The sequence below is a fragment of the Cryptomeria japonica genome, chromosome 7 (genome assembly GCF_030272615.1).
Source record: "Cryptomeria japonica chromosome 7, Sugi_1.0, whole genome shotgun sequence".
Lineage (NCBI taxonomy): Eukaryota > Viridiplantae > Streptophyta > Pinopsida > Cupressales > Cupressaceae > Cryptomeria > Cryptomeria japonica.
Window position 1 is genome coordinate 75,063,606 of NC_081411.1, and position 144,179 is coordinate 75,207,784.

A 144,179-nucleotide genomic window follows, 5' to 3' on the forward strand; every position below is an offset into this window, starting at 1 on the left:
TTGTAGTAGCACAAAGAGCTTGTCCATTTCCTTTATCTGTCCCAAAAGAGTGAACCTTTCATTTATCCTTGGAAGAAGAAGCCGATGTAGACATTCTAGAAGGTAGGTTGATTCTATTCTTCTCAAGAAGATTCTTCAACTCATCAATATCCTTCTTATAACAATGATGTTCATCATGTCCTAACTTCTTGCAATGTCCACAAAAAAGATTGTCCTTATATGATTTCCTCTTAGGTGAGAATGGTGAATCATCTTGTTGTGGAGAGCAAGATTGTGCTCCATCTTGTTGTGGTTTAGACTTAGGTTGGTTTTGATTCTTTCCTTTTCCTTGACTACTTTGATTCCTTTTGTTAGCTACCAAAGCTTGTGACTTTGAAGATTTGAGAATCTCCATCATGGTCAACTTAGATTGCTCAAGTACCAACATCTTCGTGAATGAATCAAATGAGGGAGAAGTGTATGAGGAACCTTGAGCTAACCTATGGGTGTGAAAGCTAGATACAAAGGCTGCATACTCTGAAGGAAGCTTGTCCAACAAGTTATAAACCAATTGAGCATCTTTTTTGTCAATTCCACAATCCTTTAGCTTTGCTAGTAGCTCAGTTGCTTTTGTGACATAATCTTGGATTGTATCAAAATCCTTGGGATCCAAAGTTGTGAGTTCACTATCAAGCTTGTAGCCCTTAATCTCATCAACTTGACCATACAATTTCTAAAAAATATCCCAAGCCTCTTTAATTTTTGTACACTTATCAATATGAAAAATGAGGTCATCCGATACATACTTTTCAAGAGTTCCAAGTGCCATATCATTCTTAGTAAGCCATTCAATTTGAGAATTAGGACGATCCTTAGGATCAGGTGGTGTTGTAATAGTTTCATTTACATAATGAATGTGTCCTTTTTCCATTAGTTTACTCCATGCCTTAATTTTACAAGATGCATAATTATGAGGAGTTAAAAGTAGAAATTTAGGAGAACGTATAGCACCAAAATGAAAAAACACAAGATAGAGAGAGGCACAATCACACAAGACACCCCCCCAAAATACTCAATCAAGAAATCCCCCCAAAATGGTGATTTTGGCACTTTATACTTAGTGCGTATACAATGGGCCACTTGCAAAACAAGGAAAAGTGGACTTCTAATTTCAATTTACAACTTCTCAAAATGAGATCTAAGAGACTTCAACAAATATTGCTAGTGATCTAAACTAAGATCCAAGAAAAATGCAAGTACCAAATATGCCAAGAATGGCCAAATATTTAAAGTACAATTTCTACTTAAAATCACTACAAACAGATGGCAGATTATGAAAGTAGATGAAAAAATATGCACTTTAAAAAAAATGGCACTTGAAAAGGATTCCATATGAGCCCAAACGAAGCCTCCCAAGTTGTAAAAATCGGTATTTCATGATATCCGATAAACCTTTATCTAAAAATCAGAAAAATCCTACACCACTGTGTCGATCATAAAATTCTACCCCAAAACAAAAAAAATTTATCAAAAAAATGAGTTCAGATGAGTGAGATATCGCTATTTGAAAAATGCCTACAAAATTATAATTTCTAGAAAATTTCCACCACAGCGTCCAATTTCAAATGCCTTTAGATTTGGCCTTCAAATTTTGATTTTGATGAAACAAAAGATAAAACTGACTTTCTTGGACCTCCTCAATCCAATGGTAACCTCAGATTTGAACCATCAAGCTTTAATAATAACGTGCATTAGAAAAATCCAAAATACACAACCCCAAATAGCATCAAATTTCTCTCAATTAGCAAACCAATGACACTCTAATGGCCCTAATACCATGTGATACATGGACTAGCTCTGATACCATGTGAGATTTTGCCAAGATCTAGAGGCAATGGAAAGCACAAATAAGAGAGAACAAAATATTGATAGGAATAAACTGTATTCTATCAAGAGAAAATACTGATCAACTGGATCACCAATCGATACATACAATGAATATGAACCTACTTATATAGGCAAGGCTATATGGATATGTGAGCACACAAACATGACATGTGGCTCAATAAGAAACAAGGGTAGGTAGGAAATAGGTGTGGGTAGGTAGGAGAAACAATATAATAGTCCACATGAGGTGGATCACCCATTGAATGTCCAGTGTAACAACAAGATAAGTCCATAAAAGGTGGAAATTCTACTACACACTATCCCAATGTGGCACAAACACCCAAGTGTCTCATACCCAAACTACTATGAAATGCATTTCCTAAGTAAACTTAAGTAAGGTGTAATAAATCCAAGATGAATAATTATTTACACCAACAACTTCTTTAAAGTTTTGGGGGTCTTTCTAAAATCCAACTTGCTTACACTCCCGCTTTGGTCTCAACATCTTTGGTTTTCTTTAGCTTGGTTTATTGAGGTGATCCTTTCTTCTATTGAGGTGGAGATAGTGTGTTCCAGAGATGACCCTTCTTCTATTGAGGTGGTGATAGTGTGTTCTAGAGATGACCCTTCTTCTATTGAGATGGAGTTGGATGTTGTGAGTGATGTTAGGCGTTACGGGTGGACAATAAATGGTCAAATTTTGCTTGGCTATAAGGAAATTGAGACCGGTTTGTTATATGCTCTATCTCCTTCTTCTCCTACTGAGGTAGAGTTCTTGAAGGAACTAGTTATATTTGTGCTACTCATTCTCAATATTAAGGTTATGGGGGTCTTTGGTGGAGTTTCCTCTCTTGGTGTTTTGAAAAGTTTTTGTTGTATCGCTTCTTTAAGGTTTTGGGGGCCTTTTTAAAACCCAACTCTCTTTCACTCATTTTTCGGTCTCAACATCTTTGGTTCTCTTTATCTTGTTTTATTAAGGTGGCTCTTTCTTCTATTGAGGTGGAGATAGTGTGTTCCAGAGATGACCCATCTTTTATTGAGGTGGAGTTGGATGTTGTGAGTGATGCCAGGAGTTACTGGTGGATAGTTAATGGTCAAATTTTTCTTGGATGTAAGGAAATTGAGACTAGTTTGTTCTCTTCTCTATCTCCTTCTTCTCCTACTGTGGTGGAGTTCTTGAAGGAATTGGTGATATTTGTGCTACTCATTCTCAATATTAAGGCTATTGGGGCATTGTTAAAACCCATTATCAAGGTTGAGGGATCCTGGAAAATTCCTTTGATGTTGGTTTCGAGAGCCAAATCAAAACCCAAGATGAAAGTTAAGGGAGGCTTTCAAAACCCCTTGGTTCTAGATTGTGCATGCATGTTTATCATCAAAAACCTGGTGGTTGTGATTTTGGGATCTTTGATCAATCTAGATGTTTGGGTTATGGGTGCCTAGAAAAACCCTTGGTTTTTTATCAAGGTTAAGAGAGCCTTGTAAAAACCCCTGTTTTGGTGAATGGCTTCAACCTTCTTATTTTTCATCTAGTTTTTCATTGATTTTTCTTTGTTACATGGTTGAGTTTGGCCGATTATTTTTCTTTGATCTAGTGTTTGGTAGCTATCTATTTTAGGCTTTAGATCTTTGTAAAATCTAAGGGGTTTAGGTCCGTTCAAAACTTGTTGTGAGGGGCTTTTGGGTCCCCTCAAAACCAATTTTATCCTTAATAAAAAAATTATAGTAGTTTAAATTACAATCTTTGTTAGCTAAGAAATAAGACCCCATGAATATGGATGGTCAGTATGACAAGCTTGTAATCCTCTTACAAACTAGGTCTTGTGAATTTTAAGATGTTTATCACACTTATACAACCAAGCATATCATGTATAAGTAGGTGAGTTAATAGCTTCTAGGCAAGCTAATATGAGGATGAGTTGAATAAGGTACATTTTTAATAACAAATAACTATAATGATCATGGGTATTCATCCTTGATTAGACAACTTGTATACTTCAGCATTATATTCTAGAAATTGAAGTTTTTATAACTAAAATATATATAATTTGTGTAGTTAAAATTTCACATATATTTTAAAAATATATATTTATTAAATATCAAGATATCACATAATAGCATTCACACTACTCATTAAACTATAAATATCAATTTCTAAGCTTTCTTAGAGTTAAAGTGATGATTTGATAAAACCTAGAGAGGATGAAACCATTACATAATAGCCGACGAGGTGGATGAACAAGAGGAACTCATACATAGTGATACCAGCAAAGGAGAAACTCCTTTTTGCAAATGGAGCTTCTAACAATAGAAACAAACTATAAAGAATAAGGGTGTCAATTCCCTAGGTTTACATTCTTAGAAATAAGGAGCTTAGGATAGAACCCGAATCACAAATCAAAAAATAAACCTTAAATTTGAAATAATTAAGCCAAGGAAATAGAACACTAACAATGGGTTTTGAAAGCCTTCCCACAACATTTTTCCTAAAGGAATGTCTTAAAAAGAGACAACCTCCACCAAGAGAGGAGAATCGACTACCTCAAACAATGAGGGATACTAAAAATGTCTGGAAACACCCAAAACATTTATGGAAAGAGAAATACCCAGCCATCCCATAGAAATACTAAACAAAGGAAGCAAGGAATGGACTCACACAAATATTTTTAAAGGGTTTGGAAATGGATCCCTTAAACATAGACTAGAAGAACAACCTACACAAATGACATCATAGACCTCCTCAATAGGTCCATTATTAACAATTAAAATAGAGGTATAGGAAACAAAAATATCCTAGAGCAGGCACTTAGAATCTCGAACCACCTCAATATATTCAAAAGACACAAAGCACTCCTGATGGTCTACCTCAATAGGAAAAGGACAACAGAAACTACACAATCCACCACTACAAAGAGATCAACTTCAATAGGATTTATGAGGAAGTCAAAATTTTAACTTCATCTCTTGTCATTCTTATTCTTTGGGGTTTAAAAACAAAAAGTCTCACTTATCCTACTTCAAGCCTTAAACCCTAAACCCTAAAATATTGTCTAAAATTATTTATTACACCTCATTATAATATCATGTTGTCTCCCTCTAGGCGATTTCTAGCCGATCAAGTTAAACTTAAGCCTTTGACAATGTCCAAACAATTGGCCTCTCCCATTATCTTTTCTAGTCAACCTTAACATTTTTTGTTGTGTTAATGTTCATGTAGGTGTGCTTGTATCAATGGTTGTGATTCATGCATTATTGCATAGTTAGGCATACTTTCTCAGCATAGTTAAAGGTGCAATTTTATGGTTAAAGTCTTCAGTCATTCTAGCTTGTGCTCCTTTACTTTTAATAAATGGCCCAAAGGTTCATGTGACTATAGTTATAGAAAGTTGCATTTCCTACTTAACTCTTCAACTCCACCCTGCAAATGTGGTATGATGGACCATATTATGGACAGGTACTCATAGCTAAACAAATCAAGATTTGACACATAGCCATGAATATTATTGATAGGCCACTTGGTTCCATAAAGGTCAAGTTGGTGAACTGGGTAAGTGGCAACTTAATCAAACACATATCAACAAACACAATTGCTTGCACAGTTCCACAATTAATGAGATTTTCTCACAAATGCTAACTCTGCAAGCCCGCAATCAATCTAATAATAAATTTTAATCTACCAACACATTAGAGAGTGATCAATGATGAAGATATATGCAGACATGCATGATTAAAATAGGATGGTTAAATTTGTGTAAGCTTGTAACTACATAATGGGAATCCATGGGTGACATGTTTTATTTCTCTTGGTCCCTCACTTAAACTGGTAAAAAGTTGTTGCAATAACAATATTCAAATATGAATTACAATGGCTAGTTCGCACTAAGCAAATAGTTGTGTACCTTAAACAAATGATGCAATTCTACTATTATAAGACAAATTCATGATTCAATCAATTCCATCTTGATGTTAGAAAGCAAACTCTAATAATTTGACAACCTTTTGTTGTCTGTACAAAGTAAGCTCTAATAAGCTAGGGTTTTCTGAAATTTTTCCTATGAAATAGTTACAACTGTTGGCAAATGCACTCCAATGAGAAATTGTAGGTGATTGAAAGTTTTGTCATTGATGGAAACCTTGCAATCATATGATATCGGCAAGACAAAATACTAACACGAGAAATGACAAACTCTACATCAGCACACAAAACACCGACAGTGAAAGGAAAGATACTGGCATCCTGGTAGACAAGAATTTTGTTTAAAACATACTTTGTAATTAATTGTAAAATCATTGTAAGACGACATGGGGAGTTGTAATATGACTCATATATGTATGAGATCATTGCAGATCATTTTGTAATAAGGAGATAGGCGAAATTATGCAGACCTAATGTGTGAATTATAGGTTAAGGGTTTATGTATGTAGTAGAGCTTAAACCGGTACTAGATCTGGCATAGCAGATGCTAATCTAAAGCAGTACAAGACATTGGATTAATATAATCCATTTTTATAAGTCAGTGTTACTTCTTTTGTAATTGAGAAGTGAGCTCTAAGCACTTGGGCTTCCTGCATGTGCAGGCCCCTATTGTAAGAATAATATTCCCTTATTGGCCAGTAAGTGAATATTATGGGTCACAAATCCCCCAAGGTTTTTCCCATATCGGGTTTCCTCGTTAAAATATTGTGTTATGGTGTGCTTCTCATGTGGTTGTTGTTATTCTTGTTTACTGCATTATTTCTAGTTTACCGGTACATAATTTTAATATGCTATTCATGTTTTAAATCAAGTAAATTTCCATACCGGTTAGATACTGATTCACCCCCCCTCTTAGTATCTTTGGCAATCCTAACAATTGGTATCAGAGTCTAGTCCTCTATTGTCAGAAGTCTTACAGCTTGAGGAAGATCTTGTCACCGGTAGAGATGGAAAACTTGAGAAAGCAATTGGAGACAGCTCTTTCAGACTATGATGCAGAAAAGTTGAAGAATATCAAACTTGAAGATGATCTAAAGGCCTCTCAGGATATTATTCAAGTACTTCAAGAAAATATTACCATTGCAAGAAACAAGAGAAAAGAACTTTGTGAAAAGATGTAGAATGAGAATGATGAAAAGGAAACTCTTAATGATCTGGTAAACAAGCTAAGACAAGAAATTAGTACAACAAAGAATGAGATGTAGGATATGAATATGAGATTTTGTAAAGAAATTGAACATAGAAAGAAGAATGAAGAAGAATTGGTTAGAAGACTAAATGATGCTGGAAATGAAAACACAAGACTTAGTCATCAAAATGATATGTTGAAGAAAGATCTAATACATACACAAAATGACAGAACTGAACCCATGAGACAAAAAGGAATCTTGGAGAACAAACTAACTACTGCAAATCATCACAAGGAGAAATTAAAGAAAAGTTCAGAAGAACTTGGTGACATGCTGAAGAATCAGAAACCTAATGGTGATACAAATGGCCTTGTCTTTGAAACTAGTGAAAGCTCTGATACTGGAAACAATCATGATCATAATAAACCGGTAAGACAACCTACTGCTTACAAATTTAATGGCAAATGCTTTAACTGTAACAAGTATGGTCATAAATAAAATCAGTGTAGATCTAGAAATTATCAAAACACTAATACACCCACTGGTCAATGTTCCAAATGCAACAAAGTTGGTCATAATTCAGAAAATTGCAAAATGAATGTGAGATGTTATGTTTGTGGATGATTTGGGCACTTATCTAAGCAATGCAAAACACATACCAACATAGGATATGGTAAATCTATTTAGAAGAACAATGTGACTTGTTATGCCTGTAACAACATTGGACATATTGCTAAATTTTGTAAAAGCAAGTCTGCACTGGCAAATAACAAAGGTCCTAGTTTAAAAGGTAAAGAAAAGTTGAAGAGGTAAAGCAACAATTCTCAAAATAATGGATCAGAAAGTTAGATCAGAATGTAGATGGGAATACTCCACTAGTAGAACAAAGTAACACTCCATCGACAGGAGACTTTTCATCTAACTGAAGAAAATTCTTTTGGGGGTTGAGCAACAAAATGAAAAACATGCTATTATTCCCTCAGTTGATGGTAAGAAGTTGAAATTACTTCTTTATCGACAAATGAGTTAAGTTGTGACTTAACCTGCAAGCATTAAATGTGGTAGTTGACAAAAATAACATTATAAAGGAAGTGTTTTGGCTCCTTTTTCATTCACTGAACATTCAAATCATTGAGAGTGCAAAAATTCCCGAGCAAAGGTATTCCAAGTGAAGAAGTGAAGCAATCCATCAAACCATTCATCCTTAAGGTAGATTGAGGTATTTATAGCTATGGAATCTTCATCCACTCCTGAATTTATTGAAAACCCTACTGTTGTTGAGGTTGTTAAGCGACCTAGACCCGTATTTCAGCTAGTTCCCAAAATTCCAAATCAAGATGATAGCATAGGTGCATTCTCTCAAATTCCTAAAGGAGTAGTATATGTTGAAGACCCTAGGATGTATATACATTGTCATATTGATGAACTAGGTGATAATGAAATTAAATATATGTATAAGACTGTAATCTGTGATGAATCCGGAAATGTCAAACCTGAACATAAGATAGTAGAAACCCTAGCTTTCACTAAAATTCTTAGTATCTCGGATTTTCCCAAGGATATCATAAGGATTGTGTTAAGTAGAGTACATGATGAATTTTTCTGGTTAGACTCTATTCATAAAATCACAAAAGAAGTAGTAAAAGCTGTAACAGGGTTACCCTCCACCGATAACAAACTAGACAAAACAAAGGTCTCAAATTATCGAGATCTCTAAGGGTAAATGATGTGAAGGATATAAATGTTAGATTTATCAGTATGATCTTAGGTTATAAGGATACACATGCAAATAGGTTAAACTTAGTTTCTAGCCTATGTATCAAGAGTTCCTATGATATGGTCAATGATAATGCAAGGATAGACATATGTGAATGGCTTAAAGATGAATTGATACAATTTGGGTAAGATCAAAAAAGACAAGAAAGGAATATTCAGATTTGGAAACTTACTTCTTTGTTTGATGCTATACATAACTAAACATGTACCTGATATTGGTGTTGGAGATTTTGGATTTGATATACAGGTAGGAAAACAACTATCAGATCTATTGAACAATATGGGAGAGAATAGGGAGAAAAACATAAATGAGTATTTTCAAGCAATAAAGGCTTGAATGAAAACTAGAGTAAGATTATCACAAGGTATTGTGGACAAGTATCAAAAGGAAATTTGTTTTGTGATCAAGAAAGATGAAATTTGGATGGAGGCAGTTATCCCTAGAACCATCTAGGTAACTAAAATGGGATATGAAACAGATGACAACATCATAGAAACTTATGCAAAAGCCCTCCTTAAAGCTCCTAAGGAACTGGAAGAGAAAGTATTTGCTAGTGCAGAAACAATTGAAAGCACAATACAATTTAGAAAAAGGGTCAAGAGAGTAGAAGCAACCATTAGGAAAGGAACCCAACAGGAAAAGGCAATCAAGGAAGATGTGCTAAAACAAACTAGTATAACTTAAAGTGAGTTGGAAGCACTTCAACCGGAAACTCATCTTTCACCGGTTGGAACTTCTTCTGAAAGTGACATACTCATTGTATTCAAGATAGTTGAGAGGAAAATAAAACCTTCACCGGCACCTTCTCCTACACCAAAAAGGACAAGACAGAAGCAATAGGCAGTAAGGCCTCCAGAAAAGAAGATGACTCCTAAGAAGAAGGTGAAACAAACTACTGCTCCTATAGACAAACTTCTTAGCGAAATAACAGAAGATGGTAAGTGGAAGAATATCAATAAAATACACAATACACTATCAATTGATGATAAGATAAGTATAGAGAACAGTGTAATTTTACACTTAAATATATACAAGAAATTCTTAATGGAAGTTGTTGATGAAATTCCAAATGACTTGTATAAGAGATTAGAAGCTAGAAGATTATCTATTGTTGAATTGGATAAAAAGATTAAGATTGAAAAATTACTGCCAGTGCATCCAAATAACTCACCTGATGAAATAGACAAATCAATCTGTGAGGCTAACAGGACAGTATTTTCTACTGCTCACCGGCATGTAGCATTAATGGCAAGAAGAGTAAAGGAAGATTCTGAGGAAACTATTGATGCATGGGATATTTTCTTTATGGAGAAAGGAAAAGAGGAAGAATTACTCAGACCTAAAACTATCAAAGTATATCAAAAGGATAGAGATAAGGGGAAAGGTAAGGTAGGTGGACCACCAAGCCTAATAATAATTGACAATATGCTCCCACCTCCTTCAAATTCTCCACTTGTAGATATCATTGAAAATCAACCAGCCACTGAGAGTATGGAGACTTTGGTAGAAGACACAAACCCTGAATCAAAAGTTTTGTATATAGTAAATGTAGATACTTGGGAAGTTAATTTTGTGGTTGATAGAGAGACCATTGAGGATAAGGAGAAAGATGTGACTACTGAGTCATCGGCTCCAAAGGTTGACTTAAACACAGAGAAACCTACACAGGCAAAGCAACTGATAGAGGATACCACTAGGAAACCAGTAGATACAATAGATAAACCATATTAGGAACTGGCTAAGCAAATTTTAGAGGCAAAAACTAAGAAATCGACAATTGTAAACCTAGAGAAATCTTCTGAGATACGGTTAGAGAAACCAAAACTAGTATAGGTTGAAGCACAGGTACAGACAGAGAAAGTGCCACCAGCACAAACTAAAAAGCCTAAACCTTTGTTTTTGGAAACACAAACACAGACTGACCTACCAGAGGTCGAACAAAGCAAGGAAATAACTATAACTGGTAGCATGGCTATTCTAAAAATTGTTGGACAAACATCTGTAACAGCTATGACAGAATTTAGACCTACTAATGTAACTCAGGTCTTATTAGATTCAATAAAGAAGATCACGCATTACAATGCACAAGTCTATAAGGCTATTGATGATACCATACCAATTATCAAGTTGATAGCACTAAAGTGAAATGTTGAGAATAAAGATTGTTTAGGTCAACTAGACACATTGTCTAATTTTATCACCAACAACCTAGTAAGTATTGATCAAATGAATGAGGATACATTTCAGGAGAGAATGATAAAAGAAAAAGAGAAATTCTTTGAGGATATTGTAAAGAAAAACAAGGAAGAAATGGACACCCTTTTACCGAAACTTGGAGAAATAATCTATGACTTCAAGAAACTATACAGGGATACCTGCAAAACAAATGTCTTAATAGAGGATCTTGACAAGGAGATCAGCAAAGCTCAAGAGAAGATAAATAATATTGCTGATAATTTGATTGGTGCATCAGATTCATTTTTTGAATTAGAAATGAAAATTGTAGAATAGGAAGAGAAAATCAAGAAATTGGAGAATGACAAACAGGGAATAAAGGATGAAGCAAAGGAATTAAAATGCAGACTTGGTCCAAGACTAGAGTATCTTATTTCCTTGAGAAAAGAAATATCTGAAGCTCTGGTTCCCGAATTGAAGACACCGGAAGAGAAAATGCACATACTCACCGGTACAGTGCAGAGAACACAAGAGCCGATAAAAGATAGCAAAACTTTTAGCAATGGCATAAATTTAGTTTTGACAGATATCTTTCAGATTGTAACTCACTGGTTACAAAAATCCAGGCAGGACTCTGGTGACAGTGAATGACAACCTTTATCACTGATGTCAAAGGGGGAGTAGTGGGATGAGAAAAATGATAAGGAAAAGGACATCATCTGCTCAGGGGGAGCATAGAGTTTTGAGCATAGAGTTTTGGAAAGACAATTTTGGTAGACAATTTTTGGATATCATTTTGGACACTTTTTTCTCATGAGTGATGCCATCAATGCCAAAGGGGGAGATTGTTGACAAATGCACACTCCATTGAGAGATTATAGGTGATTGAAGGTTTTTTCATTGATGGCAACCTTGCAGTCATATGATACCAACAAGATAAAATACCAGGATGACAACGAACAACTCTGCACCGGCACATAGAATACCCATAATGAAAGGAAAGATACCGACATCTTGATCGACAAGAATTTTGTTTAAAATGTATTTTCTAATAATTGCGAAATCATTGTAAGCCGACATGGCGAGTTGTAATATGACTCATATATGTATGAGATCATTGTAGATCATTTTGTAATAAGGAGATAGGCAAAATTATGTAGACCTAATGTGCGAATTATAGGTTAAGGGTTTATGTATGTAGCAGAGCTTAAACTGGTACTAGATCTGGCATAATAGATGCTAATCTAAAGTAGTACAAGACATTGGATTAATATAATCCATTTTTGTAAGTCAGTGTGACTTCTTTTGTAATTGAGCAGTGAGCTCTAAGCACTTGGCCTTCCTGCATGTGCAGGCCCCTATTGTAAGAGTAATATTCCCTTATTGGCCAGTAAGCGAATATTGTGGGTCAGAAATCCCACCGAGGTTTTTCCCACACCAAGTTTCCTCATTAAAATACTATGTTATTGTGTGCTTCTCATGTGGTTATTGTTATTCTTGTTTACTGCGTTATTTCTGGTTTACCGGTACACAGTTTTAATATGCTATTCATGTTTTAAATCAAGTAAATTTCCACACCGGTAAGATACTGATTCACCCCCACTCTCAGTATCTTTGGGAATCCTAACAACAAATACACATTTATTTTGTTCCTATCTATAATGTCATGCCATTAATTATACCCTTTTGTAGCACAATGAAGTGTAGACAAGCATTTCATAGTCTAATTTGAAGCCCTCACTAGATATTTCTCATTCTTCTAAACCCTATCCTCATGTTTTCTAATGGAAAAGTCCTCTGGTACTCAAGCAAAAAGAAAATTCACTAAGGAAATCATTCTCTAATTCTCTAGATAAATCGATACTTAGAAACATATGAAAGATGGTAGTAGACTAGAAGATTTTTTAACTGATTTAAATGTGGGGTGTAGAAACTAAAGCATCGAGCCCTAGAGATTTGAACTATGGAGAAGGTGTTACTACAAGAGGAAAGAAGACATTCAAGTCTATAATATTTGGAATCTCAACTTGGGGAGATTAGGTTTTCCCATTGCGTTCATCAATATTAACCTAATGAAAGCTATTGTAGTGGGATACATAGAAGGTACAAGGGAAATATTAGCCCATTGAGGAGGTAGTATAGACATTATTAAAAAAAAGACTATTGAAAAGGTTCTCATGTTGGATAGGAATATCAATTGGCCTCTTGATATACATGAATTGGCTAGGGATTTAAAATCCCATGAGAGGATTTACAAAAGAAGAATTATGACCTCTAAACCTAGACACTTGAAAAGAGATGAAAGGGCCTTGAGTCCAGGAGACCAACCTCCATATAGGATTGACTTAATCACTGGATACTTTAAACATACATATTAAACTCTAGGTCAAGTGTTTGGTATGGATGTTGAAATTTTTATTCCAAATTGGATGCTTAGTTTGTGTGTAGATATTCAAAGTAGGGATCATAGTAGACCCTTTAATTATGATAGTGTTTTGGCTAAAATATTGCATATTGAACTTTGTCATTTCAAAGATGGTCCTTCAATACATTTTAGATACTATTCAATTCTTATGCATATTATGTTATCCAATGGTCTAAAAGTTTTGGATGAGAACCTTGGAGTTTCACACAGTGTTAAAGGAAAGTGTGTCCTAATTTAGGAATGGACATATTTGTGGGATATGCATTATAGGGAATATGTTAGGATTCCCACAGATACTGAGAGGGGGGGTGAATCCGTATCTAACTGTAATGAGCAATTTTTCAACTTAAAACATGCAGAACATATTAATACTGTGTACTGATAAATAGAAAGTAATGCAATAAATAGAGATAACAACAACCACATGAAAAGCACACCATAACAAAACATTTTAGCAAGGAAACCCAGTGCAGGAAAAACCTCGATGGGATTTGTGACCCACAATATTCACTTATTGGCCAATAAGAGAATATTACTGCTACAAGAGGGGCCTGCACATGCAGGAAGGCCAAGTGCCTAGAGCTCACTACTCAAATACAAAATACGAAGTCTCACTGACTTACAAAATGGATTATATAAATCCAGTGTCTTGTACTACTTCAAGATAGCATCTATAATACTAGATCTAGTACCATTTTCTGCTCTGCTTCTTACATAAACCCTTAACCTATAATTCGTATAATAGGTCTACCTTATTTTTCCTAATTACATTCTTCCATAATAATCCTACATCATTACAATGTTCTACAATGAACTCTCTTATATAAGAGTCATTTTACATCTTGCCAAGTTGGCTTACAATGTTTTTACAATAATAAACAAAATATATTACAATAAAATTTCCCTCAGCTTCCTGTGCCAGTATGCTTCCTTTCACTGCCAGTGTAGAGTCTGATCTTGCTAGTGTTGGTGGAATACCTTGCTGGTGTCATAGGATTGTAAGGTTGCCATCAATGACATAACCTCCAATCACCTACAATGTCTCATTGGAGTGTGCATTTTCCAACAATCTCCCCCTTTGGCATTGATGGCAACACTCATGAGAAAATTCAAAAAGTGGAGTCCAAAAATATGTTACCAAAAAGTTGTGAACCAAAAATGTGTAAACTCCCCCTGAGCAGATGAGTCTTTTGCTGATTATTTTCTCATACCACTACTCCCCCTTTGGCATCAATGAAAAAGGTTGTCAAAGTGTCAATAGAGTATAGTTTCTTTTCTCAACCTTGCAACCGGGTGGTTACAATTTGAATTAGACCCACCAAAACCAAATTTATGCTTTCAAGAAACTTTTTACTATCTTTTATTGCTGCCTTTGTTCTTTGAGCTATACCGGTGAGGTGCTACATTTGCTCTACCAGTGTTTTTTTTCCTTGTACTAATGCCTCAAATATTTCTTTCCTTAAAGATGCTAGGTAGTCTAGTTTTGGACTTAGTCTCCATATAAGATCCTGTGCCTTACTTTTTATTCTTTCCTTTTCTCTTTCTAGCTTTAGTAACTCTTCCTCAAAACCTGTTATCTTTTGCTCAAAAATTGATAATGAATCAGATGAATTAATAAATTTGTTAGCTAGCTTATTAATTTCCTCCTGTATCTTGCTCATTTTCTTGTCAATGTCAATTGTCAAAAAGTTTGTCTTGCAAGTATCTATGTAGAAAGTTTTGAATTCCTTAAGTGTGTTGCACAATTCGGGTAGAAGTGTGTCAAATTGCCTTGTACACTTCTTTATTTGATCCTTAAAGAATTTATGTTTTTCTTTTTCTAACCTCTCTTTGAATGCATCTTCCTTTATTTATTCAATTGTCACTATGTTGTCAGTAATATACTTAGATAAAGTATCAAGTTGACTCAATGAATCCTTATTATCTATATTGCATTTTGGAGCTATCATTTTCAAAATTAGAATTGTGTCATCTATAGTTTTATAAGCCTGTGAACTACAATTTGTTATTTTCTTTATAGAATCTAAAAGAACTTTAGTTACATTAGTTGATTTAAATCCTATAGAGGAGGAACCAACATTCTAAATTCCGCCGATGGGGGAAATAACCTTGCTTGTAGTGACCTCTGGTAGGTCAGTCTGTGTTTCCATTTCCTTAAGCAAAGGTTTTTGTTGTTCTCTAGTTGTCGATGGAACTGTTTCCACATGAACCTATTACTATTCTGGAGCCTATTGCTTTGCTTGTTTCTCTATTTGATGATTTGTTTGTGTTTCTTCTTGTTGCCCTTTGTTATCATCTGCTGATTTTTCTTGTGTGTTATTAGTGTTATTAGTTACCGATGGCTCACTAGCCATATTTGTCTTATCGGTTGTGTCCTTGTCTACCACAATGTTGACCTTTTGAATATCAACATATACTGTATATAATACCTCTTAATTAGGATTAGTATCCTCTTGTGATACATCCATACTCTCATTAGTCGGTTGATCTTCAGTTGTTGCTACCGGTGGATTAACCAGAGGTGGTGGGGATAAATTATCTCTTACTTTGATGCTTGGAGGTCCACCAACCTTCCTTTTTCCTTTATCTTTATCCTTTTGATAAACTTTGATTGGCTTGGGGTTTCTATACTCTTCCTATTTTTCCTTCTCAAAAAGGAATATATCCCATTCATTTCCAGTTTCCTCTGTAACCTCATTTATTCTTCCAACCATTAGTGCAATACGTCGGTGTGTAGTAGAGAATACTGATAGGTTAGCTTCTGCAATTAGATTATCTATCTCCTTTGGTGATTTAACTGGGTAGACAACAAGTAATTTATCAATTTTTATTTTCTTGTCAAGCTCTACCACAGCTTGTCTTCTTGCTTCCAGTCTCTTCAATAGTTCATCTGGTAGCTCATCTACAACTTGCATTAAGAACTTGTTGTAGATATCCAAGTGTTAAATAACACTGTTTTCAACCTTTTCGTTATCATCAACTAATAGTGAGTCATATAGTTTGTTGATGTTTTTGAGTTTTCCTTCTTCTATGATTTCATCTAACAATCTGTCAATCCGAGCAATATTTTGTTGTCTTTTTCTTTGGTGTCAACATCTTCTTCTTAGGAGTTGTCTTCTTGATCGGAGACCTCACTGCCTATTGTTTTTTCTTGGTTCTTCTAGGTGAAGGTGCGGATACCGATGAAGGTTCTCTTTTCCTTACAAATCTTTTAAATGTTGCAGGCATATCACTCTCTGAAGAAGTGGCTACCGGTGAAAGGTGAGTTTCAGGTTGTAGTGCCTCCAACTCATCTTCAGTGATACTAGTTTGTTTTAGTACATCTTCTTTGATAGCCTTAGCCTATATTTAACCTCTCCTCATAGTTTCTTCTACTTTCTTTACTCTCATCTTGGATATATTTTGACTTTCAATGGTTTCAGCACTACCAAAAGCCTCTTCCTTAGGTTCCTTGGGTGCTTCTAGAAGGGCTGTCGCATATGTTTCAATGATGTGGTCATCGGTCTCATAGCCCATTTCAGTAGCCCAAATTGTTCTTGGGATAACTGCTTCCATCCAGATCTCATCCTTCTTAATTACAAAACATATGTCATCCTTGTATTTCTTCATAACTTCCTATGATAGTCTAACTCTAGTGTTTATTCTGGTCTTTAGTGCTAGAAAATACTCATTAATATTCTTCTCTTTGTTTTTGTCCATGTTGTTCAATAAGTCAGATAACTATTTCCCTACCGGTATGTCAAATCCAAGGTTTTTGTTACCTATACTGGGAACCTATTTTGTTATATGTAGCATCAAGCATACAAGTAAATTGCCAAATCTAAATGTCCCTTTCTTATCCTTCTTGATCTTTCCTAGATTATCAATCAATTCAACCTTTAACCACTCGCATACATCAATTTTCATATTTTTATTAACCATATCATGTGCACTTTTTATGCATAAGCTGGAAACTAAGTTCAGTCGGTTTGCATGTGTGGTTTTGTATCCTAAAATCATGCTAATAAATCTCACATTTATGTCAGTTACATCATTAACCCTCAAAGATCTTTTGTCGGATGTTGCACCTGTTAGATTCATTATTAGGTCATTTGAGACCTTCTTTGTCTTGTCTGGTCTATTACTGGTGGAGGGTAACCCTGTCACAGCTTTCACAACTTCCTTGGTAATTTTATGAACTGAATCTAGCCAAAAGAATTCACCATGTACCCTACTCAATACTATCTTAATAACTTCCTTGGGGAAATCCAAAATGCCAAGGATTTCAGTGAATCCTAGGGTTTCAATAATTTGATGTCTAGGTTTTACATTACTAGAATCATCACAGATAAAAATTTTGTACATGTTCTTAATTTCTTCATCTCCTAATTCTTATATATGACAATGGATATAAATTCTAGGGTCTTCTACATAAACTACTCCTTTGGGAATTTGGGGAAAACCACCAACATTATCATCTCTCTTTGTTATCTCAGGAACTAACTGAAATACGGGCCTAGGGCACTTGATCACTTCCACTATAGTAGGGTTTTCTATGAATTCAGGTACAAAAGAGGATGCCATGATTATAAATACCTTTTTCTGCCTTTGGAAAGATTGATTGCTGAAATGCCTTGCTTCTTTGCCCGAAATGCCTTAGCTCTAAAAATTTTGCGCTCTTCGAATGTTTGAATCTTTGGTGAAGTAAAATGGAGCCAAAATTACTAATTTATAATATTAATTTGCCAACTACCACATTTAATGCATGTCGGTTAAGTAGTCACTTAACTTTATCTATCGGTATAGAAGTAATTTCTACTTTTCACCATCAACCGAGGGAATAATAGCATATTTCACATTGATTGGTAAACCCTCAAAGAAGTTTCTTCAATTGGATGAAGAGACTCCTACCAGTGGAGTGTTACTCTGTTCTATCGATGGAGTGTTGCTTGGTTGTACCAGTGGAGGAGTATTCCCAATACCATTTAGGTCTGACTTTCTAATCCATTGTTTTGAGAATTCTTGCTTAATTTCTTCAACTTTTTCTTTTCCTTTTAAGCTAGGACCTTTGTTGTTTGCCAGTGAGGACTTGCTTCTACAAAATTTAGCAATATGCCCAATTTTGTTACATGCATAACAAGTCACATTATTTTTCTAAATAGCCTTTCCATAACCTATGTCGGTTTGTGTTCTACATTGATTAGATAAGTGTCCAAATCTTCCACAAATATAACATCTCACATTCATTCTGTAATTTTCAGAGTTATGACCAACTTTGTTGCATTCTGAACATTGACTATTGGGTGTGTTGATATTCTAATAATTTCTAGATCTACATTGATTTTTTCTATGACCATACTTGTTATAGTTAAAGCATTTTCCATTGAATTTTTAAGCAATAGGTTGTCTTACCGATTTGCTATAATCCTATGTGTTTGCAGTACCGAAGCTTTCACCAACTTCAAAGCCAATTCCACAAGTGTCACCTTTAGGTTTCTGATTTTTCAACAAGTCGCCAAGTTCTTCTGAGCTTTTCTTGAATTTTTCTTTGTGCTGATTTGCAGTATCTAGTTCTCATTCTAAGATTTCTTTTTGTCTCATAAGTTCATTTGAGTCATTCTGTGTATGCATCATATCTGTCTTCAACAAATTATTTTCATAGCTAAGTCTTGTGTTCTTATTTGCTACATCACTTAGTCTTCTAGTCAAATCTTCTTCATTCTTCTTTCTATCTTCAATTTCCTTACAAAATCTCATAGTCATATCCTACATCTTTGTTGTTATGTTCTTGAGCTTCAGCTTGTTTATCATATCATTAAGAGTTTCCTTTTCATCATTCTCAAATTGCATTTTTTCACAAAGTTCTCTTCTCTTTTTTCTTGCAATGGTAAGATTTTCTTGAAGTTCTTGAATAATATCCTGAGCTACTTTTGGATCATCTTCAAGTTTGATATTTTTCAATTTTTCTATATCATAGTCTGAGAGAGCTGCTTCAAGTTGCTTCATTAGATTTTCCATCTCTACCAGTGTCAAGATCTTCCTCAAGTTGTTAGGCTTCTCAAAATAAAGGACCAAGCTCTGATACAAATTGTTAGGATTTCCATAAATACTGAGAGGGGAGGGTGAATCAGTATCTAACTGGTATGAGAAATCTTTCGACTTAAAACATGCAAAACACATTAATACTGTGTACCAGTAAACAAAAAGTAATGCAATAAACATAGATAACAACAACCACATGAAAAGCACACCATAACACAATATTTTAGCGAGGAAAACTAGTGTGTGAAAAAACTCGGTGGGATTTGTGACCCACAATATTCACTTACTGGCAAATAAGAGAATATTACTAATACAAGAGGGGCTTGCACATGCAAGAAGGCCAAGTGCCTAGAGCTCACTGCTCAAATACAAAATAGGAAGTCTCACTAACTTACAAAATAGATTATATAAATCCAATGTCTTGTACTGCTTCAAGATAGCATCTATAATGCCAGATCTAGTACTGGTGTTTTCTCTGCTTCTTACATAAACCCTTAACCTATAATTCGCATAATAGGTCTACCTTATTTTGCCTAATTACATTCTTCCATAATAATCCTACATCATTACAATGTTCTACAATGAACTCTCTTATATAAGAGTCATTTTACATCTTGCCAAGTCAGCTTACAATATTTTTATAATAATAAACAAAATATATTACAATAAAATTCTTGTCGGCTTCCTATGTCAGTATGCTTGCTTTCACTGCCGGTGTAGAGTCTAATCTTGCTAGTGCCAGTGGAATGCCTTGTCGGTGTCATAGGATTGCAAGGCTGCCATCAATGACAAAACCTTCAATCACGTATAAAGCCTAGTGAAAATTAATCCCTTGACCATGAATTGAATGAAGAAGAGGATTTTATTATGAATTTTGTAGACTATGAATAATTTCTCAAATAGGAGACATGATATGAGAAATTTAAGAAGAGAGCTGATAGGTCCTATGCCCCTTCTTAAGAGAAAATATTAATACTTAAAATAAAGATGAGGGAAAATTTTAGTGTATTCAAAGATGTTGATTAGATGTCATTTTCTCATGAGAGGCCAAGAGCAATAGAGCCTAATGCACCCCAAATTGAAGCTGAGCTAGATTCACCTCAATCTATTTTTTCCCCTATTGTTCTATCTTCCCCACCTCATAGACTTGTCTCATTATCACCTCCACCTTGATATGAGGATTCTTCCTATATTCCCCCTCCTTTTGTACCTTTAGAATCTCATTCTATGGTATCTCTCCATTGTCTAGATGTTTCATTTATTCATCTTCAAAGAGGCCATTGGTTGCTTCCTCATCTTCAAGTGGACAAACTATTCTTGTCCCTAAAAGCCCTAGAGTAGTGACACCATTGCACATCCTATCTCTTGGAAGAAACATTCCATTTGATTCATATAAATGTTTCAATATTCAAGTTAACCAACATATGCCTCCTTGTAGATTCAACATAAGGATATGAGTACAAATTATTGACCCTAATCTTGAGAGATCCCTTGATTCTATTAGACTAGGAGGAGACCTTGCTAATGATGCTAAATTGGTATCCTATTAGGAGTTGTTGGGAGAAGAGGACTTCAATAAGACTAGGGAGTTTATGGAATTATTTCTTAAAACTACAACTGATAATATTTAAAAGAAGATGGCTATTCAAATGGAAAGCCTTGATGAAGGGGAGAAACTGAGATTAAAGGATTCAATTTTGAAGGAGGCCAATACAATGTTGTAGACTTTGACCCATGAGCAACACAAAAATATTGTTAGGGGAAGTGGAGCCTTAACCTTGGAGGGCTAGGATATTTCCTTACCGATCACATTTGATAGCCTTAGAAGAAGGCAATACATTGATCTTGAAGGCTTGGATCCTGAACAAGAAAGAAGCCTAAGCTTTGGCTCAATGTTTGATGATATGATGGAAACATTAGATATTTGGGAATTATACCTTGCTATATAAAAGTCATCCATGATATAACCTTAATATTAATTATATGGGAAACCTCTTATTAAGAGGGTTTTAGATACATCAGCTACAATGGCCACATATTTAGTAGTCAATATTACTAATTTTTCTCACAAGATGTCGAAGAGGACTTATGAAGAAAATAAGATTTAGAAAGAAAGATTAAAATTGTTGGAGGTGGAACTACACTCTAGACCTTCCCAATATCTACCAATCCTTGCTCACCAATCTTTAGAAGAGGCATTAGGTTTGAGAAATGACCTATCCTAGGATAGGATTGAGAATTCAAGGATGAAGGATTAGATTGAACAATTGTACAAAGATATGCAAGGAATATAAGTGAAGGGTACAATAGAGATAATAGAATCTCTCATTCAATTTAGAAATACATTTGTTGACCATGTGGAGTAGCATGGGATAAATACAAAGACATGATGGACTTTTATCAACCCCATTTGAAGTGCCAAGGATATATTGCATGCTCTATCTCCTATTTGCAGAGATTGGTGAAGGGTTTAGATATTCTCATAGATATACCATTACTAGAATATTTACAAGGGCTACTAAATTAGATGAGGACAAAGTTGAACACATTGATTTAGATATTTTATTTCCATAAGTTGTGTATAAGGTTAATTATAGAGCTCAAAAGTTTCTAGAGTCTGGTTGTTTTCCACATGCCCCTTTATTTAGTAGCAAAGAGAAGAAGGAAAAGGAGGAAGTAAAGTAGCTTAGACCAAATGATGAGTGGAAATAAAATATCAAGAATGCTATGGATCCAATACTAGCAGATGTACTTATAGATGAGGCTTAAGCAGTAAATAATGTTGGATGCATACTTGAATACATTGTCCAAATTTGAGACAAGGCTCATCAAAATAAAGCTAACAAAAGGAGAAATCAATAATGAGGACTACCAAAGACATATTCACAACTTTATAAAGTTTAAAGAAGAGGGGGTTTTAACTTTCTAACCTTTCCTATTTCACTATTTTAGAATTTTGAAATTTTAAACCCAAAAAATTTTTTTAGGAAGATTTTTATTGAAAAGATTTGAGTATTAAATGCATCTCTTAAAAGGTGGAGTACGTTCTTCTTTTTTATGGTGATTTTAGTTATTCTATAGCATTGTCATAATTTTCAATTTAATAAGAATGCTAATACAAATCAAAGAGACTTCAAATCATATACAACAACTACGAGTTGTGGAGAAGGAAAATGAATGTTTATATCTTATCAACAACATAAATTTTATTTGTCTTCTTATGTGTCAAATGATCACCTGCTTCTATAAAGTTTTTAAAAAGGCCTGAAGATTGTTTGCATCCTTGTTTTATAGAAAGATATTTGAGGCCTTATTTTCTCTCTCTCGAGTCTTGTTTATTCTTTATAACACTTTATATAATTTTAGTTGTTCAATTTAGTGATAGAGTTTTTCTGCAAGTATAATACAAAGATATGCTTAGCCTCTATTTTTCTACTCATTCTATATATTCACAATTTTCCTATGAAGTACATGTAACTTCAAAAACACCTTGAAATAAAACTAAATGGTTTTAAAATAGTATCCAATATGTTTTACAAAAAAATTATGAAATCAAGAGTTAAGGAATTTTGTATTTTGTCTTTGCACAGTGTTGCTTATGTATGTTTGATTTTTATCTCTTCTAAAGTACAAGACTAAAATATTTGAATCAAACATAAGGATTTTATAATATTCTCATTGGATAATAAGTATGAATTGTGATTCATTGTCATGCCTTTGTTAATATCAAGTATTAGTAAGGGAGGTATGGATAGTTTTGGTTTGGAGGTTGTAGTTGTTTCATGTGTTGTATCTATTCATAATTCATTCAACCCAATGGATAGGAACTCATCATGTTTCTTGTATTATCAGCTTCAACATATCATTAAAAACCAAAAAGAATATCATTTCAATGTTGTTTATATTTTTATATTTATTTTAACATTCAATTTAGTAGTTAATGTTACTTGTCCTCAAGATTTTTAGAGTTTATAGATCAATGACATAAGCCACACCCATCCAAATTATACCCTTTGATATCCAATATTTGAGAGCATATCTTTTGCGGTATGTAAATGAAAATGAAATAAAAATAAGAGGTATTTCTATAAGGTCCACCCACCTAAGTTTAACATAACCTGAAGTGTAAAGGACTGTCACTAGCTTCTTATTCCTTGTTGCTATCTTATCAATTGGTATTTGATCCAAGCCCTTGTAGATTGAAGCTGGTTACTCATAGATGATACTTGGGTACATAAATTAGAAAAAACAACAAGTTCTTCAACACAAGAGAGAACAAAAAACCAATCCTTTCGTCCAAACCCAAAGGCGGTACATAGATACAATGAGTAGTGAACAAGGAAACACTAAAATGGGACACAAGAGGAAATATAGGAACACAAGGGGTAGTGGGGTAATAAATATACACCTAATAAGAAACTGACAAACCCCAAAGGAAGTCAGAAGCCACCACAAGTACAGGTCAAAAGGCAATAGAGCCCTCTCTAGTTTATCACCTATAGGGTAACTAATCCTCAACAAGAAACAACATAAAACCCATAGCTAACAACAACAAACTATCTCCAAAATAAAATTTATCATCTCAACTAATTCTTAGAGCCTAAATCCCCAAAGTTCTCAACCAATCCCCAAACAAGGAAACTCTACCTCAACAAGAGCCTCCATAAGGAAGACTAGTGGATGCACGAGGGATACCACCATAGGTAGAGAGGACCCCAAAGAAATTAAGGGACATCCTTAGAGGTAGAGAGGGGATTTGTCTCAAGAAAATCCCCAGAATGGGGCACCCAAGCAATCAAAGATTCACTAAAATCATTGTAGAAAAAAAGGGCATTGCAAAAATGGGGCTTCTAAACATAAGTATCATAACCCACCATGACAAAAGTAATCACCAACATAATGTCCTCCTCCTAGATAGATATTTATAAAATCTCAAGAAATGCATTAAAATTGAAACAAGAAGAGCCCCAAGAAGGACTTATGGTGATAGTGAACAAATCCCTAATACCCTATATAGGAAGGACATGCTAAAATGACATGAACATGAATGAACATGAAGGAAGTAAGAGAAACACCATCCTTCAAAAACCTTCTACTCTTTGACCAAGATGAGAACAAACAAACCTTCAGTGGCCCAATAAACACCACTTAGAATTATCCCAATTACAAAATCCCCACAATAAAATAGGGCCAAACCAAGAAAACTAGAAACATCACTATCCTCATCCTCATCTCCATCATCATCTATGTCATCCACCTCCTATGCACTTTCTCTTCCTCCCAAAACCATAGATGCTCTCCCCTCTCCCACTCATCTCATGTTGAATATTCCTTATGTTCCTACTATTATTCTTAAAGTTAAAGTTAGACTAATCAATTTTAGAGTAATTCTAGTTGTAAAAACTAAAAGTTAAATTGTTAAATGTACTTTTTCCTTGTAAAATTATGATATATATATACTTTTTGCTTAAGGTTCTAAAATTTATTTAAATCGAGAGAGGACACAAACTTAATATATAATAGGGTAGAACTCACAAGTAGTGAGCCCACCAACACCTATAGGGATGAAACCCCTTTGTAGAAAGAGGGTCTCTTGATTGAAGAACTCAACCAGCAAGAACAAGGATCTCAAGTCCTCAAAGGATTACACTTTCAAAATGGAGGGATTTAAGATATCATCCTAAACCATATTCCAACCAAAAACCCTTGCGATTGTATTAAGTCAACCAAGGAAATAAAAAATGAACAACAAGGTTTGAAATGATTCCTTAAACCTTCTACTTTTAAGGTAGGGAGGAAACCATAAGAGTCTCAAAAGAAGCTAGTTTTGGAAGGCACCTAGAAATCGTTTGAAATTAAAAAAAACTTATCTAATAAAAATGAAAATAAAATAGAATAATCAGAGAGGGGATAAGAGTTGATGAACAAAGAGGTTTTTGAAAGGAATTTGTTATCACTATTTAAAAAATGGATATTCTTGTTCCATAATTGGCTAGAGGTCTAGAAAAAATGTGTCTAATGTGGCCTTGTTGCCTCTGATTTTCTTGGATCAGAAGAAGGTTTAAGGTTTTTTGGTTCTAACCCTTCCTATGTTTGAAAAACCCTTATGTTCTATTCATGCGTTACTTTTACCACTTAGAGAAGGGTCGGTTTATCATGATAAGTGTCCCCCCCATTAGTTATTTCCCTAGGTGGTCCCTTAAAGTTTTAAATTTGTGCGCTTTTACCTTTACCTTATTCTAATGTTTGTCGAGCCCCTTAATTATGGTGCAACTTATTGCTAATCTTACGGCTATCGTTGTTTCGTTAAGCAAAGATGCTAGAAAGTTAATGTTTCCAAAGTAGTGAAAAGCCTAGGCAGGCCTAACTAGATGGATTGACCGTTAGATAAAAGGACTCCATCTTGCTTTAAATCCAACGGCTCGTGTTGATTCACTAGCCCGAGATGCATGTGCTATAAGTTCTACAAATTAGCAAAAGACTTGGCGGGTCCCAGAGACAAGCGGATTTCCTTGGTTAAAGGATGGCCAGTTTGAAAAAGATCAATAGCTCGCATTGATTCGTGGCTAGAAGATGCATGTGTTCTACCTTTTGTGAAGTAGTGAAAAGGTGGTGGGCCCGACAATTTTGATGAAAGTTCTTATTCGATGAGACCTACGGGCTGCTCGTCGAAGGAGAAATTCTACCGAAAGGCTAATACCCGACAGACAAGTGGCAATCACATGAAGCCATGATATGGCAGGATAGATGGTGTGTTCCGTGAAGTGTAAGGGTGACCTGTCAAGTGCATGTGGCTCTGAAGGGTATTTGAGGGCCTGCTTTGTTTCAATCGGTAGTTATGTGGAGAATAGTGAAGTAAAGCATGTTGCAGTTTCAGAATGGAACCCGATGGAGCTTCATGAGCAAATGGGCTGACTGCCACATGGCATTTGTTAACTAGTGATGAGGTGAAGCAAGTGATCTCTGAGATAAAGGGCCCACTTGTAAGGTTTAAAGCCTATTAAAAGATGTTCATCTCATGGTCGATCCAATAGTTGTCATTGTTTCATGGCCCGAAGATGCTTGCAAATTAGTCTTTGTGAAATGGCGAAAACTGTTAGCCGTCAAGGTGAGGCGTGGTTAGTTAATGAGACTGAAAGTCATTGTAGGAAATAAAGATTGGGTAGGTAGATCTTGATCTAATGGTCGACATTGCTTCGTGAAGGAAAATTGCATAAGCTTTAAGACCCACGAAATAGCGAAAAGAAGGTAGGGCTCGTTACTAACATAGAGAGACCGGATGGAGATAAAGGTAGTGTAATTTCTCATGATCCAACGACCAGCATGGCTTTGCAAAAAATAGATGCGAAGGTTTTATGTTCTGTGAAATAGAAAAAATAACAAAATAGAGGAAATACTCAGAGAATTTACAACCCGTTGGAGCCCGTTTTTGAATTCGATTTGTGAATTCAATTCTGAGGTGATGGCCGAAGCATGCAGGGTTAATTTCTAAAATTCAATGCCAACTTTCCGTATTAGAGTCCACATCAACTTGAATGTTAGCATCATTTCATCGAAGTCTATTGTAGAGCATTTGGTGAGAAGCAGTTTTCTTCAGGCGAATAATAGGTTTTTGTGCTCTTTTCTTCATAATTCTAGTTTGCATTCAATCATTGATGTGAGAATTGTTTCATTAGAGGTCTATGCAAGTTTAAATTGATATAGTTGAATTATCAAGATGGCACCAAGAAGGGAGTTGACAGGAAAATTCAATTACCAGGACAGGAATATTTGTGATGATTTTCAGGTACAGTTAACCATGTCTACCAATGTCAAGGCCAAAGCTAAAGAGTTGGTACCAAAGAACTCTCGTCTAAGAATTGGGGATGGCCTGTATGATAAAGGTAATTGGTTAAGGGATCCAGAAATAGGGATGTCAGGTTTAGGATTGCTCAAAATAGGTTTTCGTCAGTGACATTCCCTCGCCCCTTTGAATAGTATATGGGAACTGGATGTGGGGAAGCTTGTGGTCCCTAGTGTATTCATGGATGTAGATTTGTTTACCTTGATTGCATAGAATTATGACTCTATAGCTAGATTTATGAGGAGTGTGAAGGGATCAACCCTGATTGAAATGACAGATGATGAATTCAGAAATGTTTTTAAACTCAGTAAGGTTTCAAATTTGTTAGAGCCTATTGACTTTGAGTCATTAGCCCAGATCTACAATGCACAAAGGGATCATCTTAGGAGTGGCCCATTGAAAGAGATCTTTGTTAAGATAGGAGGTTAACAATTGTAGGCCCTAGTACAATGGAACCATTCTCCCTCAATTTGTTTACTCTGAGAGCTAAGGGTATGTATTGGGCACTATGTCAGATCTTTGGAGAAGATGCTAAGAAAAATATGCCAACCCATTACATGCTGATGATTGCAAAAATTCTAAACCCCTCCTTGGCAATAAAATTTGATTATGCTCCATACCTTACTAATGCAATTCATGTAGGGCTAGTATGCATAAAGAATGGTAAGGTGGACAAGTTGTTTGGATGATACTCTCTTTTAATGCACATGTTTTTGTTCAAAGGTGATGACTATTTTGCTAAAGAAATGGACTTGGTTAAAGTGAAAGACCAGGAAGAGATGCCTGTTCAACTTTGGAGCACTGTTTTATCCTGGGATTGAGAGGATGATAGTTGTCTAATGTTTGATAGATATTTTGTATCTAAGATTAGAATTATTTTATGCACAGAAAACCCTAGGATTCCTAAGGCTCTCTTTGAATTCCTCAGACCTAAAGAGTTTGTAGAGGGTATTAAGATTGTTCACAGTTGGGGAGATATGTATTTGTACCCTATTTCTACCATTTTCAGAGTGTATGGCTTCAGAGGTACCCCCTATCTATTGCCCTATCAGGTCCCATGGAAGATAGGGATTGCTAAAGTTTTGAAGCAAATTGGAGGTGTACAAGAGGCAGAACTGACAAATAGAGGTAAAGGGACCAGTTTCCCAACCATTACCATGGCCCATCATTTTGTAATCACCAAAGATGGCTGGAAATATTTTGAACAATTATTTAAGCCATATAGGTTGTCAATTGCAGTTTCAAGATGTGCAGACCCTGAGGATTTTTTCAATGGCATGTTTAGAAAGAGGGTAGTGTGTAAAGATAGGCCTCACCAATTTCAGTTCCCTAAATATTTAATTAGAAATTAATTCAGTTTAGATGAGCAGGAACTGAGGAAGGAGAAGTGGGTTGCATATAAAAGGGCACTTGAATTTATTCATCAATTTGATAGTAGCTATGACCCTCTTTCTAGCTTCAACCCTTTTGATGAGAAAGTCAAATTATTGATTCTCTATTTTGAAGACCTCACGCAAACCTTGAAAGAAAAAAGGGAGGCTATAATGCCAAATGATCCTGAAAGGGTTAAACTGGTCCTAGCTAAGCCTGTTTTTGCTAAGGCTATCCCACCTAGTGACTATGTGATGCATAAGAAATCAAAGTACAGTGTGATGATACCAGTGACAGGTGACCCTTCCACTTCAAGAGGGAAAAGAGCAATTGAAGATGTCATTGAGATCGAAAATTCCCCTAAAAGGAAAAGAGTGGGGAAGGAAGTTGAAATTGATGAACCTCGGTATTCTCCATCTCAGTCCCCAATCCACATAGGAGATGAGCAAGCAGTGGTTGAATAGTTGTTACAGTTAGGGAGTCTCGGTGAGATTTCCTATGTTTATGAGGAGAGCTAAGAGGGGATGCTGGAAGAGCCACCTAGTGTTGAAATGAGCTTAACTGATGGTGAGCTGAATGGCCAAGAGTTAGACCTTATTGTTAAGAAGGCCAGTGAGGAGCTCCTGACTGACAGTAATTGTGTTACAATAGGGGCTTTCATGAAATTTGTGTGGAAGAAAAATATACAATAGTTCAAAGTTAGATGTGAGCAGAGGAAGAGTGAACAACCTCACAAAGATGTAACTCAGGTAGAAGAAGAAATAAAGAAAGAAATGACTAAAGAGTTTAAGACTATTACTCTTGAAAAGGGAAGATAGATGGTGTCTAAGGGTGGTGATTTAATCCTCCCTGAATGGGATATAGTTGATGCTTTAGTTCTTGAAGCAGTAAGAAAGGAAACAAAACCCATGGAAGGAGTGACCTTCAGCAAGGATAATGTTGCTCTAGTCATGTGGTCACTAAAGAAGGATGAGAGTAAAAAGAGGAAAAGTGTATCAGATTCTAGTCTCCTAGGAGGCATGATTGTAAAGAGAGTCCAAGATACAGGGGTAGTGGAAGCTACAAGCATAGTCTTGGAGACTGCAAAGTTCAATGTGGCAGTAGTAGAAAAAGAGGCAAAAGAAAAGGAAAATCTCCAATTGAAATTGGAGACCATCTTAAAGGCTTGCAATGAGGCCAAAGAAGGAATAGCCAACAGAGACAACATTATTACTAGACTTCAGAGTCAGTCAGCAGGTCAACACCATCTAGGTCAATCCTCCACTCTCATGATAGCTTCCACTCCAGCAAGACCTCCACCTACCAGTCCCATTATAGAATATCCCCCTTCTCCTATGCCTTCTAGTTAACAGTCAATTGAAACAGTCCAACATGAGTTGGAAAAGTTGAAACAAGCACAAGTCTTGTTTCCAAGCAAGTATGAAGAGAAGGTAAAATCCACAATCTTGAAGTTTGAAGATTTATTCAAGGCTTCTATTATATACATCTCTATGAAAAGGATCCTAAATATTCTTATTAAATTAAGAGATGATGAAGCCACCTTGGAACCAATCCTTAATAAATGGATGCCTAGAGGTAAGGAAGTAGAGCTCATGTGTTCATCCCATGCAGAAGGAGAGGAAAGTGACAATCTTAGGTCCAGGACCGAGTTTATAAAATAAATGAATATACTCTCAGAGGAAAGGGCAGGTGTAAAAACAAAAGCCCAACTATATAGAAAAGAGTATTTAGATCACAAATTTGAATTGTTTCCAGGGGGTTTTGTTTGTCCAATTCAGTTAAAAGAAGAGAAGACTTGGCTAGAAGAGCTGGACCACAAATTGTCCCAAAGGGTTAATCAAATTATTAACACTGATGACACATCCTTATTTGTCCAAACAATTGAAGAAATTGAAAAGGCGAAATCACATTATGGTTTCATAGAAATAGAAATTGGGTAGTTAAGAGTCACTTGGAAAAGGCTAGAAGGGACGAAATAGAAGATTGTCAGCTTTGTTTGGCATAATGATGATGTGTTGCAGGAGTGGAAGAGTAAATATGTTAGACAAAAGGAAGATACTCCAGAGCAGTTAGAAGAGGTTGTAGCAGAACAAAAAATAGAAGAGGTTGTTGATGTTGAAAAAGACTTGCAACTATTTCTTGGAGAGTATTGCGATTTGTAACAAACTTTCTTAGGAATGTCTGAAGCTTGTATGCATCCATAATGTTATAAATGGATAAAAGGACTAGTAAAAAGGGATCACAAGAATTTTGTAAAGGAACTCTGCATAAATTTATCTGGGTTTTTTCTAGTTATTACAGAAATACTTTGAATCATGCAAGATTTTTTTCAAAATGAATATCAATATACAGATCAGAAACTTCCAAGCCTAAACCTGTGTTATCTTCTGGTGTGCTTTCAATAATTTACTGGTTTCATTTGAGTAGTCTAGGGTTATTCAACTAAACACATATTGTAATGCAATCTTTATGGATATGTTCTTAGCTTTTCTCTTCAGGAGAGGAATTAAATGTGCTTGAAACATCTCTATCAGTAGATTATTTTGTTTGAAGCTTCGAATTTGATAAACAATGTTGAGTTTAACAAAAAGGAACTCTTATATATGCCAAGCATGTATAGGGTTAATAAAAGCCAAAATAATGAGATGTATAGGGATGTTTAACTTTGGAATCCTTGCTTGATTCAGATGACTCTATAGCCTGGATAAGGCACTAGTATCAGTTTTAGTTTTCTTTCTATATCTCCTGGGGATCGATACTAAAGAAAATGAGCATAAGTTTTCCTTTATTATTTCAGTTTATGTTGAGGTGATAAAATCCACTTGTTTTTGACACTAGTTTACTGTGGATCTCATTTAAAAGTGTGAAAATATTTCATAGAAGGTATACCCACCTGAAATTTGGATAAGTTCAAAGTGTAGAAGGTTCTCAAAACCTTGTTATATGTTTCTCTAAGGTTGTTTTTCCTTGATCTATTCATTAGCAGACAAAGTTATTCATTTTTCTTACAGCGGATAAGAGGGAAATCAGAATTTGAGAACAACAAAAGTGGCAACTTTGCTAGGGAGAGTCATAGTGTGTATCCATATTGCATATTGGTACATGCGATAGTTCAGAAGTTTTTTGGATATCTGTGTGGTTAAAAAGTGCCTAATCTTTGATTTGTGTTGTCTCTTTCTTAGAAAATCTTTGTGATTTTTGTTTTTTTTAAAAGATCGGCAAGTATTTTGTTTAAATCTTGTTTTCTTATTTCCCACAATATTTTTGGGTGGTGACTCTGATAATAATATCTAGTCCTTTTAAATAAGTAAATTTTTTAAGAAAACAAGCATAATGCAGAGAGGAAGGAACACCAGGTCTTTCATGAAGAAGCATCCTCATGAGACATTGCAAGAGGGACTACCTGAACAGTCATGGAGAGGTCAGAAAAGATCAGTTGTACATGAGCCATCTAATGCTGCTTGGGTACAAAAAAGCATCAATACAGGTAAGTCATCTGAGAGACCTGTCTATGCAAATTCAAATTCTTCTTCCCACGAATTTGAGTATGATATTTTAGGTTTCCATTATGGATTGTTTGGGAATATAGAAGATTTACAAGTTTCAAATTAGGGGATATCCCATGCTAGTTTTTCTAGGAAAGACAGAAGTAGTTCAAATATAGTAAGAGATTTTGTACCTAGGACAATTGAACGAAACATCAGTTTAATTGATATTGACCAAGCCAATATATCAGACTCTTAAGAAATCTTCCCTAATGAAGATAAGGTGTCCCAAGAAATTGAGGTCCTGAATAGAAGAGTCCATCATTTGATTTCCTTAAGAACACAAAAGGAAGCAGATAAAGAGAGAGAAGTAAAGGAAAAATTGATGGAGAGAGATAGGCTTCTAAGACAAATTGCTGACCTTGAGTTACTTGCCTAAGAAAAGGCTAAGAGTGAGGATGAAGGTCCAGTGATTAGAGAAATCTTAGTTCCCAAGAACAAATCAGCATACAAGTCAGTAGTGCAACCTGTATATGGTGAAAATGGATAACAATAATAACAAAATTGAAAGGCTAAATGAATTCAACCACCAAACCCTAGCCTAACAACAACAAAGATCCACCATAACATATGAAAATTACCTAAGACAATGCAAATCAAATGAAATCACAAAGATTATACCATCACATGTCCAATAGGGTTTTGATCTCCATTTTTCCTATCTCCATTGATCTTGCTTGATATATTTGCTCTCAGATTTTATGTGCATAAGAGCTCAACAAAGAACGGAATGTGGTTGTAAGTAGGATCGTAGTATAGTCAAATGATAAAAAATAGCTCATTAGGTCATTAGGATGATTGATTAGGGTTTGATAATAAAGGAAGCATCTCCTTAAATAGAAGACACTATATGAAATGGAGGGATAAGATTGAGAGGTGTAAAAAGGAGGTTAGCTATGATTAGAGGGTAGGTAGAAGAAATAATAAAATAATGAAAGAGGTAGGCAGTGTAGGAATTAAGAGATGAATGACATGTGTCATGGGTAGAAAAAGGCTAATGAATTAATTAAATAAATAAAGATTTATTTAATTAATAGAAGAAATGAGATCAATTAAATAAATCAATATTTATTTAATTTAGGAAAATGATAATTTAAATAAATAAATGTATTTATTTAAATGAGAAATAAGGTTAGAAGAGGATAAATGAATTAATTAAATAAATAAAGATTTATTTAATTAATAGAAGAATTAGGCTTAAATAATTAAATAAATAAAATGACAATTTTAATTAGACATGACAATTTTGGGTGTCTACATTTTGCCCCTCTTTGAGACAATGCGGCTTGTCGCATTGTTTCAAAGAAGATAATATGAACTGATATAGAGTTGCCCCAGTATGGGAATGATATGCCCCCTCGAGAGATTAGACGAAAATGTCTGAAAAGATTGCAGACAATCTCTCGATAAGAAAGAGAGGCTAGAATGGACTGATTGGATCAAGTGTCAGAGTCATGGGATAAAGAAGACTGATGTGAGAAATGAGGGCGAGGGCGAGGGTAGGCTATAAGATAGACCATGGGAAAATACATCCTCATTATCATCCACACATCCACTAGAGCAGAGTGCAGAGCGAGAAAAGAGCAGTAGCAGTCAGTAGCGATGGTTTTCGTTCATAGATTCGACCGCGTTCGTCGATTCCAAAGGCCAGCAAAGGCAAGAGAGCCAGTAAGTACCACCAAACTGTCTCGTACTTCAATGCATCTTTTTTTCCATTAATGCATTCTAGGTAGAGCAATAAATGTGCTTATAATAGGGTCTCAAAAATGTCAAAAATGTTTAGGCGCGTCTACGTAGGTGTCAGGCGCATCTATGTCTGCCAGGAATGTTTGTGTAGGTGCTAGGCACGTTTGCTTTTAGAAATGCGTCTACATTGAATGTGGCCACGTCTGCGTCATGTAGGGGTGTCTGTGCCAAGAAGGCACGTTTGTGTCTCTCAGGTGCATCTATGCAGAGCATAGGCACGTCTATGTCTTTCAGGCATGTCTATATTTTTTAAGCGCGTCTGTGCAGTCATGAAGCACGTTTGTGTCAGGAAAGCATGTTTATGTCAGAAAAAATGCAAATTTTCATCTTCTAGGTCAAATCGACAGTTCTGTGATGAACATACGCTGCCAATTAGATAAGCTGTTGAGAGGATACACTCAAGCAGGTCCTCTAGGGAAGACTAGGATAGATCAAGGCACTTTGTGATGAACAGTGAGTACCAAGATAGAGTACTTTGTGATGAACAAGGAATACTTAAAGTATGAGCAACACTTTGTGATGAACAGTGAGTGCAAATGTGAGGAGCACTTTGTGATGAACAGGGAGTGGAAAACACATAGTACTTTGTGATGAATAGGGAGTACCATTAGGATAGAAGCAACACTTTGTGATGAATAGTGAGTGTCATGAGGATAGATAGGCATATGTATTTAGATAAAAAAAAGTAGCATTTTATGATAAACAGTGAATGCCACTATGATTGACATGATTGATTTGCTTGACTGCAGGAGTATTTTCCTATGCTGGAGTCATAGGAGAGATTCCCATCGACTCAGAGGTTGCGACCTGAGTTGACACTTGGGGACCGAGTAGCTATTGAGGCCATGGGATTGAGACATGTGCTATATGTGCCTAAGTTTAGGGCAAACATGGGATTGCTGACTGCACTGGTGGAGAGATGGCACTCCGAGATATGCGCATTTCATTTGCCAATGGGTGAGATGACAGTCACCCTAGAGAATGTATACAGGATACTCAGGATACCAATCGATGGGGATTGGATTCCATACGATCGAGACAGAGATAGGGAGGCACTGAGACGAGTGTTCCAGGACCCTAGACTGGAGATGAGGGCTGGGCATGTGGCTTGGGATACGATGACTGCCACAGGCTTGGCACTGCTAGTAGTGATAGGAGGAGCGATCAGTGGGTTCCTCTGTCTGGATAGGGTGACATGAGGGTTGGCTATGGGCTGGGGAGGAGCATTGGAGACACTGGTGACACAGCACACCAGATATGCTTGGGGACCGTGTGTGCTGGCCCACCTATATTATGAGCTACATTAGTTCATATACCACAGATCGATGGGATTGGGCTGCGGGGTGACACTACTGCAGGTATGGGCTTATGAGCATCTGCCAGTGACGAGGCCGATACACTTTAGAGGTAGGGGACATGGACACAATTTTATGCACCTATATGATATGATTACGTCACAGTCGTGGATTGGTAGGTTGGAGCACTGGCGACGAGTGATAGATGAGATTGATGTGGTCATTTGGAGGCCATATCTGGGATGCAAGGAGTGGGAGGACGATGCAGTAGAGCTTCATTACACCTTCCGAAGCAGGTATCTGATTGGGTAGACACCCTATGTTTTGGAGAGACAGCTTGTGGATAGGGTTTGTAGGTAGTATGGTAGGATCCAGAGGATGCCACGGGGCTCAGGCATGTATGTGTGCACTGTCAGAGATCAGGCACAGTTTCGACCCCTATTGTCATATGATCAGGCAGTGACACAGCTAGCAGAGATGGTGCCCCTACCTTCGGACATGTGGCCAGAGATTGAGGATGTTGGCATGGATGCCGAGTATACAGCATATTGGGCGGAGCATTCGTTCCCATGCTTGACAGATCTAGGAGATACATTGGATGGAGATGGGGGTGGGGATGATGAGGATGATGGAGGAGGTGATGGTGATAGAGGCCAATGGAGATGGAGGGGAGTAGTTGGAGAGAGGAGGGTTGCACCTCGAAGGGAGGGAGCAAAGCAGAGATAGGCTCGGGTGGTGAGAGGTCGCGGTGGATTGCTGCTATAGGTACCAGCAGCACAGAGTCCCAGATAGGTACAGAGATAGGGACAGGGACAGGGACAAAGACAAGGACAGGTGACAGTACAGGGATAGGCATAGGGATTGGAACAGGTACAGGGATAGGTGCCTGTATAGGGACAGGTACAGGGACAGGCACAGGGGGAGCCACAGGCAGAGCCATAGGCAAAGGCTGAGGGGGCTAACACAGAGGAGGATGAGCTGATTGAGCTCAAGGAGATCTACCAGGGTCAAGCAGCTGAGATCCAGGAGCTAGAGAGGGAGAGGGATCAGCTTAGGAGACAGCTCAGAGATACTAAGCAGGAGAGAGACCAGGCTATTCATCGCTATACAGAGGCTGAGACAACACTGAGGGCTGGGAGACATGCAACAGAGGACACAGGGGCAGGATATGCTTATGTCCTGTGAGCAAGGGAGGAGATTGCCTATTGGTGAGATGTCTACTATGGTGCAGTGCCAGCAGATCAGTGGGCAAGGAGCTTCCATAGACCGTCATTGACAGCGATAGCTACGGGAGGGAGTCGGAGGAGGCAGGCATCTAGTGGTGGGGTCATGGGTCCTCCACCACCACTAGATAGAGGAGACATGAGGGATGATCTTGGGGCGGGTCCTTTAGGGGCTTAGATTCTGTCGAGGCCAGCGGCTCCGAGGGAGGGAGTTCATCATAGCCTTAGAGGGCTCCCTATGTATTAGTATTGTACCATTTTTGTATGATGATGTAGACACCTACGGGTGATTGTAGCCATATGATTTTGACATCATTGTATCATGACACTTTTTATATATATATATGAGATGATTCATCTTTGCGACAGCTATAAGCATGTGTACCTATGTGATGAGATTTTTCATGATGTATGTTTTATGTGATGCTTATAATATGGATGCAAATATGTATACGATGCAATGTGATATTTTTTTGTTCTTTTATGTTTTATATGTGTACGCATGATGCAAATGTAATGCAGATGAATATGATAATGCAAATATAAATTGTGCTAATAGGTGTTGTGTGCAGGATGTGATGCAGTTGTGATATCTATATGTATGTATGAAATGCTTATATGTGGTAATGCAGGTGCAACTACATGAAATGCAAATGTTTTTGGTGCGTCATTATACTCAGTCAAGTGATAGCAGGCTACACAAACTCGAGAAGGATGATAGAAGTCAATCAAGAAAGGGGGATGAAAGATAGAAGATATGAACGTGAAAGAGCTTCTTGTGCATTATCATCATTGATCTTTATTATGGCAAGTAGGTTATGACAATCGAGGCATATGTTCGACCCAGAAAGTCATTGTACCTGTTTGCATGGAGATAAGATAGTCACAAATAAGGAATGCCCCAGTTCACACTAGACTCATAGTGTCCTCATATCCTTGGACAAATCATAGCATTACTAAGAGACAATCCACAGACAGCAAATACAAATAGGTGACGATACCCCATCCTCGCCTTTCTAGTCAAAAACATCCTGGAGATAGAATCTCTAGTCAAAGACATCCCGGAAAAGCTAAAAGACATGTCACCAAAAGATAAAATCAAAAGAAAACCAAGACTCGACACCAACATCCACTGTAGTCCTCAAGTTTAGTGTCTCTTGTCACTTGTATAAGTCTTATTTGATTGTGGTCACAATGTTTACTTTCACAAAAAGGATAGATAGCACTGAACCATATGTTGTCTGAGTCTATTGAATGATTTGATTTTGTTGAAGCTCATTGTTGCTATTGTCTCATCTGAAACTAACTGAATCCATGAAACTGATATTTTATTACGAAGAAGACGAGACCTTATTGTGGACTGGCGATGCAAATGTTGCTTTATTGCGGATTGTGTGTGAATAGATTGAAGGAAGCTGGAAGAAACTGTACTCCTCGAAACATGTGATGTTCTCAATTCCACACCCATCACTAGACGTAGGATTTGCCTTAGCCACAGATAGGATCTGATATATTATGGATGGAAAGAGAGGTTAAAAGGGAGGTTTATTATGAATGGCTAACCAATCTTGGGTAGATCAATAACAAGCCATGATGGGAATGGGTAAGTTTATCATGAATGAATAGGTTGTGAGTGTGTGCAAAGTGAAAGGATGAAAGTGAATCCTGAAGGAGGGAGGAGCAATGTCTCTACACATGGCGCTGGTGACCTAGTTTTCACCATGGTACTTGCCTAGGGTGCCACTGAAGTGGTTTTCACCATTGGACGAAATTATTTCTCTTTATTTTTTTCAATTTTTTTTTTTTTTTTTGTGTCACAAGGTGCCTGTTTGCCAGGTTTTCACCAAGTAACAATATTTTTTGTTTTATAATTTTTTTTTTGTATTTTTGAAATTTTTGAATTTTTTTGTATTTCTTTTGAATTTTTTGATTTTTTTGTATTTTTGAATTAGGATATTCCAAAGAGCTATGTGTAGAACTTGCAAAGGTGCATACTGTTGATAGGATCCTCCAAAGGTTCACCTTCTGTAGTTGAGAGCTGATATGCCCCATATCCATATGCTGCTATAATGATGTAAGGACCAAGCCAATTTGGTTCAAACTTGGCCTTCTTCTCTCTATCTTGTTGATTCTTAGGGTTTTCTCGGAGAACCAAGTCACTTACCTCAAATGTGTGAGGCTTGACTTTGTGATTGTAGCTGCGACTCATTCATTGTTGGTAAGCCTTGAGATGATTAAAAGTAGTTTGTCTCCATTCATCCAGTAGTTCCAGTTCTTGTAAGCGAGAGACCCGGTAATCTTCATCATTGATGATGTTTTGCAAAGAGACCCATAAAGAGGGTAACTCGACCTCAATAGGCAAGAGGGCTTCAGTTCCATAGATAAGTGAATAGGGTGTAGCTCCTATAGGTGTGTGAACACTCGTACGATAGGCCCAAAGTGTGGGATTAAGTTGGATATGCCAATTACAGCCAACGTCGTCGACTGTCTTCTTGAGGATTTTAAGGATTGTTTTATTAGAGACCTCAGCTTGACCATTACCTTAGGGATAATATGGTGTAGAGAAACGATGGGAAATATGGAAGCGGTCATAGAGTTCATGAACATCCTGATTTTTTAAGGGACGCCCATTATCAGTGATAATGGAAACAGGAATACCGTATTGGCAAATAATATAGATAAGGATGAACGTAGCAATCTATTTTCCAGTGACTTATGTGAGAGGCATGGCCTCAATCCATTTTGTAAAATACTCTGTGGCAGTGATAATGAATTTATGACCATTAGAAGAAGGAGGGTGAATCTTGCCTATGAGATCGAGTCCCCACTGACAAAAGGGCCAAGGAGATGCAAGTGGTTGTAGTTCTTGTGCTGGCGCATGTATGAGGTCTCCATGAATTTGACATTGCTTACATTTCTTGACAAAATGATATGAGTCTTTTTCCACATTGGGCCAGTAATATCCAGTCCTAATGAGTTTCTTAGCTAAGGTAGGACCACTAGCATGTGGACCACATATCCCTTCATGTACTTCTCGTAACACAATCTAAGCTTCATCACTTTCTAAAGATCTAAGAAGAGTGCCATCTAGGCCTCACCGGTATAGGATATCAGCTAAAATGACATAGCAAGAGGATTGGCGAATGAAGGTGTGACGTTGGTTATTTGATAGATCAGGAGGTAGGATATTGTCATGAAGGTATGTGAAGATGGAACCATATAACTGGGACTCGGGACCGACAACACATATCATCTCAGTAGGAGTGATCTCATATGAAGGAACCAAAAGGTTATCCACCAAGAACTCATAGCAGGTCTCATTTGGAGGTAGATCGATCAGTGAAGCAATTGTAGCCATGGCATCTGCAATGCGATTTTGTTCTCTTGGTATCTGCTCAAAATCTATCTTTGTGAAGTGTTGTTTCAGTTCATCCACCATTTATTTGTAAGGCATTAATTTTTCATCTTTTTTTTGGTAATCATTAGTTGCTTGACAGATGACAAGTTGAGAATCCCCAAAAACATAAAGTTCCTGGATCTTCCACTGAACTGCAATCCATAATCCAGTTGTTAATGCCTCATATTCTGCTATATTGTTAGTGCAAGGAAATGATAAGCGGTATGATTTTGGTATAGAGTCTCCTTGAGGAGTTATAAAAAGGACGCCAGCTCCTACCCCATGCTATGTGTATGAGCTGTCAAAGTATAGTTGCCATGGTTTTGCATGTGATATTGTTAAAATGGATTCATCTAGAAATTTTGAACTTAGAGGAACATCATCAATCATGGGAGCATCTGCTAATTGATCTGTGATGGCTTGTCCTTTTATTACTTTTCTGTCCACATACTCGATGTCGAATTCACTCAAGATCATTACCCATTTGGCTAGTCGCCCAGTAAGTGTTGCTTTATTAAGAAGGTATTTCAATGGATCGATTCTTGCAATCAACTTAGTCTTATGAGTGAGCATGTAGTGTCATAATTTCTGTGAAGCAAAGACCATGGTGAGACATGCACGCTCGATTGGTGTATAGTTTAGCTCATATCCCACCAATGTGCGACAAATATAGTATACTGCCTTTTCCTTACCCTTAGCAATTTGTTGTGCTAAGAGTGCCCCCAGTGCTGTTGGAGTAGCTGATATGTATAGTAATTGAGGCTGATCTAGAATTGGTGGCATCAAAACTGGCGGATTCAAAAGATAATCTTTGAGCATCTGGAAAGCCTGTTGATAGTTATCATCCCATTTGAATTTAATGTTTTTATGTAGCAGGTGTTGAAAAGGATTACACTTATCTGCAAGTTTTGCTATGAATCTCCTTATAGATTGAAGTCTGCCCTGTAAGGATAGAAGTTGACTAATATTTCTAGGCAGTTGCATCTCCAAGATGGCCTTGACTTTTGCTAGATCGGCTTCGATTCCTCTTTTGGACATAATGAATCCTAGGAGCTTCCCAGAGGTTACTCCAAAGACACATTTCTTGGGGTTTAATCTTACTTTGTATTTTTCCAACCGATCAAAGATGACTGAAAGTATGTCCAAATGTGTATCTCTATCTATTGATTTTCCCAAGAGATCATCAACATAATCTTCCACGGTTACGTGCATGAGATCATGAAAGATAGTAGTCATTGCTCTTTGATATGTAGCACCTGCATTTTTTAGCCCAAAGGGCATGACATTCTAGCAGAAAGTTCCCCAAGGGCAAGTGAATGATGTTTTGTGTTGATCCTCAGGTGCGATCCTTATTTGATTATAACCAAAAAATCCATCCATCAATGATAACATTTCATGACCTGCTGTGAGATCAACAATCAAGTCAATATTTGGTAATGGAAAGTCATCCTTTGGACAAGCTTTGTTGATGTCTCTGAAATCTGTACATATTCTGATGCTGCGATCTAGTTTACTGACAAGCACTATATTGGAGATCCATTCAAGATAATCAATTGGGCGTATGAATCCGACATCCAATAATTTTTCAAGTTCTGCTTTGACTAGTAATGCCACTTGTGGATGCATTTTTCTTAATTTCTGTTTCACTGGCTTTGCCCCCGGTTTGACTGTCAAATGATGCATTACCAAATCCGGATCTAGTCTAGGCATATCAACGTATGACCATGCAAAGTTGATTTGTCGTTCTTTGAAGAAACTTATGAATTTTGACCTTTCGGACTCTGTCAATGATTGAGCCAGGAATATGTTGTGTGGAACCTCTTTTGTACCAATGTTTGTTTTGATAGTCTCCTCTACCAACATGGATGACTTTTCCTCATATGATGCTGCGAGAATGTCGAGTCTTCCATCTTAGGGTGCCTCAGAGAGGTTTTCGCCCTCAGATACGTCCTTTCTTTTTACTTTTTTGGGGTCAGACAATGCCATAGTGTGGTATTCACCATAAGACCCTTGGTTTGTTCTTATTTTCATATTTTTGCGACTGGAAGGTCTGACACCCTCACCAAAATATGCCATGTTGTTGAGTTCTATAGTGTATCCTGCTTTATGGTCCCCAGGGGGAAGATCGTCTCGTATGCCAAGATAGTCAATAATAGCTTCATCATTTTGGAATGTGTCAAATTACGCTGGTCCTTCATAATCCCAATCAATGAGTTGATGGTGAACAAGGGGAAGGCCTTTAATGTCTTTGGAGTTAGCGGGTCTAAGAGTGAAAATACAGTTATACTCAAGTATGTCAAGGTAATTATCGAGGTCATCAATGGCACTCTCCTCATCAGTTTCGATCGTGAGCGAATCCAAATTGTCATCACTAGTAGCGTATTCTGGGATAGGTGTTCTCATCCTATGTGATTTCAACCTAGAACCTTGAGACAAAGACTGTGTGGAATCCTCATGGGTTATTTCTTGACCAACTCTGAACTTTTTATAAAATTTCTCTTCTTCTGTGGGTTCATCTGGCTCTCTAAATGTCTTGGTGAGCTCGTAGTCACTAGAGGATTTGTCTGAACCCCATTCCCATTCGTTGGAGTCTGTAGAATAGCGACCCTCTTATTGAATTTTGGCATCTTTGATTCATAATGCTTCTTCTATCCTTTTAGTGTGGACCTTGGAAGTCAGGAAACCAAGTCCTTTTGAGCGTTCCCTTTTGAAAGTCAATTCAAGTTGTAAAGGTTCAATGATTCCTTCCTTTCATAACCCAAGAGGGCTTTTTCCATCATACTCGAATTTTTGTAGAATCTTAAAGCCTTTGCCATATTTCTCATAGGGTATATTGATGTGATCTTGTGTATCATCTTCAATGTCTTTGTAGAGCATTTTGTATAAGTCTTCCTCTTCCAGTTTGCCCCATCTTTGAAAGGTAGTAGGGTCCCATTCAAGTACCACGATGGATAATTGCTTGTTAGGATGTGGTCTTCCATACTCTTTTGGGGAATTCATGACTTGTCGTAAATAAATGGTCTGATTTAAAGAGTATTCTCCCATGCCTTTGTCCTGAAATTTGCCTTTAAGCTCACCTTGCTTTGATGTCGAAGGTTTTAATGACTCAAGATCAATGTATGTAGAAGAAGGAACAACTTCACGGTTACTGGGAATGATGGTCTTAGTTTGTGATTTTAGGTTATTGCAATATATGAACGGATTAGGATCACCGTTAACCATTACCTCTACTCCATTGTGAGGAAACTTAATGCATTGGTGATATGTCGATGGGACTGCCCTCATTTCATGAATCCAAGGATGTCCTAGCAATATATTATAAGTGAGATCTAGATCCAAGACTTGACAAACTGCATCCTTTGCGACTGGCTCAATTTTGAGAGGTAAGGTGACTGTGCCCTTGGATGAGCACTCTTCATCATCATATGCTTTGATGGTGATTTGATTTGTAGAATTCACAACTTTATCAGAATATCCCAATTGTTTAATTGTGCTCAATGTACAAATGTTTAGACCAGCTCCTCCATCTATCAGGACTCACTTTATTCTATGTTTGTGTATGAAGGCTTCTACATGTAGTGGTGCATTATGTGGCTGACTTACGGAGGCGTCATTGGCTTCTATGAATGTAAGGGAATGTGGAATGGATAGGTATCCCACCATGGCTTGAAACTGGTCCATGTTCATATTAGTAGGAATGGCGGTGTCTCTCAAGATTTCGTCAAGAATAGCTTTATGAGCGGGGGATATGTGTAAGAGCTCAAGTATGGAGATGAGCGCAGGTGTCTTCCCTAACTGTTCTACAAGGTCATACTCAGGTTTGGTTGATGACGATGTGGTGTTTTTAGTTTAAGCACGTGGCAAAGTAATTTTACCTCGATGGGTTGTAACATGACATTCAAAGGTAAGTTCGGAAGAAGATCCAACACCTTTTAGGACAATCTTAGGTCTCTGAGTAGAATTCTTAGGAACTTAGATGCTTGATGATAATAGTAGAGACATAATTGTCCATCGAGATGTGATTGATGGTTGAATCATAGTTGTAAGATTCTCTAGTATAGTTGGTTTGATCATCTGTGGCTTTATCTTTTCCCTTGTCATGTTTTGGGAATGGTTCCTTAAACATCTCATGCTCTTGATTGGATGAGTGTCCCTCTATCTCAATGTCACCTCTATCAATGAGATCTTGTACGATGTTCTTCAGTCGATGACAATTTCCTATCTTGTGGCCCTTGCTCTTATGAAACTCACAATACTCATCATCATTCCACCAATTTGGTTTAACCTTTGGCTCATATGGAGGAAAATCTGGAACTTTGATTACCTTATTTTCCACTAGCTTTTGAAGACTGACTCAAGTGGTTCTCCCAATGGAGTGTACTTCCTTCGTGATCTAGAAGTTGTTTGAGTATTCACTTGATTGTTTGTAGAACTTGATCCCAAAAAGATGAATTTGGGTCGCACTGTATTGGCATCAACAACACCATCATTGATTGTGTTCTTGTTTTTATTCCAAAATCTTGGCTTGTCTTTTCCTTTAAAGTCATCTTTGTTCTCCTTGAATATCTTAATGACTCCTTGCTCAATTAGGACCTTTTCTATTGCTAAGCCTTTTTCAATAACATCCTTGAAGGTGGACAAACAAGATTTTCTTAGATCATAACTAATGTCTTTGTTAACATTTTGTGTGAACATCTCTACCATTTGTTTTTGTGGAATTTCACAAGAGCATCTACTGGCTAGATTTCTCCATCTTTGTAAAAATGATGCAAAAGACTCTCCCTCTTTTTGCTTGGTGTTGCATAAAGTAGTGACTGATATGTCTGTCTCTATATTGTAGGAGAAATGTTGAATAAATGCCTCTTCTAAGTCACCCCATGACTTAATACCAGGTGGGAGTTGGGAGAGCCATTCCATAGCTTGATCACCTAAGCTTTGTGGGAATAATCTCATCAAATATGTCTCTTCTGCTACCACTTCAATGCAAGCTATGAAAAACTATCTTATGTGTGCCTTAGAATCCCCTTTTCCTCTATACTTATCAAATTTAGGCGTCACAAAGTGTGTAGGAAATGAAGGCATTGGAATGCTCTTGTCGAATGGATAAGGACATATGTCTCTCATTGTGTATGTTGGCTTTGGTGTATTTATGTCCTCCATTTTCTTTTGTAAATCCCTGATTTGTTGCTCCAAATTGCTCTTAGGTGGAGATCGACTTCTTGAAGCATACCCCATGTTTGAGGCACCCATTGGAGGAGGAGCATGTTGCATATATGGATGATATTGATCATACACATGTTCATATGGAGGAGGTCTATAGTTATGTTGCGTATATGGGCCACTTGGTATAGATTCATGTTGAGGAACACCATATCTATTTTGTGCATGTATACCATACTCTACAGGCATGTCATGTTCTATTGTGTTGCCCCCAAATTTGACACGGGGTTTCCTTGTGTCCAAATTTGAGCATGCCTTTGAATATCCAATTTCTTTGGTTGATCCATAGCTTGAGTATGTGATTGAGCATATCTATCTGCATAAGACTTCCATAATGGTCTGCGAAGGTGAGTATCATATGCTTGACCATGTGTGTGTGGGACCTCTGGTTTTTGAAGCAAAGACGATGGTGATTCAGGCCCCATATGTGGTCCTCTATGTCCTCCACTATTAGGCCTTCTTTTATCCATGTTGGAGTGAGTTTGTTGCAAAGGTTGATTTTCCATTATTTGAGACATGTCAAAATCATGAGGTATCTTGGCTCCACTTTGTGCCATCATTTGTAAGAAGTATTGTCTATCTCTCCTCATTATTTCCTCAACTAACTGATTGAAATGGGGATTCATAATGGATTCTTCCACATCTGCTGAATGTATTGAAAAGTTGTCCATATTGTCATTGTGTGTATCAGTGTTGTTTGTAGTGCCCATGTTCTCAACATTTGGAATGTTTCTATAGACATCCATGTCAGGTAATGTAATGTGATCAAGATTGAAAAAGACATCATTTTCATATTCATAGACACTCATGTTTGTAGACTCTTGAGCCTCTTTAGTTTCTCTCCTAGATTTTTCAAGATGAGTTTCAACCATGAACTAGATATTGGCCAAGATGTGTGAGACTAGATGAAAATGGAAAAAGTATGGAAGACCAAGAGTTGGATGGAATGTAAATGAATCTGAGGTGTACTTGCAATGTCCAAAGTGTAAGACCAAGTATGTATGTAGTAGAGTAGGTGTGGCTTCCAAAGAGAGGATAGTTTCTCTTGATGAGGTAAGTTGACCTTGACTCTAAGTAAGACCAAATGAGACCCAAAGGTAAGAGACCTTGATGAGGGACCACTTAGCAAAATGTTGTTGTATGTAGTGTGTTGACAAAGTATGATGAGGACAAGCAAGTGACCTTTTGACTCAAGTTTAGACAAGTGTGAATGTAAAGCAAGATGTGAAGCAATGATGGACTATGTGAGACCCAAAGACAAGTTGAATGCTAAATGAAACCTAGAGAAACAACCTAGGAAGCTCAAGCATTCTAAAACTGATTTCTTTTGTTTGCTGGGCTGTAAAATTTTTGCAATTCTGAACAAAGATGCACCTGTATACTTCACAGACACGGTTCCCCGACACAGACGTGTCTCTATTCAACACAGACGTAGTTATACACACAAACATGGTTCTGCCCTTCACAGACGTGCTTAGACAACACAGACATGATTAAAACAGACACAGACGTGTTTTGTAAAATTTGTGCAATTTTTTCCAATCTGTGAAGTCATTTTGTTGTGACCAAATCTGAATGTTGGACTATTTTTTCGTGACAAGAGGACACAGTGTTGATGAAGACCTAATGTTTGTAAGTGTCTAGACTCCAAAAATGACTCCAAGAAAAAGTGTGTTGTTTGATGTAAAATTGTTTTGCATACACTTGAAGACACAAAAGACACAATGTTTTGCTGTTTGGTCTTGAATGTTTTGAATGTTTAAAATAAGTCAAGCACAATTCTTATGGCTAGCCAAGACAATAGTTGTTGATCCCACATAGGGTTTTACCCCCGAGGCTATGCTATTCAGAGCCGATACTTAGATGCTTGACCTCACTAGCTCCACCCTCGGCACTCACTTCTCGGGTCAGCCAAGCATCAGTCCCCACGAAAACTCCCCGTGGAAAACTTTGTATCTCTACTAAGAACTGTATGTGTGTGGGCCGCTACTAGAGGTCCGACCTCTTGCCCCAACAACTAGAAGGATTTGGGCTTCTAAAACAAAAAGGTGCTAGTAAGGGCATCTACTCATGTGGCCATACATGCGGCACTTTCAGCTCTGTAAATACAGAAGGCTCCCAGCTGATATGGGTTACGCCCTACAACTGATCAAATAAATTTGATCAAATGGGTTTATGGGGAGACATAGTGTTGGTATGAACTAATCAACACACGTTATTCATAGTTTTCACCATGAATACATTTGTTTATAGTGGTTCAGAAGAGGTGGGTTTTCCTCGCTACCACTTGGGTCATTCTCTTCTCACTAGTAGTCCTAATGACCACACGAGAAGACAGGCCCTCTAAAGATTAAACAAAAAGAGCCTATTGCTCAAGACACAAAAGACAATGATTCAATTTTAGTGCACCAATGGAAGTGTTTGCTAGTCTATGAAAACAAGGCACACAATAAAAATCAAAACCCTTACCGAGGAACTGCAACAAAAAGTTGTTAGTAGTTTGGATTGTTTCAAATAATCACCCCTTCCTGCAAGCACACAAGTTAGGTAAATTTTAGATCCAAAAGACTTTGTGAAAAAGGGGCCTTCAACCAAATGATTTTGCCTTCAAGACAAGCTACACCAATTTCATTAGCTAGATCTGAAAATGTTAGCTCAAAATAAACCAGATCTGAAACCCTAAATGGAAAATCCAAAAATTGAATCAATAAAAATCCCAAAATTTGAAACTATCGAACATAGATGCGGTTACCCTTTACACAGATGCGGTTCTGTGACCTAGATGCGATTCTGAGAGACACAGACACGGCTCTAGAACGCAGACGTGATTTTTGAACACAGATGTGGCTAAAAACTTCATAGACGCAACTTTATGACATAAACGTGATTTTCAAAAACCTGCAAAACAAAATGTTGCCGATAGCATAGACGCGATTTAAGTTGTCGCAGATGCACCAGAAAATCAGGAACGCGATCCGAATGTATGCAGAAGCAGAAATACAAAAAATGTTATCAAAAACGTCCGATCTGCAACATCAAAAACACAAAATCTGCAACAAGGAGGTTAAATACAAAGGGACAAGAGTCCCACCGGGTGTGCCAAAATGCATATGGTGAAAATGGATAACAATAATAATAAAATTGAAAGGCTAAATGAATTCAACCACCAAACCCTAGCCTAACAACAACAAAGATCCACCATAACATATGAAGATTACCTAAGACAATGCAAATCAAATGAAATCACAAAGATTATACTATCACATGTCCAATAGGGTTTTAATCTCCATTTTTCCTATCTCCATTGATCTTGCTTGATATATTTGCTCTCAGATTTTATGTGCACAAGAGCTCAACAAAGAACGGAATGTGGTTGCAAGTAGGATCGTAGTATAGTCAAATGATCAAAAATAGTTCATTAGGTCATTAGGATGATTGATTAGGGTTTGATAATGAAGGAAGCATCTCCTTAAATAGAAGACACTATATGAAATGGAGGGATAAGATTGAGAGGTGTAAAAAGGAGGTCGGCTATGATTAGAGGGTAGGTAGAAGAAATAATAAAATAATGAAAGAGGTAGGTAGTGTAGGAATTAAGAGATGAATGACATGTGTCATGGGTAGAAAAAGGCTAATGAATTAATTAAATAAATAAAGATTTATTTAATTAATAGAAGAAATGAGATCAATTAAATAAATAAATATTTATTTAATTTAGGAAAATGATAATTTAAATAAATAAATGTATTTATTTAAATGAGAAATAAGGCTAGAAGAGGATAAATGAATTAATTAAATAAATAAAGATTTATTTAATTAATAGAAGAATTAGGCTTAGATAATTAAATAAATAAAATATTTATTTAATTAGACATGACAATTTTGGGTGTCTACACAACCAAGTAAGGAAGTTCTTAGTGACCCACAACTTGTTAGAAATGATGTTGACAAAGGAAAGCAGAAATGCATGGAAGGTGGGTCTAGATCTAAGACTATAGTGGAGATCTCTCATATGCTATTAGCACATGAAAGAGAAATAGAAAGGATGAGGAAAGAGAAAGAAGATCTGTAAATGGAGTTAGAGAAAGCTGAATTAGAACTAGCCAACCAAGAAGTTAAGAGAAAGATTACCTATCTGAAGGCTCCTCCTATCATATTTCCCTCAGTAGATCTAAATAAACCTGTTTCTCAGCAAGCTTCACTCCCTCCAATTAAAACTCAACCAACTTTACCTATTAGCACTCGCACAGCCAATCAAGCCCCTATTACTAACCAAGGTAACCAGATCTCTCTGACGCAAAGCCCCAATATAAGAATGAACATGGGAAATAATCATGTTGTTAACCAATTCTAGAGAAGACCTATTAACCTTGAACTTTATAGGTAGCTCTTTTTTGATGGAATCCCAAGGTACCCTAACCATGTTCCTACTGAGTTGAGAGATAGACTTCACAAATTTGCTAGAAATAGTGCAATTAGTGCAGAAGAACACTTGAAGTCTTTTGGTGACTTAATAAATGATTATGAAATTGTAGATGAAGATGTCATCATGAAATTGTGTGTATAGTCTTTAGTAGATGATGCAAGGGACTGGTATAGAGGTCTTCCTGTGAATAGCATTGGGTCTTGGGAAGATTTTAAAAATTGTTTTCAAGAACAATATGGTGACAAGATAAATGTGAGCTTCATGCTCAATGAATTCAACAATATTAGAAAGTCTGACAATGAAATTGTCACAGATTTTAATGCCAGATTTTAAAAAGAAATGCATAGGCTTTATCAGGTAATGAGGTTAGATGACAATATGTGCCTGAATACTTATTACAATTCCTTTGAATCTAAAATGGCCTATATTTTGAGGGATAAAAATCTGCATAATCTGAGAGATACATTTAGAATTGCCATTAATGTAGAGAGCAACAAAAAAACATCTGGGAAAATATGGAGAAGAAATGATGGTAGGCTGTGGAAAGAATAAAAAAAGAAACCTAATAAAGTTGATAAAGAAGAAGACAAAATAGAGAAATTAATGACTCCCATGAAGGACCTTACTGCCAAGGTGAGTAAAAATGACAAACCTCATTACAACTGGCAAGACAGACCTCCTAGGTTGCATGACATGCCTTACAACACTACTTGGAAGGATGATAAGCCTCAAACTGAGAAGCCAAAGAATACTTAGAGCCAAGATACCCCAGATCCTTTGAAAGGAGGAAATGCTCATAACATGGAGAACACTCCTTGGTGCATGGCTTGTGATGGACCACATTCTCCTCATCAATGTGTTGTAGTTCAAGCCCTTGAAGAATCCATGAGACAAGAGGTTGAGCCTGATATAAATATGTTTGAAACTATCATAGAAAGTGATGATGAGTCTTTAAAGTGAACTTAGTGAATGTGATGTGTTGAATAGTAAGAGGTCTTACCAAGGACAATTAACACTTGATTGGCATCTGACTTTAAATGTGGTAACAATTGAAGATGAAGAAGTTAAAAATTTCACTAAAGCTACAATAGTTAAAGCCAAGCACATTACAATTTGAGAAGTACTAAGAAGGATAGTGATCAAGGTGAACTTGGTTCAATATTTATAAAAGACGTATCCCAGAAGAAAGCAGCAAGTAGTACCACCCTGCCTCAAGATGGTTAAGAAAAGAAGAACCAAGTTAAAGAAGTAGCCAAGGGTATGGATGATAAAGCTACTAGTGATATACAAGAAACTGCCACAATGAAGAAGGTAAGTCAGCTTAAGATAGAGAAAGTTAAGGCTAATACTGAGTTGATTAATAATTCCACATTTGATATGACTCGGGTTCTTACCCAAATGAAGGTCACTGTCCCAAAGACAGAATTATTGAAAATAAAGGAACATAGAGAAGCTGCTCTATCTTTATTTTCTAAAATATCAGATAGTGACATAGCTTTACCTTTCGGTTCAACTAAGAATGAAAAGGATCAGGAGCTGCAAACCCTAGAGGTATATGTTGGAACAACTATTACACAAGAACCCTCATAGGTTGATCCTTTCTATGTTACTTTGTTAGTAAATAACTGGTTAATTAAAAACTGTATGATAAATTATGGTATGGGAAATGTTATGTTATGGATAACAGAGAAGTGCCTGTGATAGGTACAATGAAAGATGTTGAAGTAAAAAATAGCAGCATTCCCTGAAGCAACATACAAGATGGATGTCATTGTAACTGACACCAAACCTCATTATGGCATATTGTTATCTAGACAGTAGGTTGTAGCAGTGGGTGGAAATGTTCAGTTAGATCTATCATATGCTACTATCCCAATTAATGGAAACTAATTCAAATTGTATAGAGAACCACATTCCCCTAGGGTAATTGAGAAAGTAGATCCTAGTATGCTCAACTATATGATTGATGTGGATCTTGACAATTTTAGATTATAGCCAATGTTACCTCAATTGAAAAATACTGACTATGTTGTGACTAAATTGGAATCTCAATAGAATGGTTTGTGGCACATGTATTTTGATGGAGCTTTCTCTATAGAAGGATCTGGAGCAGGAGTTGTTTTTGTGTCCCCTTCAGGTATAACCTTCAAGTATTCCTTCTTGTTAGCCTTTCAGTGTACAAATAATACTGCTGAATATGAAGCCTTGTTATTGGGGCTTGAAGTTGCAAAAAGGCATGGGATTCAATTGTTAAGAGTGTTAAGAGATTCAAAATTGGTTGTTTCTCAAGTTAAATCTAAGTATGCATCTAAGAATGATAGACTAAAAAGATACAAGCATGTAGTATGGGATGTGATTGAGCATTTTAGTGCATTCTCTATAAATTGGATAGAAAGATCTAAGAATATCATGGCATATTTCTTAGAAAATGTAGCATGAAAGAATGATGATGCAACACTAATCGATATATGCATAGTTGAGATAAAAGAAAGGCCTACCATTCCTGACAATGTATATAATTGGCAAGTGTTTGTTGATGATGAAAATATTCTCAGGTTTATACAATGCATATATGACTATGATGGACAAAAAATTGATTGCAATGCCTTGGTGGAAGTGGTGGACAATAGAGAAACTGTGTTTGGAAATGACCTAGTTCAGTTAGAAACTAATGAAATACCTAAAGGGTTGAAATATCTTGAAGGTATGTTCAATTACAGTGACAATCACATACACCAGCAATCAACCACTAAGTTAGATGAACTAGAGGAAGTAAACTTGGGGACAAAATCATCCCCTAAGTTGGTATATATTGGAAAAAATTTGCCTCCTCATGTCAGAGTAAACCTTATTAATTTATTAAAGAAATATAAGCATGTATTTGCTTGGTCTTATGAGGATCTGAAGGCATATAGACAAGATCTGTTTCAACATGAAGTCCCTTTGCTTCTAGATGCTAAGCCTTTTAGACAAAAACAAAGACCTATTAACCCCCTATTGGAATAAAAAATGCAGCAAGAATTAACCAAGTTGAGGGAAGGGGGAATCATTAAGCCTATAAGGCATTCATCATGGGTCTCAAATTTGGTCTCGATTAGAAAAAAGAATGTTGACATAAGACTCTATGTTGATTTTAGGAACCTAAATATTGCTTCCTTGAAAGATAATTACTCTTCTCCTAATATGGAAGCAATGTTGCAAAGAGTAACTGGTTGTGACCTATTGTCTATGATGGATGGGTTCTCAGGGTATAACCAGGTGTTAGTAAAAGAATTTGAATAATTCAAAACTGCTTTCACCACCCCTTGGGGAACGTATGTATATGTCAGAATGCCTTTTGGTTAGAAAAATGTTGGAGCTACTTTTCAGAGGGCAATGGATATAGCTTTCAAGGAATTCATCAATATTATCATGGTAGTATATCAAGATGATCTGACATGCTTCTCCAAAAAGGCGGATGACCATTGTGGACACTTAGAATAGGTTTTCAGTAAAGCTCTGGAATTTGGAGTATCCTTAAATCCTAAAAAGTGTCATTTTGTTGTTATTGAAGGGAAGCTACTAGGGCATATTATCTCCAAAGGAGTAAGAATAGACCCTAAAATAATTGAGGCTATAAACAATGTGTGTGAACTGAAGAATGTTAAACATATCCAATCTTTCTTGGGCAAAGTAAATTTTGTTAGAAGATTTATTGCAAATTTTGCAGAGATAGTCAAGCCCATTGTTAAACTGCTTAAAAAGGATACAAAGTTCTATTGGGATCAAGAAGCTTAAAAGGCTTTTGATGAAATCAAAAGGGATATTCAGGAGGCATGAATGTTGAAGTCCCCTTGCTACAGTAAGACTTTCTCTTTGTTTTCTTTTGCTTCATATCACACATTGGATGCAATTCTTTTACAAAAGGATAATGAAGGATATGAACATCCTGTAACTTTGTATAGCAAATCTTTACAGGCTGTAGAGTTAAAGTATGAAATTATGGAGAAGCAAGCATATGCTTTGGTCAAGGTTGTTAAATCTTTTAGGCCATATCTTGTGAATGCATGAGTAATTGCCTATGTCCCACATGCTATTGTCAAAGATATTTCATCCCAGTTTGAGATCACAGGTAAGAGATGCAGATGGATAACCAGAATCCAGGAGTTTGATTTAGAAATTAAGATCACTACATTAGTGATGGGTTTAGGCCTTGCCAAGCTTATGGCTAAATCAAACCTTCTTAATGTTGAAGTGAATAATGTTGAAGTTGAGAACATCCTGGTCACCAGTATTGAGGTTCAGCCCTGGTACTCAGAGATAGTACATTTTTAAAGAGATGCAACATTTTCAGAAGGAATGAACCATAATAGTACATTTTTTAAGAGATGCAACATTTTCAGAAGGAATGACCCATAACCAGAGAAGAACTCTGAAGTTGAAGTCATAGAAATATGTCCTCATTCAGGGTGATCTATTTTGGTGGAATAGAGATGGGGCATTCCTAATGTGTTTGGATGAATCCTAGGCTAAGAGAGTGTTAACTGAAATGCATGATGGAGTGTGTGGAGGTCATTACTCTATCAAGACAACTTATGGTAAGATAGTTCAGGCTGGATATTATTGGCCTACTTTGTTTAAAGATGCCCATGAACATGTTCGAAGATGTGACCCATGCCAGAAGATTTCATTAAAATTGAAGTATGGGGGAGCTTTACCCCTCAACTCAGTCACAGTAGAAGCCCCTTTTGTCCACTGGGAAATTGATTTTATTGAAGAAATTGTTGAGAAATTAGGAAGAGGTCATAGGTGCATTATAGTAGCTATTGATTATTTTACCAAATGGATTGAAGCTATACCCACTAGGAGAGCCATAAGTAAGGTTGTTATTGACTTTTTGATGGATAATGTAATAACCATATTCAAAGTCCTTGTAAAACTAGTGATGGATAATGCCATGAGCTTTAGGTTAGAAGAGTTTGTTGAATTTTGCACAAGCCATGGAATAGTTTTGTCCTACTCTTTGCCTTATCATCCTCAAGGTGATGGGCAAGCTGAATCAAGTAACAAGAGCCTCTTGAACATTATTAAGAAGATCCTAGAAGAGAATAAAAGGTCTTGGGACTAAAAGTTAAAATTAGCTTTATTGGCTAACAGGGTTACTGTCAAGACAGGTATTGGGGTTTCACCTTTTGAATTAGTTTATGGCACACAATCTAGGGTGTTAGTCAATAATCTTCTTCTAGTGTATAAGTTCTTGTGAGCTGAAGACATGGAGTTATATGAGGCTATGGAAGACTAGATGATTCAGATGGTGGAGATAGAAGAAATTAGAACTTTGGCTCACAAGAGGAATTTAAAGATCCATTTGCAGTCCAAATATCTATTTGACAAGAGAACCTTGTTGAGAAAGTTCCAAATTGGTGATGTTGTTCTTCAATGGAATGTGAAAGGACAAGATAAGTGGAAAAAACAAAAAAATTGAGTCACTATGGATAGGCCCCTCTGTGGTTTGTGATCTTAATGGAAAGGATTCATTTTTTTTGCATAATATGAATGGTGAAGTACAAGAATTTCCAATGCTTGGACAATTCCTGAAACATTACTTCTCTTGATGTCCATGCATAGTAGGTCCTTGTTTGTACATATTTAGGTTTTCTTTTGTTGTTGTTTTTGGGCTTGTGTTTGGTCTGTTCTCCAGTTTTTCTGAATTCTTGTGTTGATCTTGTGATCAACCATCCCCAGTTAGAGCTGTTGTTATCACTATTTAAAAAATGGATATTTTTGTTCCATAATTTGCTAGAGGTCTACAAAAAATGTGTCTAATGTGGCCTTGTTGCCTCTGATTTTCTTGGATCAGAAGAGGGTTTAAGTTTTTTTGGTTCTAACCCTTCCTGTGTTTCAAAAACCCTTATGTTCTATTCATGCATTACTTTAACCACTTAGAGAAGGGTCGGTCTATCATGAGAAGTGTCCCCCCCCATTAGTTATTTCCCTAGGTGGTCCCTTAAAGTTTTCAATCTGTGCGATTTTACCTTTACCTTATTCTAATATTTGTCGGGCCCCTTAATTATGGTGCAACTTATTGCTAATCTTGGGGTTGTCATTGTTTTGTTAAGCAAAGATGCTAGCAAGTTAATGTTTGCAAAGTAGCAAAAAGCCTAGGCCAGCCCAACTAGATGGATTGACCATCAGATAAAAGGACTCCATCTTGCTTTAAATCCAACGACTCGTGTTGATTCACTAGCCCGAGATGCATGTGGTATAAGTTCTGTCAAAGAGTGAAAGAATTGGTGAGTCCCAAAGACGAGCGGCTTTCTTTGGTTAAAGGATCACCGATTTGGAAAAGATCAATGGCTCACATTGATTCATGGCCAAAAAATGCATGTGTTCTACCTTTCATGAAGTAGCAAAAAGGTGGTGGGCCCAACAGTTTTGATGAGACCTATGGGCCGCTTACCGAAGGAGAAATTCTAATGAAAGGATAAGACCCAACAAACAGGTGGCAATCACACTAAGGCATAACATGGTAGGATAGATGGTGTGTTCCATGAAGTGTAAGGGTGACTTGTCAAGTGCACGTGGTTCTGAAGGGTAGTTGAGGGCCCGCTTTGTTTCAACCAGTAGTTATGTGGAGAATAGTGAAGTAAAGCACGTGGTGGTTTCAGAATGGAACCTGATGGAACTTCATGAGAAAATGGTCAACTGCCACATGGTGTTTGTTAACCAGTGACAAGGTGAAGCAAGTGATCTTTGAGATAAAGGGCCCACTTGAAAGCTTTAAAGCCTCTTAAAAGATGTTCATCTCGTGGTCGATCCAACAGTTGTCATTGTTTCATGGCCCAAAGATGCCTGCAGCTTAGTCTCTGTGAAATGGCGAAAACCATTAGCCATCAAGGTGAGGTGCGATTAGTTAATGAGACTGACAGTTGTTGTAGGAAATAAAGACTAGGTAGGTAGATCTTGATCTAACGGTCGGTGTTGCTTCATGAAGGAAAATTGCATAAGCTTTAAGACCCACGAAATAGCGAAAAGAAGATAGGGCACGTCACTAACACAGAGAGACTAGATGGAGATAAAGGCAGTGCAAGTTCCTGTGATCCAACAGCTGATGTAGCTTCATGAAAGAAAGATGCAGAGGTTTTATGTTTTGCAAAATAGTGAAAACAATGAAACAAAGGAAATACTTAGAGAAATTATGACCCGTTGGAGCCCGTTTTTGAATTGAATTTGTGAATTCAATTCTGAGGTGATGGCCGAAGAATGCGGGGTTAATTTCTAAAATTCAGTACCAACTTGCCATATTAGAGTCCACATCAACTTGAATGTTAGCATCATTTTAAGGAAGTCTATTGTAGAGCATTTGGTGTGGAGTGGTTTTCTTCAAGCGAATAATATATTTTTGTGCTCTTTTCTTGATAATTCTAGTCTGCATTCAATCATTGTTGTGAGACTTGTTTCATTAGAGGTCTGTGCAAGTTACAATTGATATAGTTGAATTATCAATATGGCACCAAGAAGGGAGTTGATAGGAAAAGTGAATTACCATGATAGGAATATTTGTGATGATTTTCTGGAACAATTAACCATGTCTACCAATGTGGGGGCCAAAGCTAAAGAGTTGGTACCATAGAACCATCATCTAAGAATTGGGGATGGCCTGTATGATAAAGGTAATTGGTTAAGGGATCCAGAAATAGGGATGTCAGGTTTAGGACTGTTCAAAGTAGGTTTTGGTCAAAGACATTCCCTCACCCCTTTGAATAGCATATGGGAACTAGATGTGGGGAAGCTTGTGGTCCCTGGTGTATTCATGGATGTATATTTGTTGACCCTGATTGCATAGATTTATGACCCTATAGCTAGATGTATCAGGAGTGTGAAGGGATCAGGCCTGATTGAAATGAAAGATGATAAATTCAGAAATAGTTTTAAACTCAGTGAGGCTTCAAATTTGTTAGAGACTATTGACTTTGAATCATTAGCCCAGATATACAATGCACAAAGGGATCATCTTAAGAGTGGCCCATTGAAAGAGTTCTTTCTTAACATAGGGGGGTTAACAGTTGTAGGCCCTAGTACAATGGAACCATTCTCATTCAATTTGTTTACTCTCAGAGCTAAGGGTATGTATTGGTCACTATGTTAGATCTTTGGAGAAGATGCTGAGAAAAATATGCCAACCCATTACATGCTGATGATTGTAAAAATTATAAACCCCTCCTTCGCAATAAAATTTTATTATGCCCCATACCTTACTAATGCAATTGATGTAGGGCTAGTAGGGATAAAGAATGGTAAGGTGGACAAGGCATTTGGATGGTACTCTATTTTAATATTGTTGGCATTTGTGTAGAGTATGTTGACATGATGATATTATGTTGTCATTGATGTCAATATGTTGCAGAGTGAACTGGCAATATGCTGAAATGTGAGCTAGTACAATATGGTGAATAGGTATATGTGCAAAGAAGTGAACAAGTATATTGAAGCTAAGCAGCAGGCAAAGAGAACTGATATAGTGGTATAAACTAGTATATGAGCAATAGGTGAAGTGCTATGTTTGTCCAAGAGAACCGGTATGATGGAATTTGAACCGACATATGGAATCTTTTCTATGAAGGTTTAATATGGTATGACTACCGGTTGGTAGTCTTAGCTTAAGGGTTTTTAGTTGAAGTGTTCCAAGCCTATTTGATTCAACCGATGACATCATGTGATGACCTAGCATTGTAATGAAGATCAGATCATGGTGCCATGTTAGCCTTGTACACATGAAGGATCTTGCATGAAGGAGATTGATCCTATCTACCTCAGGAATGTGCGAATTTCCTGTAAATGGTGGAGAACACGTGATGGGTTATCGGCTCTGTGAAGCGGTGAAGAATGAACGATGGAGAATGTCTTGAGATCTATTTAAGACCATTGTATACAAATGCAAAGTGTTCAATGGCTAGGAGTGAACCGCCTAAATTGCTTAACCAAAATGTTTAGGGTTTAGGGTTTATGCTGCCAACCTATCTGTTTCCTATAAGGTCAATGTTGTGTTTCATGCTGAGGTTGTTGGAAAATAGTGTGTGTGTATCTAAGTGCAGAGTTACATGATTCTTGCTAGGCCAGATAAGAGGTATGATATCTGCATACTATGTGTGTAGAAGGAAGGAACTTAAGGGGATCTATATTAGGCATTGAGTGCTATTATTAGATCATTGTAATATCTGTTGATCTTTAACCACTTCAACAGTTGGAAAGTCCCTTAACCGGGTAGCTTTAACCAGCTTGCTATAAATCCTTTAACAGGGTGACTCAAACTCATTGAGTTCTTGAAATCCTCTAAGAAGGTAGCCTCTAACAGGGTTTAACCCTTAACTGGGTGATCTCTAACAAGATCAGTTCCTAGTAGAACCTATTGTAACAGTCTTTAACCAGACTAGGCTCCTAATAGAGTGGACTTCTAAAGAGTTCAAAAGAAGCTTGTGGGTATTCATCCCCACCATGGTTTTTCCTAGTTGGGTTTCCACGTGAAAAATCTGTGTGTTATGTGTAGTGTTTTTCATGTGATGGTTTAAATGATTTGTGTCTGAAGGTAAATCATGTTGAGCTAGCTATTATTATATTTTTGATGATAGATTACCTATTCATGCATAAGGGTGAAATGAAAGTGTAGTATTAAGCTGAGTGGAAAGCTAATTGATTAAACGATTAATGCTTGTCACAGTCATTCTTAGCTTTACTGGTTTCTCTTTGTTTCAGACTAGTGTTACTATCTATTAGAAATTTGTAGTGTTTGCAATCAAATTGGTTAGAGAAAAGCTCTTGTGACTGTAATGATTCACCCCCCCCTCTCAGTATTGGTTTGGTACTTATTTTTTATCATTGAGTTATCAATTGGTATCAGAGCATCCTCTAGGTCCTCTGTGTTGTAAGCTTAACCGCTTGAGGTAAAGATCCTATTGTACTGATGAAGAGGGAAGGTCCAAAGTTCAATAGAGATAACTTCAAAATATGGAAGGATAGAATGAAGATTTACATTAGAAGCATGGGTGCTCAACACTGGAGCTATGTTGAGAATGATTTTGTTATTCCTACTAGTACTCTCACCGATGATCAAAAGAGAGAAATATAGGAGAATGGGCAAGTCATGGAAACCTTAATCAACAACTTATTTGACATTAAGTTTATTGATGTCCAGGATATATATAATCCCAAAGAAGTATGGGATACTTTTGAGAATATCTATGGTGGTGATGAGCATGTAAAACAAGTTAAGGAAGAAAGTTTGAGAGGGAAGTTTGAAGACATGTGGATGGTTGAAGGTGAGACCATTCAATAGTATGGAATAAGAATAAAAACTATTGTTGGAGATATCAAGAGTGCAGGTGGTAAAATGGAATATCCCACTGTGGTAAGAAAATTTTTGAGATCCTTATTACCAGTTTATGCAATAAGGGTTCCTGCTATTCAAGAGCTGAGATCAATAGACAAGACTAAGGTATCCTTAGACTCCATCATTGCAAAGTTGTTAGCCTATGAGCTAAATGGTTTTGATGGCAGTGTTCAAAAGACTGAATCAACTTTTAGAGCTTCTATTGTACGATCTAGAAAAGGAAAAGAAGCAGCAGTGGTGAACCAAAACAAAGCAGAGAAATGGATGATGAGGAGATCCTGATGGAATTTGAAGCTCTTCTTACCAGGAAACTTCCTAAAGGAACCGATAAATATAGAGGTAAGCTCCCTTTGAAATGATTTTCTTGTAACCAGATAGGACATATTGCTATAAGCTATTCTAATGGTGACAACAAGGACAAACTGGAGAGGTTCAAGAAATTCAAAGGAGGAAACTGGAGAAACTATTTTGTTGCAGTTGATGAAGGTGTCATAGATGATGAATCGGAAGATGAAGAGAATGAAGACATTGTTTTTGTTGTAGTAAAGGAAGATGTGTGAGACAAGAAGGCTGTTGTCTCCCACTTTGATAATTCCAATGAGTGGATTATTGGTAGTGGCTCTTCTCACCATATGATTGGTGACTAGAGCAAGTTTCTATCTTTGGAAGAATATAATGGTGGTGTGGTTCACTTTGGTAATGATGCACCATGTATGGTCAGAGGAAGAGGGTCCATCTCTCTGAATGGAAAGAGAAATGCTAACAATGTGTATTGGGTAGAAGGTCTTAGACATAATCTATTGAGTGTTGCCCATCTGAATGACAATGGACTCACTCTAGAATTCAAAAATGGAGTGTGCAAAATCAAAGGAAAGAATGGTGATTTGATGGCCACCGATATGCAAACCAAAGGTAACTTATTTCAGCTAAATGCAAATATAAGTACATATCTTATGGCTAAGTTTGATGATAGCTAGATATGGAATATGAGACTCTACCATGTAAACTTTGATAACATTGTGAAGGCCAATAAGATCAAGGCAGTTAGAGGACTGCCGATCTTGAGCAAACCGGAAAATCCTTTGTGCAGAGAATGTCAACTGGGGAAAATGTCTTCCTCAACCTTCAAAGGTAAATCTTTCATAGCTGACAACTTACTTGATCTTGTGCATACTGATTTGTGTGTTCCTATGAAAACTAGGAGTGTGTAGGGAGATATGTATTTTATGATTATTACAAATGATTGTTTAAGAATGATGTGGGTCACATTCTTGAAGGACAAGTCTGAAGCCTTTGGAGAGTTCAAAGCTTTCAGAGCACTGGTAGAAAAGGAAAGTGGTAGAAGAATCAAATGCCTTATAACTGATCAAGGAGGAGAGTTCACTTCTCGTGAATTCAATAAATATTGTGAAGATAATGACATCAAGAGGCAACTGTCTACCCCCCAGACTCCACAGTAGAATGGCTTAGTAGGTAGAAACAACCGAAATATGGTTAAATTGGCTAGAACTATGTTGATCCAAGGAAAAGTTGCTCACACCTTTTGGAGAGAAGCAGTGAGCACTCCAATGTACACAATGAACTAGGTACTCATTGACAAAGGAAAAGATAAGACTCTTTATGAGTATTGGACCGGTAAGACACCAGTGGTAAGCTACTTTAGAATGTTTGGCAGCAAATGTTATATCAAGAGGAGTGAACATCAAAGAAAGTTTGATGCAAAATGTGATGAAGGAATATTCTAAGGATATTCTACCAAGAGTAAAGCTCTCAAATATTCCAACAATAGGACTAAGAGAATTGTTGAAAGCATCAATGTTAGAGTTGATGAAAACTTTGGAAAATCTGAGGAAACCAATAGTAAACAAGTAAGAGATGAACCGGTAGTAATGTTCTGGGAACCGATTACAAATTAGCCCAGTACGAGTAATTGTGTTTCTACATCAGTGGATGTTGATGCTGATGAAGATGAGGATGAAGAAGAAAAGTAAGAAGAATCTATTAAAAACATACCTAAGTATGTCAAACTCAATCATGATCCAAAGCAGACCATAGGAGACAAAGATGTTGGAATTCTTACAAAAAGAAAGGTCAGAGAAAGCTCATGTATGATCTTTGAATTTGAGCCTAAATCATTCAAAGAAACACACAAAGATGAAGTCTAGATCAAGGCAATGGAGGAGGAACTTGACCAGATAGAAAATAATGGTACATGGTCTTTGGTACCCAGACTAGAGCATAAAAATGTCATTGGAACCAAATGGGTTTTCAGAAACAAGCTAAATGAGAATGGCATAGTGCTAAGAAACAAAGCCAGACTAGTGTGTAAATGATACACCCAAGAAGAAGGATAAGACTATGGAGAAACCTTTTCTCTAGTAGCAAGATTGGAAGGAGTGCATATGCAGCTTTTAAAGGATTCAAGGTATACCAAATCGATCTAAAATTTGCATTCCTAAATGGGATACTTGAAGAGGAGGTGTATATAGAGAAACCAGATGGGTTTGCACTATCAGAAGACAGTGACATGGTGTGTAGGCTACATAAAGCCTTATATGGACTAAAGCAAGCACCTAGAGCATGGTATGAATGCTTGCACTCACATCTTGTGAATATTGGATTTGAAAGAATAAGTGAAGATAGCAATATCTACTTGAAATCAAAAGGAGATCAGATTCTGATCTGTGAGGTATTTGTTGATGACATCATCTATGGAGGAGATGATAAGATGAGTCATGATTTTGCAGATGAGATGAAATAGGAGTTTGAGATGTCACTCATAGGAGAAATTAAGTTCTTCATTGGACTATAGATTCAACAAATGAAAGATGGAATCTTTATTACTTAGTCTAAGTATGTCAAAGAGGTGTTCAAGACCTTTGGCATGGAAGACAATAAACCGGTTGGTACACCAATGGTGACTGGTTGTAATTTATCAAAATAAGATGACTCGGCGGTGGTAAATGAGAAGGATTACCGATCAATGATTGGTAAGTTGTATTATGTAGTGCATAGCAGACCAGATATTGCACATGCAGTTGGTATTACCTCTCGGTTTGAGTAAATCCCAAGAGAATCCCACTTGGTAGCAGTCAAGCGGATTCTTAGATATCTGAAGGGAACTATTCACTATGGGCTATGGTATCCATATAGTAATGATTTCAACCTGGAAGTGTTCATAGATACTGATTGGGTTGGTAATATAGATGATTGGAAAAGCACAACTAGTGGTGCATTCTTTCTCGGTGGTAGACTGGTCTCATGGATAAGTAAAAATCAGAGTTGTATCTCTCAGTCTACAGTAGAAGCGAAGTATGTTGCAGCTTTCATGAACTGCACCTAGACTATTTGGATGAAGCATGTATTGAATGGCTTCAAAGTTCCTGTATCTGAACTGGTAAGCATATTTTATGACAATAAAAGTGCAATTAACATTTCCAAGAATCCATTTTTGCATGTTAGAACCAAGCACTTTGAGCTCAAGTATCATTTCTTGAGGGAGACAGTTCAGAACAAGGAGGTTGTATTGGAAAATGTTTCTAGTAAGGAGCAGTTAGCAGACATATTCACCAAGCCTCTACCAAAGGCTTCATTTACCTATTTGAGAGGTGAATTAGGGGTACTGCCCCTTCAAGAGGTGAACTAAAAATATGTGCTCCACATCAATCATGTATTGCACTGTCCAATATATATTTTTTGGATTGATGTGTTGAAGGATGATACTCCTCATGGGGACTAGCATAGTGGAACAAGAATGCTTATGCCTCCACTTTGGCATTGTTGTCAAAGGGGGAGAAGATGTGATGCAGAGAATATATCCGCAACAATGGGGAGAAGATGTGATATAGAAAGAGAAATCTTTGTATATTGCCATCAATGCCAAAGGGGGAGATTGTTGGCATTTGTGCAGAGTATTCTAACATGATGATATTATGTTGTCATTGATGTCAATATGTTGGAGAGTGAACTAGAAATATGCTGAAATGTGAACTAGTACAATGTGGTGAATCGATATATGTGCAAAGAAGTCAACATGTATATTGAAGCTAAGCAGCAGACAAAAAGAACCGGTATAGTGGCATAAATCGGTATATGAGAAATAGGTGAAGTGACATGTTTGTCCAAGAGAATCAGTATGATGGAATGTGAACCAACATATGGAATGTTTTCTATGAATGTTTAATGTGGTATGACTACCGATTGGTAGTCTTAGCTTAAGGGTTTTTGGTTGAAGTGTTCCAAGCCTGTGTGATTCAACCAATGACATCATGTGATGAGCTAGCATTGTAATGAAGATCAGATCATGGTGCCACATCAGCCTTGTGCACATGAAGGATCTTACATGAAGGAGATTGATCTTGTCTACCTCGGGAATGTGTGAAGTTCCTGTAAATGGTGAAGAACGTGTGATGGGTTATCACCTCCATGAAGTGGTGAAGAACGAATGATGGAGAGTATCTTGAGATATGTTCAAGACCATTGTATTCAAATGTAAAGTGTTCAATGGCTAGGATTGAACCACCTAAATTACTTAAGCTAAATTTTTAGGGTTTAGGGTTTATGGTGCCGACCTATCTATTTCCTATAAGGTCGATGCTGTGTTTCATGCCGAGGTTGTTCGAAAATGGTGTGTGTGTATCTAAGTGCAGAGATACATGATTCTTGCCAGACCGGATAAAAGGTATGATATCTGCATAGTGTGTGTGCAGAAGGAAGGAACTTAAGTAGATCTGTATTAGGCATTGAGTGCTATTATTATATCATTGTAATATTTGTTGATCTTTAACCACTTAAATAGTTGGAAAATCCCTTAATCGGGCAGCTTTGACTAGCTTGCTATAAATCCTTTAACAAGGTGACTCAAACTCATTGAGTTCTTGAAATCCTCTAACAAGGTAACCTCTAACAGGGTTTAATCCTTAACTGGGTATTTAGCCATCCCTTAACCAGGTGATCTCTAATAGGATCAGTTCATAGAAGAACCTATTGTAATAGTCTTTAACTGGACTAGGCTCCTAATAGAGCGGACTTCTAAAGAGTTCAAAAGTAGCTTGTGGGTATTCATCCCCATCGTGGTTTTTCCTAGTTGGCTTTCCCCATGAAGAATCTGTGTGTTATGTGTAGTGTTTTTCATGTGATGGTTTAAATGATTTGTTTCTGAAGGTAAATCTTGCTGAGCTAGCTATTATTATATTTCTGATGATAAATTACCTATTCATGCATAAGGGTGAAATGGAAGTGTAGTATTAAATTGAGTGGAAAGCTCAGTGATTAACCAATTAATTCTTGTCACAGTCATTCTTAGCTTTACCAGTTGCTCTCTATTTCAGACCAGTGTTACTGGCTGTCAAACATTTGAAGTGTTTGCAGTCAAATCAGTTAGAGAAAAGCTCTTGTGACTATACTAAGTCAAACCCCCTCTTAGTACCGGTTTGGTACTTATTGTTCATCATTGAGTTATCAAATGCACATGTTTTTGTTCAAAGGTGTTGACTATTTTGCTAAGGAAATGGACTTTTATAAAGTGAAAGTCAAGGAAGAGATGCCTGTTCAACTTTGGAGCACTGTTTTATCTTGCGATAGAGAGGATGCTAGCTATCTAAAGTTTGATAGATGTTTTGCATCTAAGATTAGAATTCTTTTATGCATGGAAAATCCTAGGAATCCTAAGGCGCTCTTGGAATTCCTCAGACCTAAAGAGTTTGCAGATGGTATTAAGATTATTCATCATTGAGGAGATATGTATTTGTAACCAGTTTCTACCACTTTTAGAGTGTATGGCTTTAGTGGTACACCCTATCTATTGCCCTATCAAGTCCCATTGAAGATAGGGATTGCATAAGTTTTGAGGCAAATTGGAGGTGTACAAGAGGCAGAACTGACAAAAAGAGGTAAAGGGACTATTTTCCCAACCATTACCATGGCCCATCTTTTTGTAATCACCAAAGGTGGTTGGAAATATTTTGAAGAATTATTTAAGCCATATAGGCTGTCAACTGCAGTTTCAAGATGTGCAGACCCTGAGGATTTTTTCAACGACATGTTCAGAAAGAGGGCACTGTGTAAAGTTAGGCCTCACCAATTTTAGTTCCCTAAAGATTTAATTAGAAATGAATTCAGTTTAGATGAGAAGGAACTAAGGAAGGAGAAGTGGGTTGCATATAAAAGGGAACTTGACTTTATTCATCAATTTGATAGTAGCTATGACCCTCTTTCTAGCTTCAACCCTTTTCAGGAGAAAGTCAAATTATTGATTCTCTATTTTGAAGACCTCATGCAAACCTTGAAAGAAAAAATGGAGGCTATAATGCCAAATGATCCTAAAAGGGTTAAACTGGTCCTAGCTAAGCCTACTTTTGCTAAGGCTATCCCACTCGGTGACTATGTGATGCATAAGAAATCAAAGTACAGTGTGATGATGCTAGTGACATGTGAGCCTTCCACTTCAAGAGGGAAAAGAGAAATTGAAGATGTCATTGACATCCATAATTGCCCTAAAAGGCAAAGAGTGGGGAAGGAAGTTGAAACTGATGAACCTCAGTATTCTCTATCTCAGTCCTCTATCCACATAGGATATGAACAAGCAGTGGTTGAATAGTTGTTGTAGTTAGGGAGTCTCGGTGAGATTGCCTATGTTTATGAGGAGACCTAAGAGGGGATGCCAGAAGTGTAGGTCCCAGAGACAATTGAGAGGGGGCGGTGAATTAGTTGTCAAATAAATTCAAACCAAAAACTTATTAACCAACTTAATGCTTAATACTGATAAGACAGTTAAGTATGCTGGTAAATAGTGTTAACAGAAAAGTGCTATACCAGTAAGAATTAATGCATGAAATATAAGCACAAAGTCATCCACAACACATGACACCAATATTTGTATGTGGAAACCCTGTAAGGGGAAAAACCATGATGGGAAACCTTGCCCATAATCAGATGATACTACTACAGATAGTAACTATACAAAGAGGGGTCTGCGCATGCAGAAAGTCCAACAGCCTAGAGCTCACTACTCAATCACAAATGGGAGTCACACTGACTACAGTTGGATGGTTAAATCCAATAAGAATGTACTGTACAAAATAACATTTTCATATGCTGGATTCACTACCAATGTGATGTTGATATGCTTCTACAAATACCTAAATTCACCTTCGAATGATGTCTTCGTGTATACCTATGGTTAATCTCACATATACTTTCACACAATCCTTTTTCGCATTCCACACTTGATCTTACAAAGAAGATCTTACATTTATACCTTACCCTAAGACCAATTTTAGTAGGCCAGCTCTACAAGATATTACAATAAAAACATTTTACAAATAATACAATATCTAATGCAATAACTGATTGAACATGTCAGCTTAATTCATTTACAATAATAATAAATCATCTCCATAGCGTGCCATGCTGATCTGGAAAAGATAAGCCTACCGGTGAAACCCTAGATAACTTGGACCTATTTGCTGGTAAAAGTAAATATGCAAATAAGAGTATACCAATGATTATTACTTCAAAATAAAGTGTCCACATGATGTCTTCGACATTACCAAGTGTCTTCCATGTCATTGCAGGTGCTGGTGAACATTATATCTTGTCGGTGAACATTATATCCTACCGGTGAACCATATACTAGTAAATGTTGCACAGTTTATTGTTTACCGGTGAATGTTGCTGGATCTTCAAAGTAAGTGTATTTAGTAGGTGTTGACATCAATGACAAAACCATACCAAAATACCAACAATCTCCCCCTTTGGCATTCATGGCAACACAAGATGGAAAAACCATCAAAGTGCCAAAATAGAAATGCCAAGTACAAAAACCAAGAATCTCCATTTCTCCCCCTGGGAGTAACATGTGTTTATCCAAAGATTTATTTTCAATACCAATCTCTCATAACAATCTCTCCTCAAAAAGATAATGCATTTTTCCATATATCTCTCCCCAATGTTTTTCCATATATCTCTCCCCCTTTGACATCAAATGCCAAAGTCACAAAAAGTCAAGTTCATACAAAATACCAACCAATTCAATATACCAACTACTCCCCCTGAGAAGTAGCTTCCTCATAAAATACTGGAATAAAAGATTTGTCCATTTAATTATGTCGGTTGATGACAATCATCAACTATCTAAGTCTCTACTGGTGGAGGTAAGACTCTGAGCTAATCTCTGAGATACTCAAAAGTTTCCTTAGGCAAAGGTTTTGTGAAAATATCTACAAGCTGTTCTTTAGTATTCACATAAACCAGTTTTATCTCCTTTTCTTCAACTTTTTCCCTTAGAAAATTTAGTTTGATAGAAACATGTTTTGTTTTAGAATGTAATACTGGATTCTTAGATATATCAACTGTTGTAGTGTTATCACAATATATAGTAATAGGTTCCTTGCATTTTACTGTTATGTCTTTCAACATTTGCTTAAGCCAAAGTACTTGTGTACAGTTTGTTGCTACTGCAACATATTTTGATTCTATTATTGATAAAGATGTACAACTCTGTTTCTTACTTAACCAAGAAACTAATCTCTTTCTAAGAAAGAATGCTCCTCCAGTGGTGCTTTTTCTATCATCCACATCTCCTGCCAAATTTGCTTCTGTGTATGCATATAAATCAAAATTTTCATCTTTAGGATACCATAATCCAAGATTTGTTGTGCCTTGTAATTACCAGAAAATCTTTTTTACTGCTGATTCATGATTTTCCCTAGGATTACTCTAAAATCTAGAAACTATACATATTGCATTCATAATATCAGGTCTAGTTTGTGTCAAATATAGTAAACCTCCTATCATAGATTTGTATCTAGTTGGATCAACAGGTGTAGATTCATCCCGTTGAGATAATTTGTCATTTATAGTCATAGGTGTGCTTACCAGTTTAGAGTTTTCCATCCCAAATTTCTTAAGTAGTTCTTTCAAGTAGTTAGATTGACTCAAAAATATGCCTTTATCAGTCTGTAAAATCTGCAATCCTAAAAAGAATTTTATTTCTCCTATTATAGACATTTCAAATTCATGCTGCATTTCAAGAGAAAATTCTTTGCATAATTCATCTTCTCCTTCAAAGATTATATCATCAACAAATACTTCAATAATCAAGATGTCATCATTAGTTACTTTGTAATATAAATTGCTATCTGCATTTCCTTTAGTAAAACCAATCTTTAAAAGATACTTATCCAATCTTGCATACCAAGCTCTTGGAGTTTGTTTTAATCCATACAGAGCTTTTCTTAATCTGCAAACCATATCATTGCATCTATAAAGGAAAATCCATCAAGTTGTTCAATATAGACTTCCTCTTCAAGATCTCCATTCAAAAATGCACATTTAATATCCATTTGATAAACTTTGTAATCCTTGTGAGCTACAAAGGCCAAGAATAATCTAACTGCCTCAATTCTGGCTACCGGTGCAAAGGTTTCATTGTAATCAACTCCTTCTTTCTGAGAATATCCCTTACACACTAGTCTTGCTTTATTTCTGACAACCTTACCATCTTCATTGAGTTTATTTCTAAATACCCATTTGGTTCCAATTACATTTTTATTTTTAGGTTGGGGAATATCCAAGTATTATTTTTCTCAATTTGTCCTAATTCTTCTTCCATAGCTTTAATCCAAAATTTATCTTCACATGCATCGTTGACAGATAATGGTTCAATTTGAGAAATAAGGCATACCTCTTCATTTGCCAATCTTTCTCTTGTCATGACTCCTTTAAATTTGCTTCCAATTATCTGATCTTCAAAATGATTCAGTCTTACATACCGGGGTGTCTTAGTCTGTTGTTGTTCTTCATTTACTATGGAATCTTCTGATGATACTGGAGTAACTAGATCATCATTCTATACTGGTGGATTTATTGTAGGTTCATTTGTCATAATTTCTATTACCGGTTCAGAGTCTATATACCTTGAAGTTCCTCTAAATTGTTCATCAATCTTTACATTTGTACTCTCAACAATTTTTGGAAATCTTTTATTAAAACATCTATATACTTTACTCTTAGATGAATAACCAAGAAATATTCATTCATCACTTCTAGGATCAAACTTGCCAATATACTCATCTTTTCTAATATAACATTTACTTCCAAAAATTTTGAAATAATTAAGAGTATGAGTATTACCAAACCATAGTTCATGAGGGGTCTTACCGGTTTCACCTTTGATGTGAACTTTGTTGAATGTATAGACAATAGTGCTTACTACCTCTCTCCAATACACATGTGGTAGATTTGCTTCTGATAACATACTCCTGGCTACATCCAAAATAGTTTTGTTTTTCCTTTCAACAACTCCATTCTGTTGTGGTGTCCGAGGTGTTGATAATTGTCTTTTGATTCCATATACTTCACATAATATATTAAAATCTCTAGATGTGAATTCTCCTACTTGATCTGATCTTAAACATTTAATTTTCTTACCGGTTTCATTTTAAACCATTGCTTTGAATAGTTTGAACTTCCCAAGTGCTTCCGATTTTTCTCTGAGAAAAGTAACCCAACACATTCTAGAATAATCATCAATAATTAGCATGAAATATCTATCACCTTGTAAGCTTTTAGTTCTAGCTGGACCACATAAATCAGTGTGAATTAAATCAAGAGCATTATTGGATTTTTCTGGAATACTTTTGAAACTAGCTCTAACTTGTTTTCCAAATTGACATTCCTTGCAAATTATATTCTAAGGTTTCACAATTTTAGGTAGATCTCTAACTGCCTTAGAAGTACTAATTTTTACCATGCAATCAAAATTTACATGACATAGTCTTTTATGCCATAACCAACTTTCATCTATATGTGCAATTAAGCATGCCTTTTCACTGTTATTCAAATGAAAGATATTACCTCTAGTTTGTTTACCGGTTGCAATTTCCAAACCAGTTCTATTCATGATTTTGCATTTTCCATTTTTAAATTGTAACTGAAAACCTTTCTCAACTAATTGACCAACACTTAAAAGATTATTTTTTAATCCTTCAACATAGTAGACATTGTCAGTGTTATGTTTACCATCAAGAGATATTGAACCCTTACCTTTGATTGAATAGGCTTTGTCATCTCTGAATCTTACTAAACCTCCATTGTATTCTTGAAAGTTCAAGAATTTACCTTTGTCTCCAGTCATGTGATGTGAGCATCCTGAGTCAATAATCCATTCACCCTTTGATTCAACTTTAGCTGCTAGGGCTTGTTCTATTGGTTGAGCAATAGGTACCAGTTGATCTTCTATTATAGAAACAAAGACCCATCCATTGTCTGCTAGATCCTCATCAGAATCATCAGTCACACCTTCATCAGCAATGTAACTAGATTTATCTTTGTTTTTCTTAAATCTGTATCTTTGATATTTAGGATTAGGTTTGTATGTCCTTCTAGCTTCTTCTCTTAGTCTAGCATGTCTATCAGGGCATCTTGAAGCCATATGACCAGTCTTATTGTAGTTAAAACTTTTAAAGGGTGCTTTACCTTCATACTTACTTCCAATTGGACCTTTTGGCATTTTTCTTGCAAATAGTGCTTCAAGTTCTTCAAGCTCTTCATTCTCCTTCCTAGTTTCTTCAAGTTCTCTTGCATAAAAGGCTCTCCAGTCTGATTTGTCAAAGGATGGAGTAGATGGTGTTGATGTTTTGAAGGACAAATCAGTTTTTATAGTAGTAACAGGACCAAATTCCTCAATTTCAAAAGCTGAAAGTTTTCCGATCAATGTATCCCTAGTTATTGATGTATTAGGCATTGTTCTCAACTCATTTATAGCAGTAACCTTCATTTTATATGCTGGTGGCAAACCTCTTACGATTTTTGAAACAATCTCATCTTCACTCAAGGTTCCTCCACAACATTTGATACCCAAAACAATTTCATTTACTCTTTCCATAAAAGAAGAAATCCTTTCATCTTCTTCCATTTTCAGATGTTCATACCTGACTCGAAAGCTTTCAAGTTTTGCAATTTTGACTATGGAATCTTCTTCATTTAGTGTTTCCAAATGATCCCAAATAGCTTTTGCAGTGGATCTATCTAATAATCCCATGATTTGTTGATCTGATAATGCGCTCAAGAGTGCTTCTCTAGCTTTGCAATCATTTTATTCATCTTTGGCTAAAGTAGTAGAAGCAGTCTGACCAGCTATAGTAGCAATATAGCCATTCTTAGTAACTTCCTAGATGTCTTTACCAATGCAATTCATATGTGTCTCCATTCTGATTTTCCATATCCCATAGTTGGTTCCATCAAGTTTAGGACTATCCTTTCTAAAATAATTAGTAGACATTGGATCTCCTCAAGTTGTTAAACTTCTGCAAAAAGAGGACTAGGCTTTGATACCAATTGTAGGTCCCAGAGACAATTGAGAGGGGGCAGGGGGGGTGAATCAGTTGTCAAATAAATTCAAACCAAAAACTTATTAACCAACTTAATGCTTAATACGGGTAAGACAGTTAAGTATGCTAGTAAACAATATTAACAAAAAATTGCTATACCGATAAGAATTAATGCATGAAACTTAAGAACAAAGTCATCCACAACACATGACACCAATATTTGTATGTGGAAACCCTGTAAGGGGAAAAACCATGATGGGAAACCTTACCCAGAATTAGATGATACTACTGCAGATAGTAACTGTACAAAGAGGGGCCTGCACATGCAGAAAGGCCAACAGCCTAGAACTCACTGCTCAATCACAAATGGGAGTCACACTAACTACAGTTGGATGGTTAAATCCAATAAGAATGTACTGTACAAAATAGCATCTTCATATGCTGGATTGAGTACTAGTGTAATGCTGATATGCTTCTACAAATACCTAACTTCACCTTCGAATTATGTCTTCGTGTATACCTCTGTTTAATCTCACATATACTTTCACACAATCTTTTTTTGCATTCCACACTTGATCTTACAAATAAGATCTTACATTTATACCATACCCTAAGACCAATTTTAGTAGGTTAGCTCTACAAGATATTACAATAAAAACATTTTACAAATAATACAATATCCGATGCAATAACTGATTGGACATGTCATCTTAATGCATTTACAACAATAATAAATCATCTCCATAGCGTGCCATGCTGATTTGAAAAAGATAAGTGTGCCAGTGAAACCCTAGATAACCTAGACCTATTTGTTAGTAAAAGTAAATATGCAAATAAGAGTATACCAATGATTATTACTTCAAAATAAAGTGTCCACACGATGTCTTCGACATTACCAAGTGTCTTCCATGTCATTGTAGGTACCGATGAACATTATATCCTGCCGATGAACATTATATCCTGTCGATGAACCATATACTAGTAAATGTTGCACAATTTACTATTTGTTGGTGAATGTTGCTGGATCTCCAAAGTAGGTGTATTTAGTAGGTGTTGACATCAATGACAAAACCATACCAAAATACCAACAAGAAGAGCCACCTAGTGCTGAAATGAACTTAACTGATGGTGAGCTAAAGGGCCAAGAGTTAGACCTTACTATTAAGCAAGCCAGTGAGGAGTTCCTAGCTAAAAGTAATTTTGTTACAATAGGAGCTTTCATGCAGTTTGTGTGGAAGCAAAATATAGAACAATTCAAATACTAATGTGAGCAAAGGAAGAGTGAACAGCTTCACAAGGATGTAACTCATGTAGAAGAAGAAATAAATAAAGAAATGGCTGAAGAGTTTAAGACTATTAATCCTAAGAAGGGAAGAGAGATGGTGTCAAAGGCTAGTGTTTTAATCCTCCCTGAATGTGATATAGCTGATGCTTTAGTTCTTGAAGTAGTGAGAAAGGAAACAAAACCCATGGAAGGAGTGACCTTCAACAAGGATAATGTTGGTCTAGTCATGTGGTCACTAAAGAAGGATGAGAGTAAAAAGAGGAAAAGTGTATCAGATTCTAGTCTCCTAAGAGGCATGATTGTAAAGAGAGTCCAAGATATAGTGGTAGTGGAATCAATAAGCAAAGTCTCAGAGAATACAAAGTTCACCGTGGCAATAGCAGAAAAAGAGGCAAAAGAAAAGGCAACTCTCCAATTGAAATTGGAAACCATCTTGATGCTCTGCAAAAAGGATTAGAAAATCTGTTTGATGGCAACACACACAAGAGCACAAGAAACAAACGTTAGTGTTAGCAACAAAACATTATCCTAAACAGGCATATCAAGAGAGATATTAAGCATGAAATAGAAAGCATATAAACATAGAATAAAATAGCTAATCAAGATACTCATAGTTGCTCCTCCCTTGTTCCTCTCCTCTCCAAGTCCCAAATGAGTGTAGCTCTCAGCTTTTAGCACTAGCCATGGATGCCATATGGAGATTCAAGATGGTTGAATATGATAAGCAAATACTATGCAAGAGTAGATAGTGATGCTATGAGAAAGCTCTATGCTAATGCCAGTATAACAACAATACTCTAATGCTTCTTTTTTTGCTTGAGGAGAAGGGTTCTATTTATAGAAGAAATGGGGAAATGAAGGGTTAAGATTGAATGGTTTAATCAAGGGCCAAGTTTGAAAGTTGGGGATCCATGTGCACAATTGGCACCAATAAAATGGTGACAAGTGTCAACATAGGATTGGGTTGAGAGAAGAGGTTGGAGGCCTTAAAGGCCTGAGAAGACCTCATGGTTATCTAGAGGCTAAGGGTCAAGTCCAAATTAAAATTACCCACTGGATTAAGAGTTAATCCAAGGATAAACCTTTGTGCAAATGTTTAAGAGATAATCATGGTCAAAGCATTAATGGCCTGATGAGACCTTTGGGTTGGGTAGAGGTTGAGTCAAAACAAATGTTTTAACCATGTGGGAGGGTTTGAGGTAACCATTAATGGTTATTGGAGACTTTGGGGATTAAGTGGTTGAAGGTTGAAAGCCTTCAATGGTTATCAAAGACTTTGAGCCATTTAGTGGTTGAAGGTTGAAAGCCTTTAATGGTTATCAAAGACTTTGAGGGTTTGAGAAGTGACTTCCCTTTTGCTTAGGAATGTGACAAAGTTTAGAGAAGGGGTTAGGTTATTTAGAAGTGATTAGAAAATTCTAGAAGGGGTTTAGGCATGCAAGTGGATTTTGTAGGAAAATGCAAGTGGGAGAAATTTTGGTATTTTCAATTAAAATAAAATCATTTATTTCAATTAAATGGTGTAATTTGCATTTGGATAAATATTCAAATAAATATTAATTTATTTAAATGAGAAAAATGAAGATAAAGCATTAAAATGCTTGAAGACTTTGAGGGAAACCATTAAAGGCTTGAAGACTTTAAGGAAAACCATTAAAGTCTTAAGAAGACTTTAAGGGAAGCCATTAAGTTTGAAGACTTTAAAGCCATCAAGTTTGAAGACTTTAAGGGAAACCATTAAAGGCTTAAGAAGACTATAGAAGGAAGCCATCAAGTTTGAAGACTTTAAAGCCATCAAGTCTGAAGACTTTAAGGGAAACCATTAAAGGTTTCAAGTGGGTGAGGATAAATAGGATTTTAAATAAATAATTTATTTAAAATAGTTGTGCAACTTCCTTTTGTAGGAAAATACAAGTGGGTGGAGGATAAAGGTGATTTAAATAAATAATTTATTTAAAATAATTGTGCAACTTGCTTTTGTAGGAAAATACAAGTGGGTGGAGGATAAAGGTGATTTAAATAAATTATTTACTTAAAATAATTGCGCAACTTGCATTTGTAAGAAAATGCAAGTGGGTTGAGGATAAAGGTGATTTAAATAAATGTTAATTTATTTAAATGTGAGAGGTGGGATTTTGGGGGATTTAAATAAATATTAATTTATTTAAATGTGAAAGAATATTTAATTAAATAAATATGATTTATTTATTTAATTAATGGTCTGAATTTAGTTAAGTGAATTAAATCAAATAAATCGAATAATTTATTTAATTAATAGGAGAAGAGGGTTAAGATGAATTAATTAAATATTAATTTAATTAATTATTAATTGATGGTTAAATAATCAAATAAATACTAAATATTCATTTAATTAAGTGGACAGATTTATGTGACTACACATCTTAAAGGCTTACAATGAGGCCAAAGAAGGAATAGCCAACAGAGACAACATTATTACTAGACTTCAGATTTAGTTGGCAGGTCAGCACCATCTAGGTGAATCCTCCACTCTCATGATAGCTTCCTCTCCAACAAGACCTCCACCTACCAGTCCCATTATAGAATATCCCCCTTCTCCAATGCCTTCTAATTTCGATTCAGCTAAAACAATCCAACATGAGTTGGAAAATTTGAAACAAGCACAAGCCTTGTTTGCAAGAAAGTACAAAGAAAAGGTAAAAGCCACAATCTTGAAGTTTGCAGATTCAGTCAATGCTTCTATTGTATACATCTCTATGAAAAGGATCCTAAAAATTCTGATTAAATTAAGTGAGGATGAAGCCACCTTGGAACCAATCCTTAATAAATGGATGACTAGAGGTAAGGAGTTAGAGCTCATGTGTTCATCCCATGCAGATGCAGAGGAGAATGACAAACTTAGGTCCCCCAGTGAGTTTATAAAATAAATTAATATACTCTGAGAGGAAAGGGCAAGTGTAAAAAGAAAATCCCAACTATATTGAAAAGAGTATTCAGACCACAAATTTGAATTGTTTCCAGGGTGTTTTGTTGGTCCAATTTAGTTAAAAGAAGAGAAGACCTAGCTAGAAGAGCTGGACCACAAATTGTCCCAAAGGGTTAATCAAATTATTAGCACTAATGACACATCCTTATTTGTGTAAACAATTGAAGAAATTGAAAAGGTGAAATCACATTACGGTTTCATAGAAATAGAAATTGGGTAGTTAAGAGTCACTTGGAAAAGGCTAGAAGGGATGAAACAGAAGATTGTTAGCTTTTCTTGGCCAAGTGATGACGCATTCCACAAGTGGAAAGATAAATATGTCAGACAAAAGGAAGATACTCCAGAGAAGTTAGAAGAGGTTGCAGCAGAACAACAAACAAAAGAGGTCGTTGATGTTGAAAAAGACTTGTAACTATTTCTTGTAGAGTATTGCGGTTTGTAACAAACTTTCTTAGGAATGTCTGAAGCTTGTACACATCCATAATATTATAAATGGATACCAAGACTAGTAAAAAGGGATCATAAGAATTTTGTAAAGGAACTCTGCAGAAATATATCTGGGTTTTTTCTAGTTATTATAGATATACTTTGAGTCATGTAAGATTTTTTTCAAAATGAATATCAATATACAGATCAGAAACTTTCGAGCCTAAACTTGTGTTATCTTCTGGTGTGCTTTTAGTAATTTATTGGTTTCATTTGAGTAGTCTAGGTTTATTCAACTAAACACGGATTGTAATGCAACCTTTATGGATATGTCCTTAGCTTTTCTCTTCAGGAGAGGAATTAAATGTGCTTGAAACATCTCTGTCAATAGATATTTTGTTTGAAGCTTTGAAATTGATAAACAATGTTTAGTTTTACAAGAAGGAACTCTTATATATGCTAGGCATGTATAGGGTTAATAAAAGCCGAAGTAATGGGATGTATAGGGATGTTTGACTTTGGAATCCTTGCTTGATTCAGATGACTCTATAGCCTGGATAAGGCAGTGGTATCAGTTGCAGTTTTGTTTCTATTTCTCTTTGGGATCAATACTGAAGAAAATGAGCATAAGTTTTCTTTTATTATTTCAGTTTATGTTGAGGTGATAAAATCCACTAGTTTTTTACATTGGTTTACCATGGATCTTGTTTAAAAGTGTGAAAATATTTGACAAAAGGTATACCCACCTAAACTTTGGATAAGTTCAAAGTGTAGAAGGTTCTCAAAACCTTGTTATATGTTGCTCTAAGATTCTTTTTCCTTTATCTCTTCATTAGCAGACAAAGTTATTCATTTTCTTATAGGGGATAAGAGGGAAATTAGAATTTGAGAATAAGAGAATCACCACCAAAGATATCCCAAAATATGGAAATGTCATTTGATCCAAGAAACTATAGTAGGAAATGATAGATTCCACCAATAAAATCTCCTCACCAAAGCCCACAATCCACATGGGTCCCCACAAAAATGAGGCCCTAAATGAAAAGAAAATATCTACATGTGACGTGAGAATAAAAAATGAACCCCAACAACCAAGAAGAGTAGGGGGCATCCAAGGAATAGGATATCTAACCTCAATTAGAGCAATAAATCTTCAATTAACCACAAAGATGCTACCAAGAGAATCCATATTTAATAAATCCCCAAACAAAAACATATACAAAGTAAGGAACCTAGGGCCAACAATAGAATTCTCTACATTCTAATCCTCCCCATCCCCATATCCCTCATTTGTTTCCTTTAAATTATCTCCTCCTCCAAAAACCCTAAACACTCACTCACACTCTGCATACACATCTAGTATTTGTTGAAAATATTAATTTGTCATTATATAAGTATCGTTTTCATTGATGCCAATATACTAATTATGTGATTCAGTAGGATATTTGTGTTCAACATTTTCTATATATTGCACATGTGTTCAAGATGTGTTGGTATGATGTTGGATATTTCCTTGAGATGTTAGACTTGTGTTTCGGTGGTCTATAAGTTTTTTCTTAAGAATATGCAATAATGATAATGTTTCTCTTGCAAAGTTTATAGAGCTCTGCACTTCTCCACTTTTCCAGTTTTGTTGATGAGACTTAGGATTTATGTTATTCATATATATATGTTTTCAATTATGTTTTCTCTCATGTTGATGTGCTCTTGAGTTGTGGATTCACATATTATCCTTTTGGGTCCGGTTGACCCTAGATACTCTACCTTTTGTTTTCGTGATTGAAGTGTTTGGATAATGTTTTCCCTTCATTGATAATATGTTGTGATGTGGTCCACTTCTTCTTCCTCTCCACCACAAGAATGCTTAGTGAAGACCTATTTTAGTTTGTGTTTTATTATCTTCTTGGCTGACTTGGGAAATTCTATTTCAAAGATAAGTATATATAAAGTATGATTGTAATTAAAGATATACAATTAATGAAATTTGGAAAATTAAAGTTATTGTAAAGCTATAAAAATCCCAACCACATGAAACCCTAGTTATACAATCATAAATCTGCCATGTTTTCTATTATGTTTTCTCTCCATTATCTCCTCTATGTTTATATTATTTGATATATTTGCTCTCATATTTTTTTATTATTTGCACAATAGCTCAATAAAGACTGAATTGTGGTTGTGAAGTTGCTTGATTACTTGGTTGCATATGTTATTAGGGTTGTGAAAGGATGAGAGTATCCTCTTATATAGAGAATACCTTAGAAAAATGAAGGGATAGGATTAAGAGGTGAATGGATAAATGGTCAGCTAGGATTAAAAGGTAGGCAAGGAAAATAATAAAATGAAAGGGGTGGCTAGAGGAAAATTAAGAGATAAATGGGAACTGTTATGGATGGAGAAAGCTAATGAATTAATTAAATAAATAAATATATTTTTAATTAATAGAGGAAATGAAACTAATAGAGGAGAGATCATGGAAGTCTACCTACACTGATTTGATTGTATCTCAGGGTTCAAGTGGCAAGAGGACATAGGTGAGCTGTTATGTATTGAAATCTAGCTCATTAATTTTGTATTTATGGTACATTTATTTGTCTAGGAAAGTAGATGAATTAAAAAAGAAAAATCAGTGTTTAGTCTTTGAAATGCATTTGCATCTATTTTGACTGTGTCTATGTAGTAACAACACATCTATGTTAAAAAGTAACACATCTATGTCTTAAAATGCCAAAATTGATAGTTATGTGATGAACATATATTGTCAATTGGATAAGATACAAAGATTATTCACCCAAAAGGTGCCCATAAGTAGATAGATTTGTTAAGTTGAATACAAGATAAGCCATTAAATTGATAAAATATGATGAGTTCTCTAGCAAGATAGGATCAAGTGCAATGTGATAAACATATACACTAGGTAAAAGGAGTGTCCTCTGATAAACATAAGCACTAGGATAGATGTTGATGAGTAGCATTATGTGATAGACATTAGCAGCACTAGGCTAAGATAGGAATAAGATAAGAAACACTATGTGATAGACATTATTACTACTATGATTGACATGTTCGGCTTGGTTGATTGCAAGAGTATCTTGGACACTTGGACTCTCGAGAGAGATTTCCTATGACACAAGAGTTGTAGTCAAACTTGACTGTCAATGATCATGCATCAATCGAGGCTATGCAATTGAGGCAAATTATGTTCATGCCTAAGATTCATGCAAACACAAGACTCTTAAGTACATTGTCTAAGAGATGGTACTGACAGACCCACTTGTTCCATTTACCAACTAGCGAGATGTCAGTGATTTTGGAGGTTTTCTATAGGATACTAAACATACCTATTACTAGAGAGTTATTGGTCTATGACCAAGAGGGAAATGTTGATGCATTGCATCGGGTTTTTGGAGACCCAAATTTAGAGATCAAAGTTGAGCATGTTAGCTTAGGGATGATGTACAAAAATGGACATGTGCTAGTTGTAGTGTTCAATCATTTTATTAGTGGGTGTCTATGTCTTGATAGAGCTACCCACAAAATGGCTACCAGTTGAGGGAGGGCTCTAGAGACAATGGTTAGATAGAGGAATAGGTTTTCATGGGGTCTATGTTAGGATTCCCATAGATACTAAGAGGGGGGGTGAATCATTATCTAACTGGTTAATATATTTTCTTAACTTAAAACATGTAAAGCATATGAATACTATGTACCAGTAAACAAGAAATAATGCAATAAATAGAGATAACAACAACCACATGAAAAACACACCATAACACAGTAGTTTAATGAGGAAACCCAGTGTGGGAAAAACCTCGGTGGGATTTGTGACCCACAATATTCACTTATTGGCCAATAAGAGAATATTACTGCAACAATAGGGGCCTGCACATGCAGGAAGGCCAAGTGCGTAGAGCTCACTACTCAATTACAAAATGGGAAGTCTCACTGACTTACAATATGGATTATATAAATCCAATATCTTGTACTATTTCAAAATAGCATCTACTCTGCCAAATCCAATACCAGTTTATAGCTCTACTTCATACATAAACCCTTAACCTATAATTCGCATAATAGGTCTGCCTTATTTCACCTAATTACATTCCTCCATCATTACAAAAATGTTCTACAATGATCTCTTATATATACGAGTCATTTTACAACTTGCCAAGTTGTCTTACAATGATTTTACAATAATTAACAAAATAAATTACAAACAAAATTCATGTCGACTTCTGTGCTGGTATGCTTCCTTTCACTACCAGTGCCGGTGGTCTATGTGCTAGTGTAGAGTCTGACCTTGCTAGTGTCAATGGATTGCCTTGCCGGTGTTAAAGAATTGTAAGGTTTCCATCAATGAGGAAACCTTCAATCACTTACAATATCTCATTGGAGTGTGCATTTCCCAACAATATCCCCCTTTGGCATTGATGGCAACACTCATGAGAAAAATCCAAAAACTATCATCCAGAAAGAATCTGCCAGAATTGTCTTACCAAAAATTGTGTACCAAAAGAATGTGTACTCCCCCTAATTTGATGAGTTATTTATTGATTATTTTTCTCATTCCACTACTCCCCTTATGGCATCAATGACAAAGGTTATCAAATTGTCAATTGAGTGTGGTTTCCAGCTTCACCCTTGTAACCGGTTGGTTACAATCTAAAAATGATCTGCCAAAATCAGATTCAGGCTTTCAATGAACTTTTTGCTATCTTTTATTGCAGCCTTAGTCATCTGAATTGTACCGATGAGGTGTTGCATTTTCTCTATTGGTGTTTTCTGTCCTTGAATCAAAGCATTAGATATTTCTTTCCTTAAGGAGGCAAGGTAGTCCAATTTTGGACTTAGTCTCCATCTAAGATCTTTAGCCTTACCTTTTATTCTTTCTTTTTCTCTTTTCAAATTTAATAGTTCTTCCTCAAAACCTGTTATCCTCTTCTCAAAAACTGATAATGAATCAGATGAATTAATGAAATTGTCAGCTAGTTGATTTATTTCTTCCTGTATCTTGCTGATCTTTGGGTCTATATCTACTGTCAAAAAGTTAGTTTTACATGTATCCCTTTACAAAGTTTTGAATTCCTTCAATGTGCTAATAGTTCTGGTAGAAGTGTGTCAAATTGCCTTGTACACTTCTTTATTTCTTCCTTAGAGAATTTTTGTTTTTCCATCTCTAATCTCTCCTTAAATGCTTCCTCTTTTATTTGTTCAACTGTCATAGTGTTTTCAGTAATATACTTAGACAAAGTGTCGAGTTGACTCAAAGAATCTTTATTATCTACATTACATTTAGGTGCTATCATTTTCAGAATTGGAATGGTATCATCTATTGCCTTGTATGCTTGTGAGCTACAATCTATTATCTTCTTGATGGAATCCAAAATAACTTATGTCACATTAGTTGGTTTGAATTCTGCATTTGAAGAGCTAACACTCTATATTCCACCAGTGGGAGAAATTTCCTTGCTTGTGGTGACCTTTGGTAGGTCAGTTTGTGTTTCCATTTCTTTAAGCAAAGGTTTGGATTGCTCAGCTATTGCCACTGGCACTGTCTCTATGTGAACCTAATGTTGTGATGGAGCCTATTGCTTTGTCTATTGCTCAGCCTATTGCATAGTGTTATCATTTGTCGGTTTACCTTCTATACCATTTGTTACCAGTGGCTCACTAGCCATATCTATTTTCCCAGTTGTATCCTTATCTACCATAATATTGACCTTCTGAGAGTCAATGTCAACTGTATATAACACCTCAAATTTCAGATTTGTGTCCTCTTGTGGTATGTCCATACTCTCACTAGCTAGTTGATTATCAGAGGTAACTACCAATGGAGTATCCAGAGGTGGTGGGGATGGATTATCTGTTATTTTTATGCTAGGTGGTCTACCAACCTTGCCTTTTCCCTTATCATTATCTTTTTGGTATACTTTGATAGGTTTAGGATTTCTATATTCTTCCTAATTTTTCTTCTCTACAAGGAATATGTCACATGCATTAGCAGTTTACTCTGCTACCTCATTCACTCTACCAACCATAAGTGTTATATGTTGGTGTGCAATTGAGAATACTAACTGGTTAGCCTCAGAGATTAGATCATCTATCTGTTTTGGTGAGTTGACAGGATAAACAACAAGTAGTTTTTCAATTTTTATTTTCTTATCAAGCTCTACAACAAATTGCCTTCTAGCTTCAAGTCTTTTAAATAGTTCTACCGGTAATTCATCTACAACTTGCATTAAAAATTTCTTGTAAATGTCCAAGTGTAGGATTACATTGTTTTCAACTTTTTCCTTGTCATCAGCTGATAATGAATCATATAATTTATTGATGTTTTTCAACTTTCCATCCTCTGTTATTTCATCTAGTAGTTTGTCAATTGGAGCAATGTTTTATTGAGTCTTCTTCTTGGGTGTTAAATTCTTCTTCTTTGGAGTTATCTTCTTAGTCAGGGGCCTTACTGCTTGTTGTTTCTATCTGGTTCTTCTAGGAGAAGGTGTATATACTTGTAAAGGTTGTCTTTTCCTCACAACTCTTTTAAATGCAGCTAGCATATCACTTTCTGAAGAAGTTACTACCGGTAAAAGGTGAGTTTCTAGTTGTAGTGCTTCTAACTCATCTTTAGTGATACCAGTTTGTTTAACTACATCTTCTTTGATATCTTTAGCTTGTCTAGATCCTCTTCTTATTGTTGCTTCTACCTTCTTTACCCTTTACTTAGATTGAATTTTATTTTGTATAGTCTCAGCACTACCAAATACCTCTTGTTCAGGTTCCTTGGGTGCTTCCACAAGGGATTTTGCATATGTTTCAATTATGTGGTCATCAGTTTCATAACCCATTTCAGTAACCCAAATTGTTCTTGGGATAACTGCCTCCATCCAAATCTCATCCTTTTTAATAACAAAGCATATTTCATCCTTATACTTATTTACAATTGCTTGTGGTAATCTAACTATACTATTCATCTGGGCCTTTAATGCCTAAAAGTACTCATTTATATTCTTTTCTCTATTATCTCCCATGTTATTTAGTAGATCAGACAATTGTTTGCCTACTGGTATATCAAAACCAAGATTTTTATTACCGATACCGGGCACTTGTTTTGTTATGTGCAGCATTAAACAAACAAGTAGGTTTCCAAATCTAAATGTCCCCTTTTTGTCTTTCTTAATCTTTCCAAGATTGTCAATAAGCTCATCTTTCAACCATTCACACACATCTATTTTTGCATTATCTTTAATCATATCATAGGCACTCTTTATGCATAGGCTAGAGACTAAATTTAACCTGTTTGCATGTGTTGTTTTGTAGCCTAAGATCATGCTAATGAATTTGACATTGATGTCGGTTACATCATTTACTCTTAAAGATCTCTTATCAGATGTTGCACCTATTAGGTTAATCACTAGGTCATTTGAGACCTTCTTTGTCTTATCAGGTCTGTTACCGGTGGAAGGTAACCCTGTCATAGCTTTTACTGCCTCTTTAGGGATTTTGTGAACTGAATCTAACCAAAAGAATGCACCATGTACCCTGCTTAAAACTATCCTTATAACATCCTTAGGGAAATCTGGAATACTAAGAATTTCAGTGAATCCTAGGGTTTTAACTATTTTGTGTTTAGGTTTCACATTACCAAAATCGTCACAAATTATAGTCTTATACATGCTCTTGATTTCCTCATCACCTAATTCTTCTATGTGACAATGAATGTACATCTTGGGGTCTTCTGCAAAAACTACTCCCTTAGGGATTTGAGAAAATGCACCAACATTATCATACTTCTTAGCAATTTCAGGAACTAACTGGAATATAGGTCTAGGGCACTTAATCACTTTGACTATAGTAGGCTTTGCTATAAATTTAGGAAAAGATGAAGAAGCCATGATTATAAATACCTTTATCTACCTTAGGAATGATTGCTTGCTGAATTGCTTCACTTCTTTTCTTGAAATGCCTTTGCTCAGGAATTTTTCGCAATCTTCGAATATTTGAATGCTTGGTGAAATGAAATTGGAGTTAAAACACTGATTTATAATGTTAACTTTTCCAACCACCACATTTAATGCTTGTCGGTTAAGTAATCACTTAACTTATTTTCTAGTATAGAAGTAATTTCAACTTCTTACCATCAACTGAGGAAATAATAGCATGGTTCACATTTCATTGCCAAACCCTCAAAGAATTTTCTTTATTTAGATGAAGAGTCTCCTGCTGGTGGAGTGTTACTTTGTTCTACCGGTGGAGGAGTATACCTATCAACATTTAGTTCTGATTTCCTAATCCATTGTTTTGAGAATCCCTCCTTAACTTCTTCAACTTTTTCTTTACCTTTCAAACTAGGGCCTTTGTTATTTACCGGTGAGGACTTGCTTCTACAAAATTTAGCAATATGTCCAATCTTGTTACAAGCATAACAAGTCACATTGTTTTTCTGAATAGCTTTCCCATATCCTATACCAGTTTGTGTTCTGCATTGATTAGATAAGTGTCCAAATCTTCCACAAACATAACATCTCACATTCATTCTGCAATGTTCATAATTATGACCAACTTTGTTGCATTTTGAACATTGATTGGTGGGTGTATTGGTATTCTGATAATTTCTAGATCTACATTGATTTTCTCTATGACCATACTTATTACAGTTAAAGCATTTGCCATTAAATTTATAAGTAGTAGGTTGTCTTACCGGTTTTCCATGATCCTATGTGTTTGCAGTACCGAAGCTTTCAATAGCTTCAAAGCCAAGTCCACAAGTGTCGCCATTAGGTTTCTGATTCTTCAATAAGTCACCAAGTTCCTTTGAACTTTTCTTAAATTTTTCTTTATGCTGATTTGTAGTATCTAGTTCTCTTTCCATGATTTCTTTCTATCTCATAAGTTCATTTAAGTCATTCTATGTATGCATCAGATCTGTCTTCAACAAATCATTTTCATAGCTAAGTCTTGTGTTCTTATTTGCAGCATCACTTACTCTTCTAGTCAAATCTTCTTCATTCTTCTTTCTATCTTCAATTTCCTTACAAAATCTCATAGTCATATCCTGCATCTCATTCTTTGTTGTCATGTTTTCTTGTTTCAGCTTGTTTATCAGATCACTAAGAGTTCCCTTTTCATCATTTTCATTTTGCATCTTTTCACAAAGTTCTCTTCTCTTGTTTCTTGCAATGGTAATATTTTCTTGAAGTTCTTGAATAATATCTTGTACAACCTTTAGATCATCTTCAAGTTTGATATTTTTTAACTTTTCTATATCATAGTCTAAGAGAGCTGCTTCTAATTGCTTCATCAAGTTTTCCATCTCTACTAGTGTCAAGATCTTCCTCAAGCTATTAGGCTTCTAAAAATAGAGGACCAGGCTCTGATACCAATTGTTAGGATTCCCACGGATACTGAGAGAGGGGGATGAATTAGTATCTAACCGGTTAATAGATTTTCTTAACTTAAAACATGTAAAGTATATGAATATTGTGTATCGGTAAACAAGAAATAATGCAATAAACAGATATAACAACAACCACATGAAAAACACACCATAAAATAGTATTTTAATGAGGAAACCCAGTGTGGGAATAACCTCAGTGGGATTTGTGACCCACAATATTCACTTACTGACCAATAAGAGAATATTACTACTACAATAGGGGCATGCACATGCAGGAAGGCCAAGTGCCTAGAGCTCACTACTCAATTACAAAATGGGAAGTCTCACTGACTTACAAAATGGATTATATAAATCCAATATCTTGTACTGCTTCAAAATAGCACCTACTATGCCAAATCTAGTACCGATTTATAGCTCTTCTTCATACATAAACCCTTAACGTATAATTCGCATAATAGGTCTGTTTTATTTCACCTAATTACATTCTTCCATCATTACAAAAATTTTCTACAATGATCTTTGATATATATGAGTCATTTTACAACTTGCCAAGTCAGCCTACAATGATTTTACAATAATTAACAAAATAAATTACAAACAAAATTCATGTTAGCTTCTGTGTCGGTATGCTTCCTTTCACTACCAATGTCGATGGTCTATGTGCCAGTGTAGAGTATGACCTTGCTAGTGTCAATGGATTGTCCTGCTGGTGTCATAGAATTGTAAGGTTACCATCAATGACAAAACCTTCAATCACCTAAAATATCTCATTGGAGTGTGTATTTGCCAATAGTCTATGTGTATTATCCCACTTATATCATGAGTCACACCAATTTTTCGATCCCGGTGGCTACGGGTTAGGATGGGAAATCACATTATTATAGATATGGGTCTCTGAGAATATAGCGGTGACATGACCTATGCACTTTAGATTCAAATGACATGAACTAGCTTAAGCATATATGTATGGTATGGTTACTTGCCAACTACAAATTGGGAAGCTAGAGTAGTGACAAAGAGTTATAAATATGACAAAGATATAGCTATATGGAAGTTGTATATAGATTATGAGGCATGGGTGGAGGATTCTATAGATTTATAATTCTATTTATATAATAGGTATCTCATTAGGAAGACACCATATATTTTGGATAGGTATATACAAGATAGGTTATCAAGAAAGTTTGGTTGGGTGTAGCAAATACCATGAGCCTCATGAGATTTTGCATGAACTATGAGGGAGAAGGCACTTAGGGCTGAGTTTTTCATATGATGCAGTGATCGGATAAGTTGATGAGATGATACCTATGCCATGGGACATTCTACTAGATTTGGTTGTTGTTAGGATGATGACAAAGTATGCATCCTAATTTTCAGCACACCCATTCCTATGTTTGATAGTGTGATAGGAGGTCCTACTAGATGAGGATGATGACGATGACAAGGATGGACGGGGTGGGATGAGGAGGAGATAAAGGAGAGGAAGGGTGAGGAGGAGAGTAGTGATACGGCAGATAGAGGGAGAGGATAGTGGGAACAGGTAGGGCAAGCCATAAAGATCACATAGAGGGAGAGGAGCATAATCTCTACAGGTTGGAGAAGCATGGGTATAGGTGAAGGTTGTATATGCTATTTAGGGTGGATAGGGAAAAGAAGGATAGGTTAGACATTATATACCTGCACAGGATGCCCTATAGTAGGTTAGACATAAGGAGGGAGGAATAGGAGGGGATGAGAAGGATGATGAGCTACTAATGTTGAGAGAGCTTATACAGGGATATGTTGATGAAATTTATGATCTCAAGAGAGAGGTGACTTGATTGAGGCAATAGATATAGGAGGCCAAGGATAAGAGAGACCAGGCTATTGACTGGTGCACATCAGTTGAGGATACTCTAAAGATAGCTAGAGCTACACTATAGGGGATACAAAATCAGATACACATATTGTATCTATGTAGAAGAAGATATGACATTTTGGAGGAGTCTATACGAGGTTGCAATTCCTCCTCACTTGAGAGAAGGTAGCTATAGACAAGAATCCTTGATTATGACCATAGGGTGAGACAGACAAATGACATATAGAAAAGGTGTGATGGGGCCACCAACACCATTGAAAAGGCCCACAGGTGAGGGTCGAGGATATGATCTAGGGGTTGGCACTTGGGGAGCTCAGATTCTGTTGAGGCCTACCAGCTTAGAGGGAGGAATTTTATCATAGCTCTTTGGTCCATTTTGTATCAATTTTTGTATGACGATATAGACATCTTGGGGTGATTTTGTAGGCATGTTTTTTTTACCTCATTGTATCATGAAACACTATATTTTGATATATATATGAGATGACCTATTCCTTGTGGTGACTTCATGCATATGTATGATCTATGTGATGCGTTTTCTATGATATTGTGATGCCTCTATATACTTTATGATGTAATGATTCTATATAATGTAACTTATATCATGGATGTATGTATATGATTCCATAATTCTTATGAAGATTATGATGGCTATGAGATGAAGTCTATGTACATGATGTAATGCATTATATTTTTATGTTTATGTTATGCATGATGATAAAAATACATATCTACAAATGCAAATGGATGCAATATGCCGATGATATGTATATTATGTATTAACAAGTGGTGTGTACAGGATGTGATGCTATTATGATTTCTATATGCATGTGATGAGATGTACTAACATGTGGTAATATAGATGAACACTACACGAGATGAAGATATTCTTGTTATGTCATTATACTTAGTTAAGTGATTCCAAACTAAATGGGACATAGGAAGGGACAATGGAAGACAAAATGGAAAGGGGGTTGAAAGGTATAAGATATGGAGGTGAAAGAGATTATTGTTCTTTATCATTATTGAGATTTATTATGGTTAATAGGTTATGACCATCTATATATATGTTTGACCTTGTGTTACATTATGATTTAAAAAAAAAAAATAGGTAACCCTTTCACTATCTAATTATGAAAAATGGACATAAATTTTTAAAACTTTCATTTAATAAGGGCTTAATAAAATTATTTTGTACTAATATTTAATTCTTTAAGAACTAAATATTATCATATTGTGCAAAATAGTTAAATATCAAATTATGTCATGTGAAAATTAGGTGAAATTCAGTCAATGATTTTTACCTTTCATGTAAATTAATTCTTTCAAGAATTAATTTTTATTGTAATGTGCAGAATTATTGTACACAAATATGTAGAAATCTTAATGAAAGTGAAAAAGAAATGTAAGTGGGTAAACCAAACTTGGGAGGAAAAATTGTTGAAAAAGAAAGTTGGGTAAAAGGGAAAAAAAGGGAGATCTGTAACCAGAGTTTATTATTTTTACTCATAGTTGAAATACAGGCTTGATAAAAGAATAATTGCTTTCTCTCATGAATTTATCTTTGAAAGTCTTTGTGCTGATCAAAGAGAGTGGGCTTTATATCACCGATTTGGAGAAATATTGATAAACTATGTTTTATCAATATTTGCAATTATTCATTGGAGGATTTTATGAATATTGAAAGACTATGTGCTGTTAATATTTGTTTATATGTTTCTATGTACAAGACTTTATTTTATTTTCCATATTAATTATACTGAAATTATTAATAGACTTTGTGCTATTAATAAATGTTCATATTTTATTCTGGTCACAATTTTTTATTTCTTGGAGAGGAGAGATTGTTTTGAAATATAAAATTAACTTTTGAGAGAGTTGCTCATCTTTGAAAGCAAAGGAAAATCATCCTTCTTTGTGATGGTTTATCCAATGTTGCAAGGTTTTGCTGTTGTCCATTGGGAAAATTAGTAAAGAAAGAACAGTGACAAATTCATTTGCAAACAAATTTTTAGTGACTACCTTGGGATTGAAGTGCCTTGTGCAATCGATTTTCACAATTTTTAAGGTACCTCCCCTAGAATGGAAGTTGGTGGCTATGTTGAAGATAAATACCAAAAGGCCTTTGTGAGATATCCAAAAGTACTAAAATATTAGATTCTAGCAAGAAAGGATAATGAAATATATATCTCTCTTTATACCATCATTTAAAGAGAATCCAATAATTGAAGTTGTAGGAGCTTTAATAAAAGAAGCATAATTCTTGAAAGATTTTTATGGTGCTATGCCAATCGAGAAAATAAATAAATTTCCACCTCAAGAATTGAGAAAAGAAGAAGAAGTTGGTGACATTAGGCATGAACAAGGTAATTATCTTGAAGCAAAATCAAGTCACCATCAGCAAGAAGAAGAAAAAAATTCCACTAATTTTCAGACTTCTGAAGTTCTCATTTCAAATGCACCTTTGGGAGAATCAACACAACAATTTTCATATAAGAAGTTACAAGATCAAGATATTCAAGGTATGAAAAAAATCATTGGCATTGTGACTCTCTTTATAAAAGATGATATGGATGTAAACAATGAGGAATATCTTGAATCCATATTTATTTTCCCACCCATGCCTTGTACCTCTCCCATAGATGAGATAAATATTATACTGATGTTGCTTCTTATTTCTTTTATAAATCTTCCTCCAGCTTTAAAAAAACTTGATTAGAAGAGGCTCATACTTTGTTTAGCTTGTAAATGGTCACATCTAGCCTTTTCTTTTCTCTCCTTCCATTGTAAATAACCCATTTTGCTTTCCAATTTTGGCTTGTTTCTTTTTTTGTTGGGCATGTTATTGTCTTCAATAAGGTTACAACAACTTTGGAAATTTCCGAAGTACTCTGAATCGGCCCACATTCTAAATTTTTTCTTGAAATAAAGGCCCCCCAAAAATGGACTATGTCTTATGCTCAAGCAATTTAACCATTAGTGCTATAATTTTCAAACCTCTTCCTAAATGCACCTCATAATTCTACAAGCCTTCTACAAAAATATAATCTCAATGGAGGATGCTTGAACACATTGGAGGCTCATTATCTATTGGATTGTTATAGGTGTTTTTATTGGCTTCACAATTTTGTTCAATATCTTGTATTTAGTGATGGAACAAATATTAAAGAAATTATGTATGAAAGCATAATGTAGCATGGAGAAAAAGAATGGATGTTGTAGATTTATTCTTGTTGTTTCTTCAAGGATAAAAATCTGCAACATCCTAAGTAAGTGGTGGAGTCAGTATGGCTACAAATATGATTAAGCGCTTCTGCACTATGAAAGTCTCCAAAGTTATACTATGTCTAGAAAGACTCAGGCCACAAAGTATCCAAACTGATATTTATGCATTTTGTGAAGTCACATATGAAGGGATGGTGCTTGTAAAGTTGGAAAACACATTGGTAAGTCTTCTTGATGTGAGAAGCCTATTTACAAAGACAAGGAATAAACAAATCATTGTGAAGGTATATGTATGAAGAATGTTGGAAGATCGGCCTTTCCCCAAACATTGGAACCAGGTGTGCTATGTGTTCAAGAGTTTCAATATTCCCCGACTAGCTGACTAATGGTGGTGAAATATATTTGAAGCCCCAACACTTCAAATATGTAAAGTTGTGGCCTCATGCTTTTGCAGGGTAAATCCACAGATGTACAAGCATATAGAGACATGTGAATTATTTGACAAAATGCCTCAAGGAAATGCAGTCTCATGAAATGTCACACCAAAGAATGTGATGATTACAAGAAGTGCCCAAATTGGGTGATTGAAAATTCTTTTGAAACTTTTAAATAGATGTCGATGGTAAGTACTCAATTATTATCCCTTAATTTTTTTTAAAAGATAATCTATTTAAAATATTGTTTGAAATCATCCACCATTTTATTATATGGCATTAACTTCTCATCTTTCATTTGGTAGTCATTATTTTCTTACTGAATCACAAGTTGAGAGCCCCCAAAAATGTGAAGTTCCTAAATCTTCCATTGAATTGTGATTTGTAGACCCATTATTAATGCCTCGTATTCTGAATTTTTGTTTGTGCAAAGGAATAATAATTTGTATTAATTAGGAATACAATCCCCTTGAGGTGTGATGAAGAGGATACCTTCTTGTATGCCATTTTGTGTGTATGAACCATCAAAATATAGTTCACATGGATTTGAGTTTGTCATTGTAAAGCGAGATTCATTTGAGAATTATGAGAGAATAGGAGTATCATCAATCATAGGTACATTTGCAATGGCTTGTTTCTTGATGGCTTTTCTATCAACATATTCAATATCAAAATTGATCAACATCATCACCCATTGAGATAATCTACCTATGAGTGTTGCTTTGTTGAGTAGGTATTTTAGTATGTCAATTATTTCAATGAGCTTTATTTTGTGAGTTAGTATGTAATCGTGTAATTTCTATGAAGAAAAAACCACGACAATAAATAGGTGCTCAATTGGAGTGTAGTAAAGATCATAACCAAAAAATGTGCAACTAGTGCAATATATAGCTCATTCCTTGCCATCATGATCTTTTTGTGCCAAGAGTGCTCCCAATTCTAATTGTGTAGCTGATATGTAAAATAATAGGGGTTTTTCTTGAATAGGTAGCATCAATACTGGTAAAATAATAGGGGTTTTTCTTGCACAGGAAGAAGGAGAAGACTATGGTGAGATATTTGCACCAGTTGCTAGATTGGAAGGTGTTAGGACTCTACTTGCATTTACAACATATAAGGGATTCAAAGTATATCAGATGGATGGGAAGTTAATATTTCTAAATGGAATACTAGAAGAAGAAGTATGCATTAAGCATCCAGATGGTTATGCTTTGAATGATGCAAAGGATATGGTGTATAAACTACACAGGGCACTATATGGTTTGAAGAAAGCACCAAGAGAATGCTATGAAAGGCTACATTCACACCTGATGAAGATACATTTTCATAGAACCAGTGAAGACAATAATATATATCTCAAGTCTTAAGGGGATAAGATATTGGTGAGTGAAGTGTTTGTAGATGATATCATATTTGGAGGAAATGATGACATGAGTGATGGCTTTGCAAATGAGATGAAAAGTGAATTTTAAATGTCTCTAGTAGGAGAGATAAAATTCTTCATAGGTTTACAAATTCAGTAGATGAGGAGTGGTATGTTTATCATACAGTCTAAGTATGTGAAAAAGGTATTGAAGACATTTGGAATGAGTGACTGTAAACTAGTTGGAACACCAATGGTTACAGGTTGTAAACTATCTAAGGAGGATGAAGTCACATCTATTGATTAAAAGGATTACAAATCAATGATAGAGAAATTGCATTATGTTGTTCATAGTAGACCGGATATTACTCATGCAGTTGGTTTAGTTGCCAGAGTTTAGAACAATCCAAAGGAGATAGACTTGATAGCAACCAAAAGTATATTCAAATATTTGAAAGGTATTATTGCCTATGGATTATGGTATCCATATGGAGGTAGCCTTGATTTGAAGGTTTATATAGATGCAGACTAGGTAGGTAATGTTGATGTTTGGAAGAGCACAACTGGTGGTGCATTTTTTCTTAGAGGAAGACATGTATCTTGAAGCAACAAGAAGCAAAGTTGTATATCATAATCCATTGCTAAACTTGAATATGTTGCAACGTATATGAATTGTACCTAGGCAATCTGGATGAAACACATTCTGGAAGGATTCAAGCTGAAGATTACAAATCTAGTAAAGATTTTATGTGACAACACCAGTGCAATAAATATTTCAAAGAACCTAGTGTTGCATGCTAGAACCAAGCATATTGAACTAAAATATCATTTCTTGAGATAGAAAGTGAAGAGTAAAGATGTGTTATTGGAGCATGTATCTACTAAGGAGAAGCTAGTAGATATCTTTACTAAACCTCTGCCTAAGACTAATTTTGAGTATCTTAGAGGTCAACTAGGGGTTGTTCCCCTACATAAGGTCAATTGAGTAGATGTGGAATACATTAGTTCCAAAGCTAATTGAAGAATGTTGAAGCAGGATTTGTGTAGAGTGGAGTTATTCCATAGGGGGAACATCAAGTTATAGATTGTTGATGTAGAATACTAAAGTATGACACTACATGTTTTACTTTCACTTTGGCATTCTTATCAAAGGGGGAAAAGAATTATATGATCATTGGGAGAATAATTGTATGGTTGATAGAGAGAAGATCAATAGCAGTTACCACCTGAAGACATGGAGACTCAATTGAAGGAGAGTACATGGTAAAATGTAAACAAGGATTCCTATTCATAATCATCACAATCAAGGGTATTGATATTTGTATTTGCATCAATACCAAAGGGGGAGATTGTTGGTATTTGCATGAAGTTTGGATTGATGAACCATTATGTTATCATTGATGTCAATTATAACTGGTAATGATGTTGTTATGATGTTGTTTTTCAACTAGTAGGTGAGCTAGTGAACGAAACCGGTATCACTTGAGAAGTAGTGAGATCAATCGGTAACCCTACTTGTTGACGTGCCAAACCCTAACCAGTGGAGCTTGGTGAATCAATTGTATTGGTTTATGATCAAGTGATGAGTGGGAATGATTATGCCATGTATGTATATTGAATTTGAAGAGTTTCAAGTGGTTTTTGGCACATAGAGATAATGGTTTTATCATACGGGAATGAGCGAGTACATTGCATGAAGTGGAAACTGCATGATGAGTTATAGGAATCAATGAAGTGATGTTCAAGGAGTGGTCAAGGTTGTCTTGAATAATATGAAATGATTGATATGTGTAAAGCGGAAAATCACGAGCGAACCCTAAGTGTTCCCCCCACCACTCCAAGGGGAAAGGGGGTCACTTAGGATTGACGGTTTTCACTTAGGGGAGACTTTACATTCAAAAGAGGGGTCAAAACCCACAAGATCCAATCCCACACAATGCAAGATTGGATTCTAAATGAGTTTCAAGGGTTAAGACAGCAAGGCTACCCTCTTTTGTAAAGAATGTAGATAGAAGGATTAAGGTAGGAATGCATGAAAAGTGAGAAAGATTCACTTATAAACAGAGATAGGAATATAGGATGAAGCTGCAGACTTGGAATTAGAAGTAAAATGTCGAGACAGTGCTATCCTACAAATTTGAGCGAAAGTTGACAGGACGATGGCGCCCGATGTGCACACGGTCCTCCAAAAAATCCGCGAAACGAAGGGGGATCTGTTCGTCTCTGCACAAGGATTCCAGATCTTCAATTACAGCCGTGTACCTACAACCTACACATAGAAAAGAGAGGATGATTGGGGGGTTAGGGATTAGGGGTTTTCCCTTAGGTCAAACCCCAGTTTTGGAATTAACCAAGAAATGAGAAATGTTTTAAATGTAAATGATTGTAATGTAAAACAAGTACTAGTACCTTGTTGTAAGAATGTTTGTATTCTTACATGCAAAGGTGTAAATGTTGTTGTATGTTGTATGTTGTAAGTGATCTCCTCTTCAATGGTTGAATCCTTGTCTTGAATGCAACACTTAGCCTTGAATGGAGACTTAGAATGCTCAATTTCTTGAAGGAATGCTTGAATGCTTGAATGCTTGAATGTTTGAGTATCGCTTCCGCCTTTTATCCATCTTCCCAAAATGAGAGAGGAAATGTAGTTTATATACTTGTCAATTAGGGTTAAAAGACTGCTTTTTCGGACCTTAGGCTGACTAGGAAGCATTATTTTCCAATTTGCAAACTTAAAGACCCGAGACCCAAAAGAGACCGGGCCCAAAAATAGGGCCAGGGACCAGGGTGCTGGGCGCCATGGTCCTAGGGGACCAGGGCACCGGGCACCATGGTCTTGGGGGACTAGGGTGCTAGGCACCCTAGTCTTGAAGGACCAGGGCACTGGGCACCATGGTCCCACCTCCAGGGACAGCAGGGTGCAAGGAGGATAGGGCCAGGGTGCTGAAAAATGCTGTTTTTGATGTCATGAACAAGTTTCAGGGTCTCCATTCAGGTTCAGTGTTGCATCACCATCGTGAAGACCCAAATGCAGTCAAAATTGCAAGTGTCACAATTTTAGGATGCTACATTTAGCCCCCACTTTAGCGGGAGTATAAGCGTACGCTCATACTTCCGGTAAAGTACAAGGAAACAACATTGAAAGACTTTCACCATGTCAAGGAGGCAAGACACACCAAGCCCCCAGTGAACTAAGGATCTTATGACTCCGATTGACAAAGTAAAAGGGAAGATCATGAGGGAGAACCATGACTATCAGTAGTAAGGTTCCCTCACTATGAGTCATGCAAGAGAAATACCAAAAATTTTCAAGGCAAAGCTAAGTTCGCCAAGAAATTTTCAAGTATCTTGAAGGGATAGACGGGGTGTATGCCCCCCTACATTAAAGTGATCACACATACCTCAATGGGGGTGATTGCTTTAAGGTAGTGATACACATAAGAAATGAGAAGGGAAAGGAGCACGTTATCACAAAGATTTAGCCCCCAAGTGTGAGATAAACCCAAGGATAATAAACACAAACACAAAGTACGAGGTGACTTCGCTTTCCTCGGGGTCAGTATGCTGTATGATAATTCATGTATATCATATGTATGTATGAATAATTGTTCTTCATTCCCCAATCAAGGAAGGTCACCTAGAAGAAGGGAACACATGTGTCTTTTGAGTCAACATGAGAGAGACCAAAAGAGATCTCAATGCTTTGCATCATCCTCAAGTAGACAACACTAAGGACAACAAATAGAAGAATGAGAATAACACATAGAAGAAGTAACAAAAGAGAGGAGGAGAGAGTCTGCTATGCTAATGAAACTAGTCTAGCATGTCATCTACCCCCGGATCTTGCTGATCAATATTTTGGGAAGGCAGGGAACACGCTAGAGGAGGAACATCCAACATAGCAGATGGAGCTATCACAAGATCCAAACAAGGGCTATGTTCATGTTCCAAGCCACGTTGTTCTTGTCTAGGAGCTAGGATAAGTGCTTTAGAAAATTTGTTAGATAAATGGTTATCAACATCAACATATTCATATTCACTATCAGAAGCAAGAGAAGTAACATTTTCATCATGAATAAAATTTTCATCTATATCATCATCAAGATTTATAAAAATAGGATCTTTAACTCGCATAGGATCAAAACCATCATGCATCTTATGTTTAGGAGATTTTGGAGAAAATGGAATAATGCTTGTTGAAGGTGTTTTTGGAGATTTCAAAGTTTGAGAAGCAGCTGCTTGAGCTCTAAGATGACGCTTTCATCGGCGTTCACATGCAGAACGATTTCATCTAGTCTTGGTAGGAAGTGGAGAAGATTGAGGAGGAGGAATGTTCTCATCCTTATCACTTGGGTGTTTAGGTTGTGGTCTCTTAGGCTGGATAATAAGAGAAGAAGAAGGTCTCTTCTATCTATAAAAGGAAGGAGGAGGAACTGCTCCATATAAAGGAAGAATATTTGGTTTAGGAAGGAGACCAAGTCCATCATGATGAGGAGGTATAGGTCTACTTTTAGAAATTTTATTAGACATAGACATAGTCACATCCATAGGAATGGGTTGGTAATCTTGTTGAGGAAAGACATTAGTTGTATCTTTCAAAGGAAGAACTTCCTTCTCAAGAATGATAGGAATATCAAGTTTGGGTGTTCTAGGTTCACATAAAGATAGGATCATATCTGTTTTCCACTTTTGATAAGATTTGAAAAGATGATCACTTCGCGGAGGAAGAGATTGGAATTGTTTAGGCCAAAAATAATCAATAGGAACGCTAGAAGTTCTTTCAGCTGGTTTAAAGAGACTATGATTGACAGTAACAACTTCACCATTATGGGGAAATTTCAAACACTTGTGAATAGGAGAAGCAATAGATTTCATGGAAGATAGCCAAGGATAGCCAAGCTTCACATGAAATTGTTCGGATGAAGGAATAATAGAAAAGTTCACATCAAGGGATTTGTTATGGACCTCAATAGGTAATGTAATAGAACCAATTGCAGGAGAAGAAAATGCATCAAATAATTTCACAATCACACTTGTTTTGTCATAGATTACTTGATTAAATTGCAAAGTAAAAAGAAATTCTTCAGTAATAACATTAACCATGCAAGCAAGATCAATAAGCACTCCACGGCAAGGTGTATTCTTGACTTTTGTAACTATATATAAAGGACCATCAGGTGCCCTGATAGTTTCACTAGAATCAAATGTGATGGAAGGTTCTTTAGGGTTTTCTTGCTGCTCTACAAAGTTAATCACATTCGGAGTCATAGACACAAGACCATCAGATGAGAAAGATGAATCATTAGTCTCAATCACATTAGAGGTATGAGAAGGTAATGGATTAGTAAAAATCTTAATATTTTGGTTAGGAGGAGCTACAGATGTGTTGCCTTTATCATTCATACCAGAAACAGAGATAGTATTATTATCAATCAAATCTTGAATTTTACCCTTTAAAGCAAAACATTTTTCAGTATCATGCCCAGGTTGACGATGAAATTGACAAAAAGATTTGTTATCAAAATAGGGTGAATTAATCTTTGTAGGATCGATTTGCTTTATAGGAGGGAGAGTAAGAACATTTTGTTCCAATAACTTATTCATAATACTATGCAATGATTCATTCAAAGGAGTAAACTTTCTTTCTTTCTTGAAAAACTTAGAAATAGGAGGCACACCTGATGCTGCATTCACATTGTTGTTGATGATGTTTTCATTGAACTTAATGGACTCTCTGTTCAGTTTAAACTTTCCAAATGGTTGTTGACTACTATCACTCTTATCACTCGGAGCCATAGGATTTGCTTGTTCCATTTGACTCACAGTCAGTTGATAATTGTGAAGAGTTGCACACAACTGTTGGAAAGAAGTAAACTCAGAAAATGGAAATTTTTCTCGAATGTCTTTTTGTAGATTAGAAATAAAGATTCTTTGAATATCATTGTCAGGCACTGGAAAAGAGATTTGAGCATACAAATGCTTATATCTACCAATGAAATCAGTCACTTTTTCTTTAACACCTTGTTTACAATGCATTAAATCAATCAAAGTAACTTTAGGACTTATATTGTTTTGAAATTGTTGAATAAAAGCATTTGCAAGTTGTTCAAAATAAGTAATAGAATAAGAAGGCAATGAGCAATACCATTGTAGGGCTTTATCTCTTAATGTCCTAGTAAACAGTTTTGCAAGCAACCTTTGGTCATAAGCAAAATCGGTACATATTGTTTGAAAAGTCTTAACATGTGTTAGAGGATCACCTTTACCATTATAAAGCTCCAAATGCGGGATTTCAACATGCTTAGGCGGAATAGCTTGAACAATGTCAAGAGAAAGTGGGCTCGCGACATCAAATGTGGGCACACTAAACTTAGATTGATTCATAGAGGCAATTTGTTGCTGTAAAGAAGAGACAGTTTGTGCAAGATTGTTAATGGTCGCTTCAGTCGAAGAGTTCATATTAGATGTGTTAGATTGTGATGGAGGTATTATGTTATTGAAAGAAGGTATTGATTGAGAGTAAGGTGGCAGGACACTATGATAGTTAGTCATAGGAGATGATTGGAAAAGAGGAGCACTACAAGGAGGAATGGAATGGTTAAATGAATTGCCCCCTTGCATCATGTTTATTTGTGGAGATGTAATAGGGACACTCATTGAAGGAATGAATGAAGAAGTCGGATTGAATGAAGAAAGAGGGTGAATTGAAGAAGAAGGATTGCCCCCATGACTGGTGATCATGGGCAGAATGTCTTGTATAGAAGTAGTCATTATGTTTGATGTAAAGGTAGGTATGCTAGCAATAGAAGTTGTCAAAGGAATAGAATGATTGACTTGAGTAGGAGGTTGTGTATAACCCAAAGTTTCAACACAACTCTTCATAGGCATCACATTCAAATCCACAATGTGTGCAATACCACGCAAAATATCAATTCCATTCTTATCACTTTGAACCATATGTTCTAGACCCTCAATTAATGAAAGAGCTTGACTATCGGGATACTCTTGAGACATCCATTGTCGAAAATCATCAAATTGGTTATCCAATTTCAAAATTTGTTCTATAGAAACCTCATGGAGAGCTTCTTCATCATTAGGAGGATTAGAGGAACTACCCATGTCCTCGTTAAAAAGGCTATTCAAATTAGGTTCCATCTCCTCGGTAATTAAACCTTGGAAAGACTTAATTCTAAGGCTTCGTCTAACGAGAATAGTGTAAGTAGGGCTTATTGTTGTAAAACTCATGCACTAGAGAGAGAGAGAAGATTTTGAATTTAGAGGTAGCAAATTTCAATAAAATCAGCCAATCTCCTAGATTTAAGCTGTTAAATGCAATCACGACAATCTCCCGAAATTTCAAAAAAAATGTCAGGGACCATGGCGCTCGGGGTGCACACAGTCCTCGCAACTTTTTTCAAAATTTTCAGGGATGAAAGTTATGATGATTTTAAAGCTAATCTGAAAAAATTGAGTGATTTTACGATCTGTAGATAGGCCAAATTAAAGTTGCAATCTCAAAATTGAACCCTACCCAGATTGTTGAAAAATGCAAAATTTGAATTTTGAAAAAGAGATGGAAACTGAAATTTTGAATTTTATGGTTTTAGAGGGAATACCAAAAGCAATGCAAGTTTTGAAATTTAAAAGTTGACTCAATTTCATGCAAAATTCAATTTTGAAAGTGGAAATCAAAGTTGTTGCAATTAAACACTTAATTTCAAAAGTCACAAATTGCAAGAATTTGAATAAAGCATTGAAATTTCGAATGAATGCCAACACACTTTTCAGATTTAGGATAGTAAGAAGCACAATTTTGACACAAAATTTCAATTTCAACAATTTTTTGAATGATTAGAAGCCTTAATCCAAGCAATCACTAGACCAATTTCGACTTTAATTCTGAAAATGTTGTAATTGATAAAATCAGCCAAAATTCTGAATTTTAGCAAAAAAATACAGTAAGATCTAACTCCCGAAATTTCAAAAAAAATGTTGGGGACGATGGCGCTCGGGGTGCACACGGTCCTCGCAACTTTTTTCCAAATTTTCAGGGATGAAAGATATTATGATTTATTGCGGAATCCAAAGTTACAGCTGATTTGGAAATGTTTTGATCAATGAAATTATCAGTCAAAGGTTGAATCAAGGAGGTTTTAAAAATTAGGGTTTTGACACTTAACCACTTAATTTTCAAAATTAAAGCACAAATATGAATTGATAATTTGCAATAGAATGGTAGATCTGAAACAAGCATTAACAATTAGACATTTCACAAGCTTAATTACTAAAAAGAAAATTTAGGGTTTTTTATGCAATTAACCTCTAAAATTTGCAAAAGATCAAACATGGAAATGTAATCAAGGCATCCAATTTTCAGTTCTAACCATGAATAATCAGAAAGGATGTTCATGTCGGGTTCACCAAAATGTAAAGCGGAAAATCGCGAGCGAACCCTAAGTGTTCCCCCCACCACCTCAAGGGGAAAGGGGGTCACTTAGGATTGACGGTTTTCACTTAGGGGAGACTTTAAATTCAAAAGAGGGGTCAAAACCCACAAGATCCAATCCCACACAATGCAAGATTGGATTCTAAATGAGTTTCAAGGGTTAAGACAGCAAGGCTACCCTCCTTTGTAAAGAATGTAGATAGAAGGATTAAGCTAGGAATGCATGAAAAGTGAGAAAGATTCACTTATAAACAGAGATAGGAATATAGTATGAAGTTGCGGACTTGGAATTAGCAGTAAAATGTCGAGACGGTGCTGTCCTACAAATTTGAGCGAAAGTTGACGAGACGATGGCGCCCGGCATGCACACAGTCCTCCGAAAAATCTGCGAAACGAAGGGGGATCTGTTTGTCTCTACACAAGGATTCCAAATCTTCAATTACAGTCGCGTACTTGTAACCTACACACAAAAAAGAGAGGATTATTGGGGGGTTAGGGATTAGGGGTTTGCCCTTAGGTCAAACCCCAGTTTTGGAATTAACCAAGAAATGAGAAATGTTGTAAATGTAAATGATTGTAATGTAAAACAAGTACTAGTACCTTGTTGTAAGAATGTTTGTATTCTTACATGCGAAGGTGTAAATGTTGTTGTATGTTGTATGTTGTAAGTGATCTCCTCTTCAATAGTTGAATCCTTGTCTTGAATGCAACACTTAGCCTTGAATGGAGACTTAGAATGCTCAATTGCTTGAAGGAATGCTTGAATGCTTGAATGCTTGAATGTTTGAGTATCGCTTCCACCTTTTTTCCATCTTCCCAAAATGAGAGAGGAAATGTAGTTTATATACTTGTCAATTAGGGTTAAAAGACTGATTTTTCCGACCTTAGGCCAACCAGGAAACATTATTTTCCAATTTGCAAACTTAAAGACCCGAGACCCAAAAGAGACTGGGCCCAAAAATAGGGCCAGGGACTAGGGTGCTGGGCGCCATGGTCCCACCTCTAGGGACAGAAGGGTGCAAGGAGGATCAGGCCAGGGTGCTAAAAAATGCAGTTTTTGATGTCATGAACAAGTTTTGGGGTCTCCATTCAGGTTCAGTGTTGCGTCGCCATCGTGAAGACCCAAATGCAGTCGAAGTTGCAAGTGTCACAATTTTAGGACACTACAATATGTAATCCAATGGTCATACTTGAACCAATTTGTTTTTAATCTCTAAGAGATCTTATGTTTGTCATGTGTTACCAACCTATTATTTTTCTTATAAGGTCAATGAGTTGTTTTGTTGTAGTGTTGGGAATTTTAAATAAGTGTTAGTGTGATTGGTTTCCAAACAAGAAGGTGTATATGTAGTATGTGTGAAGGAAGATAGGAGCATGAAAAGGATCCGATCAAACAGAGTAGTGCTATTCATTAGATCAACAAATCCCTATTGTTCTCTAACAATTACAATAGTCAAATCCCTTAACCAAGTAAGTTTTAATAGGCTTAGTGCTATCTTAATGCTCTAGCCAAGTGATTCATTAGCTTGGATTTCAAATCCTCTATCTAGGTTACTCCTAATAGGGTATTGCTTCTAATAGGGCATTATAGTCAATCCCTTAATCAGGTGGTCCCTAACAGGATCTATTCTTAATAGGACTTTTTGTAAAGATTTAACATGCTTGGTTCCTAACAAGGAGAACTTCAGAAGAGTTAAAAATACTTGTGGGTATTCATCCCCATCATGGTTTCCATGTCAAAATCATTGTGTCAAGTGGTGAATAGTTTTTATGGTTATGTTTGATATGGATAATTTGCTTAACTATTAAATCCACTTAGATATGATAAGATGACCGACAATAATCTGAAATGTGCTTTTACTTTTGTCAGTAAAGTATTTGGATGTTTTGGTTAAAGGTTTTGATAGTTTCCAAGCTGTTAAATTTTTATTCTATTATGATAGTCAACCAGTATGCTTGATAGTGATATTGTAGTTTATAGTTCAGTGTTTGAACCAGTCAGTTCTGAGTTTGACTTGAGAGGTTTTTTTTGTGTTTGGTGAAATTTTAGTCAATTTTCTATCTACTGATTCACCCCCCTCCCCTCTCAGTAGTTGTCTAGATCCTTATTGATTTATCATACCATCAGAGACTAAGTATTGGCAGCTACCAAATGGACCTACTACACTATATGAGATTGAAGCCCATGAAGAGAATGAATGAGTAAGGTATACTATCTTTAGTATCATATCTAAAATTTAATTGGTGAAGGTTGTTGCATTAGATACTACTTGTGAAGTTTGTGAAATATTTAAGAACATCTATGAAGGAAATGATAGAGTTAAGCTAACTAAGATAGATACTACTAAAGACAGATATGAGAACTTTAGGATTGAAGAAGGTGAAGACATAATAAGTTATTTTCATTAGGTTGATAGTGGAATGAATGAGATTGTACCTTGGATGAAAATTATATGATAGAGAAGATCATGAGGACTTTACCAAAATTTTACAGTGATAAGATTTCAACTATTGAATAAATGTATGATTCCTCCAATTTCACTAGAGAACAGTTGCATGGTACCTTAACAACATTTGAGATGAGGAAGTTTGGTAAAGATAGGTAAAATAGAGACAACATTTAAAGAATCAAAGGTGTAGATGAAGATTCAGATGATGAGAGACTAGATGAAATGGAAGCAAACTTTGTGAGAAATCTAATGAGAGGAAGTGACAAGAAGTATAAATATATGTTACTTCTTAAATGTTTTAAATGTAAAAAGATTGGTCATTATGAGTCTAGATGTCTGGAAAGAGTATCAAAACAAAAGTTTATGGAAAAAAAAGGAAAGTTCAATAACAAAGCCTACTATGTTAAACATGATATTGGTATTTCAAATGATGAGCCAAATTATGAATATGGTGATTGTTTGTTCTTTGTTGAAAAGGATGAATCTAAACCTAGCAATAATAAGATGTCTAAAGTTGTTGAAACCATTGCATCAACATTTTGTGTTAGAAGAGATAGAAATGAATGGTTGAATCATAGTGGATGTTCAAATCATATGACCAGTGACAAAAGTAAATTCATAAAACTTAAAAATTATGATGGTGGTTCATTTAGATTTGGAGATAATCAGACTACTCATATTTTGGAATTGGTTCAATTACTTTTAATGAAAATCATAATGCTGACAATGTTTACTATGTGAAAGGATTACATCATAATCTCTTGAGTGGTGGGAAAATGTGTGAGAAATGTTACAATGTTGTCTTTCAAGATGGTGGTTGTGACATCCAGAAGAGATCTGGAACTATTATTGTTGTAAGAAAAGAGAGAGGTGGAAACATGTTTCAATTGAAAGTTGCTACTGGACATTGTGTATTATCTCAAATCAATGAAAGCCAGCTATGGAACTAGAGGATGTGTCACATTAATTTTGATTATTTGGTAAAGATTAGAATGATAAGAGTTGTGAGAGATTTAACAAGACTAACTAAACTAGATATTAGTATTTCCAAGAATGTCAAGTGGGAAAGTAGACAAAAGAAAAATTCATAGGGAAGGAACAATCTTCTATCAGAATTTAGTACTTAAAAACTTATGTAGTTCGACCAGAGTAAGGAATCTAAAAGGTGAAAGGTATTTCATGCTCTTAATTGATGATCATTCTAGAATGACTTTGGTTTCATTTCTAAGAGAAAAATCAAAGTCATTAGAAATTTTAAGATATTCAAAATTAAAGTTGAAAATGAAGTTGATGGAAAAATCAAATGCTTAAGATTAGACAAAGGAGTTGAATTTATTTTTTATGAGTTTCATACTTTTTGTGAGATATATGGACTTAGAAGATATTTATCTACGCATAGGATACCTTGGTAGAATGGTGTGGTTGAAAGAATAAACATGACTATTCAAGAAGTGGCAAGAACTATGATCAAAGAAGAAAACCTACTTGAATTTTACTAGAGAGAAGCAATATATACTATTGTATATATCCTTAATAGAGTTCTATTAAAAAAAAGTATGCGAAGAAATCATATAAGTTCTGACATGGAAGAATTCCTTCAGTAAGGTATTTCAAATTTTTTGGAAGTAAATGCTATATCCAAAGAGATGAAGGAAATATTGGAAAGTTTGATAGTCGAGTTGATGATGGTATATTTTTGGTTTATTCTACAATGAGAAATTCTCATAGATGTTATAACAAGAGATTGACTAAAATCAATGAAAGTGTAAATGTGAACATTGATGAGAACATTTCAAAAGGAACTAGTATACAAGAAGTATATAAATCTAACAAGTCTGCAAGAAGAGAAGAAAAGAAGAATAGAGATGAAGTCAAGATGAAAGAAACTTAGGTCACTTCAGCAACTATAACTAAAACCCTTAGGTATGTGTAGAAATCTCACTCTAAGAATCAAATCATAGGGGATAAGAATATATGAGTTATGACAAGAAGAAAATTTGTTAAAGAGAAAGTTCCAGTATGTTTATTTTCTGAAGTTGAACCTAAGATAGTTGAAGAAGCATGTAATAATCAAAATTAGACAAAGTCTATGAAGGAAGTGTTAAGAAAAATCAGACCTGATAGTTATTCCCAAGACTGATAGATAAGAATGCTATTGGAACAAAGTGGGTATTTCGAAAGAAAGATGGATAAAAATGGTCATGCAATAAGAAATAAAGAAATATTGGTATGCAAAGGTTACACATAGGTTGAAAGAATTGATTTTGAAGAATCTTATGCACTTGTTACTCGAATGGAATCTATTAGGATGTTTTTGACTTTTGCAACATTTAAGGTTTCAAAAGTTTATCAGATGGATGTGAAGTCAACATTTTTGAATGGAGAATTGAAAGAAGTATGCTTAAACAATTGGAAGGATTTAAGTTATTATATGATTTGGAAGTTGTTTGTAGATTGAAGAAGGCATTGCATGGGTTTAAGAAAGCTCCTTAAGCTTGGTATGGAAGGCTAGATAGGTATCTACTAAATCAAGGATTTTAAAAGAGTTCTGTCAATAGAAATATTTATTTTAAAATTGAATTAGAAAAGATCCTAACTATTGTTGTATATATAGATAATATATTTTTTGGTGAAATGATGATATGTGCAAGAACTATTTTGGTGAGACATGCAAATGGAATTTGAAATGTCTATGATTGGTGACTTAAATTTCTTTCTTGGATTGCAAGTAAATGAAAATTATAATGGTATTTTCATTTCTCAATCAAAATATGTTAGAGATGTTATGATTCCCACAGATACTAAGAGGGGGGCTGAATCAGTATCTGACTGGGAGTTAGTATTTCTCAACTTAAAACATGTAGAACATATTATAATAGTGTACTGGTATGTAAGAAATAATGCAATAAACAAAATTAAGAACATCCACATGAAAAGCACACCATAACACAAGATTTTAACAAGGAAACCCAGTGTGGGAAAAACCTCAGTGGGATTTGTGACCCACAATATTCACTCACTGGCCAATAAGAGAATATTACTTATAATAGGGGCCTGCACATGCAGGAAGGCCAATTGCTTAGAGCTCACTGCTCAATGGGAAGTCTCACTGACTTACAATAAGGATTATACAAATCCAATATCTGGTACTGCTTTACAATAGCATCTTTAATGCCAGATTCAGTACCAGTTTCTACTTTGTTCTTTACATATACCCCTTAACCTATATTTCGCACAATAGGCCTGCCTAATATCTTTTCTTCATGTTTCTACATCTTACAAAATGTCTACAATGATCTCTTTTATATATAAGAGTCATTTTACAATGATATCAAGTCAAGATAACAAAATCCTATTGGCCTCCATGCTAGTGCTGGTGTCCTAAGTGTGATCTACTGATGCTGATATAATGCCTTTGTCGATGCCATAGTATTGCAAGGTTGCCATCAATGACAAAATCTTCAATCACATGCAGTGTCTCATTGGAGTGCGCATATGCCAACAATCTCCCCCTTTGGCATTGATGGCAACACTCATGAGAAATTTTAAAAAGTGTCCAAAAATGTGTAGTCCAAAAAAAATTGTTACCAAAAATGTGAGAGCTCGCCCTAAGCATATGATTCCTGTGATTTGAATTTTCTCATCCCACTAGTCCCCCCTTGGCATCAATGACAAAGGTTGTCAAGATGTCAGTAGAGTCTGTAGTTTCAACCTTGTAACTGGGTAGTTACAATTTGAAAAAGATCTCCCAAAATCAAGTTTATACTATCCATAAACTTTTTGCTATCCTTTTTATTGTTGTCTCAGTTCTCTTCACTATACTGGTGAGATGCTGCAAATGCTCTGCCAGTGTTTTGCTTCCCTGTATTAGTGCCTCAAAAATTTCCTTCCGCAGAGATGCTAGATAGTCCAATCTTGGACTCAATTTGGATCTCAAGTGTTTTGCCTTACTTATTATTCTTTCTTTCTCTCTTTCCAATTTGAGTAGTTCTTCCTCAAAATTTGATATTTTCTCCTCAAAAACTGATAGTGTATCAAGTGAGTTGACAAAACTATCTACAAGTTTATTGATCTCATCCTATACCTTGATCATTTTCTTGTCTATATCTATAGTCAAAAGGTTTGTTTTACAAGTATCTTTGTACAAATTTTTGTATTCTTTCAACAAATTACATAATTTTGATAGAAGTGTGTCAAAATCTCTATTACACTTCTTTATTTGCTCATCAAAGAATTTTTGTTTTTCAATTTCTACCTTATCCTTTACTGACTCTTCCTTTATTTTTTCAATGTTTTCAAAGATATATTTACATAGTGTGTCTAGTTGACCTAAAGAATCTTTGTTATCTATGTTACAGTTGGGAGTAATTACCTTCAAAATTGGTATGGAATCATCAATTGCCTTGTAAGCTTGTGAGCTGTAGTCGGTTATTTTCTTGATAGAATCTAGTAATACCTCAGTCACATTTGTTGATTTGTATCTAGATGATGATCCAACAATCTGAGTATTAGTGGAAGTAACCAAGCTTGTATTGTGGTAGGTCTATTTGTGTTTGCATTTCTTTAAGCACTGGTTTTCATACTTCACTAGTTGCCAGTGGCACTATTTCCTTATGTACCAGTTCCGGTTGTTACTGTTCCGGAGCCTTTAGCTCTATTTGTTTCTTTGTATGTTGCATTGCCTTAGTATGTGACTCAGTCTCTACCTTTTGTTCTTTATCTTCTACCGGTTTCTCCTGTGAGTGATTAGTTTCTTCAACTATCGGAGGCTCACTAGCCATATCTGTCTTATCTGTTGTATCTTTGTCTACCACTATGTTGATTTTCTGAGTATCAACATCCACAGTGTATAGGACTTAAGAATTAGGATTATTATCCTCTACATCCATACTCTTAGCTGTCGATTGATCTTCAGTAGTTGTTGTTTTTACCGGTGGAGTAATCAAAGGAGGTGGGGTTAAGTTGTCTTTAAACTTGATACTAGGTGGTCCACCAACTTTTCCCTTTCCCTTGTCTTTATCTTTTTGATAAACGTTTATGGGTTTAGGTTTACTGTACTCTTCTTGTTTTTCTTTCTCAACTAGGAATATATCCCATCCATCTTCTATCTCCTCTATTACCTCATTAACTCTTCCTACTATTAAAGCAATGTGCTGGTGTGCAGTAGAAAATATTGTCTAGTTAGCTTGAGCAATTAGGTCATCAATTTCTTGGGGAGAGTTTACTAGATATACAACAAGTAACTTTTCAATCTATATTTTCTTATCCAATTCTATTACTGCCTGTCTTCTTGCCTCTAGTCTTTTGAATAGTTCATCTGGAACTTCATTGACTACTTCCATTAAAAATTTCTTGTACATATCCATATGTAATATAACACTATTTTCAACTTGCTCTTTTACATCAGCTGTTAGAGTGTCATATATTTTCTCTATGTTCTTCAGTTTACCTTCCTCTATGATTTCATTCAGTAGTATATCAAGAGGGGCCAAGTCTTTGTTTGTCCTTTTCTTCTTCTTGGGTGTCAGTTTCTTTGGAGATCTCACTACTTGTTGCTTTTGCCTTGTCCTCCTAGGTGAAGGTGTGGTTGCCGGTGAGGGATCTCATTTCCTTACTACTCTTTTAAAAGTTGTAGGCATGTCACTTCCTCAAGAAGTACCTACCGGTGATAGATGAGTTTCAGGTTGTGGGGCTTCTAACTCATCCACTATTATACTGGTTTTCTTCAATACATCTTCTTTGATGGCTTTTGCTTGTCTAGAACCTTTCCTTACAAATGCATCAACCATTTTCACTCTTTTCTTTGATTGCATTTGGCTTTCAATGGTTTTTGCACTACCAAATACTTCTCCCTTAGGTTCTCTGGGGGCTTCCAGAAGTGCTTTAGCATATGTTTCAACTATGTGATCATCTGTTTCATATCCCATCTCGGTTACCCAAACTATCCTTGGGATGACAGCTTCCATCCAGATTTCATCTTTGTTGATGACAAAGCATATTTCATCTTTGTATTTGTCTACAGTCTTTTGTGATAACCTTATTCTTTTCTTCATTTTGACCTTTAATGCTTGAAAAAAGTCATGAGTATTCTTTTCCTTGTTCTCACCCATGTTATTGAATAGTTTTATTAATTGTTTGCCTACCGGTATATCATATCTAAGTTCTTTGTAACCTATACCGGGAACCTATTTTGTTATGTGTAGCATCAAACATACTAACAGATTTCCAAACCTGAAAGTTCTTTTCTTGTCCTTTTTGATCTTTCCAAGGTTGTCAATTAATTCATCTTTTAACCATTCACATATATCAATTTTTGCATTGTCTGTGACCATGTCATAAGCACTCTTAATGCATAAGCTTGAAACTGAATTAGGTCTATTTGCATGAGTAGCTTTATATCCTAATATCATGCTGATGAATCTTACATTGATATCTATTACATCATTAACTCTTAGGGACCTCTTGTTGAATGTTGCACCAGTTACGTTTATAACTTGGTCATTGGAAACCTTCTTGGTTTTATCTAGTCTTTTACCAGTGGTCGGTAACCCTGTGATAGCTTTCACAGCTTCCTTGGTGATTTTGTGGATTGCATCTAACCAGAAAAACTCTCCATGTACCCTGCTTAGGACTATCCTAATCACATCCTTTGGAAATTTAGGAATGCTAAGGATCTTTGTAAATCCTAGGGTCTCAATGATCTTGTGTTCATCTTTTATTTTGCCGGTATTATCACATATCATAGTTTTATACATGGTTTTAATTTCCTCATCTCCTAACTCTTCAATGTTGCAGTGGATGTATATTATGGGGTCTTCAGCATAAACAACTCCTTTAGGAATTTGAGAAAAAGCAACTAAGGTATCATCCTTCTTTCCTATCTCAGGAACTAACTGAAATAAGGGCCTAGGTCTTTTTATCACTTCAACAATAGTAGGGTTTGCTATATATTCAATTGCAGAGGTGGATGCCACGATTAAATACCTTTTACTACCTTGGATGGATGATTGCTTGGAGTGTTCATGCTTCTTTCTCGAAATGCCTTAGCTTGGAGTCTTCGTGCTCTTCGTAAATTTTAAATCTCAGTGAAATGAAATGGGGCAAAACCTTAATTTTATAGTGTCTATTTGCCATCTACCACATTAATTTCATGCTAGTTAAGTATTCACTTAACATTGTTTGCCGGTAATAAGTGATTTTCAACTTCTTATCTCTAACCAAGGGAATAATAATACATGTGTCATTAGATTGCCAAACCCTCAAAGAAATTTTCTTCAATTAGATGAAGAACTTTCTATCGATGGAGCACTGCTCTATCCTTCCGGTGAAGCATCACTCTGTCCTGTCGGTGAAGCATTGGTATGTTCTATCGGTGGAGGAGTCTTCCCAGCTTTTCTAATCCATTGTTTTGAGAATTCTTGCTTAACCTCTTCAACCTTTTCTTTACCTTTCAAGCTAGAACTTTTGTTGTCTACCAGTGTTCCTTTACTTCTGCAGAATTTAGCAATATACCCAATCTTGTTACATGCATAATAAGTTACATTATTCTTTTGAATAGCTTTCCCATAACCTATTCCGGTTTGTGTTTTGCATTGATTAGATAAATGTCCAAATCTTCCACAAACATAACATCTCACATTCATTCTGTAGTTTTCAGAGTTGTGACCTACTTTGTTGCATATAGAATATTGACCAGTGGGTGTGTTGATATTCTGATAATTTATAGATCTACATTCATTTTCTCTATGACCATACTTATTGTAGTTAAAGCATTTTCCATTGAATTTATAAGCATTAGGTTGTCTTACCGGTTTGCTATGATCCTAATTATTTGCAATACCAGAGCTATTACCAACTTCAAAGCCAATTCCAGAAGTGTCACCTTTAGGTTTTTGATTCTTCAGCAAGGTGCCAAGTTCCTCTGAGCTTTTCTTGAATTTTTCTTTGTGTTGATTTGCAGTTTCTAGTTCTCTTTCTAAGACTTCTTTCTATCTCATCAGTTCATTTGAGTCATTCTGAGTATGCATCAGATCTATCTTTAATAGGTCATTTTCATAGCTACGTCTTGTGTTCTCATTTGCTGCATCACTTAGTCTTTTGGCCAATTCTTCTTCATTCTTCTTCCTATCTTCAATTTCTTTACAAAATCTCATAGTCATATCCTACATCTCATTCTTTGTTGTTATATTCTTCAGTTTTAGCTTGCTTATCTCATCATTAAATGATTCCTTTTCATCATTCTCATTTTGCAACTTTTCACATAATTCTCTTCTCTTGTTTCTTGCAATGGTAAAATTCCCTTGAAGTGCCTGAATGATGTCTTGAGCTTCCTTTAGATCATCTTCAAGTTTGATGTTTTTTAATTTTACTGCATCATAGTCTGAGAGAGCTGCTTCTAGTTGCTTCATTAGATTTTCCATCTTTACCGGTGTCAAGATCTTCCTCAAGTAGTTAGGCTTCTAAAAATAGAGGACCAAGCTCTGATACCAATTGTTAGGATTCCCACAGATACTGAGAGGGGGGGTGAATCAGTATCTGATCGATAGTTAGTATTTCACAACTTAAAACATGCAAAACATATTATAACAGTGTACTGATATGTAAGAAATAATGCAATAAACAGAATTAAGAACATCCACATGAAAAGCACACCATAACACAAGATTTTAACAAGCAAACCTGGTGTGGGAAAAACCTCAGTGGGATTTGTGACCCACAAAATTCACTCACTAGCCAATAAGAGAATATTACTTACAATAGGGGCCTACACATGCAGGAAGGCCAACTGCCAAGAGCTCACTGCTCAATGGGAAGTCTCACTAACTTACAATAAGGATTATACAAATCCAATATCTTGAACTGCTTTACAATAGCATCTTTAATGCTAGATTCAGTACCAGTTTCTGCTATGTTCTTTACATATACCCCTTAACTTATATTTCACACAATAGGTCTGCCTAATATCTTTCCTTCATGTTTCTACATCTTACAAAATGTCTACAATGATCTCTTTTATATATAAGAGTCATTTTACAATGATATCAAGTTGACTTACACATTTTTCCAATAATAAACTGTAGCGTCGTAAATTGTACGCGCTTGCTAGGGTGGTACAATTTCACACCTAGTTTAGCACCCGTCGTAGTGCATTTTACATTTTGCATTGCATTTCTCCTTTAGCAATTAATTAATCAAATTAATTAGGTCTAAGGTCCTATTTCATTGTCTTCCACATCATAAAGTTGGGCCCTTTTGTTAAAGTGTGCCCTTTTCATTTTATTCCTCCAATACATCATTCAATCAAAAACCCTAATTAAGTCCTATTTTGAACTTGGGGGCTTGGTTTCGGGGGTCAAAACATCTCGAAATCACCTGTAACTTTAGGATTCTCTCTAAAATCATCATATCCGATGGCCCTGAAAATTTCGTGAAAAGTTGTCAGGACCGTGGTGCCCGGAGTGCACATGGTCCCGAACATTTTTCCTCAAATTTTAGGAGCACAATCCAATCATAAAATAAAGCTTAACCCCAAGAAATTGGTGGAAGATTCAATCTCTAGGTCAGCCAAAAGACGAAATTATGATCTAGGGTTTCATACATAAGAGCTCTCTTTCTTCATTTGAAAGGATCCGATTTTGTTTTTAGGAACCTCATATGCAGTGAAAGAGCAGAACTTTGAAGACTTCAACAACATTCAACATCCCTCTATCAAGCATTTATCAATTTCATTCATCCGTTTAGGGCTTGGAAGACATTGAAGAACAATAGGAGATTACCGACTGAAGATTGGCCTGTACCCCTCCCTTAGGGGTTGGGTATGATTTCATGTTGTTTTCATGTCTTTGCGTAAGCTTCAATACATCACTTATTCATGCTTTAGATCACTTTGCATCTCGATTTAGAGCATTTACATCATCATTTACAAGCAATTAGGGTTTACTTTCTAGGTTGCTCTAGTTTGCTTGCTTGCATTTTAGGATCTTGCACACACAAAAGGTCTGCACACACAATACATTTTACAATACAAGTTGGCTATTCATGGAGGTGGAAATCACTGAAGTGGGGGTTTGACTAAGGCAAAACCCTATATAGCTGCCTATACCCTTTTTAGATATAAGTGCAGGTTTCAGGACTCGAATGACGCTGCAGGTTATAGATCTAGGAAAAGCAGGTCGAGACAGCACTCCACACCAAATTGTAGAGCAAAAGACCTGGACAGGGGTGTGGGGCACCCTGGTCCTGCCAGGATAGGGGCGCTGGGCACCCTGGTCCCTAGGACAGAGGCACTGGGTGCCAGGGTCCTCCTGACAGACAACATTTCTGACATTTTTCCAGAGTGCAAGACAGCAGTTTCAGGTGCAGTTTCCGATATAGCATTAGGATAGTGGCACTCGCACCCCCGTCCTGAACATTTTCAATCAGATTTTGACTCTGGGTACGCATCTGCATTCTTGTTTTATCCTTGTGTTTACAGTTGTTCATTACTTAATCTCAATTCTACAATCTTGTTATTAGTTTGTACATGCATTTTGGGATTAGGACTTGAACTTGTATCATTTTATCTTTCAATTACAACAAAGGAATAGAAATCCTAATAGGTAGCCCGTGGCTCTCTCCTTCACAAAAAGAAGTAGCAAATTGTGTGATACCTCTAGGCTCTTTCGTATTCCGTAATGTGTGTCAAAAGGTACGATTAGGGCATGTTAACCTAGTCTTGCTTTTTCCCCTACACATTTTGGTGAACCAGACGTGAATCTATCATTGCTTCTTCTTGCATTGCATTTGTTAGATCTAGATCTAGATTTAGTGTGTTTTCATTTCATTAAAAAAAGAAGAAAAAAAGAAGAGTGTGTTTCTTTGCATTGTGTGTTTAAATTTTATGCAACCTTTATTTCAAAATGTTAGATTTTTATTTGCAAAATGTTCATGCTTATGATGATTATTATGAGTACAGCCAAGATGAATTAGATGAAGCTTTAGATGAGTTTTTGAACCCTAAAGATGCCAAACCTTCATTTTACCAAAAACTCATAATCCTTGTTACTATGCCATTTAGGTGTGATGAGAAAGATAAGTCGAATGGTTCCTCTCAAGGGTACATTCCTATCAACTCTTACACTAAATCTAGTAACATGGTTGTTTTCAATAATCCCCTCTAAGAGGAGATGTCTCCTTTTGAATCAAAAGATAAACCTTTTAATTGATATGATCATGCTTTGTTGGATGATGCTCTTGATGACTTTGTGGCTTTATCAAAATCTTTAAACAAGAACAAGACTTCTAAATTGGTTAACATGATAAACTTGAATGAGCATAACAAGCCTCTCTTTGAAGTCCAAGGTGCTTATCCTTCTCCCACCTTTCAAGTTCCTAAATCACCTCTCCTTATTGTCCAAGGAGGGTATGATCATGATTCCTTTCGCACTCCGAATAAACCAATCATCACCGTGCAAGGAAGAAAACCTATAAGTCCTTATAGTTATGCCAAGCAATTAACTAGAGAGAGTTATCATGCGGTTGCCCATACTTATCACACCAGAAATAATAGGTAGCCTAATCCTCCTCCTGTTATTCCAGTTTCTCTTCCTAATCCTCAACCAATTCTTCCACAAGCTCCCTGTATTTTGCAAGTTATGGGTAAGGAATATGATCTCATAGAACAACTTAAAGCTACCCCTGCTAAGATATCCCTCTGGGATTTGTTTCAGACTTCTTCCGCTCATCATGGAATGCTACAAGATGCCTTGAAAGATTTGAATGTTCCTCCACCGAATACATCTAGTAATATAGCATCTTTGGTTAACTCTGTGATGAATCCTAAAGCTCAAATTGTGTTTACCCAAGATGAGTTGCCTACTAGTGAAATTCAACATCAATATGATCCCTTGATGATTGTGGTTATCATGAAAGACACTACTGTAAGATGAACACTAGTAGATAATGGCTCTGGCCTTAATGTGTGTAGCATTAATCTATTGCATAAAATGAATGTGGATACATCCCTCATTGAGCCTGACTCTCATCCCATTCAAGGCTTTGACAATGTGGCTAAGACTTCATTAGGTATTATCACCTTACCTCTCACAGTGGGACCTGTTACTTTGCCTACTCCTATCCATGTTATGTCAGGAAATTTAACATACAACTCGCTATTAGGGAGACCTTGGATTCACAGTATGCAAGTTGTCCCCTCTACATTGCATAGACAAGTTAAATTTATTTATAACAATAAGACATATACGTTGATAGGTGATACTAATTTCCAAGCTTGTCTACAAACATCTACTTCCAAAGGGGGTTCTTCTAAGCCATCCTCGTCTAGTGATGACTCTTCAAACAAGATACCTATCGATGAATCCTCACTCTCTGATGATCAAAATTCTTTGGATGAGTCTGGAGCTCCTAAAGAAGATTCTTCTCGACTTGAATCTACACATAAGAAGGATTTTGATCCTGAGAAGGTTCTCGCAGAAGACGATTGGGGATCTCTTGATTTCAATCCCACCTTTGTAGGTGAATATAAGGTTCCTTCTAGAGAGCTTAAAGTTGAAAAGAAGGAAGAAGCTAAAAATCAGTCAATCTTACCTGAACCTATGAGTAATAATTTTGTGGCCACTTCTCAAACTTCTTCTCCTCACACCTCTAATTCTGAAGAGTTTGATTCTTTGTCTTATGAAAAACTGCCTTCTCTTTCTGAAATGGCTAATCGTTATGGTCATGGTTTTCGCATTTTTGCTAAGCATGGGTATCATGGAAATGGTTGTGGCGCTCACGAACAAGGGATAAAGGTTCCTCTAGAGAATAATTTTCACAATTATGCCTTTGGACTTGGCTATAATCCCTGCAAATGCACTAAAGCTTCTAAGAGACCATGTATTAGTGTTAATGCTATTTCTACATCTCTATCAATACAACACCCTGAGTATATTGATGGGGATCCTTTGTGTGCCTATGCTTTGGATGTCTTCCCTACCGATGATGCTTTAGCTGAATTCTTGGGAGCCTATGACACTCTTCCTCGTTATCATCACAATAGGGGACTCCCTTATTGTTTGAACATTGAAGCCTATTTTGGAAAAGAGATCGATAATGATGAGATTGTGAAAGAATTCCCTCAGTTAAAGGATACTCCTCAACAAAGTAATCTTCTTATAAGTGACACCATTGATGTTAAGATGAATCCTTGCAAAGAGGACAGAGTTATTAAAATTGGGAAACGTTTGGATGAAGAGGAACAAAAACAATATGAAGATTTATTGCATGAATTCCCTGAGATCTTTACTTGGACATACTCTGACATGCCTGGTATAGATCCTAAGATTGTCACTCATAATATTGTCTTAGTTCCTGATGCTAAGCCCGTGAAACAAAAGATTCAAAAAATGAATCCTAAGGTGGCCCTGCTTGTTAAGGCTGAGATTGAAAAGTTATTGGAGGCTGGATTTATCCGCCCTATTGACTATTCCCCATGGATTTCAAATATTGTCGTTGTGGCTAAACCAGATAATAAAATAAGAATGTGTACCGATTTTTGAGATTTAAATAGGGCTTCTTTAAAAGATGATTTCCCTCTTCCAAACATTGACATGATAGTTGATTCTATGGCAGGACATGCCTTGTTATCCTTCATGGATGGTTTTTCAAGATACAATCAAATTTTCATTAACCCTCAAGATCAATTCAAAACCACTTTCATCACTCCTTGGGGTATGTTTTGTTGGATAATGATGCCTTTCGGACTTAGAAATGCTGGTGCAACTTATCAACGAGTGATGACCCTTATCTTTCATGATTATATGCATAAGATTTTAGAGGATTATGTTGATGATATTTTAGCCAAATCCATTCTTCACATAGATCATATTAAAATCCTTCGTCAAATCTTTGAAAGAATTCGTAAATATCACATGCGCTTGAATCCCTGAAAATGTGTTTTCGGTGTGGATAGTGGAAAACTATTAGGATTCATATTTTGCATCGTGTGATTGAGGTGGACACTAAGAAAATAGATGCTATTGTTAACATGCCACCTCCTAGAAATGTGTCTCAACTTAAAAGCTTACAAGGAAAGATCCAAGCTATTCGTAGGTTTGTATCTCAACTTGCGGATCGTACCTTTCCTTTTACTCAACTTCTCAAAAATAATATCACTTTTCAATGTAACGAAGATTGTCAGCAAGCATTTGAAGATTTAAAAGTGTATTTGGCTAGTCCTCCTATTCTTCAACCTGCCAAACCTTCTAAACCCTTCCTTCTGTATACAACTGCTTCCTCTCATGCTCTCGCAGCATTATTGGCACAACATGATAAAGATGGTAAGGATTGTCCGGTTTATTACATAAGTCATACCTTACTCGATTATGAGACCCGATATTCTGCGATAGAAAGACAATGCTTGGCCTTGGTGTTTGCGACTCAGAAATTGAGACATTATCTTTTAAATTCAGAAGTCCACGTCATGGTAAAGTTTGATCCTCTAAAGCATATTTTCTCTAAAATTGATTTATCAGGACGCCTAGCTAAGTGGGTTATGATGTTAACTGAATTTGACCTTAAATTTGTTTCTCAAAGAGCAATTAAAGGGCAAGCATTAACTGACCACTTAGTTGAGGCCCCTTCACCTTTCTCCTTCCCTAATTCTGAGTCTTTCCCCGATGACTTCATTTTTTCTATAGAAAAAGATGAAACTTAGGAATTATACTTTGATGGTTCTAAGTGTCGTACGGGATCGGGGGCAGGTGTTGTTCTGGCTTCTCCCACAAGGAAATCTATTCCCTTATCCTATCGTCTAAATTTCCTGTGTACCAATAACATTGCTGAGTATGAGGCTCTTATTTCGAGAATAAAAGCGGCCTTAGCTCTAAATATAAAACACATACATATTTATGGAGATTCTCAATTGATTATAAGACAAGTAACTGGACTGTATCAAGCAAAACAAGACAAATTATCACTATATAAAGACCTTGCTATCTCTTTATTACAAAAATTTGATTCTTATACCATGGAACCTGTTCCTTGAAAAGATAATCGACATGCAGACGCAATGGCATGTGTGGCTTCTCTTGTATCTTTAGAGGACCCTGTGGTTGATCTTAAATTTGTTATTCACAACCTTATTTCTCTGGCTATTGTAGATGATTCTAGCTTGGTAACATGTTGTGACTTTGTAGACTCAGATGAATGGTATTCGCATATCGTAAGATATTTGACTGATGGTACCTTTTCTGATTCCACCAATAGGAACACTAGGGCTAGAATCCGCAAGCTGTCTGCTAGATATATCATTCTTTCTAATGTCCTTTACCGAAGGGGTTATGATGGTCTTCTCCTTCGCTGTCTTAACAAATCAGAAATCCCCATTGCTCTTGAAGAGGCACATTCAGGTGCCTGTGGGGAGCATTTCGGAGGCAAATCCTTGGTTCAAAGATTGCTTCGTATGGGATACTATTGGCAAACTATGCAGAAGGATTCTTTTTCATTTGTTAAAAAATGTCATCAATGTCAACAACACAATAATCTGATTCATGCTCCTGCCCAAGAACTTCGTTCTCAAGTGGCTTCTTGGCCTTTCTCTGCATGGGGTTTGGATCTCATTGGTAAAATCTCTCCTCCTTCATCTCAAGGACACACCTTCATTATAACTGCAACAGATTACTTTACAAAGTGGGTAGAAGCTATTCCCCTTCGCTCTACTACTACTGAAGTGATTTGTCAATTTCTTCTAGAAAACATCATTTCTCGATTTGGGATACCTTCCACTATAATCTTAGATAATGGGACATCATTTAAGAACAAGGACGTGAAGAAATTCCTTGAGAAGTATCATATCAAACATCGATTTTCTACACCATACTATCCTCAATCAAATGGTCAAGTCGAATCATCCAATAAGATAATTGAACAAATTCTTCGCAAAACCATGAATAAGCATGGTAAGGATTGGAGTAATCAGCTAATCTATGCTCTTTGGGCCTATCGAACAAGTGTACGAATTGCTACAAGAACTACCACTTATAATCTTGTTTATGGTGTTGACGCTATTATGCCTTTAGAGTTAGAGATTCCATCACTTAGGGTTTCTCTCAAAGGTATAGTAGATGATGACTCTTATAGAGAACAATGACTTCAACAGCTTGAGATGCTTGATGAACAGCGTATAAACGCTCTTGAGCATATTCAAGCATATCACAAAACTCTACAACAAAGCTATAATGATAAGGTTATTCAATGTTCTTTCTCAGTAGGTGACTTAGTCCTCTATGAGAATCAGCGCAATGTGAATGCCTTACCTGCAGAAAAGGGAAAATTTAGTCCTAATTGGCTTGGACCATACATCGTTATTGAAGATTATGGATTAGGTGCTTACAAAATAGCGGATGTAGACGGTACGCCTCTTAAAGAACCTATCAATGCTATGCACTTGCATAGATATTATGCTTAATTCTTCATTCCTTATTTATCTTCTTTTCAGTTCTTCAACATTGGGTAATATGTTAGTATCTCCTAATTATAGCAAAATAGAATTAAATGTGATGGTGTTTAATCTATATTGCTTCATTCTTGACAAGCGTGTTTCTTTACTTTATAGTTTGTCTTGAATTCATTTATGTAAATTGTAAGAGATTTACATTTCCATTATGCTAGCATATTTCGCAATGTCTTATGTGTTAAGTAGAATCGTATCATGTTGTGTTTAAGTTCAAAATTAAATCACATTAGTTATATGATTCTTAGACTTAATGCATATTTCTTCCCTATCATCAATGTAGTACTTGATTAAATATTTTAATTAAGTCACACATGTATCAATTTAATCATGGAGCATTGAGAAATCAATCACATGGAAATTAAATCCTGAACATACATGTACATCTACCAAATGTATTAGATTTAATCAAAGCAAAATATACATTGTTTTAAGCATTAAAGATAACACATTGGAGACAAAAGAGAAACATGTATATATGTATATATATATATATGTGTGGATCGTATACAAATATAGGTCACTGTACATCCAAAATATGACCCATCCTACATCATAAAATCATCTCCTATCCCTAGGGCTGGTGGCTGGAGAGTGACGACTAGATGCTCCCTCCTGATCTGGCCGTGCAGGTGGACCCATAGGTGTGTAGCGCGATATAGACCATGAGTGACTCTGAGAGGAACTCCTACGATCCCTATCCATAAGGATCACGCGATAGGAGGTAGCCTCGGCCTGAGCTGCTGCTAGATCTCACTGTCCCCGCTGAAGGTTCTCTGATAGAACTCTCTCTCTCTCCCTCCATATGTCTACCTGTACTCAGAATGGGGAAAAAAAGTCCTCATGCCAACTCGCGTTCCCCTGAGGCCTATAAGTAATCTGTGAGGAACTGGGGATCTGTGCCATCGTGGAAATGTCTGTCACTGCTTGCTAAATCAGGGAATGCCACTCCTGCACATTAGCTATAGCAGTAGAACAGATTTTTGTATTAGTACCATTCTATATCATCAAAACATTAATCAATCAATATAAACCTACTATACCTGGATCTCCCTCACGCTAGTAGGGATCATGATATGGTAGCATCTGTGACTGGGAACTACTAGGCTCCCCATGCTCGAATAATCTATGCATGATGGGTGTAGGCTGGACGGTACTAGAAACTGGTCTCTGTATCACCTCGTGTTCCCCCTTTTGGGGAATAAGAGGAGGATCCAGAGCTATGGTATCATCTCTTGAATGGTGGGGAGCTACATCTGACCCCTCCTCATCATCTCTATCCTCCTCCTCCTCCTCATCCTCCTCGTCCTCATCATCCTCATCCTCATCCTTGTCCTCATCCACATCCTCACCTGCATCCTCATTCTCCTCATCTCTATCTATGTCCTCCTCCTCCTCCTCCTCCTCGGCACTAGGTTGATCTCCTGTGGGTGGATCAGGATCTCCTGCCTCCTCATTACCCTCTCACTCCTCTGACCTGGATCCCTAGTCCTCATCTCGGTCTCCATGTCTCCATGGGCCTGGATGGTCTGTTGGGTGATCTGGTGGAAAGATAAGCCCTGGATATGATCTCATAAACCATGAGACATACTTGCACTGTGCTCCAGGCTCTACAGAGTAATCAGTGACTACATCCTGATTAGATCCCTCTATATCTGTATTCTCGATGTCATCTATCGTCGGTCTCGCTACTGCTCTAGTTATGGGAAGGACTCGTGAGTGTCGAGTATAGATGGGTACATCGGCTGGAACGCACTGCTCTAGCCCAAACTGCCTCCGTACTCAGTCGAAGTAGAATGGGACTATGATATGTGAATATCATCCCCACAGTAGGTGGTTCCTCTGTAGGCATGCTAACTGTCTCTCCATCCCATCCCATCTGTGCATCCGCAGATAGGGTCTCCACACGGTCACCTCGGCTATCAATTTATCAAAAATCACTCTCCAATATAGCAGATCTCCAAATCTCCACTCACTGGTAAGTGGATAAACAAACACCCTAGGTCGCTCGCTAGCCATACTCATCGGAAAGCCGACAGGCCTGGTGCATGTGAAGTGCTCAAATATCCACACCTGCAGAAGTGTGCATGTCATCAAGCTGCAACCCTGTCCAAACACATACTCCTCAAGGTCATGATAGAGATGTGCAAGCATACTCTGACCCCAAGCATATACTCTCATGTGTCTCTCCATAGCTCTGATGCACCATGTGAGACCCCCATGCATGTGCATACCTCGCCCATTAGGGCAGACAGCTAGTTCTATGATGGCAATCATAAGACATCTCATAAGGGCCACCTCTCCTGTAGGATGTAAGAGCTAGCTGACCATGATGCGACCTCTCGTCTCGCTCGGCATGACTCTCCCTATGCAATATACCTACTCCCTCTGATGGTCCTCCGCTGACCAATCTGTTGCGTATGTCACTGTAGCTCCTCTAATAGGAAGACGAAGTATGCGGTACACATCCTCAAGTGTAACCATCAGCTCCCCTACTGGAAGATGGAATGTGCATGTGTCAGGATCCCATCGCTCCATCAATGCCATCAGCATCGCATGATGGAACCGAATGGGTGGCATCAGGATCGCATACCATAAACCCACGATCGATAATGTGTCTCTCTCTGCCTGAGTCAGCCGCAGAATCTGATCTCGCAAACTACGAAGAATCTATCCTGCCATAAGCTCTCTCATGTATGGGAGACCCTACAACACAAAAACATAAGTATAATCAGTACTCAATCATTAAAATCATTCACACAAACTGTCGAACATCGTATGCTAACCCTGATATCTCTCGCCAAGTCCTAATTGGGACCATGGCGCCTTGTCAGGGACCATGGCACCCTGTTAGGGACCATGGCGCCCTACTAGGGACCATGGCACCCTGGCAGGGACCATGGTGCCTTGAGGGGACCATGGCGCCTTGAGGGGACCATGGCGCCCTGTCAGGGCCCATGGCGCCCTGAAGGGACCATGGTGCCCCACAAGGACCATGGTGCCCTATGTGAGACCCAGGGTCAGACTTCAGGGCCCACAAATGATCACAGAAAGTCAAATGTAGAAAATCAAAAGTCAACGTTCAGTCAACTCACCTCGTCTAGTGGCTCGTCGTCGATCACGGCCTGTCGCAGGATCTCAATCCTCGTGGGATGCTCCGGTCATTGTGAAGGCATGATGATGGCTATGTGGGCTCTGCTGCAATCAATAGTATTCTGAAATCAACAAAGTGACAAATGCAAATGTCACTTTCAAGGTATATACTTTCATTCCTTTACCTTTACTTTCAAAACCCTAATTTTTCTTTATCACTTATTTCATCATAACTTGAGTTTGGGAGATGCTATTTTTGAACCGTTTGTTGCATAGGAATCATATTTTCATTCCCCTACTCTTGGGATGTTCCAAAAAGTGCTCTGATGAAGCCTCTTCAGTGAACATCCCTCATCAATACTCTCTTACATAATTTGTCATAAGTAAACATGCTACCCTGTTTCACCTCCCTAATAAGCAAGTCGAAACAGGAGGGGGCATATACCTACTCACAAATTTCATCACTTTCCTTAGTAAGCATTAGGTGATTTTGTGATCTAACGTGTGTTTTGTAGGGTGCGGTTCCTAACTGTGTACTGCAGATACCGCTAGGGGCTTCATTCGACAACTTATGGATATATCCTTTTTCAAATGATGTTTACTTTTCTGTACTTTAGCTTGCATATGCACGTAGTACTCATATGACCGCTAAAGTGGGGGCTAAATGTAGCGTCGTAAATTGTACGCACTTACTAGGGTGGTACAATTTCACACCTAGTTTAACACTCGCCTTAGTTCATTTTACATTTTGCATTGCATTTCTCCTTTAGCACTTAATTAATCAAATTAATTAGGTCTAAGGTCCTATTTCATCATCTTCCACATCATAAAGTTGGGCCCTTTCGTTAAAGTGTGCCCTTTTCATTTTATTCCTCCAAGACATCATTCAATCAAAAACCCTAATTAAGTCCTATTTTGAACTTGGGGGCTTGGTTTTGGGGGTCAAAACATCTCGAAATCACCTGTAACTTCAGGATTCTCTCTAAAATCATCATATCCGACGGCCTTGAAAATTTGGTGAAAAGTTGTCGGGACCGTGGCGCCCGGAGTGCACATGGTCCCAGACATTTTTCCCAAAATTTTAGGAGCACAATCCAATCATAAAATAAAGCTTAACCCCAAGAAATTGGTGGGAGATTCAATCTCTAGGTCGGCCAAAAGATGAAATTACGATCTAGGGTTTCATACATAAGAGCTCTCTTTCTTCATTTGAAAGGATCCGATTTTATTTTCAGGAACCTCATATGCAGCGAAAGAGTAGATCTTTGAAGACTTCAACAACATTCAACATCCCTCTATCAAGCATTTATCAATTTCATTCATCCGTTTAGGGCTTGGAAGACATTGAAGAACAATAGGAGATTACCGACTGAAGATTGGCTTGTACCCCTCCCTTGGGGGTTGGGTATGATTTCATGTTGTTTTCATGTCTTTGCGTAAGCTTCAATACATCACTTATTCATGCTTTAGATCACTTTGCATCTCGATTTAGAGCATTTACATCATCATTTACAAGCAATTAGGGTTTACTTTCTAGGTTGCTCTAGTTTGCTTGCTTGCATTTTAGGATCTTGCACACACACAAGGTCTACACACACAATACATTTTACAATACAACTTGTCTATTCATGGAGGTGGAAATCACCGAAGCAGGGGTTTGACTAAGGCAAAACCCTATATAGCTGCCTATACCCTTTTCAGATATAAGTGCAGGTTTCGGGACTCGGACGACGCCGCAGGTTATAGATCCGGGAAAAGCAGGTCGAGACAGCACTCCACACCAAATTGTAGAGCAAAAGACCTAGACAGGGGCGTGGGGTGCCCTAGTCCTGCCAGGACAGGGGCACTAGGCACCTTGGTCCCTGGGATAGAGGCACTGGGCGCCCTGGTCCTCCTGACAGATAGCATTTCTGACAGTTTTCCAGAGTGCAAGACAGCAATTTCAGGTGCAGTTTCCGGTACAGTATCAGGACAGTGGTGCCCGCGCCCCCATCCCGAACATTTTCAATCAGATTTTGACTCCGGGTACGCATCTGAATTCTTGTTTTATCCTTGTGTTTACAGTTGTTCATTGCTTAATCTCAATTCTGCAATCTTGTTATTAGTTTGTACATGCATTTTGGGATTAGGACTTGAACTTGTATCATTTTATCTTTCAATTACAACAAAGGAATAGAAATCCTAATAGGTAGCCCGTGGCTTTCTCTTTCACAAAAAGAAGTAGCCAATTGTGTGATACCTCTAGGCTCTTTTGTATTCCGTAATGTGTGTGAAAAGGTAGGATTAGGGCATGTTAACCTAGTCTCGCTTTTTCCCCTACACATAAACAAAATATAATATAACAAAATCCTGTTGGCCTCTGTGCCAGTATACTTCCTTTCTTTTGTGCCAATGCCGGTGTCCTGAGTGTGATTTGTTGATGCCAATATAATGCCTTTGATGGTGCCATAGGATTGGAAGGTTGCCATCAATGAAAAAACATTCAATCACATACAATGTCTCATTGGAGTGGGCATATGCCAACAAGAGATAGATTGAAGAAGTTTGGATTGGAAAATTATAAACTAGTATGTAATCCTATGACTACTAGATGTACGTTATCTAATAATGACAAGTGTTCTAAGGCCAATACAAGAAAGTATAGATCAACAATTGGAGGATTGTTATACCTCACTACTACTAGACTACATATCATATATACTATTTGTATTATAACCAAATTTTAGCAAGACCTAAAATAATCTCATGTTGTTGCAATGAAGAGGATATTCTGACATTTGAAAGGAATAAAAGATTTCAAATTATAGTATCTAAGAGGATCAAACTTTACTTTGAAAGCTTATACTGATGCAGATTGGGAAAAAAGTGTTGATGATAAAAACAATGGTAGTGGTGGAGTATTTTTCCTTATATCTCAGTTAGTTGCATGGTTAAGAAAGGAGCAAGATTCTATATCTTTATCAATCACAAAAGATAAATATATTGTAGCTACTTCATGCTGCAATCAAGTACTTTGGATGAAATAGAATTTGAAGGATATTGGTGTGATTTTGAGGAACAAATCTCAATCATGTGTGATAATACAAGTGAAGTCAATATCTCTAAGAACTCACTACTTCATTGCAGAATGAAGCATATCTCTATTTAGTATCATTTCTTAAGGGAGAAAGTGTTGAGTAGTGAAGTGAAAATTGAATATGTACCTACAAAAGAGCAAGTTCTAAATATCATTATGAAGGCTTTGTGCAAAGATACTTCTAAGTATCTCTGATAGAAGTTGATGGTATTACCCCTTCACAGTTTAAACTACTGAATTTAGCAATGCATTAGATAAGAAAATTTCAAGCATATTTAAGTCTAGGTTTATATTTTGGGGCTTCCTCTTAGGGGGAGTTGTGTGGATTCTAAGTTGAGTTTCTATTTGCCTTTGTCATTGATGTCAAATAGGGAGATATATAGTTAATATTATAATTTTTTGAAGGAGAGATTCAAAAAAAGATTTGGTTTGTTGTTGATGAATATTGCCATCAATGAAAAAGGGGGACATTGTTCCAAATGTGAAGTTGTTGATGTAACAATATGGTCGTGATTAATGTCAATGTAATGATTTAGTGATTTAGTGAGAAATTTGTGTTCCACATTTTTGATATATTACATGTGTGTTCAAGATATGTTGGTAAAATGTTGGATATTTCCTTGAGGTTCTATTATTGTGTTTTGGTGGTTTGAGAGTTGTACTTTGGAAGTATATGCAGTAATAATACTATTTATTTGGTAGATTTTATAGAGCTTTGTCTCTCCCTACATTTTTAATTATCTTGATGAGACTTCGGATTTATGTTATTCATGAATTTATCTTTGTTATTGTGTTTTAGATCATGTTATTGTGGTCCAGATTTGTGTGTTTGGATATGATCATTTTGAGTGCAGTTGACCTTGGATGCTCTACCTTTTATTCTGGTGATTGTAGCTTTTGGATAATGTGTTGTCTCGATTGATAATGTGTTGTGATGTGGTTCACTTCACATTCCTCTCCACCAATGGAATAATTAGTGAAGACCTACTTCAACTTATGTTTTATTATCTTCTTGTCCAACTTGGGAAATTCTATTTTAGAGACTAGTATAAATAAAGTATGATTGTAATGAAAAATATATAGCAAGATATAGAAGGAAGTTGACTGAAAAGGAAGATCTATCTTTTTTGCAAAGTGGTTGCTTAGTATGGTGGTGAGATGATCTTGTTTGTCACCAGTGGCAATGATCCTATGGATTCTTCCAGAATTATAGTAATGTTGTCATTATGCCTAAATGGTAACTTCTTTATTTCTTCTTCTGGGTAGTGAGCCCTCTTTTTTTTTTTTTTAGTTGGCCAGTGAGCCAATCTACAATGAGAATTCTAGCAGTGAGCCATCTTGTAAAAATCACATTAAACGGTGTCACCCTAATAGGTGTTTTCATATTGAAAACTAACATTCTTCGTGGTTTTTCCCTTCTTGGGTTTTCCACATCATATTTAGTGTTCCATGTGTGCATTCTTTCTTGTTTGTGTCTACTTATGGTTAAGTAATTTGAGATTGATTTACCAGATCCATTTTTGTAGAAAGTGGAAAATAAATTTTAATTTACAAATGATTTACCCCCTGCCCTCTCAGTTGTCTCGAATATTCAACAATTTTTAGGCACTTTTTTTTTTCTTTTTTTTTAGGGGTGGGGGTGTAAGTCTAAGAAATAAAATTATTAATGATTATTTGATTGTAAAAATATTTTATGTTTAAGTAGACTATTTTATATCTTATAATAGATGTGTAAAAAAAAATCTTAGGTTATATTTTATTTAAAAAAAAATTATTGACTTCTTGTTGATATATAAATTATAATCTCCTTGAACCTCTCTATCAAGGTTCCTTCATCAGCATCCAACATTTTGCACCAACTTCATCCAATTGCATCACCTATTTTTCTACCTATTTAGACTTGAATTTCTACAATATAGATGCGCTTCATTTTATTTAATTTAACTTGCATGTTTTATGTTTATTATTATTCAAATACTTTAAAAGTTTTGTAGTGTGTGGAGAACAATCTACCACCACAATGGCCCACTCAGTACATATTAACAATGTTTCCAAGAACTTCCTTATTTGATATTTTATTGTAAGGTCTACAAATTATTTAGTGTTTGTATTTATGAGAAAATTAGTGAAGATCACATGTGATTAGAGGCTCTCTTAAGAATTACTCACAAGTTTCTTTACTTGAAATTATAAATTTCTTGGGCAACTTCACCATAGACGTTTTATTCAAACCAAATCGAGGTAGTACATTTTTGGTGTTAAATTCATGCACAATGATGGGTTTCTCAGCCATTTATTAGTTCTTTGATCAAGTGTTGGTGATTGTCTCCATGGTTTCCCTATCTTCATCCATGTTCAATAACGTAGTCAACAAGGTGTCACATATATAATGTATTTCTCAACAAAAAATCTCGACTATCATAGATAGTAAAGGATATCACATCTTTCATAATATTGCACTTCTCTTGACACAAGATCTTTATTGTATTCCAAATAGTTGTAAAAATGATTAGAAAGATGTGACATATGTTCAAAGTATAGCTAGACTATTATATGAAAGGTCTTGATCTCTTTCAATGTTGATCTCGTTGGTGAACATAAAGCATCCAACCTTTTTAGCCTTAAGTTTGTTATTTGTAAAGATAGTTTTTTTATACTTTTTAAGAGTTAGAGTTTTATGCTTATAAACATTACTATAAACTATCACAATTAAACTAATATTGAAGCATTGAAATTATCAAATAAATGCTTGTAAAGAGGGGGCTTATTTTCTCTTGTCATAATTTTTGTCTATTGAGTCAAATTTTGACAAATTTATAGTCATCAAAAGAATTTTTCATGTTGATTCCAGAGTAGTAAGAAGCCTAGGTTTGACTTCTTGTTAGAATATTTTTCAGTTTTTAGTTCAAATATATTAAAAATAGCTTATAATAGGAAACTTTTTTTTAATGACTTTTGATTGGTAATTCGAATTTAAGGACCTATTTTTGAAAAAGTTGATGATTTCACATTTCTAATGGATTTGAAGATGCATTATAAAAATAACTACGTTGTAAAATGACAAAAACTGGGAGGTCACCTAATATTAAACCTAAGAAGGGTTCCTTGAGTCACCCCTTAGATTACTTTAATGAAATATTACCCTTGAACACTTGCACACCTTATTAAGAACTACATCAAGATAAATAATGTAGTATTATGAAATGAATTACAATCTTGCAATATTGTTGGTACATATGAATCTAGGATGCTTAAAAAAAAGCCTTAACAATTCCTTAAAATAAAATATGCATACCAAATTTTACATTACAAGTTTGAAAATTAGTATGATGACATTTTGTCTTTGGATCAAGTGGTAAAATTTAATATATTCATTTTACTTTCTACATATTTAAAAAGGGAAGTCATTTTGCACATATTTGTGGTGTTGTTAACTGAGTGTGGATCATCTTTAGCATGAAGTATTAATCATCTACCAACAATACATGCATCTCATTATAGGGGGTTATATAGTCTCTCAATTATCTACTATGTGTGGGAAAAATTATTATACATAGTTGTATTCCTTGGGGGGTTATAATAATTTTTTCCTTCTATGACTTATCCTCTTTACCTGTACATTCATTTTGTATGATTTCTCTTTTGGAGAGGAGTTCCCATTGGATTTTCTCATTCACTTTATTTTATGAGAAATTTTTATATGGGTGCCTAACATGGCTAATAATTGGAACCATCATCATCATTGCATGAAATAATCCCTAAGTTGCATGATACTAGTATAGAATATGTTTAAATTATTATTTTATAAGTAATTATCCTATGTATTTCTACATAAGGATTTATGCCTGTTGGCATATGCACACTCCAATGAGACATTGAAGGTGATTGAAGGTTTTGTCATTGATGGTAACCTTACAATCCTATGACACTAGCAAAGAATTACACCGGCACTAGCAAGAACAAACTCTACAGCAAAACTCAGACTACCGTCATCGATAGAGAAAGGAAGCATACCGACACAAAGGCCGACAGGATTTTTGTTATAATATATTTTGTTTATTATTGTAAAATCTTTGTAAGCCAACTTGGCATAATGTAAAATGACTCATATATATAAGAGTTCATTGTAGGACATTTATATATAGATAGATGAGAGAAGGTAGAATGTAATTAAGCGAAATAAGGTAGACCTATTATGCGAATTATAGGTTAAGGGTTTATGTAAGAAGCACAGCAGAAACTGGTACTAGATATGGCATTATAGATGCTATTCTGAAGCAGTACAAGACACTGTATTTGTATAATCCATTTTGTAAGTCAATGTGACTTCTATTTTGAGCAGTGAGCTTTAGGCACTTGGCCTTCCTGCATGTGCAGGCCCCTCTTGCAATAGTAATATTCTCTTATTGGCCATTAAGTGAATATTGTGGGTCACAAATCCCACCTAGGTATTTCCCACACTAGGTTTCATCGTTAAATCCTTGTGTTATGGTGTGCTTTTCATGTGGTTGTTTTTATCTCTGTTTATAGCATTTCTTCTTGCTTACTGGTACACAGTTTTAATATGTTCTACATGTTTTAAGTTAAGAAATTTGATATACCAGTTAGATACTTATTCACCCCCCCTCTTAGTATCTGTGGGAATCCTAACAATGCCACCATAGATAGGTTATTCAACAACAGGGAGAATTAGTTAAACTCACACAAGACACATGTTTCCACTTATTTTCTACTTGATGAATCTTATTAGCCATTACATAGTGAGTATTATGATTGACCTCTAATTCAATCTAATTACTCTACCTATTTGTAAACACATTATTCATTATAAATTTACTTGATATTTCTTTCTAGCAAACACTTAGTGATCCTAATCCTAACAAGCATGTTATCAAATTCTCTAATAGTAAAAATTGACGTCTTTAATTTTAACATATCTACTTCTAATTATTTTATAAATCCTCATTAGATATGTTGGAGCTAGATTGATTGCGAACTAAAGATTATTTTATAACCAATGTGTCACATTTGACCATGATGTGTACATACAATTCTTGTTTATGAAGTTTCTTACATGGTAATTTCTTATTATTAAATTATATATAATAATAATCTTTATAAATAATATAATCAATTAAAGATTTCATTAAGCATGGTATAGTATCAATTCTATTTTATATCCATTGGTAACAACAAAGAAAACTAAGAGTGGGTGCCAGATTAAACAAACTAAGAACAATCTTAGATTTGATCAACTATAGGAAAAAGAAAGATAACAACAATAACAACAACACAAATAACACCAATATTTTGATGTGGAAAACTTGGTTATGGGAAAAACCATGGTAGGAACCTACCCACAATGAGATGATACCTTGTAGTAGTATGTGTAAATATTACAATGGAGCATGCACATGCATTCAGGCACACTGCCTAGAGCTCATTACTCAAATTACAATGACCTAGAAGGCTATAACCCTCAGGGAAGGTTCACTACCTTACAAAGATGAATAGACTACAATCCGGCAAAGATGAACTACAAAAATATCATCTTCTAATGCTTGATGACAATTCTAGTTAACCTCATATATCTAACCTTCACCAATCTCTACTCAATACACCACACCAAAAGAAGAGTTCACTTGATCAAACATACATGACTCTCTGATAATGTGAACTCAACAACAACCACCAAATTACATGAATATTACACCAATTTATACAAATCATCAACATTGACTACAAGCTCGACCAAACCCTTAACACCTAATTACAAAATTATATCAAATGATATATAAATCAACTATCAAACCAATTATACAATGTCGTAGACAACATAGCATGGACCTAAATCAATTCCTAGATCATGCACCACCACTAGAAATCTTGCAAAGATCAACCGCAACACGTTAACCCCCCAAAATACTATATAACATGAAGAATATAACCAGACCCATAAGATCATCAAAAACATGTACAATGACAAATGCTGACCATCAGAACATATATGACATGATTAGGAAAAACCAACAAGCATGTTAGAAGAATCCACAATAGCTCCACCAACATCACTTAATCAAAACTTTATCGATCAACATGCTAACAGTCAAGAACACTTAAGAGAAGAAACTCAGACAAGAAAGATAGTTTGGCAAGAATCAAATCATGAACCATCTAAAATAAAGATACAAATGAACATCTGAAACACTCTCCCAAATCTGCAACACAAGATATGATCATACTAGAGTACAATGGATCAAACATCAGAACATTGGAAACCAATCTCCATACCAAAATCCTCAACTTTATTAAGTCATCGCGTAGCATCATGCAATAAATAAAGAATATAATATCTCTAGTTGATTCAATATCCTAAATAGATAAACCAACCATATCAACTCACTATAATCACTAAATCAATTCTATGCGACACCAAACTACAAGAATATGATGACATGAATGACAACAGCGTATCCTAGTAGCAACAATATACAACAATCTCCCCCTTTGGAATTGATGGCAACATATGAATGTGAAAAAAAACCAATTCAAAGGAATAAATAAACACCAGCAAATTCCAACAAACTTCCCCTAAGATCATGCACACAAAGCTCCAAAGATAAGTTAGTTTTTCACATTCTTCTCTCCCCCTTGGACATAAATGCCAAAGATATAAACTAATCAAGCTTCTCTCTACAAAATTGATAATCTTTCCCACTTAGGATAAACTCACAAATCTAAACAACATACGAACTACCCAAGCTAAGTAGCAGCACCAACACATCAACCTGCATAAAGAGATAAGATTGTGAAGTCCATCGAATTGATGCATCTCAATCCACCTAGTTCTCATGAGGAGGGGAAGAGACCCGTAAATTGTCTCTCAAATACACAAATGTATCTCTAGGAAAAAGCTTAGCGAAAATATCTATAGTTTGATCCTTTGTAGATACATACTCCAATTTAACTTCTTCATCACTAACTTTCTCCTTCAAAAAGTGATACTTAATTGATATATGTTTTGTTTTAGATTGCAGTACCAGATTCTTGAAAATATTAATAGGAGTTTAATTGTCACAATAAATAATAGTAGGCTCATCATACACAACTCTAATGTCTTTCACCATTTTCTTCAACCAAACTACCTGAGTACAGTTGCTAGCAGCAACAATGTATTCATATTAAGAAATAGATATAGATATAGAATCTTGTTTCTTACTTGCCCATGAAACTAACTTCTTCCTTAGAAAGAAATCCCCACTAGTAGTGCTCTTCTATTCATCTACATCACCTACCTAATCAACATCAATATAGGCATATAGCATGAAATCATCATTCTTTGGATACAACAACCCATAGTCAACTGTTCCCTTCAAATATCTAAAAGTCCTCTTCACAACAGTAACATGAGTTTCTTTAGGATTAAATTTAAATCTAGCACAAAGACATACAAGATACATGATATCTGGTCAGGTCTAACTCAGGTACAACAGTTCACCAACCATAGATATGTATAAGGTTTGGTTAACTTTCTAAGTTTCATCTAACTTAGACAACATGCATCCAGTGAGCATAGGAGTTCCAATAGGTTTACAATTAGCTTGTTAGCTCTCAGAGGCAACTAAGAGGGAGGGGGTGAATCAGTTGTCCAATAAGAATTTAAACCAAAATAACTTAACCAAATTATTACATAATATCATTGAGCCAGTCTGTTATACCGGTGGACAGTTTTAACAAATAAATGCAATACCAGTAAAGATTAATGCATGAAACAAAAAGACAAAGTCATCCACAACACATAACACCAATATTTGTACGTGGAAACCCTATAAGGGGAAAACCACGATGGGAAACCTTACCCACAATCAGATGATACTACTGCAGATAGTAAGTGTACATAAATGGGGTCTGCACATCCAAAAAGGCCAAGCGCCTAGAGCTCACTGCTCAATCACAAATGGGAGTCACACTGACTACAATTGGGTGGTCAAATCCAATAAGAATGTACTACTCAAAACAACATCTTCATATGTTGTATTTAGTACCGATGTAGTTTTGTTATGCTTTCGCAAAAAACCTAGATTCACCTTCAAATGATGTTTGCGTGTATAGCTCTGTTTAATCTCGCATATGCCTTCACAAAAATCTTTTTCGCATTCCACACATGATCTTACAAATAAGATCTTACATTTATACCATAACCTAAGACCAATTTTAGTAGGTCGGCTCTACAAGATATTACAATAAAATCATTTTACAGACAATCTAATATCTGATGCAATCATGTCATCTTAATGTATTTACAATCAATAATTAATCATCTCCATAGCGTGTCATGCTGATCTAGAAAAGATAAACCTGCCGATGCATAACCTGGACCTATTTGCCAGTAACAACAAATATGCAAATATGAATATGCCAATGATCAATTCTCCAAGATAAGATATCCAGACAATGTCTTCGACATTACCAAGTCTTTTCCATGCCATTCCAAGTGTCGATGAACATTATATCCTATCAGTGTACCACATATTGGTGACTGTGCAAAAGTCACTTGCTGTCGATGAATGTTGTTGGATCTCCAAAATGCTAGAGTTTTAGTAGGTGTTGACATCAATGACAAAACCATACCAAAATACCAACAATCTCCCCCTTTGGCATTGATGACAACACAAGATGGAAAAACAATCAAATTGCCAAATCAGAACTACCAAATACAAAAACCAACAATCTCCCTAAAGTAACAATCTCTCCCTAAAATATAATGTGTTTTTCCATAGATATCACTCCCCCTTTGACATCAAATGCCAAAGTTACAAAAAAACCAAGTTCATATACAAAATACCAATCAACACAAATATACTAGGTACTCCCCCTGTGAAGTAGCTTCCTCATCCAAGCCGAAGTAAAATATTTCTCTGTGAATTCTATCGGTTGATGATAGACATCAACTTTCTAAGTATCTATTGGTGGGGGTATGACCCCAAGATGTTCTCTAAGATATTCAAAAGTCTCCTTAGGCAAAGGTTTAGTGAAAATATCTGCAAGTTGTTCTTTAGTATTCACATAAACTAGTTTTATTTCTTTTGCTTCAACATTCTCCCTTTGAAAATTTAATTTGATTGAAACATGTTTTGTTTTAGAATGTAATACCAGATTCTTAGATATATCAATTGTTGTTGTGTTGTCACAATAGATAGTTATAGGTTCCTTGCATTTTACCTTTAAATCTTTCAACATTTGTTTAAGCCATAGTACCTATGTATAGTTAGTTGTTGCTGCAACATATTCTGATTCTATTGTTGATAAAGATGTACAACTCTTTTTCTTACTCAACCAAGCAACTAGTCTGCTTCCAAGAAAAAATGCTCCGCCAGTGGTGCTTTTTCTATCATAAATATCTCTTGCCCAATTTGCATCTGTGTATGCACATAGGTCAACATTTTCATCTCTAGGATACCATAATCCAAGATTTGTAGTGCCTTGTAAGTACTGGAAAATCCTTTTTACTGTTGATTCATGATTTTTCCTAGGATTACTCTGAAATCTTGAAACAATACATACTGCATTCATAATATCAGGTCTTGTTTGTGTCAAATATACTAAACCTCCTATCATAGATTTGTACTTTGTTGGATTAACAGGTGTAGATTCATCCCTTAAAGATAGTTTGTCATTTGTAGTCATAGGTGTGCTTACCAGTTTAGAGTTCTCCATCCCAAATTTCTTAAGTAACTCTTTTAATTATTTAGATTGACTCAAGAATATATCTTTGTCAGTCTGTGAAATCTGCAATCCCAAAAATAATATTATTTAACCAATCATAGACATTTCAAATTCTTCCTGCATTTTAATAGAAAAGTCTTTACACAATCCATCTTCTCCTCCAAAGACTATATCATCAACAAAAAATTCTATAGCCAAGATGTCATCATTAGTCACTTTATAGCATAAGTTATTGTCAACATTACCTTTAGAAAAACCAATTTCAAAAGATACTTATCCAATCTAGCATACCAAGCTCTTGGAGCTTGCTTCAATCCATACAAACCTTTCCTTAACCTGCAAACCATATCTTTGTCATCTGTCAAGGAAAATCCATCAAGTTGTTCAATGTAGACTTCTTCTTCAAGATCTCCATTTAGAAATGCACATTTAATATCCATTTGGTATACTTTGTAGTTCTTGTGTTCTGCAAAGGCCAAAAATAATCTAACTGCCTCAATTCTAGCTACCAGTGCAAAGGTTTCATTATAGTCAACTCCTTCTTTCTGAGAATATCCCTTACACATTAGTCTTGCTTTATTTCTGATAACCTTACCATCTTCATTAAGTTTGTTTCTGAATACCCATTTTGTTCCAATTACATTTTTATCTTTTGGCCGGGGAACTAATGTCCAAGTGTTATTTTTCTCAATTTGTTCTAATTCTTCTTCCATAGCTTTAGTCCAATATTTATCTTTACATGGCTCATTAATAGATGATGGTTCAATTTGAGTAATAAGACATACCTCTTCATTTGCCAATCTTCCTCTTGTCATAACTCCTTTGTATTTGTTTCCAATTATCTGATCTTCAAAATGATTCAGTCTTATATACTGGGGTGTCTTTATTTGCTATTGTTCCTCAGTCACAGTGGAATTTTCAGATGATACCAGTACAACTGGATCTTCACTTTGTATCAGTGGATTTGGTGTAGGTTAATTTGTAATAATTTCTATTGTTGGTTCAGAATCTATATACCTTGAAGTTCCTCTGAATTGTTCATCAATCTTTACATTTGTACTCTCAACAATTTTCTGCAATTTCTTGTTAAAACATCTATATGCTTTACTCTTAGATGAATAACCAACAAATATTCCTTCATCACTTCTAGGATCAAATTTTCCAATGTACTCATCTCTTCCAATGTAACATTTCCTTCCAAAAATTCTAAAATATTTAAGAGTAGGAGTAATACCAAACCATAATTCATGAGGGGTGTTACCGGTTTCACCTTTGATGTGAAATTTGTTGAATGTATAGACCATTGTACTTACTACCTCACTCAAATATACATGTGGTAGATTTGCTTCTTATAACATACTTCTAGTTGCATCCAAGATGGTTCTATTTTTCCTTTCAACAACTCCATTCTGTTGTGGTGTCCGAGGTGCTGATAGCTGTCTTTTGATTCCATTCACTTCATAGAATGCACTAAATTCCTTTGATGTAAATTCTCCTCTTTGATTTGATCTTAAACATTTTATTTTCTTACCGGTTTCATTTTCAACCATTGCTTTGAACAATTTGAATTTTCCAAGTGCTTCTATTTTTTCTCTGAGAAAAGTAACCCAACACATTCTAGAATAGTCATCAATGATTAGCATGAAATATCTATCACCTTGTATGCTTTTAGTTCTAGCTGGACCACATAAATTAGCATGAATTAAATCAAGAGCATTATTGGATTTTTCTGGAATACTTTTGAAACTAGCTCTAACTTGTTTTCCAAATTGACATTCCTTACATACTGTATTATGAGGTTTGACAATTTTAGGTAAGTCTCTAACTGCCTTAGTAGTACTGATTTTTACCATGCAATCAAAGTTTACATGATAGAGTCTCTTATGCCATAGCCAACTTTCATCAATGTGTGTAATCAGGCATGTCTTTCCACTGTTATTCAAATGAAAGATATTACCTCTAGTATGATTACCGGTTGCAATTTCTAAACCAGTTCTATTCATGATCTTGCATTTTCCATTTTTGAATTGTAACTGAAATCCTTTCTCAACTAATTGACCAACACTCAAAAGATTATGTTTTAAACCTTCAACATAGTAAACATTGTTAGTGTTATGCTTACCATCAAGAGATATTGAACCCTTACCTTTGATTTGACAAGATTTGTCATCTCCAAATATTCTTGAAAGTTCAAGAATTTACCTTTGTCTCATATTATATGATGTGAGCATCTAGAATCAATGATCCATTCATCTTTTACTTCAATTTTAGCTGCCAAGGCCTGCTCTACCAGTTGGACTACAGGTGTCAGTTGATCTTCTGTTATAGCAACAAAAACCCATCCATTGTCTATCGGTTCTTCATCAGAATTATCAGTCACTCCTTCATCAGCAACATAACAAGATTTGTCCTTATTCTTCTTAAATCTACATCTCTGATATTCAGGATTAGGCTTGCATGTCCTTCTAGCTTCTTCTCTTAGTCTAGCATGTCTATCAGGGCATCTTGAAGCCATATGACCAATCTTATTGCAATTAAAACATTTAAAGGGTGCTTTACCTTCATACTTACTTCCAACCGGACCTTTAGGCATTTTTCTTGCAAATTGTGCTTCAAGCTCTTCAAGTTCTTCATTTTCTTTCCTGCTTTCCTCAAGTTCTCTTGCATAAAAGGCTTTCCAATCAGATTTATCAAATGATGATGTAGATGATGTCAATGCTTTAAGGGTTAAATTTGTCTTTATAGTAGCAACAGGACCAAATTCCTCAATTTCAAAGGCTGAAAGTTTTCCAATCAATGTATCCCTAGTTACAGATGTATTAGGCATTGTTCTTAACTCATTTATAGTAGTAACCTTCATTTTATATGCTGGTGGAAATCCTCTTAAAACTTTTGAAGCAATTTCATCTTCACTTAAGGTTCCTCCACAACATTTAATACCCAAAACAATTTCATTAACTCTTTCCATAGAAGCATAAATCCTTTCATCTTCTTCCATTTTCAGATTTTCATACCTAACCCAGAAGCTTTCAAGTTTTGCAATTTTGACTGTGCAATCTCCTTCATTCAGTGTTTCCAAATGATCCCAAATAGCTTTAGCAGTTGGTCTATCTAATAATCCCATGATTTTTTGATCTATTAATGTGCTTAAAAGTGCTTCTCTTGCCTTGCAGTCATTTTCTTCATCTTTACCTAAGGTAGGTGGATTAGGCTGATCAGGAGTAGTAGCAGTATAACCATTTTTTGTAACTTCCCAGATGTCCTTTCCAATGCAATTTAGATGTGTCTCCATTCTGATCTTCCATATGCCATAGTTGGTTACATCAAGTTTAGGACTGTCCTTCCTAAAATAGTTAGTAGACATTGGATCTCCTCAAGCTGTTAAACTTCTGCAAAAGAGGACTAGGCTCTAATACCATTTGTTAGGTCTCGGAAGCAACTGAGAGGGGGGGTGAATGATTTGTCCAATAAGAATTTAAACCAATACAAATTAACCAAATTATTACTTAATAGCGGTGAACCACTCTGTTATACTAGTGGATAGTTTTAATGGATAAAAGTAATACTGGTAAAGATTAATGCATGAAACAAAAAGACAAAGTCATCTACAACACATAACACCAATATTTGTACGTGGAAACCCTGTAAGGGGAAAACCATGATGGGAAACCTTACCCACAATCAAATGATACTACTGCAGATAGTAAGTGTACATAAATGGGGTTTGCACATGCAGAAAGGCCAAGCGCCTAGATCTCACTGCTTAATCACAAATGGGAGTCACACTAACTATAATTGGATGGTTAAATCCAATAAGAATGTACTACTCAAAATATCATCTTCATATGCTAGATTTAGTACCGATGTAGTTCTATTATGCTTTCACAAAAACCTAGCTTCACCTTCAAATGATGTCTCCATGTATAGCTCTGCTTAATCTCACATGTGCCTTCACAAAAATCTTTTTTGCATTCCACACATGATCATACAAATAAGATCTTACATTTATACCATAATCTAAGACCAATTTAAGTAGATCGGCTCTACAAGATATTACAATAAAATCATTTTACAGACAATACAATATCCGATGCAATCATGTCAGCTTAATGTATTTACAATAAATAATTAATCATCTCCATAGTGTGTCGTGCTGATCTTAAAAAGATAAACCTATCGGTGCATAACCTGGACCTATTTGTTGGTAACAACAAATATGAAAATATGAATATGCCAATGATCAATTCTCCAAGATAAGATGTCCAAACAATGCCTTCGACATTACCAAGTGTTTTCGATGCCATTCCAAGTGTCGGTGAACATTATATCCTTTCGGTGTACCACATACCGGTGGTTGTGCAAAAGTCACTTGCTGCTAGTGAATGTTGTTGGATCTCCAAAGTGCTAGAGTTTTAGTAGGTGTTGAAATCAATGACAAAACCATACAAAAATACCAACATAGCTAACCTAGATTTATTCAATAGTTCCTTCACATACTTAGATTGAGAAATGAAAATACCTTTATTGTTCTGTGTAATCCACAATCCTAAAAATTCCTTCTGTATATAATCAACAAAATTCATACTCGAATCATCATCTCCTCCAAAAATAATGTCATCCACAAATACTTCAACAATAAAAATATAACTTTAACATATAAGTTATTGTTAGTAGTACCTTTACAGAATTCCAACTTCATCGAATACTTATCTACTCTTGCATACCAAGCTCTAGGGGCTTGCTTTAGTCCATATAGTGCTTTCTTCAATTTTCATACTGTCATCTTCATCTGATAATCAAAATATTGGCCATTTAGAGGAATTGATTATGTGGTGCATTGATGTAAACACTAGTTGTTTGGATGCTTTACTGACACCCTTTTGATCCTGGTAGGTTGAGTAGTTTTAGGTTAGTTTGGATCCGGCATGATCCGGTAGGCTATGGTATGGTTTGATTATAGAATTGGCTTATTCATGATACTCATGTTTGTATTTAGTCATTTGGTTTTAATATGGTGATCAGATGCTATCCTGTTTGCTTGAAAGATTGGCTTTCAATTCTGACAAGGGTTTTATCGGCAAAGCTTTTACTGAAGATCTTTACTGAATTGCATAAGTGGTGTTCGTTTAGATTTTGGTCAAGATTCATGATGTTGTTAGTTATCATGTTGGACACTTGGTAGATAGAGATCATTGCCTTAGTGTGTGGACCTATATTGGGTCTCGATTGATCTAGGTTATTAATCGGCTTAATGTAACGTATGGATTGGACCTCTCGATATGTTTCCAGGATGTCTTATGTGTTGGATATAATTTGTTTGGTCTAAGGCCGACATGTTTTGTAATTATGTAATTAATTTATTATCTGGTAGCCAACTTGATTGTTTATGGTTGAGGATTTGTATATATATGATCTAAGATCTCATTATAGATCATAGTAGGTATAAGATCAGGGAATGGCTATGGATATGTAATGTGTGAATAATGTAATATTATTCAGGCAAAGGATTTGGTCAATCATTGGAGATTGAATTGGGTTTATATAGAGAGTAACTAGAACTATACTCAGGCATAAGAGATGTTATCTTTGCAGTTCAAGCACTTCCTCCAAATTGAAGTCTGGATTTCTATGTAGTTAGTGAGACTCCTTTTATGATGAGTAGTGCACTCTAGGATATTGGCCTTCCAGCAAGTGGAAGCCCCTCAATTGTAACTCACATACTTATTGTAGAATTATTATGTGACTGTGGGTAGGCTTCCCACCATGGTTTTTCCCTTTACCGAATTTTCCATGTATAAATCTTGGTGTCATGTGGATGGTATTTATTATGTGATTATTATTTATGCGTAATTGGTTTAACTGTTATACTATTATTTGGTTTAAACATTTCAGTATTAATGTTTTGGTTTTGGTATTAAATTTTTAATTGCTAAATGTTCTAGTAATCCATGACAACTAATTCACCCCTACCTCTAAATTATCTTCTGGTGATTTGAACTATCTAACAATTTCTATCAAAAGAATTGGTCCTATCTTTAGAAATATTAACCACTTGAGGAAGATCCTATGGAAACTAACAGTTCAAGTTCATCCAATTCATCTGGAGCCATCTTTCAGAAAGATATTCTGAGGCTTGATGGAATAAGTTACATAGTATGGAAGATTCAGATGGAGACTCATCTAAGATGTCTTCGCAAGGAGATTTGGGAGATCACACAAAATGGTGTTACACCTCATAATCTGGCATCTAGCAATCTTCCTCCAGCAAACCTGGATAAGGAGCTTCCCAATGATTGTAGAACAAGATAATCCCTCTTGTGTGCACTTTCTGATCAGCAAATAATGGGATTGATTGACAAATCATCTAGAAAGGCTATATGTGATAAGTTGAAGATTGTTAATGAAGGTGACCCTACAGTGAAAATTGCAAAACTTGATGGTTATCGGGTGAGATATGAAAACATGAAAATGGAAGAATATGAAAGGATTAATGTATTCAAGGAAAGGGTAAATGAGATTGTTATGGTAATTTAATATTGTGGTAGAACTCTGAGTGAAGATGAAATTGCTTCTAAATTTTTGAGATCCCTACCACCGGCTTGCAAGATGAAGGCTACTGCTATCAATGAGTTGAGAACAATGGCTAATACTACTGTTAACAGAGATACCTTGGTTGGGAAATTATTTTCTTTTGAGCTTGAAGAATTTGGACCTTCTGGAGCTGTAAAGAGTGAAACTTCTTTTCATGCATCTGCATCAACAATTGGTAATAAAGATTGGAAAGCTTTATATGCAAAGGAATTGGATGATATGAAAAGAGAAGATGATGAGTTTGAGCAACTTGAAGCACTATTTGCTAGAAGAGTACCTAAAGGACTGATAAGAAGTAAGTATGAAGGAAAAGCACCTTTTAAATGTTTTGCATGTAATAAGATTATCATTTTGCATCTAGATGTCTTGAAAGGAATTCAAGATTTGAAGATAGAGTTAGAAGATCTTTTAAGCCTAACCTGGATATCATAACAAGTATAAGTATAGGAAAAGTAGAGACAAATCATGCTACATAGCAGATGAGGAAGGCATTACTATTTTTTATGATGAACTGGAAGAAGATTCTTCTAGTGGTTCCGAAAATGGAAAGGAATGAATGTTCTTGGCTATCAAGGAAGATGTTCCGGCACTGGAAGAGAACTTTCCTAAAGAGAAGGCACTTGCTACTAAAATTGAAGACAAGGATGAATGGGTAATTGACAGTGGTTGTTCATATCATATGACTAGAGATAATGGGAAGTTTCTATATTTGCAAGAATTTGATGGCGGTCTAGTTAGATTTGGAGATAACAAAGCATGTATGATTGAAGGAAAAGGAACTATATCATTGGATGGTAAGAACAAAACTAACAATGTTTATTATGTTGAAGGTTTAAGGCATAATATTTTGAGTGTGGGACAATTCGTGGATAATGGGTTTCAACTATAGTTCAAGGATGGAAAATGCAAGATTATTACTAGATCTAGTTTGGACATTACAATCGATACATAGACAAAAGGTAATATATTTCATTTGCATTCATGTGAGAAGACATGTTTACATCAATTGATGAGAGTTGGCTATGGCATAAAATGTTGTTTCATGTGAATTTTGATTGCATTGTGAAGATCAGCTTAACTAAGGAAGTTGGAGATATACCTAAGATTGTGAAGCCCTATAATCCTATATGTAAAGAATGTTAAATGGGTAAACAAGTCAGAACCTCTTTTAGGAGTTGGGCTGGTGGGAAAATGATGAGTGATAGATCAAGAGGAAAACTAACCCTT